General features: G+C 40.3%; 4 protein-coding genes and 1 long non-coding RNA gene across 6 annotated transcripts; 3 read left to right on the top strand and 2 right to left on the bottom strand.

Annotated features, from left to right (window-relative positions):
* Positions 1–59,850: 59,850 nt before the first annotated feature.
* LOC137261373 (lipopolysaccharide-induced tumor necrosis factor-alpha factor homolog) lies at positions 59,851–66,402 on the bottom strand. Of its 2 annotated transcripts, none has more exons than XM_067799112.1 (4): positions 66,206–66,402; positions 63,894–63,996; positions 62,115–62,343; positions 59,851–61,466 (listed from the first exon to the last, which is right to left on the bottom strand). In XM_067799112.1, the coding sequence occupies exons 2-4, from the start codon at positions 63,949–63,951 to the stop codon at positions 61,355–61,357; spliced, it is 399 nt and encodes a 132-aa protein (XP_067655213.1). In that variant the 5' UTR covers positions 63,952–63,996; positions 66,206–66,402; the 3' UTR covers positions 59,851–61,354. The 2 variants fall into 2 exon arrangements, with proteins under 2 accessions (XP_067655213.1, XP_067655214.1); XM_067799113.1 differs by having other exon boundaries at positions 66,218–66,366.
* Positions 66,403–71,220: 4,818 nt separating this feature from the next.
* Positions 71,221–82,240, bottom strand: LOC137261371 (uncharacterized). Its single transcript, XR_010954851.1, has 4 exons — positions 82,153–82,240; positions 73,527–73,630; positions 73,020–73,212; positions 71,221–72,570 (listed from the first exon to the last, which is right to left on the bottom strand). It is a non-coding gene; the product is annotated as an uncharacterized lncRNA (long non-coding RNA).
* A 7,214-nt stretch (positions 82,241–89,454) lies between these two features.
* On the top strand, positions 89,455–97,780 carry LOC137261549 (arylsulfatase B-like). Its single transcript, XM_067799312.1, has 14 exons — positions 89,455–89,566; positions 91,127–91,238; positions 91,685–91,736; positions 91,949–92,052; positions 92,647–92,753; positions 93,197–93,261; positions 93,577–93,678; positions 94,093–94,156; positions 94,652–94,749; positions 95,718–95,854; positions 96,261–96,319; positions 96,673–96,796; positions 97,243–97,388; positions 97,533–97,780. Exons 1-14 carry the CDS (start codon positions 89,473–89,475, stop codon positions 97,703–97,705), a joined length of 1,437 nt encoding a protein of 478 aa, XP_067655413.1. The 5' UTR covers positions 89,455–89,472; the 3' UTR covers positions 97,706–97,780.
* Positions 97,781–101,604: 3,824 nt separating this feature from the next.
* On the top strand, positions 101,605–107,057 carry LOC137260691 (uncharacterized). Its single transcript, XM_067798283.1, has 6 exons — positions 101,605–101,608; positions 102,296–102,527; positions 104,264–104,478; positions 105,008–105,083; positions 105,707–105,899; positions 106,956–107,057. Exons 1-6 carry the CDS (start codon positions 101,605–101,607, stop codon positions 107,055–107,057), a joined length of 822 nt encoding a protein of 273 aa, XP_067654384.1.
* Positions 107,058–112,650: 5,593 nt separating this feature from the next.
* LOC137261512 (ankyrin repeat domain-containing protein 50-like) lies at positions 112,651–142,707 on the top strand. Its single transcript, XM_067799270.1, has 12 exons — positions 112,651–112,745; positions 121,948–122,065; positions 122,561–123,906; positions 124,747–124,830; positions 125,435–125,949; positions 126,797–126,824; positions 127,567–127,754; positions 132,459–132,518; positions 133,414–133,441; positions 133,801–133,860; positions 137,318–137,377; positions 139,513–142,707. Exons 3-12 carry the CDS (start codon positions 123,786–123,788, stop codon positions 141,642–141,644), a joined length of 3,276 nt encoding a protein of 1,091 aa, XP_067655371.1. The 5' UTR covers positions 112,651–112,745; positions 121,948–122,065; positions 122,561–123,785; the 3' UTR covers positions 141,645–142,707.
* Positions 142,708–144,179: the final 1,472 nt, after the last annotated feature.

The raw sequence follows: 144,179 nt of genomic DNA, 5'->3' as shown, positions 1-144,179 counted from the left end.
GGCACCCAGGACTGCATCTGTCCTCTGGCACACCCTCGAAACTGGTTACTTGTCGATGGGCCGGGTTATATCTACTACAACACACCAGGTGAGAATTCTAAATTATCACAAGACCCTGCTTCCTTTCTTTATGAGTGTATGCGAGTAAACACATTGATCTTTACTATTTCTGACGATAAGGAGCGTACAGATTATACTTTCTTTTCTGTGTGTTACGACTAGATGTAAACAGGACGATCATGATCATGTTTAAGGTATATACAGAATCCACAGTTATATTTACTTCAACTGAAATTATTACAATTTCATATCCTCATGTGTACAGTAAAGGGTATGAATACATGTGACCTGTGCCCTGAACCGCTTTTTAAACTAGAAAAGTGCTCTTTATTACATGATTTGGTTGCGTGAACTGTATTCAATACTTTCTAACGTTAATGACGCCTAATCTAATGCAGAAAACAAACTGAAAAACGACAGTATTGGTGAGCTAAATTAACAATCGTCGAGACGATTCTGTTATGTTAACGCGTCTGTCCCCCTATATTAGATGCACGTCACCAAAAACATCTAGGCAGTTTGATGACGGTTTCCGTCCGGGTTAAATATCTTTTCTAAATCATTTTTAATCACTGATTAACGTAAATAATACGGGGAAATACATGTTGTATAAGCGTCGAATTTCTACTACTTACGTATGTTTTGATCTATGTTTAAACACAGCGAAGGAAGCCGTGTCTGCCTTTAATAATTAATATGAGCCGCACTGAGTATAACGTAACGTAGTGTTTCCACCAGTGAGTGAGTGAGTGAGTTCATATTTAACGTCACATCGGCAATATTTCAGCCATATCGTGACGAGAACTTTTAACACTAAAATGGAATATATGTATACTATAAAATCCTGCCGACGATGGACAGTAAAAACTCTAGAATATTACAGATATGGATATAAAACCAGCATGAAAAACAAAAACATTGTAATTAAAGAAGACAATATATTATTAAACACGGGCTATAAATCGCCAACAACTGAAGGTAGATCACCATACTAGGGACCATGGGGACGTTTTCACCAGTGACGATAGCCCAAAGAAGCAGCTGCTGCGAGTAGTTTACTGTAGGGAAATGTACGAGGCGACAAGTGGCATACATGGTTTATACGTTTAATAACGAGGAATCAGACCAGAATGCCATAGTGATGCCAATGCAGTGTGAGGTTATTCCAAAACTGTCGGAGCCTTTGATCTTTTAGCGAAGCAGTTTAGACTGTTTTAGAGGCATTTTAGAAGTTGCTGAGCTGAAGGTGAAGGAACAAGTTTTATGGATGATCAACTTCTTTATTTTCATATTTTCACAATGGCGACAATGCATGCTTGCAACAATATAAGAATCCATACTGAAACGTCGCCATTGTGAAAATAAAGAAGTTGATCATCCATAAAACTTGTTCCTTCACCTGAAGCAGTTTAGAATTATTTATTTTAAACAAATGCGTATAAATGTTGAACCAATCAACTATGTATCCATCAAGTACCAGCTACACGGGGAGCATGGCCCCTCCAGACAACATAAGGAATACAAAATGCTGACACGTTTTACACTGTTTTGTCAATGAATCTTTGTTTCGTCCTAAAGAGGCCACATGCCTATACTGCATATACATATATGTGATACAATGTCTTTTCTATACAACATTGCATCGTGAATGAACGTGGCAAGGCTTTGTGACATATTTGCTGTTTATAAGAGTAGTAGAGATACTTGGATGGACAGGGTGATAACTTAACGTTGTAATGTATTTAAAATGTATTGAATTTTAGGATGGACAAATGTGAAGAAAGGGATATTCATCTTCAGTTTCATTTAAATTACCAAGTACATATTCTATCTTCCTTTTAACGGTTTTTTATCTGCGCTTTCAATCAGCAATCGTAAGATGAAATGCGGAATCTTGGTACTGATGGTCTAAATTTGTTTACGTTACATGATAAAAAAGATCATTATTGAAAAATACTTAAGGTTTTGAATAATAAAAACAGTTACTTGACAAGCTCTCAGAACTGCTAGCCATGCTAATGTAGTTTCAAAGGGGCACCTGGTCCAGAGCGAATATTGTTTCTTGCCAAGAATCTAATTATTAAACTTATCAGACCGTATACCTTCCGGAGAAGCATACAACTTATAAAACATGCATATTTTCATTCTGACAGTAGATTTTGTACTGTAATTAAGGTCTTTAGGATCATATACCACTCAACATAGATATACAACAGAAGCCGGTTACCGGACAAAGACAAGACCGATTACAATCGAAATACGATCACTCGTCACAGTTCTCGAGTTCACGTGCAGGAGCACGCCATTGTTGATCGTTCTTGCGTTTGGACGATGCTGTGCTGACGTCACCTAGACGGGTGGTTGAATGGGCCCGGTTCAACCAATCGGCTGGTCATGCCAAGCCCAGTGCATGGATTTTATATCTGTCTCATTGCACATATTTGATTTGAACTTGTTTTACTGTCGGTCTTGGCATAATTGCTCATCTAAAACGTTTACTGATTATGAAATGTGATGTAGTGAACTTTGCCTGGAGTCCTATGCCTAGAAGACTGTGGCTCATGGGCAAATCTGGTGGATTAGTTATTTATAATTCTTCCGCTGGAGTATATCATCTGAGTATCCTTGGTGCTGCAAGTCGGAGGCCCACTTGTGTTTAGCATTGTCCTTGTGATACTTCGTGGTGGGTGTGGAGCTCAGATGATGAACCATATTAAACTAACTATGGCTTACACAACCCCCATTAAGAGAAACAAGCGTCAACCTACACATAAAGTTCCATCCTAGCAACAAATGGTTATCACCAACATCCAACACATAGAATCTACAATCATAGATTTCACCACTGATCTGTACGGTTGCATCAAACACACCCATAACACACAAAGAACCCGACAGATCAGTTAATGTAGATTTTCTCTCTTCTAGACAAAGACCATTTGGAAAAGCTCTCTTAAGCAGATACGCCTTATGCACGAGATGCCAGCTCCACTACCTTTAGTTGCAGTGAAAGACTCGCTACCAAGACGGATTTGTGTGGTTGGTGATGGTGAATGGAGGAAAGTTACTGTTGGTGTCCGACAGTTATAACACCGAATGCTTGTATACTTCATTTACTGACTCTGAAGAACAAAACGTGCCACAGATATTTGATGGACCTAAATCCTGTTCCTTCTTGTAACAATGTCTCTTTATGACCTTGTTACTTGCAATAATTACACTTGATGAGAAACAGAAACTTACAACTGTCCTCGCACACAAAAACCACAAGACGTCTAGCCATGTCTACAAGAGTATCAAATTTGGGAGATTTAGATTGTTGACAAATGGTAATGTTCAGTTCTCTTTAAATTCTTACTTGACAAGCCATCAAAAATCTTTGAGCACAGAGTCTCTGAGTACGATTTTGGGTTTTATCAAGTTCTTTAATCAAAGCGGCTTTCAGAGTTGCATAGTCAGCTTTGTTGCCATCAGAAATATCGTTTAATACTCGTGATTAAAAGCGAGTTCATATTTAACTTCACAAAGGCAATATTTCAGCCATATCGTGACGAGAACATTTAACACTGAATTGGACAGGTGGTAGAAATGGCCCAGTTCTATCAGTCGGCTGATCACGCCAAGTCCTAAGCTGCAACTGTGAAATGTTTAAAACTTTTGTTACGGTTATGAATATACCGTGACAAACAATGTAAGAAATCCCCTGTGAACCGGAAAACAGAACAAAGACAAGTCTGTAAAGTTCAAATGTTATTATTAGCAATGAGAGAGAGCAAGTGATACTATGTCACAAGTCAATTTTACTATGCTGATTACAAATTCAATACAAATGAGACAAAATCTAAGGCAATGCGTCAGATAATATAATATAAAAAAACTCACCACAGTCTCAATACCAGAGAGAATCAACTATGCAGAATGTAAACACAGCGATCGGTCTGACAGCAGATAGGCGTTGACGGATTTTGATGATCAAGCGTTGGCAGTGATGTATATCCTCCAGTTATGTGAATGTGTGTTGCCCTCAACACGGCTCATGTTTTACTTGACTCTGTTGAATATTCCATCACAAGGGATAACGATTTTAATTCCCGAACTATGAAGGATCTGTTTAATAACACAAATTGTCATGTAATCATTGCATTTTTAAAAGAGCTAGATTTATTAACTGAATTATAAATAGATAAATATTTTATTATTGGAAGTTTAAATTCAAAACAGTGCTTGGTAGTGGCTGTATCCACGAAGGGGGTTGAAGTACAGCAAAATTAGTGTCCTCCTGAGAGAGTACATAAGTCCACAAACATTCAAAGTAAATTCAAACTTTCACGTTTTTAATCGTAGCATAAGTGTGTTTTTATTTGCATGGCTAGATTTCCCAAATTGCTGACGGCTGAGGGGATGATGTAAATCCAGCTAGGGTCCATGCAGGTAGCAAAGGTACAGTAAGTCCCCATGGACCCTAGTATGATGATCTACACTCAGTTGTTAGCAATCTATAGCCCATTTTTATCTTGTATTGGCCTCTATAGATAAATTGTTTTAGGTATAGTTACTAGTTTTATATTCTCATCTGTGATATTCTAGTTGTTTTACTGTCCCTCGTTGACAGGTTTTATATAATAGATAATTATGTATATTTCATTTTAGTATTAAATGTTCTCGTCACGATATGGCTGAGATATTGCCGATGTGACGTTAAACTTGAACTCACTCACTCACTCAAGAGCACTTTTTCTATAAATATATAGTGTTATGAAAATACTTTAGGTAAAGTTTGGTTTCGACAGATATATTAGGCAGACCTTTACATTTCCACTTCAGTCGTCTTAGAGAATTAGAATTACATCTCCGTTCAGTGAAGCAGTTCCTACCAGAGTGAGTTGAGTTTTACGCCGCACTCAGCAGTATTCCAGCTATATGGCGGCGGTCTGTAAATAATCGCGTCTGGACCAGACAATCTAGTGATCAACAACATGAGCATCGATCTGCGCAACTGGGAACAAATGACATGCATCAACCAAATCAGCGAACCTGACCACCCGATCCCCTTAGATGCCTCTTACGACAAGCACAGTCACCTTTTATGGCAGGCATGGGTTACTGAAGGCCTATTCTACCCCGGGACCTTCACTGGTCAGTTCCTACCAGAGATCAGAGCATTATGGTCAAACGTTAAGGGGTTTCGCTAACTATCAAGTCAGAAATTCAAGTTTCAAGTTTCGAGTTGCACTGTGCTTGATATCCTGCGATGTGTTTCAATAAAACATGTTCAGTGAACTGATGTCTCATTATTCGCGGGTACCCGTGGGTACGCTTTTCAACTCGTAAAGACAATGAAACTGTTCCAACCAACACTTATCCGTTCTCCTATTCATCTACGACAGCTCCAAAATAATCCAAGGCTGGTTACTGCAACATCAAGGTTGATGTGTACATTCCGAATCCGCTCAGATGTTTGAAATGCCAGAGGTACGGCCATGATGTAAATACGTGTACATTGTCCGTTGTGTGTGCTCACTGTGGTGAGCAGAAGATTGTACAAGTACCTTTAAAACACCAACTGTTCATGAAACCATTCATCTTTCTCGAAAGAGTGTCTGATTTGGAAAGAACACGTGGCAATTACCAAGATCAATTTTACCCAAAACATCAGTTTTTCTGATGCCAAAGAACTTGTAAAGAGATCTGAACTCCCAAACAGTTATTCTTCTCTAATCAAAACATCAACTGAATCAAGCCATAAAATATCTACCTTACCCACAAGGTGTCAGACAAATTTGACTTGGGTCAAATGTGATTCTCTCCAGATTTTATATCCTACTACATCGTCTCAAACTACGGAATCAGTCAGAAAAGCAGTCAGAGTCATCTTCTGATCTTAAGCCATCCTCTCAGTCGCGTTCACAATAACTCAACTAAGTGAGTGGGTGAGTTAATATTTAACGTCACATCGGCAATATTTCAGCCAAATCGTGACGAGAACATTTAATACTGAGATGGAAGATATGTATTTCATAAATAAACCTGTCGTCAAAAGACAGTAAAACAAACTAGAATATCACAGTTACAATTTAAAACTAGTGTGGAAAGTTTAAAACTAATATCACTATCCGGACAAAACAATATAAAAACAGACTAAAGATCTCCAACAAGTGAAGGTAGATCACCATACTATGGACCATGGGGAATTACAGTACCTTTGCTACCTGCATGGACCCTAGTTGGATTTACAGCATCCCTTCATTCGCTGGAGATTGTATGAAATGCTAGCCAAACTTAAAATAACATGAATACTACGATTGAAAAACCTGGTAGACTTAAATTTACATCAAATGTTTTGGGACTTAGGTACCCGCTCAGGAGGACAATAATTTTACAGTGCTTCAACCCCCTTTGAGGGTACAGCCACTAACAATTCTAGTTACTAATCTAAACTACCAATAATAAAAATATCTCTGTCTACAGAAACATATCGCTTAAAATTCAACCATGAAATCGATCTCCTTAAAAAAAACCCCAAAAAACAATGCTTAAATGACAACTAACAATTGTAAAAAGATCCTTCATAGTTTGAAATATTTATCCCTTGTGACGGAGAATTCAACACAGTCAAGCAGAATATGCTTGACCGTGACTCTCTCATCACAAGGGATACAAAACGGAGGATCCTCATCTTTCAGTATATATCCGTGCGTGTATCTTGTGTGGCCAATGCGACATCGTCGCATGATGGCCTCTTCAAATCTGGACTGACAACCCATGTAGGTATAACCAATATAGGGTTTTATCGCGTGTAATTTATTGATACCTACTTGAGTGTCCCACTTCTTTTGCATCAGATCTCGGATATAAGATCTAATGGTGGCTTTGTAATCACTATAAGGAATAAGAAGTGGTGTCACAGATTTGTTGAGTGCTGCTTTAGCAGCAAGGTCAGCCAATGTGTTACCAGAAATGCCTACATGGCTGGGTAACCAACAGAAGACGATGTCGTATTGGCCAGTAGCAAGATCATTATACAGTTCAATAATTTTTATTTTAAATGTGGATGTTTGCAAGAAACATTTTTGATAGCCTGAAGGCAAGAAAGAGAGTCTAAATAGATTATATATTGCTTATGTTTATGGTGTCTTTGAATGTATTTAAGAGCTGTTAATATGGCGTTTGCTTCTGTTGTAAAAATAGAGCTGTTATCTGGCAGTCTAGAAGATATTGTTCTGGATCCAATGACAGTGGCACAAGCCCATCTATTAATAAGAATTCGTTGACCGTGACTCTCTCATCACAAGGAATACAAAACGGAGGATCCTCATCTTTCAGTATATATTCTTGTGTGGCCAATATTTTTTAGTTCACAATATTCTTGTTTATATTGTCTTTAGTTTCTGATTTTTTAAATGTAGTTAATGTTAGATCCACGTGTGGCCTAACCAATTGCTAAGGAGGAGAAGAAAGAAGACGGGAAGGAGCTATATTATCAATGCCGGCTGAAGAAATAAATGGTTTAATTCTGTGTCCTAGAGGCGGAACATGAGACGATTTTTTGTTGTACAAGTCCTCAAAAAGGGGTTTAAAGACACAGTTATAGGCAGGGTTTGACTGATTGGAATTATATAATTTTGTTATGTACTGTAAAGCTAATTTTATACGTCGTTGCTAAAGAGATGGCTCATCAGCCTCGACGTAGAGGCTTTAAATGGGTGACGTTCTAAAAGAGCCAAGACAAAGTCTTAGACCTTGATGGTGGACAGAATCTAAAAGTTTAAGGTTACTTTTGCAGGCTCCACCATATACGATTGAACCATAGTCAAGTTTAGAGCGGACAAGTGATCTGTACAAATGAAGGAGAGTTGTTTGATCCCCTGCCCATTTTGAATTAGAAACAATCTTTAATAAATCGAGTGCCTTTAGGCATTTTGCTTTTAGGGATTTAATATGTGGCAAAAAGGTCAAATGTGAATCGAAAATTACACCTAAAAACCTCTTTGACAACTTTGATGGGAGTGCCACATACAAATAGTTCTGGGTCTTTATGGGGTTTGTATTTACGGCAAAAGTATACAATTGGTTTTGATTTAGAAAATTTAAATCCGTTTTCAAGACACCATTTATTTATTTTGTAGTTGCCGCTCAATAGTACGCATATTTTTACCTCGACAAGAAATATTAAAATCATCCACAAATAACGATCCATCGACTGAATCATTTAAAACCTTGGATAAACTGTTGCTCTTGAAACTAACAGATATGTAACAGACAAAATACTGCCTTGTGGAACATCCTGATCCTGACTGTAATGATCAGACAGGGTAGAATCCACACGGACCTGAAATTAATTTGTCATTTAATGTCATTTAAAAAGTTGGATACAAATTGAGGCAAGCGGTCTCGTAATCCAAAGTCATGTAAATCTTTTAAAATTCCATATTTCCATGTCATGTCGTAAGCTTTTTCGAAAAAATCGAAAATCGAAAAAGATCGACACTGCATATTGTTTATTAATAATGGTATTTTTAACAAAAGACTCCAAGCGTACTAAATGATCGACAGTACTTTTTTTTTACGGAAACCACATTGTATATCTGTTATGAGGTTATTGGTTTCCAAGTACCAAACTAGTCGATTATTTATCATACGTTCCATGGTCTTACAAACGCAGCTAGTTAGTGATATTGGTCTATAGTTGGAGGGATCAGTATGATCACGTCCAGGCTTAGGTACGGGAACAATAATAGCATCACGCCACGACGAAGGAAATGAGTCAGATATCCAAATGTCATAATACATATGTAAGAGCGTATCTAAACAAGACTCAGGTAAGTGCTTGAAGAGCTGATAATGTATACCATCAGCGCCTGAAGCAGTATCGTGAGCCTGGTCAAGAGCAGTATGAAGCTCCTGCATCGAAAATGTTTCATTATAATCTTCCCCATTATCTGAATTGAAATTAAAATTTTCTTTTCTTGCAGTTTTTGATATTTTTTGGAATATAATTAGATGAGGAAGAATGTTTGGCTAACGTTTCACCTAACTTATTAACAATATCTGATTTATTTGTCAATAATTGTTTCCCATCTTTAAGATTGTGAATGCTAAATGTAGAGCCCTTACCTTTGATTTTCTGGACCATATCCTACCCGGGAAAGTCCCGGGATAGAATAGGCCTTCAGTAACCCATGCTTGCCAGAAAATGCGACTATGCTTGTCGTAAGAGGCTAGGCGACTAACGGGATCGGGTGGTCAGGCTTGCTGACTTGGTTGACACATGGCATCGGTTCCCAATTGCGCAGATCGATGCTCATGTTGTTGATCACGACTCGAATATTTACAGACCGCCGCCATATAGCTGTAATATTGCTCAGTGCAACGTAAAACTAAACTCACTCACTCACTCACTGGACCATATTCCATACCTTTGATATTGGTGTGCGCGAATTAATTTTTGATACATAGTTCCGCCAAGATTGGTGTTTGTTTTGCTTGAAAGTACGACGTGCGTTGGCATTTAAAATTTTAAATTTGTCGAAATTATGGGCTATGGGATGGCAACGGAAAAACATTTCAGCTTTCTTCCGTGCCTTCCTAGCCTGTGGACTGACCATGCAAACTGATTCAGAAGATCCGGGTCTGCCATGGACAGATCAATGGATGAGTAAGTACCTGTACCGGGATGTAAATACGTGTTGGAAGTATCATTAAAGAGGCATATGTCATTGTTGGTAAGAAAAAGTACGTTCCCCTTAATATTAGTGTGTGCACATCCCCAGAGAGGGTTGTCTCTATTCAAATGAGCCATGATGATATAGGACTTGGGAAGTTGATCATACAACGCCTGAAGATCAGTATGCTGAAGAGATGAAGGAGGAGGAACATAGAGTGAACACAATGTAAGAACTATGTGCAAAGTTACTCGGACAGCAACAGCTTGGAGGGGGGGGGGGGGGGGGTATTCAGAGAAACAGGGCTATGAATAATACCTTGTCTCACCAGAATCGAAGAACCTCCTGTTGCTTTAACACCCGTGGGTGAGAAGAAATTGTATGAACTGTAAGTCATGTTTCTCAGTATTTGGTAAATATGTCTCCTGTAAAAATAAAGCTGAAGGTTTAAAATCCTGTATAAGTAATCGTAAATCACTAAAATTATTCCGCAGTCCTCTGCAATTCCACTGAATGATATGTCATCCATGGGGGCTTAATTTGAGATCGGGATTGAGGTCTGCTATCCTTCACAACGTGCGAGGGACTAATCTCCATGTCAAAAGGTTCAAATGAATTATGAACCTGAACAGTATTTGGAAGTGAAGAAGGTACCTCCAAGTGCTGGAGGGACCTGGCTTTTCTTTCCATTTGTTTCTTTTCCTTTCTGGATAACTGGGCTGCGCCCTGAGTTGCCTTGTTGGATGCATTGTCTGGCATAATATCAGTTTGAGATGCTGATGTTGAGGTTTTAGCGTCAAACTGAGGATTTAGACATACTGTGTCCAGTGTAACCTGTTGTTCGACCCAGGAAAGTGTCGTTTTGCAAGCTACAGATACTGTCACCGGAGCTGGTGTAGATTGTTGAGTTGATAAAACTGCTGAAAATGTTTTAGTTGACAAAGAAGATGCAGATGATTGTGACATCAATAACTTTTTCGCCTCATGATATGAAATATTGTTTTTGCACTTAAGTTGAAGAACTTTTGATTCATGTTCGAAAACTGGACATGATTTGGATGAGGCCAGTTGCTTTCCGTTACAGTTTGCGCACTTTAAAGTTTCTGTAGCTCATGTGGAACTGTCATGAGTATCACTGCAACGAGAGCACACAGTGTTGCGATTGCAGTTCTTTGCTCCGTGACTTTTGACACCTGTAACTTCTGAGAGCGTTTGGAACGTAAACCTCAACACCGATATTGAAATAACCCGCTTTAATACTTGTTGGCAATTTTGGAAGGGAAAACGTGAAGAGACAGGTGTTAGTCAGGATAACATTGTCATTTTGCTTTTTAGTGAAACGTTTGACATCAGTCACTCCTTGACTCTTCATTTCAGCAGCAATGTCCTTTCTACTCATGTCAGACAGACATCGAGCACGATCTCGTACGATTCCTTTACATGAATTTAATGTTTTGTGTTCTGAAACGGAAACCTCAACGTTGGCAAACTGTTTAATAGACAAAAGGTTCAAAGATTGCTGTTTACCTAAACATTCCACTAGCAAAGAGCCGGAACGCAGGCGAGTAACACTTTTCACTTCGCCACAATATCCATTGACAGTTTTTGAAATTGCAAAAGGATTCAGTTTAATTGGACTGTGAACTCAATAACGATGAATCGAGTCCAGGAATCTGCATTAATGCCATGATCATTATCAGGCGAAGTTGCCTCCAGATGCCGTCTTTTTGAACCGGAGTGTATTAGAGACATAATGAAAAAAATGCTGTTCAACAACACTGCTCCCCACCCACCACGGAGTGTCAACCAGGACGGTGTCTAATTGCATTGGGTCTCCTTGGGAATACAAACACCAGAGATACAGGGTTGTTATACTCCAGTGAGTATGACACAACTAGCAGTATTTGTATACCAAAGTATATGCCAGGGAGTTTCAGCGCAGTGACAAGAAATTGGAGACATACTGAATTTGGAGGTCAACCTCACCAGATTGGCCCATGAGAGACAACCTTCTGGCATAGGACTCTAGGCAGTTAACCATATTAATAATTTGAACAATTAAAAGTGAAGGGGCAAACACCCAAATACGACGAATTCACTATGCACAGGGCATTGCGTGACCAGCCGATTGATAGAGCCGGTCCAGTTCTACCACCCGTCTAGGCGAAGTCAGGGCCAAAGTGGTGTATTGAGCAACAGGAACACGGTTACAGGCCCCTGTTGCCCTCAACCACCAGGATCCCTTCCTCCGCTGACACAGGGCCGCAACCCACGACAAACGGGTTGGTGGACAAAATATCCCCCGGGTCCACAACGGGGGTGAACGGCTCTCAGCGTTACCCAACACCCACCACGTGGAGGTGGTCGTTCACGGGTGCCTACAAGCAAAACCAAACTGAAGCATAAGGCCTCACACACACAAAAAAAAAAAATGGAATGGATCCCAAAGGGAAAATAGAATTTAGCTTCACAACAAATATGGATCTCTGGAGGACATGGACGTGTCTGAAAACGTCCTTTTCTAGGGCACACAGCCTGTCGTCCTCCCAAAAGGTGCGGGGTAGATCCCTAATAAATCCTCCCAAAAGATAGTTTCTTCTTATAATATTATGCAGTAGATCTGAGGGCAAAAGAATAATTTCAATGATTTACGGCTATTGATCCAGGACTTTGTACCATCAGGAATCTGTCTGCAGGAGACATAATTAAAGCAGACGGATACTTTTGACCTTTGCCATTTCAATGCCTAACATTGTGTTTCACCCCGGTCGAGCGGGGCCATGGGAGGAGCTTCTATCCTTATAAACCAGAATATTATTCAGATCCCTATTATTCTTAGTACTGCCTCCGGGCTGTTGCCATGCGACTTACTTTACACGTTGCACTCACACTATGCTCTTTGTATGTCTCACCGTCTTCCACGCTTCAGAAGGCTGAACTTCAAAATGTGTATAACCGTCTCCCAAAACCCTGTGTTATTATGGGAGACGTGAATGGCCACAAAACACTCTAGGGTGGTACAACTACTAGTGCTAAAAGGTAAAATACTAGAGGGGTTCTGTTCCGAAAATGATTTATGTATTTTCAATAATGGGTCGAGCACATATGTACACCATGACATTGGAACATATTCAGCCCTTGATTTATCAGTTTCTGATTCAAACCTTCTAAATGAATTTCAATGGTCAGTACACGATGGCCTCTGTGGGAGTGACCATTTCCCAACATTACTGAAACCTGTGAATCCATCTGATGGAACTTTTAAAAGGCTAACTGGCGTTTATATGAAACTCTATGTATTGACAGGCTTATTTCTGATGAAATGAACGACATTGTTCATGAGAGTATTATAAAGTCCTCTGCAGTTCCACATATTAGCAAACCATGGTTCAGTGATCAATGCAAACAAGCTAGAATGGAATGGAAAAAGGCAGAGCGCTATTTCCGTCGACACCCCATGGTGCATAATTTGAATAAATTTAAGAATGTAAATGCTAAAGCACGGAGAACTTTTGAAAAAGTAAACGCCAATCTTGGCAACAATATATATCAAACATTAATTCGCTTACGCCAATGTCTAAAGTCTGGAATATGATCCAGAAACTCAAAGGTAAGGGCTCCAAATCTAGTATTCACCACCTTAAAGATGGAAACCAGTTATTAACTAATGAAACCGATATTTCTAATGAACTTGGTGAAACTTTGTCAAAACATTCAAGTTCCAAACATATCAAAAACACCAAGAAAAGAAAACTTTAATTCAGATAATGGGGAAAACTATAATGAAACTTTTTCGATACATGAGCTTCATGCTGCTCTTGATCAGGTTCATGATACTGCTTCAGGAGCTGATAACATACATTATCAACTCCTGAAGCACTTGCTAGATACATGTTTAGAGATGCTCATACATATTTTTGATAATATTTGGACATCTGAACAATTTCCTTCTTCGTGGCGTGACGCTATCGTTGTCTCCCTTCCTAAACCTGTACGTGATCCGACTGATCCTTGCAATTATAGGCCAGTTTCACTTACTAGCTGTGTTTGCAAGACCATGGAACGCATGACCATTACTCGACTTGTTTGGTACTTGGAAACGAATAACCTAATAACAGATGTACAATGTGGTTTTCATGAAAACAGAAGTACCATCTATCATTTAGTGCGTTTAGAACAACATGCAGTGTCGATCTTTTTCAGTTTGGAAAAAGTATATCACACCACTTGGAAACATGGAATTTTAAAAGATTTACATGACTATTGCCTCAATATATAGCCAACTTTTTAAATAATAGACAGTTTCAAGTTCGTGTCGGTTCTACCCTGTCTGATCATTACAGTCAGAATCAGGGTGTCACACAAGGCAGTATTGTGTCTGTTACACTTTTTAGCATCAAGATAATAGTTTGCCAAAGGTTTTAAACGATTCAATTGATGGATCACTTTTTGTGGATGATTTTAAACATGCATACTATTGAACGGCAAATGCAGCTGTGTCTAAACAAGATAAATAAATGGTGTTTAGAAAACGGCTTTAAATTATCCAAGTCCAAAACAAACTGTATACATTTCTGTATAAATATAAATATAAATACAAACCACATAAGGACCCTGAACTATATCTAAACGGCACACCTACTAAAGTTGTAAAGGAGGCCAAGATTCTGGGTTTTATATTTGACTCCCACGTTCTTAAGGTTAAATGTCTGAAGGCACACAACTTGTTAAAAGTTGTTTCCAACTCAAAATGGGGAGGCGATCAAACCACCCTACTTCACTTATACAGATAAATCATTCCCTCCAAACTTGACTACGGTTACATTGTATATGACGGAGCCTGTTAAAGCAGTCTGAAACTGTTAGATTCTATGAATCATCGAAGTCTAAGATTATGTCTCAAGTTGACAGTCTCTACGTCGGGGCAGATGAGCCATCTCTCACTCAGTGAGGTATAAAATTATCTTTACAATATGCAACAGTACTCTAACAAATAAAACCTGCATTTAATTGTGTCTTTGATCCGCATCTTGGGATCAAAATCAAACCTTTCATTTCTGCTTCCACCATTGAGCTGGCCATTATAGCCAAATTCTTTCTCCTCCTCCTTGGCAATTAGTTAGACCACAAGTCGACCTAACGCTAATCACATTTAAACAGTCAGAAACGAATAAATTACAATATAAATAAGAATATCATCAATTAAAAAGTAAATAGTGCAATTACAAATCCTTATTTACAGATGGGTCCAAGGACGGTGGTGCAGTAGCTTGTGCCACTGTCATTGGATCCAGAACAATATCTTCCAGATTACCGGATAGCAGCTCTATTTTTACAGCTGAAGCATATTAATGGCTCTTAAATGTATTCAGAAACATCCTAAACATAAACAATTCGTAACCTTTTCAGATTCTCTATCTTGTCTTCAGTCGATTAAAAATTATCATGTTAACACTCACTTTTAATAGAAATTATAGAATTGTATAATGATCTTTCTACTTGCCAATGCGACATCGTCTTTTGTTGGTTACCCAGTCACGTTGGCATTTCTGGAAATACAATGGCCGATGTTGCTGCTAAGGCAGCCCTCAACAAATCTGTGACACCACTTCTTATTCCATACTCTGATTATAAAGCTGTCACACTCAAGTAGAGACACTCAAGTAGGTTTTAATAAATTACATGATATGAAACGATATATTGGTTACACCTGCTTGGGTTGTCAGTGCAGATTTTAAGAGGTCATCATGCGACGATGTCGCATTGGCCACACAAGATATACAGACAAATATTTGCTGAAAGGTGGGGATCCTCCGTTTTGTATCCCTTGTGATGAAAGAATAATAGTCAATCATATCCTGCTTGACTGTGTTGAGTATTCCATCACAAGGGATCACTATTTTAATTCACGAACTATGAAGGATCTGCAAAAATAGTCCTCGTTTAATTATTGCATTTTTAAAGAAATTAGATTTGTTAAATGAATTGTAAATAGATAAATATTTTATAGTTGGAAGATTAAATTAGTAGCTCAAATCGTCAGTGGCTGTACCCTCAAAGGAGGGAAAAGTACTGTAAAACAATTGTCTTCCTGCCAAGGTACTTAAGTCCCAAAACATTTGAAGTAAATTTACTTTTTCCAGGGTTTTAATCGTAGATTAAGTGTTTTTATACATTATGGCTAGAAGTGTCTAATTTGCTAATAGCTGAGGGGATGATGTAAATACAGCTAGGGTCCATGAAGGAGCAAATGTACTGCAAGTCCCCATGGTCCTTAGTATGGTGATCAACCTTCAGCAACATATAGCTCATTTTTATATATTATTGCTCTCTATAGACACATTGTTTTAGGTCTCATCACTAGTTTTACATTCTACTCTGACATATTCTAGTTAGTATACCGTCTTTCACAGACAGGTTTTTGCAATATATGTGCTATTAATTCATTTGTATTTTTATAATTTATCGTTCTCGTCACGACATGGCTGCAATATTGCCGATGTAACGTTAAATATTTACTCACTCTTTATTCGCGTGCGCGTGCATGCGTGCATGAGTGCGTACGTATGTGTGTGTTGTCTACAGACGACAGTATTCAAGCAATTAATTACATTCACCATCCTAATTGCTAAAACCAGTCTCTTCTAACCGATTACAATCAACCAGTTTTACTACAAACTTCAAACTTTCCATTCACAAAGACTATAGCTGACAACAAAAATACCAGTTGCAAACACGCGCTCACCGACGATGACAAAGAATGCTCGAACCTAGATTCATGTTATCCTTACTACCCATATACGATGTATATTTTTGTATTGGAAAAAACAAAACAATGGTATAGTTCTCGTCTCTTTATAGCCATTGTCAATCGACATCTACCGATATACATCATTTCTCTATGAGTGAGAGAGTGAGGAGTTACGCCATGTCGTGAGATTTTTTTTTAAAAAAAAACATGAAACAATTATATCATCATATTTAACGTTCTAAGAACGTAGCGAACGTATCTGTGCTGTCATATGTAAAGGTTTTGATCAGAATCATGCGACTGACGGTGAGAGATTCAAGTACACACAAGTGCGTTTGTTGACATAACGGCTCTAACGGCTCTGGTCCAACCGAGCGTATATTCTGACGATCTTGCGAGCGTGTTGTGGTGATTGTACGTGCTCTTTCAACACTTTTAGGAAATGTAATTGTTGTAAATCGTTATTAGTTACAAAACAATACTATTATATCTGTATATCTGATCAGACAAGGACCATCAGTAATACGAGGAAGGAAAACGGCTTTCATCGGACCAATGGATCCTGCGCCATGTCCGCAGATTGTGGTTTTGCCGTTGATTGCACCATGTCAAACGTTGAGCCTTGTGTCTATCAGTGTGTACGGGGCGTCTGATGGTTTGCTGAGAGACGAACACCCGCTCTCCATTGTTCTCTGAGATCTTTGTACCTTCAGTTGTTGGTGATCTTTAGCCTGTTTTTATATTGTATTGTCTGAATAGTGATATTAGTTTTAACCTTTCATGCTAGTTTTAATTCTTACTGTGATACTCTAGTTGTTTTACTGTCCTTTGTTGGCAGGTTTTTTACCATATACATAAATTTCTTTCTTCAAGAATGTTCTCGTCACGATATGGCTGCAATATTGCCGATGTGAAGTTAAATATTAACTCACTCACTCACTCTGAGATCTTTGGTTTATACATAATGTGCGAGTACTCCGGAAACGAACAGGCATGGAGTTATCGTTTGAAGCGGTTCTGGTGTTCCTGTGCCGATATGAAATCCTTCAAGAGGGTCACGTGTCGCTATTCGGCTTGTGCCAGAATAACACTATTTGTACACACATGGGTGTACGACTTGTTTCGGGTTATAGCATACCGTAAGTTTGGGGTTATTTATTGCCAAATACATTGATTGCTTTACGACCTGAAATTTACAAACATACCACAGATGACTTACATACAGAGGTTTGTTTGATTATATTCCCATCCTACATTTACAATTTCAACTAGGTAACACACTGTCACAGGGGGTATTCAAGCTGGCTCTAAACCGTCATGCCACTTAAAATTAGACGGGTAACAATCTGTCAAGGCATGAGGTACACACTGATTGTATTGGAACCTTTCAAATATAATTGCACAATGTCACATATGATCACAAGAACTGGCATTCCCTGATTCTGTTGAGACCTGGTATACATGGCACCACAGGTCACAAAAGGTGTTTCTCACTTATGTCTGTGTGAATTTGTTTCCAATATTAAAGTCTTTGTGAATGGAAACTTTGAGGTTGGATGTAAAACTGGTTAATTTTAATCGGTTATAGAAGACTGTTTGCAGGATGGTGAATGTAATTAATTGCTTGAATACTGTGGTCTGTAGACAACACATGCATATGTACGCACGTGTGCACGTACGCCCGCAGGTACGCGCACTTGAATAAAGAGATACACATCAGTTCACACATATAGTTCAGACAGACATTGAAACACATCGCATGATCTCAACGGTAGTGCAACGCGAAATTTGAAACTTTTCAGAATTTCTCTCTTGATAGTAAGAGAAACTGATTAAAGTTTGAACATAATATAATGCTCTTATCTCTGGTAGGAACTGCTTCACTGAACGGGGATGTAATTAGATTTCTCTTCGACATAGAAAAGGTTTGCCTAATATATCTGTCGAAACCAAACTTTAGCTAAAGTATTTTCAAACCAATGTGCATGAACAGAAATAGTACCCTTGAGACAAGACGGCAATATGACAATATCGAATGGCGTAAGACAAATATGTTCAGAACAATATACACTGAAGGAAAAACTGTTGTAAGACAGGAAATGACTATAACAAAATGTCAATCGGAACAAGACTAAATGTCAACCATTACCATGACAATATCAATTTAAGGAAACACTTGTGATTACATAATTAAAGATATTGATATCAGAAAATAAGTAATAAATAAATAAATAAGTAAAATTATTATGAGTTACGTCATTTGAATGAAACACTGCGATCTCAAAATGACAATAGAGAAGGGAAGTATTTCCATAACGATGTCAGTTAAGGAAACAATGTTGACAATAAAATACTACATCAATGTGACATGCCAATATGAATGTAAGTTCCGCGTTTCCTGTGTGACTCACTTACTGACTCTCTCTGTAGTGAGTGAGTGTGTTCAATTTTAACGTCACATCGGAAGTATTTCAGTCATATCATGAAGAGAACAAATCTGATTATAAAGAATATGAAAATATAATAAAACCCGTCGTCAAAGGACGATACAACAGCTAAACTATCGCAATTCGGATTTAAAACTGGCATATGAAGTTACAGACTCTCTCTGTAACTGACCCAGTGACTTACCAAGTGACAATATCAACTGGAGAAAAGCGAAAGGCAAATGTTTTCGTAACAACATACATTGAAAGAAAAACTGCTCGTAAGAAAACAATATGATATAATACAGAAAAATGTCAGTCAGAACAAAACAAAGTATCAAATATCACCATTACAGCATCAATTAAAGGGAACTTCTAAATATATAAAGATATCATTATAAGAAAATACCAGGTTTATTTGCAGAAAGCCCAATACTCAGTTCTTGGCAAAGACGGTCATCGACGCATATGCCCTTCCTTTAGGCATATTGTCTTTGAAATAAATGTATACATATGGCAACATCAGTTGCGTCCCCTCAAATCACATCACTTTAGTCGATTTCAACTAATAGCATATGTGGCGACGCTGAAATGCAGCTGGAAATTTTACCAACGTGTCTCACAAACATGACCTTACTTCGGCCTACGTCCATGAGTGAGTGGGTGAGTGAGTTTAGTTTTAAGCCGCACCCAGCAATATTCCAGCCATATGACGGCAGTCTGTAAATAATCGAGTATGGACCAGACAATCCAGTGACCAACAATATATATATAGTAATTGGGAATCGATGACAGGTGTCAACCAAGTCAGCGAGCCTGACCACCCGCCTTTTATGGCAAGCATGGGTTGCTGAAGGCCTATTCTACCCCGGGACCCTCACGGCCATGAGGTTGTCAAAACAACTGACAATGGAATGACTGATGAACCTGAAAATGTAGTGATCAGCAGCGCGTTTATTGATTGTCTTTAAAGAAACGGAAAGATACCTTACTTATTAAATAAACTACCTTGCGAAGAAAGAACCAATATCACTGATGACAAAAGACCCGCAGAGGATTCAAGTGAAGGGTTTTGAAACAGTTGTGGTTTGTACCTGATGACTGCAACCTCATAAAGCCATGGAGTGCAAACAACGTAGGTTCGCCGTGTGCGTGTTTCAAGAGGCCGGTTGTCTGAAAAAATATCCAAAGTCCAAAACTAACAGGGATTGATAAGGCATGACGGTGTTCAAAATGTGTCATGTCTCGAAGTTTCAAAAGCGTCCATACTTCACAGCATAGATGTTCTCGTGGACAGAGTGAACGTTCCACCGTGCAAAGCTCGAACAAAACTACCTGAGAGATAGAGATTTGACTGATCCTACAACTGCACAGAACACAGCATTTGTTACCCATATGTAAAAATTTGCAGTTACCTCCGCGTGCTTAAAACGTATTTTCGTCCTAAATGCTGGTAACCTTGATCGAACAAATTCTGAGTAGGAATCTCGTGATGCTGAGTGCGACCTTGGTAGAAAGAGCATGTGGCTAGTTAGGGAAAGCCAGCTATTGAAAAATTGAAATCATCTCTTTGGTCAACCAGTTTTGTTGTGCCTTTCTCACCATAAATCTGCACACCGCAGATGGAATCGTCTCACTTGTCTCCTAGATTAGCCTGTTGTAGGGGTTAGTTTGATAAATAAATGGAATGAAGTATGTATTTACTGGTAATTAAGGCAGGATCGCAGTTATCAGAAATGAGATGGAAGTTTCCTTGTCCTGAGACATTTTTATTCACGAAGTCTAATATGGAGATCCTTAATATTCTAGAGACTCACAACTCAAGGGGACAATGGTTCAATGCTGTATAAACCAAACATACATTGTGTGCCATGGAATACATCTGCCATAGCGTGTTTATGTGGAAGGTGTGTTCCATGTAAGGGATGTACCATAGAATGTGTGTGACGTGGAACGTGTGTGAAATAGGTGTTTGATGTGGAGCGTGAGTAAAATGGAATTTGTTTGATGTGGAACGTGTACGCCATGGAACGCGTGTGTCTTGGAATGTGTGTGACTTTGAATGCGTGTGGTGTGGATCGGGTCTGACGTGAAACGTGTGGGACGTGGAACGTGGGGTGTTTTGAGTGTGTCTTATGGTTTCTTATAACATTACACAGTGGAGATAACAGGAAACACTATGCATGGGAATGGTGCCCCTCTTAACAACCTTTTTCATTATTATATTATGATGCGACGCTTGATATTTTTCGTATACCATTGTTTTAATCATAGAATAATCTAATCTTGCATACAGTCGCCAACAGCTGAGGGGATGGTGTAATTCCAGTCAGGGACCATGCAGGTAGCAGAGGTACTGTAAGTGCCCATGGTCCCTGGTATGGTGATCTACCCTCTGTTGTTGGCGATCTATGGCCTGTTTTTATATTGTACTGTCTAAACAGTGATACTATCACTTTTTAAGTTTTCACGCTAGTTTTAATACTAACTGTGATAGTCACCAACAGCTGAGGGTAGATATACCAGTAACAGAGATTAAATGTACATGCAACAGTGATTAAGTAAGACAACCCGAGGGTGTATATCAAAGGCATGCCAAGCCAACTCTGTCAAAGTTATCATGTGTGTCAAAGCATCCTGAAAAAAACGGCAAGATTCAGCCGATTGACCATTTACATATCGGCCAGCAGATAACTTCCACATTGTCCCCAACTGTGTTTTGAACAAGGTCCGTGATTCTGTTGACAGCTGTAATATGTCTATGCTTGTCGTGTTCGACACATCCAGCTATCGACACAAATGACCAAAGGCTATGCTTAAGATGGACAACCGGACTACTCTCTTTATCTGAGAGATATACAACATATCAGAAGGAACCAAACATGGCACTCTGCTGATCAATGAGGAACCCGCTAGCCCGTGGCTAATAAAGATTTACGTTAACCAGAGACGAAAAGATGATTTAGAGAAGTTTTTTCAACCGAAAGTAAAGGGTCATCAAACTGTTTTTGGTAACTTGCATCTTATTGTAGGGGAACAGGCACGTTAATAGAACAGCGCGTTGGTTTGCCGAGGATTGTTAATTTAGCTCAACAACACCTTCGTTTTTCGGCTTGTTTTCTGCGCTAGATTAGTCGTAATTAAAGTTAGAAACATGGGGAACATGACAGTACAGACTTCACAGATGTGATCAAGTGTGCCAGCTGCAGTGGCGACCACATGTCCTCAAAATCATGCCCATGCTAGATGCAACGAAATAAAATTCTCACCATCCAATATTCTGAAGAGTTTTCTTTTTCTGAGGACAAAAAAATAGAAGAAAAGGAGTCTTCTTCTTCTACAGTGTCTAACTGTGAGATCTAAATGGTCATAACCCACTTTTGGGTAGCAGTGACAGCAATACAGAAGATAAAGTTTTGGAGATTTTCTTTCTTAAACAATGACATGCACATTTAATGATGGTTCTTCTACATATCTGCATCCAGGAACTGGAACGTATTCTTGTCTGGATTTAGCTGTTGTTGATTCTAATCTGCTGAGTGAGCTTGAATGGCCAGTCCTCTGTGGAAGTGATCATTATCCCACTTTATTGAAATCTGTGACACCATCGGATGTCCCTCCCTCGTCAGACTGGAACTTTGCAAAAACTAATTGGGCTTTGTATGAAATTCTTTGTTCTAATAAACTAACACCTGGTGTTTTTCTTGATGTTCCTGATCCTATAAATTCTTTCTCTAACGAACTTCACAAAATAGCTGACGAATGTGTTCCGAATTCATTTTCAAATCCACACATACGTTAAGCGTGGTTTACTGACGACTGCAAGCAAACAAGCTAGGAAAGCACGGAAGAAGGCTGAACAGTATTTCCGTCACCATTCAATGGTTTTAAATAAGTTTTAAAAAATTAAATGCCAAAGCGCGACGTACCTTTAACCTGTATAAACGCCAATCGTGAAAAAATGTATCCCAAATAATTTCTCGAACGCCCAATGTCTACAGTGTGGAACATGGTACAGAAAATTAAAGGTAAGGGTGCAAAATTTAGTGTCCATCACCTTAAACATGGAGAGCAAATACTTACCGATAAATCAGATATTGCAAATAAACGGGGTGAAACTCTTACTAAATATTCTTTCTCTTCTAATTATGTGCCGAAATTCCAATAATATCAAAAACAAGAAAAGAAACCTATTAATTTCCATTCAGATAATGGGGAAGACTATGATGAACTATTTCTATTCACGAGCTCCATACTGCACTTGAACACGCTCACGATACTGCTACAGGAGCTGTACATACATTATCAACTCCTGAAGTACTTGTCAGAATCCTGTATTATTTTTGATGACATTTGGACATCAGGTAAATTTCGTCCATCATGGCGTGACGCAATCGTAATACCAGTACCTAAACCTGGACGTGATCATTCGAATCAGTCTAATTATCGATCCATTTCATGAACCAGTTGTGTTTGCAAAACCATCGAACGCATGATAAATAATCGACTTGTTTGGTACTTGGAAAAAACAACCTTATAACAGATATACAATGCGGTTTCCTTAAAATAGAAGTACTGTCGATCATTTAGTGCGTTTGGAATCAAAGTTTGTTAAAAATGCTCTAAGTAATAAACAACACTATGTGTCTATCTTTTTTGACCTTGAAAAGGCATATGGCACTACTTGGAAATGTGGCGTAATTTTAAGACCTTCGGTTTCTAGGCCGTTTGTCTCAATTTATATCCAACTATTTTTTAAATGACAGGCGATTTCAAGTCCGAGTGGGTTCTACCCTGTCTGACCATTACGATCAGGGTGTTCCACTAGGCAGTATTTTGTCGGTCACACTTTTTAGCATAAAGCTAAATAGTTTATCAAAAGTTTTAAACGATTCAATTCATGGGTCGTTCTTTGTGGATGATTTTAATATTTTTTGTTGAGGTAAACATATTCATACTATTAAAGGGCAACAAATGGCTTCAAGTTTTCTAATTCGAAAACTAATTCCTGAAGACACTTGCCTTGTTGAACGTTGTTAAGGTGGCAAAGTTCTTGGGTGATTTTCGACTCACTTTTAACTTTTCTTTCGCACATCAAATCCCTATAAACTAAAACCGAAGGAGCTGGATATACTAAAAGTTGTTTCTAACTGGAAGTGGGGAGGTGATGAAGCTACCCTCCTTCATCTATATCGATCACTGGTACGTTCCAAACTTGATTATGGTTCTATCGTCTATGGTGGAGCCGGCACAAGCAACTTAAAAATACTGGATTCTGTCCATCACCATGGTCTAAGACTTTGCTTTGGGTCCTTTTAGAATCTCTCCTTGTTGACAGTCTCTACGTCGAGGTCGATGAGCCATCCATAACCAACGATAAAAAATTATCCTTGCAATATACAACAAAATTATACACACATGAACATTGATTAGGCACCACCAAAAATAATTGTTGATTGTAACAAAAAGTCAACCAGTTATATCTAAATACATATACAGTTAGCATGAAATTCACATGCTCAAATGCATGCTTTTCACGCTAAAGTTCTGTCATCGTACAAGCGACTGAGGGATATTAAAAGGTGAAATGAAGTATTCTCATTGCTTTCTTATCGACACATCAATAAGTGAACAGTGCTGAAATCGAACCTTTTTGCACATGCCGAGGCGTAGGCTTTCTGAAAAAATACCAGATGGCAGATTATTGGTATGCATGAAAATGGTTTCTCCTGTCGCAGCATTGGGTCCTGATTGAATATCAATCACACTGTTTTTTCGTCGCCTTGTAAGGAAACATGCGGCCACTGGTTACGTCAAAGATCGTCCATGATCATGAAGGTCGAGAAAGACAACTCCCCGTGATGAGCATGCCCTAGTTTGCCTAGTGAGACGCAGGCCTATGACCAAAACCAAAGATCTCGGAGAACAATGGAGAGAGGGTGTTCGTCTCTGAACCAGCACCATCCAAAGGAGACTCAGGAGGACTCCGTGCACGTCATCCAATCAGACGTCCCTTACTCACTGATAGACACAAGGCTCAACGTTTGGCGTGGTGTAATCAACGGCAAAACAATAATCTGTGGACATGGCACAAGATCCATTGGTCCGATGAAAGCCGTTTTCTTCCTCGTGTTACTGATGGCCGTTGGCGAGTTTGGAGAAGGAGTAATGACGCTTATCAATATGATCCACGCCGTTGAAGTCTTTGACGGTGGTTCTGAAATGGTGTGAAGGTGTATCTCCTGAGGGTGTATTTATAGGGACCATTTGGGGCATGGTGGGCGAGCTGGCTAAGGCGCCAGACTAGTGATCCAGCGAGGTTGAGGTGTTGGGATCGAGCCCACCTGTGACCGGGTGTGAAAAGCTTGGAGTCAACTTTGTGTGCAGACTCTTTCAGTGTTGTCACAACCATTAGTGTACAGTACACAACCCTGTGCACTTAAAAGAACCCACGAATCCGTTGGTATATGACCAGATGGTGGCCACATGAACACATGCATACACCTAGTTGCGGGTACAGCAACGTGCAGTAAACTTGGACAAAGTGCTGTGACTATGTGTCCCAGACCACCCAGCTGTCAATTGGGTACCTCGTTAGGATGAGAGAGCCACAATAAACTCGGTGCGCCTAGTGGCAGCAAGAGTTGTATACTCTCCAGGGAGTTGAGATTGAAATACGATGTGCTGTTGAGACTGACATCCGGTGATCGATGGAAAAATACCAGCGCCTTGAGCATGCACTAGTGCGTGAATATGTGCGCTATATTAATATCCAATCTATCTATCTAAGTTCAAGTAAGGGATCCACTTGATCAAAATCTACACGAATTATCCCAGGCTCTTAATGAGGAATGGCAGAGGATTCCAATGATGCGCATTCGGCGTTAGATTTCCAGCATGAGGAGGAGGGTTGCAGCATTTATCCGTGCGAGGGGAGGATACACCAAATACTGATGTCACCATTACTGTTAGCTTAGGATTGAGCAATTAACGGTTTTTTTTGTACGTTGGACCACAGACAATGTCTGTGTGACCATAGTTTGGGACATGATTATTGATAACGTTCCTAGTGCCCCTATATGACCGTCAATAAATTACAGCCGAAAGTAGCAGCGGCGTTGGTAGTTGATGGACTGAAACTTTAGATGGTTCCGTTAACGAAATTATAACCATGTGTTTGGTTTCCAAATCATGAATGGCCAAGGTGTTGTGTTAAACACGATCTTATAGCATGAGCGGTGCTTAATAAACGCCCATGTGTAATATTATAATCAATCCAACTATGCATGTAACCATGTTTTAATCCCCTTTATGAGCATGTGAAACCTTTTTCTTTCTGCTGCTAGTGTTGAGTTAGAAAATATATCTACCTCCCGTGCTTTCTTTCCCTCATTGGCAAATGGTTAGGCCACAAGTCAATCTAACATTAGCTACATTAAAAACTCAACGATACAAACAAATTACATTATTACCAAGTATATAAACAATCAAAAACTAAATATTGCAATTACAAATTCTTATTTACAGATGGGTCCAAGGATAGTGGCACAGTGGCTTGTCATTGAATTGAGAACGATATCTTCTAGATGACAGGGTAGCAGCTCTATTTTACAACAGAAGCAAACGCCATAATAACGCCTCTTAAACACCCTAAACATAAACAATATATGTTATTTTCAGACTCTCTTTCTTGCCTTCAGACCATTACAAATATCCAGTAAACATCCACTTTTAAAAGAAATTATTGAATTTTGTAATGATCTTGCTACGGGCGAATACGACTTCGTCTTTTGTTGCTTACCCAGCCACGCTGGCATTTCTGGGTGAGTGAGTGAGTGAGTGAGTTAACATTTAACGTCACATCGGTAATATTTCAGCCATATCGTGACGGGAACGTAACACTGAAATGGAATATATGTGTAATGTAAAAACCTGTCAACAAAGGACAGTAAAAACACTAGAATATCACAGACATGAATATAAAACCAGCATGAAAAACTAAAACATTGTAATTAAAGAAGACAATACATTATAAAACACGGGCTATAGATCGCCAGCAACAGAAGGTAGATCACCATACTATGGACCATGGGGACTTACAGTACCTTTGCTACCTGCATGAACCCTAGTTGGATTTACACCATCCCTTCAGCTGCTGGCGAATGTACGAACTGCTAGCCAAATTTAAAATGACAAGAATACTACGATTAAAAACCTGGTAAACTTAAATTTACATCAAATGTTTTGGGATTTACGTACCCTCTCAGGAGGACAATAATTTTACAGTACTTCAACCCCCTTTGAGGGCACATCCACTAACAATACAAATTACTAATTTAAGCTACCAATGATTTAAGATACATCTATTTACAGAACATATTACTCAAAATTCAGCCAAAAAATCAATTTCTTTTAAAAAACCAATAACTAAATGAGAAGCAACAGTGGTAAAAAGATCCTTGATGGTTCTGACATTGAAATATCTATCCCTTGTGATGGAGAATTCAACACAGTCAAGCAGAATATGCTTGACTGTAACTGTCTCATCACAAGGGATACAAATGGAGGATCCCCACCTTTTAACAGGTACACATGAGTATATCTATTGTGGCCAATACGACATCGTCGTAGAATAACCTCTTCAAATCTGGACTGACAACCCAAGTGGGTATAACCAATGTAAGGTTTTATCTCATGTAATTTATTGATACCCACTTGGGCGTCCCACTTCTTTTGCATCAGATCACGGACATAAGATCTAATGCAAGCTTTGTAATCACTATAAGGAATAAGAAGTGGTGTCACAGATTTGTTGAGTGCTGCTTTAGCAGCAAGGTCAGCCAATGTGTTACCAGAGATTCCTACATGGCTGGGTAACCAACAAAAGACGATTGTCGTATTGGCCAGTAGCAAGATCATTATACAATTCAATAATTTCTATTAAAAGTGGATGTTTGCAAGAAATATTTTTAATAGCATGAAGGCAAGAAAGAGAATCGGAATAGATTATATATTGTTTACGTTTAGGGTGTCTTTGAATATATTTAAGAGCTGTTAATATGGCGTTAGCTTCAGCTGTAAAAATAGAACTATTATCTGGTAATCGAGAGGATATTGTTCTGGATCCAATGACAGTGGCACAAGCCACTGCGCCACCGTCCTTGAATCCATCTGTAAATAAGGGTTTGTAATTGCTATATTTATGTTTTAATTGATGATATTCGTGTTTATATTGTAAGTCATTAGTTTCTGATTTTTCAAATGACGTTAATGTTAGGTCCACTTGTGGCCTAACCAATTGCCAAGGAGGAGAAGAAAGAAGACGGGAAGGTGATATACCTTCCAGCTCAATACCGGCAGAAGAAATAAATGGTTTAATTCTGTGCCCAAGAGGTGGAACAAGAGAAGATTTTTTGTTATACAAATCCTCATAAAGGGGATTGAACACACAGTTAAAGGCAGAGTTAGATTCATTAGAATATAATTTAGTAATGTATTGTAAAGACAATTTTATACGACGTTGAGTAAGAGATGGTTCATCGGCCTCAACGTAGAGACTATCAATAGGTGAAGTTCTGAAAGACCCAAGACAAAGTCTTAAGGATTGATGGTGGACAGAATCAAGAAGTTCGAAACAACTTTCAACAAGTCAAGTGCCTTCAGGCATTTAGTTTTAAGGGACGTGATATGAGGCAGAAATGTTAAATGGGAGTCAAAGATTAGGCCCAAGAGCTTGGCCTCCTTTACAACTTTGATGGGAGTGCCATCTAGAGATAGTTCAGGGTCCTTATGTGGTTTATATTTTCTGCAAAAATGTATACAAGTAGTTTTCGATTTAGAAAATTTAAAACCGTTTTCAAGACACCATTTATTTATTTTGTTTAAACAAAGCTGCAGTTGCCGTTCAATAGTATGCATATTTTTACCGCGACAAGAAATATTAAAATCATCCGCAAATAATGATCCATCAATTGAATCGTTTAAAACTTTTGATAAACTATTTATCTTTATGCTAAAAAGTGTGACAGACAGAATACTGCCTTGTGGAACACCCTGATCTTGATTGTAATGATCAGACAGGGTAGAACCCACTCGAGCTTGAAACTGTCTGTCAGTTAAAAGGTTGGCTATAAATTGAGGTAAACGACCTCGCAAGCCGAAGTCATGTAAGTCTCTTAAAATGCCATATTTTCAGGTTGTGTCATATGCTTTTTCGAGATCAAAAAAGATAGAGACAGCATGTTGTTTATTAATTAGTGCATTTTTAACAAATGATTCTAAACGCACTAAGTGATCGACAGTACTTCTGTTTCTACGGAAACCACACTGTATATCTGTGATAGTTATGTTTCCAAGTACCAAACAAGTCGATTATTTATCATGCGTTCCATGGTCTTGCAAACACAGCTAGTTAACGAAATCGGCCGATAATTGGATGGATCGGTATGATCACGTCCAGGCTTAGGTATTGGTACTACTATGGCGTCACGCCATGATGGAGGAAAGTTACCTGATGTCCAAATATCATCAAACATATTTAGGAGAGTTTCTAGGCAGGATTCTGGTAAGTGCTTCAGGAGTTGATAATGTATGTTATCAGCTCCTGTAGCAGTGTCATGAGCTTGATCAAGAGCAGTATGGAGTTCATGAATAGAAAACGTTTCATTATAATCTTCCCCATTATCAGAATTGAAATTAATAGTTTTCTTTTCTTCTTGTTTTTGATATTGCTGGAATTTTGGTACCTAATTTGAAGAGGAAGAATTTTAGAAAGGGTTTCACCTAGTTTATTAGCAATATCTGATTTATCAGTAAGCAATTGATCTCCATGTTTAAGATGATGGACAGTAGATTTAGTACCTTTACCTTTGATTTTCTGGATCATGTTCCATACCTTGGACATGGGTGTCCGAGAATTTATTTTGGATACATAATTTTGCCAAGATTGGCGTTTGTTCAGTTTAAAAGTACGCCGTGCTTTAGCATTTAAAATTTTAGATTTATTTAAATTATGCACCATGGGATGGCGACGGAAATAATGTTCTGCTTTTTTCCTTGCCTTCCTAGCTTGTTTGCACTCATCGTTGAACCATGGTTTTCTCATGTGTGGAACTGCAGAGGACTTGGTATACATTCATCAGCTATAGATTTTAGTTCATCAGAAAACCTTTTGATAGCGTCAGGAGCATCAATAAAATATTCAGCTTAAAGCCTGGTAGCACACTGTGTTTCATATAAAGGCCAGTCAGCCTTTTTAAAATTCCATCTTGATGATGGAGGAACATCAGCTGGTGTTACAGATTTCAGAATAGTAGGAAAATTATCACTTCCACAGAGGTCATTGTGGACTGACCATTCGAATTCATTTAGTAAGTTGGAGTCAGTTAATGACAAATCAAGAGCTGTATATGTTCCTGTGCCAGGATGTAAATATGTATTGGTACCATCATTATATATACATAAATTATTATTTGAAATGAAATCCTCCAGAAGTTGACCTTTAGTGTTCGTGATTACACCACCCCAACGTGGGTTGTGCCCATTTAGATCACCCATGAGTATACATGGTTTGGGTAATTGATCGTAGAGAGTTTGTAGATCAGCCTGCATAAGAGTTGATGAAAGCGGAATGTACAATGAACATAAAGTAAGCGTAATGTTCAAAGTCATTCGCACTGCAACGGCTTGAAGATTAGTTTTGAGTTTTATAGGACTGTGAATAACACCATGTCTTACAAGGATTGAAGATCCTCCAGTGGCTCTATCACCAGGTGGGGAAAAGTGATGATATGCATTATATTGACGTAAGTTAAAAGTATTTGTCTGCTTTAGATACGTTTCTTGCAAGCAGAATGCTGATGGTGTAAAGTCTTGGACTAATAGGTGAAGCTCATTAAGATTAGTCGTTAGGCCCCTGCAATTCCATTGAATAATATATTAAGAAATTATTTCTTTGGGGGATTTATTGGGGATCTACCCCTTGATTTCCTAGAGGGCGACCAGCTATGTGCCCTACTTTGGATGTTTTCGGACACATCCATGTCTTCTAAGGATCCAAACTTATTAAAAAGTTTGATGGTGTCCAAATTATTTCTTTGGGGGATTTATTGGGGATCTACCCCTTGATTTCCTAGAGGGCGACCAGCTATGTGCCCTACTTTGGATGTTTTCGGACACATCCATGTCTTCTAAGGACCCAAACTTATTAAAAAGTTTGATGGTGTCATTTGAACCTTTGGAGGTTCTGCTACTTTGACATTTTGTATGTCATTTTTGGTTTTGATTTTATTTTTGGTAATATCTTTCCCATTATTTTGTGATTGAGGCTTAGGCATAGGCTGTGATGATGAGGACGATTGTTCTTGAGAAGATGACCGTGATTGAAATGGAGCAAGTGTTTTTGGAAGTGATTTAGCAGTCTAGGTCGACTGGTTGGGTGTGTATATTTCAGGTTTCTCTGTATCCACCCATGTCAGATCAGTTTGGCACTCCATTGACGAAGTGGATACAGTTGCTTTGTGACTGGCGGCAGAGGTTATTCTCGTAACTGAGGCATAAGAAGTGGTCTGGTCTGTTGGGGAAAGAACAAGTTTCTTGGCATCCGCAAAACTAACATTTTGCGTGAACTTAATTTTGTTTATTTCCATTTGTTGAATCCAGATGGGACATTGTTTCGAGAAAGATGAATGTGTCCCAGAGCAGTTTGCACATTTTTTAATGTTGTTTTTGCAATCCTCAGTAACATGAGTTTTCTCACTGCAATGAGCGCATGTTACCGAGTTAGTACATGTAGTGACACAGTGTCCATACTTTTGACATTTGAAACATCTCAGTGGATTGGGAATATAGGTAACACTGCAAACACTGAGATTGCAATATCCTGCTCTAACTAATTTTGGAATGGTTGGTGAAGAAAAATGGAAAAGATAAGTATTAGTAGGTTTTGTTTCAGAGTTTATTCGTGTTGTAAATCTTTTGACAAAAATCACTCCTTGCTCTTTCATTTCTGCCGCTATATCAAGTTCTGACATATCAGAAAACAGTCGATCTCTGTCTCTGACAATCCCTTTGCTCGTATTCAGCGTCCAAGTCCAAGTCCGAAATCAAACAATTCCAAATACGATTTGTGCATTGACATGTAAACAGTCCATACACAGGGCTTGGCATGACCAGCCGATTGGTTGAACCGGGCCCATTCAACCTCCCGTCTAGGTGAAGTAAGGGTCGAAGGGGTGTGTTGAGCAAAGGGAACGAGGTCACAGGCCCCCAGTGCTCTCACCCGTCCTCCACCGACACAGGGCCGCAACCCACGGCAAACGGGTTGGTGAACCAAATATCCCCCCGGGTCCACAACGGGGGTGTCGGCGAGCTCTTGGCATTACCCAGCACCCACCACGAGGAGGTGGCTCGCCATTTCTGGTAACACAGTGGCTGATCTTGCTGCCAAGGCAGCACTCAACATCACTTCTTATTACATACGCACATATATATCTTGTCTGACGGACACACACACACACACACACACACAGAGAGAGAGAGAGAGAGAGAGAGACAGACAGACAGAGAGACCGAGACAGAGTGAGAAAGAGAGAGACAGACAGACAGAGAGAGAGAGAGACAGACAGACACACAGAGAGAGGGAGAGAGAGACGAATTCTTCGTTCGACCTCTCTGCCAACACATTGCCATTAACGTGGAACTTTCGCGTTCGGCCTCGTGTTTACCAACAGTCAAAACACATACTCATTCAGAAGAGGCAACTCTAAAGCGATACCTGAAAAGACGTAGTTCTAAAATACCATTACCGTGATGCGAAATGTGCATTTCATAAATTTCAAAGATATGACGATCGTAGAGCGACAGCGTTTTTAACAAAGTTTGCCAGGTTTTTTAACAGTGAGATATCAGAGGACGTTCTTACAAGAGTCTCTCTGTGATTAATAGTACGCACGTGTAAGTAAGGAAAATATTTAAGACGTCTATCATGATAGACAGGACAAACAAAAATAAAATGAATTTCATGTTCAATAGCATTTAAACTACAGAGTGGGCAAAAACGAATGTTTTCGTCCATACCCTGCCTTCTGCCTGTATTTTGCATAATATCGACTTCTCCAATTTTAAACAAGGTAAGCATTCGTGCGTATTCTTTACGTAAACTACTTAGGTATAGCTCAGGAAAGAGTGACACTTTGAACTCTGCATAAAAATTTAGTTTGGAACAGTTTGACACCTCAGAATACCATGTTTGTGTATAACAATCTTTAACCCAACGCGTAAATTCAAACATAAAGTAATCCATATCGCCAACACCTTGGCATTGCCACACTATTCCAAAACCTAGAGAATACAATACATGCTTAAAATGAGTAACCCAACTTTCTCTACCAGCTACATCTCAAACTACTAACATATTGTAACAACTATCACTTAATCAATAACAATGCAAATTTCAGAAAACACACTCTTCTAACACCATTTCTTTGTCATCATCGGCGCGTGCGAGATTGCAATGGGCATTTTTATGGGGTATCATACCTAGAAAAGACACCTTTATCAATGTATCTTTACAGTGGTACTTTATGGCTATCATTACCCCAGTTACATCTTCAAGGAGTGGTACTTGTTACTTTATGGCTATCATTATCCCAGTTACATCATCAAGGATGTATCTTTACAGTGGTACTTTATGGCTATCATTACCCCAGTTACATCTTCAAGGAGTGGTACTTGTTACTTTATGGCTATCATTATCCCAGTTACATCATCAAGGAAGTGATGTAGTGGATACGGCATCTGGGTTTGACACCCGGGCAAGGATGATATCCATGAACAAGGCACCTACGTTCACAATGTCCCACGCCACCTACCTGGAGCCATGCCATGTTGTGAATGAGTGTGGAATTACGCAGTGTTGTGCGTGATATGTTGTGAGTTTGGGGTTATTTATTGTCACATACATCGATTGCTTTACAATCTGACATTTACAAAAATACCACAGATGACTTAGGTACAGAGAAAGTGACACACGTTCAACTAGGCAACGCGCTTTCACGGAAGGGTATTTTAACTTGTTCTGAACTGATATGCCACGTACAATTAGACGGGTAACAATCCGTCAAAGCATGTGGTACTCACTGATTGTATTGGAACCTTTCAAATGCAACGGCACAAAGGCACATATTGTCACAAGAATATGTATTCACTGATTCTATTGAGACCTGACGTACATGAGACCCGTGAAGGCCCGGGGTGGAATAGGTCTTCAGCAACCCATTCTTGTCGTAAGAGGCGACTAACGGGATCGGGCGGTCAGGCTCGCTGACTTGGTTGGCACATATCATCGGTTTCCAATTGCGCAGATCGATGTTCATTCTGGTGATCTCTGGATTGTCTGGTCCATACTCGATTATTTACAGATCGCCGCCATATAGGTGGAATATTGCTGAGTGCGGCATAAACCTAACTCACTCACTCACTCACTCACTCACTGACGTACATGACACCTTAGACCATCTGTAGTCAGAGCGCGTGTGTATGTGAATTTGTTTCTATTAATGAAGTCTTTGTGAATGGAGACTTTGAGGTGGGATCTAAAACTGGTTAATTTTAATCGGTTATAGGATACTGTTTGCAGAGATTGGGATGGTGAATGTAATTAATTGCTTACTGTGGTCTGTATACAACACACACATACGTACGCACGCACGCGCACGCGAATAAAGAAATACACATCAGATACTGAACATGGTTTATTGAAACTATTTCACTGAAAGGGGGTGTGATTAGATTTCTCTACGACACCTGAGGTGGAAATGTATTGGTCTGCGTAATATATCAGTCGAAACCAAACTTGAGCTGAAATGTTTTCATAATGGTATGTATGTATGGAAAAAGTGCTCTTGAGACCATATGGAAATATGACAATATCGAATGATCAAAGACAAATCTGTTAATAACAATATACACTGAAGGAAAAACTGTTGTAAGACACGAAATGACAATTCGGATTTAAAACTGGCACATAAAGTTACAGACTCCCGCTGTAATTCACCTTGTAATTTACCAAGTAGCAATATCAAATGAAGAAAATCGAAAAACAAATATTTTTGTAACAACATACATTGAAAGAAAACCTGCTCGCAGGAATCAATATAACACGGAAAAATGTCAATCGGAACAAAATTAAATATCAAGTATCACCATTACAATATCAATTAAAGCAAACATCTGAATGCAAAAATATCAGCGTGTGTGAGTGAGTTAATATTTACCGTCACATCGGCAATATTGCAACCATATCGTGACGAGAGTAATTCATTTAAAATAATGAAAATATCTGGAAGATTAAAATCTATCGAAAATGGACAGTAAAAATACTACACATCACAGACATGAACGTAAAACTTGCACGCAAAACTAAAACACTGCAATCAGAGAAGACAACACAATATATAACACGGGGTATAGGTCACCAACAACTGAAGGTAGATCACCATACTAGGGACCATGGGGACCTACATTACTTTTGCTACCTGCATGGAACCTAGTTGGATTTACACCATCCCTTCAGCTGCTGGCGACTGTAAGACAATTTAGCCAAAACTTAAAATAACAAATAGGCTACGTTTAAAATTTTGATACATGAAATTGTTCCTTTGAACGTTCTGGGACTTACGTACCTTCTCAGGGGAACATTAATTTTACGATACTTTAACCCCCTTTGAAGGCACAACCACTAACAATCGCAGTTTGCTAATTTACACTACCATTACTAAATAGTTTTTATCTATATACAAAACATATTGTTCAAAATGTATCCAACAATTCTATTTCTTTTAAAAAACAATTATTAAATGATAATTTACTTCATTAAAAAGATCCTTAATTGTTTTGACTTTGAAATATTTATCCCTTGTGATGGCAAAATCAATACAATCAAGCAAGACATGCTTGACTGTGATTCCCTCATCATAAGGGATACAAAAGGAGGATCTTCGCCTTTTAACAAATACTCATGCAAAAATATCAGAAGATACCAGTGGAAGTAATACTATTGTCAGTTATATAAACTACTCAAGACAACATGATGGCAATATGACAGGTATTTCCATAACACTTTCAGATACGGGAAACGCTGTTCGGAATAAGACACTATGTGGGGGTGACAACATGTCAGAATTGACAATTACATGGAAACACTGTTCCACGCTTCCTGTGTCCCTCATACAGTGACTCATCAAGTGACATCCTCTTTCCACTTTTAGGTTTTCTTTAAAAAATCAGAGATTTCTTTATGTATGTTTTACCACAAACCTTAGCCTTTACTCTGTACAACTAATTAACTGACTATTTTATGTAAGTGTGATTCCCTAGTAGTTTAGAAGTAAATCGACTGATATTTCCGAGTATTTGACATGTTGTTACTCACCTGCAACTTGTTTAAACTGTGATAATTTCATAACAAAAGACTACAACTTTTCATAAAGGGTATTCCGGTAAACAAATGACAAAATATCTCATTTCTGCGTAAGTGAGTGAGTGAGTGATTTATAATTTAACGTCACATCGACAATATTTCAGCCATATCGTGACAAGAACATACATGATAATAAAAAATATGTAAATATTATTAAATCCAAAAAATCGTCAAAATACGGTTAAATAACTAGAGTATCACAACTCGAATTTAAAGCTAGCATATGAATTTACAACTAGCAGCACAATTTGGACAACACATAATATGAAAATAGGTTATAGATCACCCACAACTTCTAATTTCAAAAAATAACTTGTATGTTTAATTTGATTAGATGTTGTATCTTTAGTGATTACATATCATAACATTTCAATTTGTTTAGTACTGGTCTGGAAATTGTGAATAATTCTGAATCCTTCACCCAACCAACCAGCCAACCAACCGCCCTACCTACCCATTCCCCCACGAACGAACCATCCAAACCTACCCACCCACTAACCAACTATTCATCCAACCAACCAACGAACCATTCTTTTATTCATGGCCACCGAGTCCAATACATATTTGAATAAAATTAACAATCATTCCAGTTACAGTAACTGCTATATGTTACCTTGTAATTTCATCATATACATAAACGTAAAGTCATATGCATCCTCTGGACCAATTCACACATGGGCGGGTTCTCGAAATTGATAAATTTTTCTTCATCTTCCTTCATTGTATCTCTGACCTTATAACCCTGTTCTAAGACTAATGAGGTACTTAAATAGTTTTAAATTCACTAAAAAGATGGGTCTTTTTCAGACTTTGATTTCACTGTGCAAACCATAACGTGGCCTACGTTCAATCCTTGATCCCTGTTCTTGTTGACTAATCAGGTTCTTAAAGTATTTATAAGACAGACGGTTTCAAACAGTTTGGGATCATTCTCACTTACCCACCACCCACCACCCTAAAGTTATGATACGGGATTACCTGGTGGGTGAAACTAATTAGTCTCATCCAGGTGACAGCAATGATGTATTATCTGCAAGAATGTCCATTTTCATTGATGTTGTATCACCTGCGAGAATATGTCTATTTTGAACGGTAGCAGAGAATGTGTTACCCATGAACATAGTTGTCGAAACATGTTATTTGTACACAATTGAACAAGCGAATGGTCTGACAATTGTTTTCTATCTGTATTTGTCACACCTTATGAGAATTACATTATGGGGGAACCTTATTTCACGGGGAGCACAATTTAAGAGACATCCATTGTCTGGCGGATTATTTCACGTCAGTGATTTCCCCATCTAGAATAATAGGTGGTGGGTAAACGAGAAGACCCCAACAGAACCAATGACGAAAACGTATTCCATAGGCTTCTTCTAGGCACACGGTATTCATGCATCGGGAATACTTATGGAGTCAGTCAGTCAAAGGTCTTCATGAAAGCATCAGTTGACAATGCTCGGATTAAATGTTAATGAACGTCATATATTCATACTTTTCTGTTAATGAACGTGTGTATCTTGAATGAATTTCGTCTTGAAAACATGGCCTTACTTCGGTCTACCTCCACGAGGTTGTCAAAACACTCCTTGTCAATTACCCGATCTCAAAGTGAATTCAGTGGAGTAAAATGGATACAGTAGCTGTTACAAAGGAATGATTGATGAACCCGAAAATGCAGTGGTCAGCAGCGCGTTTAATGGTTTTCTCAGAAGAAAAGAAAAGTGTGTGATATAGAAGGTGTGCGACATGGGAATTGGAAGGTGGTGAACTGATGGCATGTTTTATGCAAAAAGAAATGGAGAGAGGTATTTTTTAAACGGGCGCAAATAGCCACACCCATACACAACGTTAAACATGGAAATGCCATCTGTGTAGAGGTAGACATATCAATAAGATATGAATGAATAAACATATCCCCCCCCCCCTAAAAAAACCCGCAACCAAACAACCAATCAAACAAAATACACACACACAGACCCCATCTAACACCACACCAACTCATTAGTCCCATCCATCCCAATCCCATCACCTTCTGTCCCGTCACCTATCCTCTTTCATCATCTACTCTATAGTGGTCAGTTTACTCGACCAACCACCCGTATGAACCTAATTTCAACATTACTGGGGTTGTCAAAGGTGAGTCGGATTATGTCGGTAGGAACGGTCAGCATCTGTAAAGAAGACATCTCCATATTCAAAGAGGGTTGATTCAAGGTGCAATTGAAAACACTCTATAGGTATATCTCATAGGAATGGATCTCCGAAAACCAGTGATGACACAAGGTGTTTGTTAAAAGGGCAACCATGTTCTGCCCTATGATAACTCCTGCCATTCACAAGATCTGCTTGATAATGAAAGCATTGTCTGGCTGTGCACAACCGTGGGGAAAATCTATTTCAGTTATTTGAAGTTATGATGATAGTATACAGGGTTAAAACAAAAATACCTTATGTTATGTAAATACAGTCGTTTTACAGCACTCTGGGGTCAGTTTCAGGCCATTGGTCTTTGTACGAATATCATATTGTGATAAATCGTATTAATAATATAAAAAAATGTTTCTCATTCACACCTACCATTAAAGCATGTGAAAAGCTTCAAAAATTAAAACTCACTCGAAAGTGTGGAAAGAACCAATCAGACTGAGCGGATTCCCCATCACCCCTCGTCCAGGTTTTTATCCAGATCCTGCTACTGGTGTCCCTGAACCAGAGACTCTTCGCAACACCAGTCATGTCCTTGTGGATTCGAAGTTCAACAAGGTAAAGAGAGCGACGCACCCCAAACTGTTGACGTGAAGACGGTGGGATATGTTAAGTGTGTCACTCCCGACAAGCATACAGGCATAAGATTACAGGCAAAGTGGAGGTAACAGAAAACAACATGTATAGGAAAGGTACGCTACTTTATGGATAACAATTTCTTTATTATAGATGCGACGTTTGGTAAATTTTCTTATACCAGTGTCCTACAGGATTAAAGTAATACGGCACAGAACCGACTTATATACCAGAACAGGGATTAAATACACATGCAACAGTGATTAAGTAAGACAACTGGAGGGTATGTGTGAAAGGCATTAATAACAACAAAAACAATAGATACTGATAAGGATCTGCAGTAACAACTGGAGGAAGCCAACTGTGTCAAAATTTATCATTTTGTGCCAAACATCTTAAAAAACGCCAAGATGCAACTGATTGACCATTTGGAAAAACATGACATATCTGACAAACAACAGTCTGCACATAGGCCAGCAGATAACTTAGAGACGAACTGTGTCTTGAACGACATCCGTGATTCTGTTGCCAGTTGAAATGTGCTTATCTTGCTCGACACATCCAGCTATCGACACAAATGACCAAAGGCTATGCTTAAGATGGAGAACCGGAGCACTCTCTTTATCTGCGCCAACAGATCAGAAGGAACCAAACATGGCACTCTGCTGATCAATGAGGAGCCCGCTAGCCCGTGGCTAACAAAGATTCAGTCGTTCCAGTACATATCCACAGTAACCCGTCTGACTGGCTAAGGAATTTTCGTAGGGACTATGTAAATAAATCACGTTCTTTGACTTGCTAAGTTTAATACACTTCTCAATCATGCAAGACAATCTTCTGACATAAATGACAATGATGTTAGTGGCTTAATGGTGAAACCATTGTCATGTCGACAATTTCAGGTTAGTGAATTATTTAGTGTGCTTGAAATTTTCAGGTATATCTAGTCCGACTGGCTAGCATATTGTGGTGACAATGTGGCGTACTGGGTGGATGGGATGAGGTATTCTTGGTCTTTGTTGATTGCGGGCTTGTGGCTGTTTTCTTTTGGTGAAATAATGGAGAATTTTGATAATAATTCTACATTGTTCCACTTGACGCTGTGACAGTTGATGATGTGGTCTAAGGTAGAGATAGTCGTTTCATTGATACAGCTGATTCACGATCTGAGTTTTGGTTAATGATACTTGTTCTTTGATCCTGCAGTTTTATGGGATGGGAAATTTCACTCATCGAGTTTCACTGGATCGAATTTGTTGGCGTCTGGTTTACTTGCTGGATGAAGGTATTATTGCTCAACACGCTTAAGTGGGTAGTGGTTAAATCGGGTGAAGACATGACATGGCGGAGGTGCTGGATTTTTGTGATGGGGTTGGTAAAGCTCATCGCGGCTCTGGTGAAGGTGGAGAGTATGCCAGTTTGGGTTCTCAGGGGGTGGTTGAAGTCAAAGTGTATTTATTGTTTAGAGAGGGTTGGCTTTCAGTAGATACCGGTTTGGATCTTGTTTGACTGCATTCTGATTACAAGGACAGGTAGAAAGGGCAGCTGGTACATATTCTGTGGTGAACTGCGTGCGTTGCGTGTATGTAAGTCGGCTGTGTGCTTTACTCTTGCTTCATACGGTATAAGAATCAATACCGAAACGTCGCACCATAACATAATACAATTTCGTTGTTCATAAGTAGCGTACCTGTCTTCATCAACTTCTAAAATGGCAATCAAAGAGGTAGGTCTGAAAGGTAGGTGCCACTCAGGTCTGTCAGAAAGGTGCACATTGTGCCGACAGATAGGTGCACATCATGAAAGACATGCAGGTACCACTCATGTCTGACAGTCACGTACCACTTATGTCTAACAGGTAGATGCCACCAACTCATGTCGGATAGGTAAGTGCCACTTATGACTGTCAGATAGGTGCCACTCCTGATAGACAGGCACCACTCATGTCTCACAGATAGGTATCACTCATACCTGACAGGTAGCTATCGCTCATGTTTCACAGGTAGGTACCACTTACGTCTAATTGTGAGTGAGTGAGTTTAGCTGTTCCAGCTGTATGGCGGCGGTATGTAAATAATCGAGTCTGGACCATACACTCCAGTGATCATCAACATGAGCATCGATCTGCACAATTGGAAACCGATGACATGTGTCAACCAAGTCAGTGAGCCTGACCACCCGATCCCTTTAGTCGCCTCTTGCGACAAGCATAAGCACCTTTTATGGCAAGCTTGGGTTGCTGAAGGCCTATTCTACCCTGGGACTTCATCGAAGGACATATAATGCTAACGTTAAGATTCACCTCAATAAATGGATCTGTATCATCCAATCTTGGCTTCCAGGCGGAAGCAGATCCTCCAATGGCATTCGTTCGTGGATACCTGAAATCGTAAACGTGATAGAGCGATCCTTACAATGTAGACATGGAAAAAGTAGCTTTTTTGACCAAAAAACTTCTCGTATTAAAATTGGGATAGTTTATCTGATATCACTTGTACATGTTACGTCCCCTTGGTGGAATATTTTTCAACCAGTTTCAGAAAGTGATGTCTCAACCATGAATGAACGGAGATCTAATTAATTAGTAGATAGATATCTGGCTGGCGACACTGGGATGTGCATATACTCTTCACATAAGAAGGTGACATTGACTTCCAAAGGTTAGGTCTTTGAATGTCATTTAGAAGTGAAAATACATAAGAATGAAGATTTTTATGGATATCAACTTCTTTATGAGAGAACACAACGTTTCGGAGTTAATGCTTACTCCTTCATCAGGTGATTGAGAAAGGGATACAGAGGTGTATTTATATGTACAGGTAAAACAATAACAAAGTAACAAGTGGAATGAGTTAACGAAAGCTAGTATAAACAAGCACTGATAGGAAGCCGATAGTTAAGATAACAATGATGGAAGCCAATGGTAATGCATTACAGTTGATTGGATTGAAACCAGCAGAAGCCACCTACAAGACACCCTCGAGTCTGACCTCTACCACAAGACCCAGTCCTTAGCAGAGAAGACCAAGCAGCACCTCCATGAGAAAGTGAAAACTACCCACATCACCAAGTTCACCCAGTTACAACGTCCTTCCACCTCCAACATTCCCGAAGCTGACAACAAAAACACCAACCTCAAGACAGTCATCAACCTCAGCAGCAAGCCTCTCACACCATCTCAGACATCCCTCCTTGCTAAAGGCCTGAAGTATGTCCCAGTCGCCGCCAAGATCAACACAGATGCCTTCATCACCAGCATTGAAAGTGGACTTCAACAACTGGCTCCCAATGGCAACGTAGACTACCTCCGACACCAGATTATAGACACCATCAAGCAAGCTCCCAAGCCCCGCCCCAACCTCACGCACCAAGAGAGACAGGCCATCACCGAACTCAAGAAGGATGACAGCATCACCATCACCGAAGCTGACAAGGGCAAAGCAGCAGTCATCATGGACACCCAGGAATTCCTCCAGCTCGTCAACAACAGCCTCTCAGACACCACCACCTACCTCAATATCAAGAAAGATCCGACGGCCAGACTGGAAAGACAACACAAGAAAACCCTGAAGGACCTCCATGAGAAGAGAGAAATCAACGACATCATCTTCAACCAGCTGAACCCTATCAACTCCCAAGCCCCATACGGAAGAGCCACCATCAAGATCCACAAGAACCCGCCCAAAGCCCGGATCCTAGTCTGCTCAAGAGGTTCAGTTTTCTACAACACCGCCCAGTTCCTCACACGTCTCCTCGCTCCACTTGGCAAAGATGGCAAGTCCTACATCAGCGACTCTTCATCCTTTGTCAACCAGCTGAAAGAATCCAACCCCACAGGCACCATGGTCAGCTACGACGTCGTGGACCTCTTCACCAACATCCCACTAGAAGAAGCCCTGGACATCCTTCGCAGCAAGTTAGCCAACCGGATAGATGACTTGGACACCCAGCTCACCATAGACAGCATCATCAACCTCGCCCGCAGCTGCTTTGACACCTCCTACTTCACATTCAATGGTAAGATATACAAGCAGATCCACGGTCTCCCCATGGGCTCACCTCTTTCTCCTCTCATTACAGAAATCTTCATGACCTCCTTCGAGGAAGCAGCCCTCTCCACAGCTCCGTTCCAGCCCCTCTGTTGGTACCGCAAAGTCGACGACACCTTCACCACCATCGCCTATGACAACGACCCCAATGAGCTCCTCAACCACCTCAACGACCAACACCCAAGAATCAAGTTCACCATGGAGACTGAGACCAACCAACACCTGCCCTTCCTTGATGTATCCCTCCACACCACAGACGATGGACTTAGAACCTCAGTTTACCGCAAGCCGACGCACACCGACCAGTACATCCACTACAACTCCTGCCACCACCCTCAGATCAAGCAAGCTATCATCGCCACCCTTACCAGACGTGCCAAAGCCCTCTGCCACCCCGATGCCCTAAACAATGAACTGGACCACCTCAGAAAGACATTCACCACACTCAACGGTTACCCTCCCCAGCTCGTCACAGCCACCATCAACAAGACCCTTAAGGACCGAGAACCCCGCCCCAAACCTTCTCCATCACCCATCAGAGTAACCATACCCTACCTTGGCCCCATCAGTCATCAAATATCACGCCTCATCAAGACCAAAGCCAGCATCGATGTCACCTTCTCCAGTGGCAAGACCATCAAGACCTACCTAAAAGCCAACGGTAAAGGACCCAGCTGTGAACACCCTAACCCGAGAGGATGCATCTACCAGATCCCTTGCAACTGTGGCGACCTATACATTGGAGAAACGCTGAGACCAATCAACACCAGAATGAAGGAACATCAGACCTCAGTCAGGAAACTCGACCAGAAATCGGCCATCTCTGAACACATTCTCAAGAACCTTGAACACTCAATTCGATGGGAGGACACTAGGATACTATCTACCAACAACAACAACTGGCGCCAAAGGAAACTGCAAGAGGCCATCGAGATCCGGAGACAGAAACCAGCCATCAACCGCGACCAAGGAGTGTACCTACCAAGTGCCTGGGACTTATTGAAAAATTAATCTCATCTACCTGTGTACATTCTATCTATGTAATTCATGTATAGCCTATCTACCCAGTACATACTTGTGTTTGTACATCACCAACCCTCATGTAACATGCTCACCCCCTATCGTGTGTTATGTACATCATCCTATCATGCGTAATGTATCACCATTGGCTTCCATCCTTATCCCCAATCATGTTATGTAAACATATCCAATCAACTGTAATGCATTACCATTGGCTTCCATCATTGTTATCTTAACTATCGGCTTCCTATCAGTGCTTGTTTATACTAGCTTTCGTTAACTCATTCCACTTGTTACTTTGTTATTGTTTTACCTGTACATATAAATACACCTCTGTATCCCTTTCTCAATCACCTGATGAAGGAGTAAGCATTAACTCCGAAACGTTGTGTTCTCTCATAAAGAAGTTGATATCCATAAAAATCTTCATTCTTTCCAAAGGTTAGATAATTAAATATGATGCATGTCTCAAAAGTCCATAAAGCTGTGAGATTGTGACAGCACAAGAGTGAGTGAGTGAATCAATATTTAGCGTCACACCGGCAATATTTCAGCCATATCGTGACGAAACATTTAAAAATGAAAAGGATAAATACATATACATATATTATATAAAACCAGTCGATGAAGGACAGTAAAACAACTAGAATATCACAATTAACATTACAACTAGCGTGGAAAGTTAAAACTGATGTCATTATATGTACAATACAATACAAAAACGGGCTATAGATCGCCAACAACATATGGCACAAGACATGTCAAGGAAACGACCTTACTAGACTCCATGTTGTGTCAGACCTTGCTATGTAGACTCCATGCAGTGTCATATCTTACTATATAGACTCCCTGTAGTGTCAGATCTTACTATATAGACTCCATGTAGTGTCAGACCTTACTATATGCACTCCACGTCGTGTCAGACCTTGCTATGTAGACTCCATGCAGTGTCATATCTTACTATATAGACTCCCTGTAGTGTCAGATCTTACTATATAGACTCCATGTAGTGTCAGACCTTACTATATGCACTCCACGTCGTGTCAGACCTTGCTATGTAGACTCCATGCAGTGTCATATCTTACTATATAGACTCCCTGTAGTGTCAGATCTTACTACAAGGACCCCACGTAGTGTCAGACCTTGCTATGTAGTGTCCATGTAGTGTCAGATCTTACTATATAGACTCAATGTAGTGTCAGACCTTACTATATGCACTCCACGTCGTGTCAGACCTTGCTATGTAGACTCCATGCAGTGTCATATCTTACTATATAGACTCCCTGTAGTGTCAGATCTTACTACAAAGACCCCACGTAGTGTCAGACCTTGCTATGTAGTGTCCATGTAGTGTCAGATCTTACTATATAGACTCCATGTAGTGTCAGACCTTACTATATGCACTCCACGTCGTGTCAGACCTTGCTATGTAGACTCCATGCAGTGTCATATCTTACTATATAGACCGCCTGTAGTGTCAGATCTTACTACAAAGACCCCACGTAGTGTCAGACCTTGCTATGTAGTGTCCATGTAGTGTCAGATCTTACTATATAGACTCCATGTAGTGTCAGACCTTACTATATGCACTTCACGTCGTGTCAGACCTTGCTATGTAGACTCCATGCAGTGTCATATCTTACTATATAGACTCCCTGTAGTGTCAGATCTTACTACATAGACTCCACGTAGTGTCAGATCTTACTGTATAGACTCCACATAGTGGGAGACCTTACTATATAGACTCCGTGTGTTGTCAGACCTTACTATATGCACTCCGTGTAGTGTCAGACCTTGTACATAGCCTCCACGTATTGTCAGACTTTACTATGTAAACTTCACGTAGTGTCAGATCTTACTATGTAAGCTCCATGTAGCGTGAAAACTTACTATATTGACTCCATGTAGTGTGAGACGTTGCTATGTAGATTCCATGCAGTGTCAGACCTTACTATGCATATAGATTGCACCTAGTGTGAGGCCTTACTGCATAGACTCCGTGTAGTGTGAGACCTTACTATGCATATTGATTTCACGAAGAGTGAGACCTTACTATATACTACCGACAGAAAATAAGGGAACCAAGAAATTGAATGTATATGACTTTGACTGTGACAGGGTCCGTTATCGTGGCGTATCTCCCAAACGCAACATCCAATGACAATGGAATTTCGCATAATGCATGCCCAGCACGTGCTACACGTGTATACAGAAGTTAACTCCCGTAAATGTACTGGAGAAGTCGCAATCACTAATGCAATAGAGATTGACACTTACTGACAGAAGTGCCTCCGAGGCAGTATCTCGGTGAAGCAACAAAATGGAGAATTGTGGGGATGATAGGGGGGGGGGGGGGGGGGGGGGGCATCATTATGTGAAGTTGCCCGGCAGATGGGTAAATAAAAAAGTGTAATTTCACGCCTGTGGGATAAGTACCGTCAAACGGGTGGGGTTTGCAACGAGACCTGGGCGTGGTAGACCAAAATCAACGACACCACGACAGGATCGTCTCATTACGTTAATTGCTCTACGCGATAGGTTTAAATCGGCCCCTGCCATCAATAGAGAATTCCGCACACTCACTGGAAGACGCATTTCAACCTCAACCGTTAAAAACCGACTCTATCAAGCTCGTCTGAAAGCAAGACGGCCTTTTAAGGGTGTCACCCTTTCAGCTCACTATAAGCGCCAAAGATTGGCATGGACTAGGCAGCATCAGGGACGGGCTATGCGCCACTGGCGTTACACCATGTTCTCTGATGAGTCAAGGTTTTGCCTACGATTCACAGATGGCAGAAAACGTTGTTGGAGTCGGAGCGGGGAGCGATATGCCAGAGCAGCAATTCTTGACAATGATCGATATGGAGATGGTAGTGTCATGGTTTGGGGTGGGATTACACATGACAGACGATCAGGTTTGGTCATCATTAACGGAGCCATGACTGGTCAGCGATACGTTGACCAAATATTGCGTCCTGTTGTGGCTCCATTGGCTAGAGTTATCAGCCGAAATTTTGTATTCCAAGATGATAATGCCAGACCACATCGGGCCCGAATTGTCTCCGCTTATCTCCGACAAGAAGGTATCCAGACATTGGACTGGCCCTCTAAGTCCCCAGACCTGTCCCCAATTGAACATCTCTGGGACGTTCTTGGTCGAAGGGTGTACTCCAGGGACCCAGGACCCGCCATCCTGGCCCAGCTTGGTGCAGCTCTCCAAGAGGAATGGCGGGCAATACCACGGGCAACCATCCGGAAATTGATTAACAGCATGCCATCAAGGTGCCGTGAATGTGTTGCACAACATGGTGGACACACAAGATATTGCACTTGACGCCTAAAATTGATTTAGTGGATATTTAAAGCAGTTTCAAATTCGCTACTATTTCATTAGTCCCCTTATTTCTTGTCGGTAGTATATATAGACTCCATGTAAATTACTATACAGAGTCAATGTAGTGTGGGGGCCTTACTTCCGTGTGAGACGTTACTATATACACCCCATGTAGTGTGAGACTTTACTATGTATTTAGACTGCACTTAGAGTGAGACCTTACTATAAATACTCCATACAGTGTGGAACCTTACTATATCGACTCCATGCAGAATGGGACCTTACTACATAGACTCCTTGTAGTGAAGGACCTTACTATACAGACTTCATGCAGTGTGAGATTTTACTGCACATACTGGAACACGAATTATGAGTGAGTTAATATTTAAAGTCACATCGGCAATATTTCAGCCATATCGTGACGAGAACCATTAATGTTATAAAGAATAGTGGTAAAACAGTGTCAACGAAGGACAGTAAAACAACCAGATTATCACAGGCAGATATTTAAAACTAGTTATTAAATCTAAAACAGTTTCACTATAGGGGACGATACAACATAATAACGGTCTACAGACCGACAACAACTGAAGGTAGATCACCATACCAGGGTCCATGGGGACTTCCAGTATCTCTGCTATCTGCATGGACCCTAGTTGGAATTACACCATCCCTTCAGCCGCTGGCATCACGTGTGGCTACAGGCATGCAGATGTTCCGATTGTGGGTGTGACACCACCTGTCTACTGACATGCATATGCTCCGATTGTGAGTCTGACACCACGTGTCTACTGGCATGCAGAATTTTCGTGGCTGAGTGTGACAGACGGCCTTTACAACAGCTCTAAACACTGCAGCAGGAAACGTCCCGTCAGCTAGCTAATATGTAATGTGTTCAAATTCTGTCTGGTATGTTTTGGAATACTGATATCAGGCCATCCATACAAGGAATTTCAGATGTTGTTCTAATTCAAATCTAGGAGGGAAGAAAATCACCTACCCATCCCTTTCTGATGAAAAGCCGAACACTTCTTGTATCTGCATGTCAACCAAGTCTGTTAGAGAAATAGGGACAGATAAGTTAAACAAACTTCATATACTACAAAGTGGAGATTTTGCACGATGTATATATAGAGAGACAGATGGGAGTGCCTTTTGATATGAAATATATCACCACAAGTGAATGAGTGAGTGAGTGAGTTTAAATTTAACGTCACATCGGCAATATTTCCGCCATATCGTGACGAGAACGTTTAACATCGGGAAGGAATATATGTACATTATAAACAAACTGCCAAAAATGGACAGTAAAAATACTAGAATATCACAGATATACACATAAAACTAGTATGAAAAACTAATACGTTGTAATTAAAGAAGACAATACAATATAAAACACGGGCTGTAGATCGCCAACAACTGAAGGTAGATCACCACACTAGGGACCGACGAGTTGATAGATGTACAGACATCCCAGGCTCATCGAGGATGTTCCATCCTTTATCAACGATTGTTGATATATTTGATATCAGAAGGCACGAGGATGAGATTCTATTTATCATCAGAGCGAGAGAGAAAGAGAGAGAGAGAGAGAGAGAGAGAGAGAGAGAGAACGTGGTGTCAGAGAATATCTTTGTCAAATAAATGTTCTTTTTTAAAGTTTGGAATAATAAGATCATTCGTTTCGTTGAAAAATACGGGGTTTTATCAGTCAGACTGATAAAACCCCGTATTTCCCTCGACACGATGTGATAACGCATCTATCTAGCTGAATGTTTTCACTAAATCAAAACAAAACAACACGCATCAAATCGACTTGCTCCTATGTTGACACCACCTGATCGTTTGACCTCAGTGCACCGCACGTTGCTAAAGGCTTGTCGATGCACGCTTTTCTCACTTCGCGTCGTCACCGAGGCGTAGCGGGGTGATATGACTTTCGCAACGGGAGTACACGACTTTTATACTCCCGCTGGCGGATCGTGATGGATGTACAAAAGTCATGGTATTTTATCAGAGTCACGTGGACCAATCAAAACGCGACATTCTTACATGAGGCTAGATAAAAAAAGTTATCACTCTGTCCATCCAAGTATCATAAATTTCTCTACAACTCTTACAAGTAGCAAAAATCTATAATATTTTACAAACTCTTGCCATATTCATTCACGATGCAATGTTGTATAGAACAGACGTTTTATCGCTGTTATGTAAACACATTTATTTGATTGCCCATAATATATAATATTATGTATATGTACTCTAGGTCCATGGACGCAATGATGACTAATTGATTGACGAAACACTGTAAAACTTGATGGCATTATGTCATCGTTATGTTGTGTGGAGGAGCCATGCTCCGTCTGTAGTTAGTAGTTAATGCATGGATAGTTGATTAGTTCAACAATTACACGTATATGCTCTGAACTACCTCGCTAAAAAATCAAAGGCTCCGCCACTTTTGGCATGACCTCACACTGTATTGGCATCACTATGACATTCTGGTCTCCTCCCTCGTTTCTAAACGTATTAGCTGACGTCACGATGTATGCCACTTATCGCCGCATGGTAACATGCACCTAACGTAGGGGGACAGACGCGTTAATAGAACAGCGCGTCGGTTTGCCGTCTCGACGATTGATAAGTTAGCTCCCAACACTGTAGCTTTTCAGTTTGTTTTCTGCACTACATTAGGAGTCATTAACGTTGGAAAGCATTAAATTTGACATCTTAGAAGAGAAGTACTGTTCACCCAACCAGCATGTACCATGTAATAGAGAGCAATTTTGTAGTATAAGAAAAACAGTTCAGGGCACATGTATTCAAGCCCTTTGCTGTACACACGGGGAAATGAACTGAGTTTTAAATTTTATTACTGAATTCCCATTGTAATAATTTCATATGAAGGAAATGTAGCAAGGCTTGGAGTCATCCCACAGATGACGTCCTTACCTTGTCAGCTTGCTGACGGGGTTAACCTCTTTGATCGTGTGGACAAGGCGTCCGACTTGGGATCGGAAGGTCCGTCGTTCGAATCCCATCACGGGACTCGGAAATTTTGTGGCCGCTACATAAACATAACTGCGGATTCTGTACCTTAAACATGATCATGAACGGTCTGTTTACATCCAGTCGTCGCACAGAAACGAAAGTATAATTTGTACATTCCTTATTGTCAGAAAAAGTAAAGATCAATGTGTTCACTCGCAAAATCTCATCAAGGAAGGGGGGTCTTGCGATAATCTAGAATTCTCACCTGGTGTCTTGTAGTAGACGTAACCCGCCCCATTGACAAGTAACCAGTTTCGAGGGTGTGCCAGAGGACAGATGCAGTCCTGGGTGCCCTGGTTGTAGAACACGTTACTGATACCAACACGGTTACAGAAAGAAAGGCACTTCAGCAGGCTTGTGACAGTGGAACGCTCTCTTATTCCAGCGGTGACCCTCTTCCCCTGATAATCGCTGTCTGACGATTGAAATTCATGCAAAGAGCATTTAGTGTCAGCTAGGCTCACCCCGGCTGCTATGAACATACAGACGGCTGTCCACACTGTCCAGTATCGGTCAAACATGACTACATAGGAAGTTTTGTGAAGTTAAATATTAACTCAGTCACTGTAGGAAGTTTCAGCCGACACGTTGACGGGACTTCACTCCGGCTACAACAGTGATGTTTCTGCAGATTGCTGTCAGCCACTAAATAACCTAGCCAGGAGAAACGTGTAGGTTCTGATTGGACAAACATATTCAGACACCTACCCAGCTGTAAGTCACAGGCACTAAGTATCCTCGCCAGGAAAAATGTGTAGGTTCTGATTGGACAGGCTCATTGAGACACCTATCCGGCAGTCAATCACAAGCACTAAATAACTTCGGAACTGTAACTGTCTCTTCTGACTGAAGACATACCCATTCTCCTAATGAGCTTGCAGTAGGTATATGACAAAAATTTATGTTGTTCTCTTCAGGGCTTTTTAACGATGACTGAAGTTGCTCTATTGATTTCTTGTCGTGCATTCCCTGTAAGGTTCATTGGTGACTAACAATTACAGAAATTCCAATGGCGCAAATGAATACCAAAACTCATCACTCCCATTCTAACGCCTTTTCACTGGTTGCCTATTGAAGCTCGAATTGACAATAAGATCCGTATGAGTCCTTTCATGACATTGCACCTATACATCTGCAAAAATTCATCTCTTCTTACATATCGAGAAGAATTTATCTGCTCTGTGTGCCAAAGTGGAAATCATTTAGGTACAGTCTTACCAGAAAATGGAATCGGCCAAATGGAATTCCATCCCTGACGAACTTAAGCTGTCTCAAGCCCTTGAAAACGTTAAGCGTCATCTCGAAACCCTTCCCTTCAAAAGGTTCCATATCAACAGATTTCAATAATGCCTTACTGATTGTCAGCGCTATGAGCATTCCTGATGAGTTTGGCGATATAAACAGTCAACGGCCAAATGTCCGGCGCACCGACGACGTCACGGCTGTTTATAGCGGAATCGGGTCCTTTTTATAAATTCGCGTATCTGTGTAAATACTAAGCACACTCACCTCATATTTTCAGAATTTAGAGATATGACCTTGTGCACACGGATGAGATCTTCTCTCGAGTTACTGTAACCTAATCTTGCTTTGAGTTGACATTTCCACACATTTTAAATAACTTAGAGATCTGGTTTTTGTGGGGGCCACGGCAAAGTCGGAATATGATTTGCCTGGTTCAAACGGTTAGCCCGAACGGAGACATGCGGCATTGTCTTCTTGGGAAATCCAAATGCGGTTGACAAAATGCCTCAAATCTTTATCAAGAATGGCAATATACCTATCAGTGTGCTAAAATGACATTATCCGACTGATGTCGACTCCAGTGCAGTTTTGTCTGACAAAATCGGCGTCTCTTCTCACTATTAACATGAAACCTGTGCTTTTCATGCTTACCACACGTCTACGTTACCCATCAGAGAAAAATCTTGTTCTGACTGTGCGAGAAGACACTGTAGTCTGTACCTGACTGTTGTATTTTGCTTGTGTCAAATCGCCAAGAGTTTTTCCGACTATTCCTTTGCATGTAATTCCTTTCCAAGATGAAAGAGTCCCCGTTCACTCCCCGTTCACAATTTCTGAGGCTGCCTGCTTCTCGGCAGTGATTTGACTGAACCGCCGTGTGTGTGTGTGTGTGTGTGTGTGTGTGTGTGTGTGTGTGTGTGTGTGTGTGTGTGTGTGTGTGTGTATGTGTGTGTATACAGTTTGTGTGTATGTATATGTATGTGTGTATATGTATATACACACACACGTCCATCCATCCATCCATCCACATATATGTGTGTGTGTGTGTGTATGTGTGTGTATACAGTTTGTGTGTATGCATATGTATGTGTGTATATGTATATGCACACACACGTCCATCCATCCATCCATCCACATATATATATGTGTGTGTGTATATATATGTATATATATGTGTGTGTGCGTGTGCGTGTGTGTGTGTGTGTGTGTGTGTGTGTGTGTGTGTGTGTGTGTGTGTGTGTGTGTGTGTGTGTGTGTGTGTGTGTGTGTGTGTGAAATCCGCTATTTTGTAGCTTAACTGACCTTGTTGATTCAACTTGACAATTAGATTTCTTTGGTCAGGTGTCAAGACTTGATTGACAGGCGGCAAAGCAGACGAGAAAACCGTAACAAAGCAAGGGAGGTAATCGTATATCATAGGTGCAACACATATTTGGTGACCTGTGAAATTTGTACCACAAACCGCGTTACGACTGGTGGCTTAACACCACGGCAAAACGCTTCAAATTCAACCTACCGCTCAAAAAATGAGCAACGTGAAATAATTTGCGGACAAACTTTTGGACACTGACTGTAGATGGACACAATATTATTTATCATATTCATCTGTGATCCATGCATCTACGATCAAATATCAAACAGATATACATCAATCATTGCACGAACAACTTTATAGTGACCATGCAATTCATATGTCGCCTACTCAAGACAGCATAACGAATACATGATGGTAGTAAGGTTATATTATTTGGTACCTTCAACAAGATGTTGACTTTCTTGTCAGTTTTGGTGAATGCACGGATACCTGAATCGTTTAACATTGTTGTAGGAAGGCGCCCAACGTGATGTTGTGTGATGGGGACTATTGTCGTCATGTAACTAACTGTCATGTTCCATGAGAGATTACTCTTGCAATACTTTTATTGCCTTTGAAAGACGAGAACGTGATTTTGTAAAAGCAAAAGGTATGGAATATTTGAGGTAGGTTCAAATGATGTATGTCGGGGGACAATGACAGCCATCTTGGGTCGCATAGGCTTCTGGTTCTTGTCAGTCAGTCGCTCAATCTGTATTTATGCATACATCATCCGAGATATACGTGGAACATGCTCCACTTTGAAGTGTTTGTAGGTTGCCGTAACTTATGTACATCTGTCTTTGTTTCTCTAACAGGTTTGGATGACTCGCTGATAGAAATTGTGCTCGGCGTTTCACCAGAACGGGACGGGTAGGAGTTTGTCTTCCCTAGTACATTTGACTTTAATACCGTCTGGAAGACCTCGTGTCAGTTTTTGTTGGTATTTTTCTCGAGGAGACTAGATGCATGCATACTGTTACCTACATAGACATTTTTACAAAAAGCTGCATTTGATGTCATGGAATGTGATAGGGTATGCATGAAAACAAAACTATCAATCCTGCCATCGAAGTACAGTACGAAATATCACCGACAACTAATCTATTGAAACATATACATATGGCGAACCTATGCCGTTGGCACTCCTTCGCCCATGGTTCCTGGAGATTACAGACTACAACTGTTTCAAACACCGTTCATTGCAATACATTGTGAGTCTGTTTTCATCCGTGAACTTTATGTCAATTATTCACTTTTCTCGACGTTTTGAACTTGACATGACTTTATCATGCCTGATAGCTTGTTTAATAATTAACGTATCTCTCCTTTGTGTAAAGGAAAATGAGTAAATGCACTGTTAGGCACACCATTGTCTGGTTTATGAATCACTATATGTCTTTTACGCATGATCAAATCACGTACTGTACTGTTTTTGTGAGTTGTTTTTCACGAATTGAAACACTGCTGAAATTTATCAAACATGAAATTAGCTGAAACCAACTAGTTCCCAAACATAGAAGTAATGCGATGTGACCGGTCGCTTGTGCAGCTTGCCAACTGATGTGGTTATGGGCAAATTTAAAAGTGTCATTGCATGTGACACATAAGACAGACATTGTGTGTGTCATACGTGGAAGCGGCTCTTAGTATGGCATAATAAAAGTGGCTCTGAATGTGGCATACGTAAACAGTGGATCTTAATGTGACATATTACAAGCGGTGCGGCATGTTGCAAAGTTGAAAGTGGCTCTGCATGCGGCATAGTTGAACCGAAAGAACGGTAGCCAATAATTCAATGAGTTTAGCCAGGTATCGAGGGGCATTGGGCTTTCTGTAAATACAGTCGCCTTGCATTTGTCACAAATAATGCAATAAAGGTGGTAGACTTGAAATGACGTTATTACAGTGTAGATTTCATCTAAGTTTGAACACCACATACTGCAGACCTAAATGACAAAGTCTCACAAAAATGACACATGATGGCATTATTTGGCGAGTTTAGGAGAAGCACTTTACAATAGTGTTAAAGCGACTCACAATAATCACAGTCACAGAGGAGACACGTGGAATCAAATAACATTCACTTGCTCAAGGGAGTAACAATCATATTGAAGCCACAGGGGTGTCTCAAGGATGGAGGACTAACTTGGGGTTACTTGGGAATCACTTGGTGACTCACGGGCTGAGTTACAGGGGGACTGTCTTGGAAACCACGTAGTGAGTGACATACTGACTTACCAGGGGAGTCACTTGTAAACCAGTTGGTGAGTCACGTGCTAAGTTACAGGGGGAGTAACCAGGGAACAACTTAGTGTGTGTCACAAGCTAAGTGTACGGTGGGGTGCTTGGGAACTACATGGTGTGTGAGAGGCAGCTGAGTTACCGGGAAGAGTTATTTGGGAATCTCTTCTTGCCGGCACGTACCGTTTAGGGATTTATATTACTGGACCGTACTAATCCTTCTAGTATGAGAATTAAGGCGATAGAAATTCCACTGTGTCGGCACTTAAATCACAAGTATGCCGGCACATGTTATTAATAATAGGCGTACCGACACACTCATTTGAAGCGATTGTAGTCTTTCTGACGGTATCAGTATTGGAGCTGGCACCAAGCATGGTGAAGTCATGTCACCATTGTTGTTGGCATTCTTCCTGGAAGATTTAGAGCGGGAGCTCAGCGAAAACACCAACGATGGAATCAGTCTTCACCACGTAAATCTGTATTAGCCCGTCTTGCTGTGGTCCTTCTGTCGAGGGTCTCGCGGCCGTGGATTTAGGGAAGAAACATTTGCTATATTTAAATATATCATCCAGGTATCCTTGGTCCTGCAAGCTGAAAATCCAGTTGTATTTAGCATTGTCCTTGTGATACCCCAGGGTGTGTGGGGAGCTCGGATGACGAACCAATAATAATCTCAACATGGAATACGAAACTCCTTCAAAAAGACCAAACGTCCACTTGATAATGATGATGAACTAAGAACTCCTAAGCAAACAGAATATTGACCATGTTTACATGTTGCAACAAGTGACAAAACACTTCTTAAACTGAACCTATTCGCAATATCAAAGAGTGTTCATGGCATACCTGGCGAGGTTAAAAACATCAAACGATAAGGCTCTTTATTGATTGAATGTAGGAAAAAACAACAACCTGTTAACCTCATGCCAATCACTCCGTTTGTCGGTGTTCCAGTTTTAGTCTATGAACATATTACTCTCACTACCAGCAAAGGAATAATGCATGATATAGATCAATTGTTCACAGACATGACTGAAATTGAAATAGCTTTTCAAATGAGACACCACAGTGTGATGTACGTTATACGATTCTCAACCAGGAAAAACTTTCAGCACCAATTGCCTCCAATGACAATGCTTCGTCCAAAACTGAAAGAACATCTCCATGGAAAACGCTATGCCGGTAATGACGAGCTCAAATCTGCTGTATTCGTATGTACCCCACTATGCTTCAAGGACCTGTTTCTTTCGAACGAGTTGATTTATTTGTGTAAAATAACTGGAAATGCTGATGAAGAACACTGTCCAACAACACACCTCAGATTAGTTGGTATCACCTGTCTAGAAGTTATGTAGGCTTAGAACTTTTTGACCAGCCCTCGTAATAGAATAACAGTTGGTACTCAACAGGACAGACCAGTGGGAGACTAGGAACAAGAAAAGAGACTTGTGATGAAGCAAGTAAACAAGGGGAAGGTGTTGGTAACAATAAACACTCAGGTATAACACCTCAAAGTGATTGTTCTTATGGAAGTTCTCAAAGGTGACATGGTGTACAAAATTAATCCAGTGATCACTTGTCTGAGAAGCTCGAAATATCGTTTATTTCGGAAACCGCTTAATACGTAATGTAACTCTTTTTTTCTTATCACTGATAAGATGTCTGTTTGATACTGCTGTCATATATGGGATAATTGTACGACTGAAAAGGCGATTTTACTGGAAAATATAAAATTAGACTCATTAAAACTATACGCGGTGCGGTCCTTGACACCTGTCATGATAAATTATACAAGGAAACCAATTAGGTTGCATAAAACAGTTACATGTTTCTGGGGCACATTTTTATTCAAAAGCGACGAGGGCAGTAGGACTTTTTAGAAAAACATTGAAAGTTTATGACGTATTGATGACTTCAGTCACACTCGTTCTTTCAGACACTCATTCTTATAGTGGACAAATGAATGATCGGGACGCGGACAAGTCAAATTAATTATTTTTGAATGGCAATAACAAAATGTTACGCGCCCAAATAAAAGTGACGCGCCGATGCTCGAGAAACATTCACTTTTTATTTAGCCTTATAGTACACTGAAACAAAGACGACATCGCTCTAAAGTCATAACGTTCTAAAAATGCATCATCGTTTGACTCTAATTATCAAAACAATCTTGTACCAGATAGAATAGTTCAACAAAACCATAATCTTAGATATGGTACTTCATATACTACATATAGATATTATATATAATAGTTCCGAACGAATGACAGATCTGTAAAGGTGTAGGGTCCCCTCCCTACTTAGAATTTCGAACGATTTTCAACGTATCAAGAGACTTCAGGCATTTAGTTTTAAGTGAATTAATATGTGGCAGAAAAGTTAAATGTCAGTCGAAAAAAGGCCCAAGAAATTAACCCCCTTTACTACTTTGATGGGGTGCCAATTAAAAATAATTCTGGTTCTTTATGTGATTTACCCCCTTTACTACTTTGATTGGGTGCCAATTAAAAATAAGTCTGTTTCTTTAAGTGATTTATGCTTTCTGCAACCATGCATACAGTTAGATTTAAACCCGTTTTCAAGTGACCATTTTTAATTGTATTGAGGCCTATTTGTAATTGCTTGTTTATTGCTTGCATATTTCTACCCCTACAAGAGACATTCAAATCATCCACAAACAGTGATCAATCAACTAAATCACGTAAAATCTTTAATTTTTTAACAAATGATTCCAAACGAACAAAGTGGTCAGTCGTACTGCGGTTTCGACGGAAAACACATTGTATATCACTAATAAGATTGTTGGCTGGCCCAGTATTGTTCGTTGCATTGCTATCGATTTATTTACTTAGACTGCTATATTTCAGCTATTTCACAAACAAGTTAATATTTGCGTGTTTGTTTTTACCTTGCTTAATGCTCGGCATTTAGAGTTAGAAATAGAGATCAGATCAGATCTGGTCAGATCAGTTACAAAGTTACAACAATTCCAAATGACATGTGTGCATTGATAAATATAAAAAATACTCTATGCACAGGGCTTGGCATGACCAGCCGATTGGTCGAACCGGGCCCATTCGACCACCCGTCTGGGCGAAGTCAGGGCCAAAGTGGTGTACTGAGCAACAGGAACACGGTTACAGGTCCCTATTGCCCTCAACCACCAGGATCCCCTCCTCCGCCGACACAGGGACGCAACCCACGGCCAACGGGTTGGTGGATCAAATATACCCCCGGGTCCACAACGGGGGTGTCGGCGAGCTCTTGGCGTTACCCAGCACCCACCACGAGAAGGCGGCTCGCCACGGGTGCCTGCTTGCCATAAAAGGCGACTATGCTTGTAAGAGGCGACTAACGGATTCGGGTGGTCTGATTCGCTGACTTGGTTGACACATGTCATCGGTTCCCAGTTGTGCAGATCGATGCTCATGTTGATGATCACTGGATTGTCTGGTCCAGACTCGATTATTTACAGAGCGCACCCATATAGCTGGAATATTGATAAGTGCGGCGTAAGATTAAACTCACTCAAATGCCTGCCCGGCTCAGCGGTCAACAACTCCGTCCAAGACCACATATCATGACTACTTGTCAGCCGCTCATTCCACTTGCGGAGACAAAAATCACAATCTCTTCCCAAGGGTACATTGTCTTCTGTGGTCTGATCATTACCTACATTTACCGTATTGGAACTAAATTCAGAACCCAACGTTTTGGTGCTGAAACGAAACGTTTTGAACGAAACGTTTCACCACTCACCCAGTGTTATACGAACGAGTGATTTAAGGGGAGGAGTGGATTCAGGTGTTCCAGGAGCGTTCAGGGTGCCACGGACCGATTTCAGCATGTTTTCTCTGGATTCGATTCCCGAGGAAGTCCATTTACGGTGCAATATGCAGTTAAAAAATTGACGGCGCCAACACCGGACTTTCTCCTTAATCTATGAATATTTGATTGAATTTCCCTGGCTCTTCCGCTTGTATGGTTTCATTTCATATTTTTACCTGAAAACGATAAGTCACTGTAACATCTTCCACCTTATGTCTCACCATTTTTGTTGACAAGATTGAAAACTAAGTTTAGAATATCGGTGGCATTGGTATTCAAAATATTCACGGATTGTTTAGGGAGGACAAAATAGAACGCCCAGCTCACTTAGACCCGAGACTCCATGCATGGTAATACCATACCGAAACATTGGGGAACCGTAAGTAGTTTTACGTCCACCGCTCCTTCAGTTGGAATGTAGAGATTCATTTTAGGGTAAAACCTGAGAGCAAACATTTTAACCCAAATATTTTCAGGACAGTTTGTTTCTTTTCACAGGATGCCGGGCTACCTAAACGTCAAATTGTCGGTCCTTTACATTATATCAACATTAAGCAGAATTTACAAAGACACACTTGCAGAATTTATTGGCGTTTTACAACATACAGTGAAGCACTACGAAAATCATAAAAGTTAATGTTTTCTAAATCTTGTTCTTAGGCAGAAATTGTCGTATTTACAAACGAGTCATTTCAATAAGTGTCTGTCATTCATCGTTCTGATGCTCACCACACAGAGTGACAGTAGAACAACATTGAGAAATGCGTGATATCGTTTCGATGACTATTTATCCACATGGTTTTGTTCGTAACAATATATACTCAAAGCTATTAAAAATGCAATGCCTAATTTGGGAAATATTTCTAGTTAAGATTTCCGTGGATTTCTTTTACTAATGGCACATAGGTACCCCTCATGCTGGGTTTCTTTTTGTTGAGTGGTGCAAACGCAGAAATTGTGTTATTGCAGGAAATTGACCAAACTTCATATCCCACCTTTTGCACGTGCAATTCACGCACTATGGCCCTTTAAATACCTCTGCAAATTTGAACATTCCTCAGTCTGGAAAAATGCCACGCCCGACACCAGATAACAGGAACAGAGCTCTTGGCATGCTGGATCAGGGTGCTACACAGCCAGTCGTCGTCAGACACTTTCATGTCCATCCATCAACTATTGCTCCTCTGTGACAACGTTACAACGCCGCTGGAAGAGTTGCAGACCGACCTCGACCTGGTGCGCCGCCTGTGACAACCACTGCTCAGGATCGTCACATCTGGTTACAGCACTTGCGCAACAGGTTCCAGCCGCTGCCACTGCAAGGGTAACAATTGGGACACAGCAAACAGTCCCCAAACAGTCCGACCAGTCTGGCTGCACAAGGAATACACTGTCGTCGGTCGTACATTGCCCAAATCTGGTTGCGTATCTACCGACGTCGACGTGAACGCTTCGCCCGTAACTGTGTACAAGAAAGGGATGATAGCGTCATGGTTTGGGGTTGCATCAATGCCAACCTCAGGTCACAGCTAGTGGAGGTCCAAGGCAACCTCAATGCTCAACGTTATGTTGATAACATCCTCCGCCCAGTGTTGCTTCCACTGCTGGCTCAACATGGTGTCCGTAGACAGCTCGTTTTTCAGCATGACAACGCCCGACCTCATGCACACCTGTTGGATTAAAGAAGCTTTGTTTTTGAAGTTGCGTTTTTAATGGCTTTGAGTATATGTAAATAATATGATCTGAAAATAACAACTGATTTCAGTTATTCGTCACTGTCACTGGACACAGTATTAATTATGCAGTATTATTAAAGCACGGACGTATACACACTGGAGAATTTGCTTGTGGTAAAAATATTCAGTTATTTACCCACTTATATACAGAGTGTTGTTTTTCATGACCCGTGAATACATATGCCGATTTTTGCAGTGTTGACGAGTTTCTATTTTTGTCAAGCAATAAGGCCGTGGGCCACACTCTAATGAATTGTCGTGAAACAAGCAGCAACCTTTGATACAATACAGTACATATACTGCACGTGCTTCACAGCTGGTACTTCCCTTAACAAAATTGGCCAGGGTTCATGCCCAACACGACGCCGCAGTTGGGACACTTGTGAACAGCATCTTTGGTGGAGTCCATGCAAAGGGGGATTAACGCTCCGATAACGCCACTGAAATGAGTGAGTGAGTGAGTGAGTGAGTGAGTGACTGAGTTACACATAAACTGCCAGGTGAAAGAAAGTGTACATTTTAAAAATCAATTTCATTAGCATAAAGCCAGAACGTTACACGGCGGAAAACAGTTGCTGAAACACAACATAAAGTTATGTTTCGAACAAAGACGAGATGGTAGAGCGAGTGAGTTGAGTCTTACGCCAGTTACATCGTCATGATGTGACCCTTACAAAAGTGAATGGGTGAGTTAATATTTAACGTCACATCGGCAGTATTGGAGCCATATCATGACGAGATCATACTTGACATAGAAAACGAATATATGTATATTACGAAACCATGTCGACGAAGGACAGAAAAACATCTAGAATATCACAGTTAGAATTTAAAACTAGCATGGGAAATTAAAACTAATAGCACTATTTGGACAGTACAATATAAAACCTGGCTTTGGATCGCCAACAACTGAAGGCAGATCACCGTAGTCGGGACCATGGGTCACCCTCACAAAACGTGGCATGAGAGAAACAGCGCAACAATGTCCAACAATGTCCCATCCAGGGTTCTAAAGACACGTGTGTCTGCTCTGTGAAAAGACAGGGGGACTTTACGGGAGAAGACGAGGAATATCTATTTGCTCTTACAAAAGTATGCAGAGTATGAGAACAGCTCGCTGTGTTGCGTCCCCGTTGACCATCTCCACCGTCGTGGTGACAGTCGCCCGACAGAACTGACATGTGAGTAGCGTCGGCTCACGTGGGAACATGACAACGGTGCCGCTCGGTGCCATATTCACTGTGACGAGCTGCTGCTGCTGTTGCTGTTGCTGTTGCTGCGGCGACATTACAGGGGCTTGATGATAGGAGCCCACACCTTGTTAGACCACAAACATATATTCATTTCAATCATTTATCATTATGCACAAGTTTTAATCTTATGTTAGTATTAATTCATGTTCTCTGTAAACATCTGCTTTACTTTTTGCGCAAGGATTAGCGCGTACCATATATTTACCAGGAGTATTATACAAGGCCAAATGACATAGAGCACACGTTTAATAATAGAAATAATAGAACTAGGAGTGTCATTATTTAATGTGTTGACAAAAGTGACACATGGTGACATATAGACAAAAGCTTCAAATCGCACTAGCAAACATCAGTTGCATAGTCCGGTCCGAGTGCACCTTGTTCTCACGCTCCTTATGAAGTTCATAAAGAAAGCTTGTGGAATCGCATTCCACTCCTCTACTAGAACTTTGCGGAGTTGTGGGAGACCCACTAGTACTGGTGCTGGGTGACGTGTGTCATGCTCAATTGGGATGAGGTCTGGCGAGCATTCTAACCACACCATCTGCTCTACATCCTGTTGCACTAAGGAATTCCGTAAGAATCATAGCCCTAATGAGGCCTATCGCTGTCTTGCAGTACAGAGGGCCGACTGTAAAATTCATACATAACTTGCAGGAATGGTATTGCTATAGGAACCTGAATCTCGCCGCGATGACGCCATCCGGTACCTTCGACCGCTGGAGTAAGTCCATTGGAAGTTATCCCTGCCCAAACCTTCACACCCCCACCCTGTTGGGTCCAGCGGTCATGATATCTACTATATAGCCTGTGACATGGTGTTAGTGGTAGACGAACTGCAAGTCGCCTACAGCGGAGTCCAGCTCCCCTCATACGTCGACGAATCGTGCTCCTGGATATCCTTACATTGTTAACAATGAAGTGTCTTGGCTAAAGAGCTACTGTCTTGTGGAATCTGTTGCGTAACGCAGTGTTAATCATGTGCCTATCATTTCGGACTGCTGTGACTCTGGGGCGACCTGGTCGACATTAAAGCGGACAGCAACCTATCGATGAGTTTGATCGGATAGCCTGACCCCTTTCAGCAAGTGTGAAACAAGTCATATTTTAAGATGCCATTTCAAGCCGGTACCTGAACAGTGAACGACAGTGAAAAAACACCAATGCATGTGTATTGTCCTCCACTTTTCTGGGATAGGTGCACGTGCACGGGCACGTGCAAATCATTGACATTAAGAGGCAGACGAAGTTTATACAACTTTTAAGAAATAGTGTTACAAATAGCTAGACCCTTCATTCATGACGCTTGGTATATAAAGTATTAATGGAGTCTATTTCATTTGTAAGTACCACAAGTTCTTAGATGTTGACATGTTTTGATTGACTACCTCCCACACAATACGTTTTCACATTCGGGGCTGTGGGCGTCTTTACCCGTGCACCACAGTAAATAACACCAGCACACCTGATATAACTGTTATCAATGGCCATACACGCATGATTACGCGGAACCTCCCCAAACCGATACGCCCTTTCTTTAGGCTGGTTTTCCTTCAATCCTATACAGTTAATGTTGCCACATAAAACGGAACCTTGACTCACGCCTCCACTCACCTGGCTCCGTATAGGGAGGAGGAGGACTGTCAACGTAGCTGCCTTTCTCGGTCGACATGACTAGTATAGCAACAGGATCGGCACTTTACAGTATCAACAGTTTCTGAAATTCAAATGTATGATTTCAGTATTTTCAATATTTACGTTTTATACCCTTTATGTAAATGGTTACATATGGGATATTCGATTATCACCAACAACATAAATATGAAATATCCTTGGTGTATTCATATGGATGAAGTGAAACAATAATCATGTGTCCTGGTTAATGTAAAGTGCAGCATACTTTCACCCGTGTACACATACCGGTGTGAGACCTTGTAACAACTATCTACGTCCTGTGCTGTGTCGTTGCTGTCCTTAATACTATTATACGCTTGTCGACAAAGATTAGGGTCAGGTGACCGCAGTGTGTGACCTGTCTGATTATGTGTCATCGAGACGAGTGGAATTGATTATTGCTCATGATCACCTGCCTTTATTTACAGATGTAATTAATAAAGGCCATCAGTATCTTTGCACAACATAAACTCAAGTTACAACCGTTTTCAAACTGATTTCAACCTTACCGTTGCTAAATATAACTATAGCAATGATTTATATACAGCCAGTGGTGTTACCACACAGTTTCTATATTGATTAATGGTGTTCATAGCAAGGTCAGGTGTTATCTTTTCAGATAAAACTACAATAGCCAGTCGCTTTAAGATGGCGTGTTAACTCAGACAGCCATTGGCGACCATAAACACACAACAGCCACAGGCACACAGCATTGCAGACGGGGGTATGTGCACGGGTACAATACTGAAACAGGATGTCGGAGGGACAGCGAGAAATGAACATTGGCAAGCTGTATGGGTAGGGAGGACGGGGTGGGTATTCTGGTGCACACTTCAAAATTAGTGTCATAGGACAGGTTAGGGCACATTCCAGGGAGAGACGTCGAGGAATGCACGTACCAGGAAGCATGGGCATGGTGTCGTCGGGCTCGAGGCACATTAAGACCTCACTGCCTAAGTCGTGTTATGATAGTGTGGAGATATTGAAGGGTACACAGAGATATACGAAGAGGTAGGCATTTACAGACGCCTACAGCCTTCATAGAATGACCAGGAGGCACACTTCGAGGGTAGGGGTCGTGGGTGGTTACGAGGTACACATCCAGTGATAGGGATCATGTGGAAATGAACACTTCTGACACACGAAGAGTACATACAAGAGCACTGGACAAAAATAGATAGAAATATTCAGGGATTGGAGCGTAAAATAACTTATCATCCAAAACTTTGTTCGGCAGGAGATATCGCTTGTGTGAAATCAGACAGTAGATTTTGTACAATGCCCCAGCAATGCTATGACTTCATGAAGTTGAAGACGTCACAAGGCTATGACATCGCTGCACTGCAAATCTAATGGCAGTACTGTGTTGTGAGATGTACAGTTTTCCTTGAAAACTCATGATGAATGATTTTGGATGATGAATCTCACCCCCGTGACTACTGATATCAGTTATATCAACACTCGTTGATAAAGGTAAAAGTATCCTCGACAAGCCTCGGATATTTGTTACTTGATCAACTCGTGTTGATATATTTGATATCAGTAGACACTTGGGTGAGATTCTGTATGTGTCCACACAATAAATCAGTTTCCCAGTATATTCCACAACATTTCAATTTTAGTAAGCACCAAAGCCTAATTTTCTTTTCTTACACAATTTTTTATTAAATGCTCAAATGATTATCCGCGGAAATGTTCGCATTAGGCGTAATTGTCACAGTAGCGGTAAAAAATAATTCAACTTGTCACTGAAAATCCATATAATACCGAAGACTTGGGGTGGGGGATGGGGTGGGGGGTGTGATGGGAAGGGAGAGAGCATTATACATTTACGGTTGTCACAGGGTGATCGGGTGACACTACTGAAGGGAAAGAATACTATGGCAGAGAAGACATGCACAGGAAATACAACACTAGTGTCACCCTGATATGATGATAGTGTATGTTTATCGTAGAGCGTGGTGTGTCGATTTCAAAATCCGTGTGTCGTGTTTCGCAATCGTCGGTATATTACAGATTCTACTGCAGGGTATGCGTGGATATTAAAGGTTTGACACGAACACATTAATTTTCAGCGTACTGTGTACAAGTAACATGACAGGCAATCGTTCCCACAATTAGTAATCTAGCCCTGCAACAAAGACGTGATATGCCGCAAAACAAGGAAACTGTTGACACCTACACGATAACACGATTGGGAATTTGAACATAATGCACACGTAAGGAAGGGAAGGAAAGGGGTTGTACATCACCTTGTATCCCACCTCGAGAGCTTGACGAACGACAATGTAGTCGTGTTTATATTTTGTCCCAGGTAAACACAACAACGGATGTCACCGCCTCTCTCTGTCAGCGGATCGCTATTCTAGCATGTATTCCCCTTATACAATGCAGAGTGCAGGCGTAATCGCCTGACGGTGACCACATTCAATTGGCCCAGTGCGAGTATAATAAACACATGCACCACAAGTGCATGTATACTGGTTGCAGATGTATTACATAATTACTTCCAAGGCGTCATGGGTTATTCTGTAATATTGACACCAGTTTCACTGTAACATGGCATGGAATATATTTGATTGCGTCTGTGAATTTAGTGAGTGAGTGAGTGAGTTAATATTTAACGTCACATCGGCAATATCACAGCCATATCGTGACGAGAACACTTAAATCAACACTTAAATGAAATATATGCATATTGTAAAAATCTGTCAACGAAGGACAGTAAACAGCTAGAAAATCACAATTTTAATTAAAACTAGCATGAAAAGTTGCGACTAATATCACTATTTAGACAATACACTATAATAACAGGCCATAGATCGCCAACAACTGAAGGTAGATCACCATACTAGGGACCATGGGGACTTACAATGGTACACACGAAAAACTATCGACGCAACGATAGTATGTGTGACTATCGATAATTTAGTAACTGAGGGCCGTTGATAAAGGCGCGGCACAAAGTACAGGATGTTTAGGTGCAGACTTACAGCTTCAGTTTGTTTCAGCTTTTCAGTTTATCTGGGCTTTAAGATTCTTGGCATTTGTTAAAAGAGATTAAAACTACTCCAACTGTTCTACACTGGAATAAATTATACTGTCATTTAGGAAATAGCTTCAGATGAGACAACTGAATGAGAGAAAAGATATTGCAATGTTTGGTCGCAGAAGACTTTATTAACGCAACAGTAGTTAGGTTCACCTACCCCAACTCTCCTCGAGAAATAACCCCCCCCCCCCCACACACACACACACACGTGCGCACGCGCGCGCGCCTTCCGTTGTTGGTGATATATAGCCCGTATTTTATATTGGTTTTTTTTACCAAATAGTGATATTAGTTTTAGTGAATGAGTGAGTGAGTGAGAGAGTGAGTGAGTGAGTGAGTTAATATTTAACGTCACATCGGCAATATCTCAGCCTGTCGTGACGAGAACATTTAAATGAAATGTCTGTATGTAGTAAAATCTGTCAACGAAGGACAGTAAAAAAAGTGAGTGAGTGGGTTAAGATTTATCGTCACATCGGAAATATTTCAGCCATATCGTGACGAGAAGATTTAATATTGAAATGAAATATATGTCTGCTATACAAAAAAACAACTGTCAACAAAGGACAATAAAACAACCAGAATATCACAATTATCATTAAGACTAGCAAGGAAAGATAAACCTAATATTACTATGTGGACAATACAACATAAAACAGGCTATATATATCGCCAGCAACTGCAGGTAGATCACCATACTAGGGAACAGTATTTTGAACATTTTTCACAAGATAGACAGATAGTCATACCGTATGCTAACAATTATGTTTGATCTAAATGAATACGATTTATATAGGGTAGGGGTTGCTGCATTATTGCACTCCAATGAGTTTCAGGTACGTCTCCTGTATTATATTTTTGAAAGAAACTATGGTGGGTTGATTGGGGATCTACCCCGCACCTTTTTAGAGGGCGACAAGCTATGTTCCCGAGGATGGATGTTATCAGACACATCCATATCTTCCAGTGACCCAAACTTATTAAATAATTTGATCTTGCCTGGCCTTTTAGGGGCTCGATTTGTTCTTGAAGTGTCTGATGTTGATTTGATCTTTGTTTTACCTGTCTGTTTCTCATTTTTCTCTGGTTGTGATCGAGGTTGAGAAACGGGAGATTGTTGCTGAGGAAAGCTAATCAGGAAGTCATTCTGCTGTCTGTGTTGATTGCTCAGGAGAAAGGTTTTTAGGAGTCTCTGTGTTTATCCACGTCAAGTCTGTTTGACAGGCATGTGACAAAGTAATGATTGGAGAAGTATTTTCTTTGTTGGTCATTTCTGATGGTTTCCTGGCGTTGGAGGCATAAGTTTCACTAGTATTCCTTGACTATATCAACTTTTTAGCTTCAGCAAAACTAATATTATTAGTGAATTTAATCCTGTTGATCTCCATCTGCTTTTTTTCAAATGGGGCAGTCCTTAGAAAAGGCTGAATGATTTGCAAGGCAGTTGGCACATTTTTCGGAACTACTTTCACAATCTTCTGTTACATGAGTATTCTCAGCATGATGAGCACATGTAACAGACAATGTGCATGTGTTCACACTATGTCCAAACTTCTGGCATTTGAAACATCTCAGAGGATTGGAGATGCATACATCAACATTAACACTATAGTAACCAGCTCTGATTGATTTGGGCGGATTCGGTGCAGAAAAGGAAAACAGCTATGTGTTAGTTGGAACACTCTCATTTTTTTCCGAGCGGAAAATCGTTTTACATACATCACACCTTAATCCTTCATTTCTGATACAATGTGAGTCTCAGCCATATCTGCAAATAGACGATCTCAGTCTCGTACAATACCTTTACTGGTGTTCAGAGTTCTATGTGCAAAGACCACAACCGGAACTCCAACAAGCGTTTCAGTAGACAACAGGTTGGTTGCTTGTCGTTTTCTATTGCATTCAAGTAATAAACATCCCGAACGCAGGCGTTTCACATCTTTATTGTCTCCTGCTATTCCATGGATCTCCTTAAATATCGCAAACGTATTCAGCTTTAAAGGAGTATTGTCAAGAGCCTCAAGGATCAGAAAACGAGGCCAGTAATCAATGGATTTGGAAGGTCGCTGTTCATCGTCAACATTGTCGAGTTGGCGTTTCGTCTTTTTGTTTGGGGTTTTGGAACAGTGGTCCTGCCCCCATGCCCTCAATCACCAGGATCCCGTCCTCCACCGACACAGGGCCGCAACCTACAGCAAACGTGTTGGTAGACCAAATATCCCCCACCCCCACCCCCCGAGTCCACAACGGGGATGTCGGCGAGCTCTTCGCGTTACCCAGCAGCACCCACCACGAGGAGGTAGCCGTTCACTGGTGCCACGATATGGCTGAAATATTGCCGATGTGACCTTATATATTAGCTCACTCACTCAAATACTCAATGAAAGTTGTGGTAATCATTATTTTATATGACAATGAAGCAAGATCTAAAACTGGCTATGCAACCCTAGACAACGTATTTTATCTGTATGGAATGACCAGGAAGTATAAGTCGAAATTATATTGGGACGATTATATTGCTATTACATCATTCAAAACATACTCGAATGTTTCCTCTGTGCAAAGCGTCGACTAAAGACATCCACGACTGCATCATGGCACTCATAGAAAGTATGCACTCAAATCTGAACTGAGTGAGTGAATTTAGATTTACGCCGCTTCTAACAATATTCCAGCAATATCACGGCGGGGGACACCAAAAATGGGCACTCTTATCCGAAGCCGTATGTAAAGACTGGAGGTGGCCGGATTAATGTACAGTATTCAAAGACTTTTTCAGGCAAATAGTCAGAGAAAAATCATGTGACATCAATGGTTACAGGTAATGAAAGAGTAACTAAAACGTCAGCTTGGCATCGTGAAGGAATATCTATCTCTGAAGATGCTTCAAGTCTATATTCTTTCATATATGCAAATGAAGTAACAGGATTACAGTAGAGAGACTCCAAAAAGATTAACTGTAATTGTTTAAATACGTACTTCCTGTCAAAATGAATATACCTTGGATTGTCGTTTTCTGGAATTGTGAATATTACCCTAATGAAATTACAAGGGATCACAGTTTAGAGAAGTGTCATTTCCCAATATACTGCATACGTTACAAAAGTCGTATGAACTCGAGGAATGTCCATTCCATACATATTACGATATGGATGTGTCTTGCTGGAAAACTAGTTTCTTATTAAAGTTTGCATATTGACTCCTTTAGTCCATACTCATGCAGATTTGGTACCTGGGTTCATTAGAGTGTGCGAAAGGTCCCGGTCAGTTTTGGTGACCTTGACATTCATTTTAAGATAACAAGGGGACTTTAACGTCTTACTCTTGTCAGCTGTTTCTTGGATTTTCTTCATATTTCACACCAATCTTTGTTTAGGGAAGGCGCAGAGCCCAGTCGATTTCGGTGACCTTCACGTTGCTTTCAAGGTCACGGCGACACTTTGAAGATTTCATGATGCTAATCTGCCGTTTCATGTTTTCACGATGCTAAATGTTGTGTACAGTTATGTACGTATTGTGTATGATTGTGGTTCATAGTAATTTATGATTTTCTTATGCTTATGCCGTTTCATGATGCTAAATGTTGTGTAATGTATGTTCTGTAATATGTGTGATTGTGGTTTATGTATGAACGTTAAAATACAAATGATAGTCATCTCCCCTGTACTCTTTTCATATTTTACGCAAGGCAACAGCTTGGGAAGATGCAAATTAACTGATCGTGCTTTTTTGACGTTTAATTCATCTGAAGCTACGACCTTTACTTTCATTTATCACAGTTTGATTTAATAATTTGTGACAGGTGGATTATGTCACCTTAGTGTCAAAACGTGTTGCATGTGTAAATGAGATTACAGATTTATGATAACCCGTCACTTAATCTTTTGTCAAGGATTGGTGTTCTGAAAGAGATCATCCATTTTTTAATCTAGTTGACTATAACTGTTCATTATATCGTCAGTTAATTGTAGTTACCAAGTCATTAGCTCTGGGATATAATCAGATTTACTACGAAAAAAGCGACAACAAATCTCGGGGAAGATCAGTGGGTGGAACATCAAGCAGACGAGGAAATGGATAACATATGTATGTGCTATGCTTTAGCTGTACATTTCTCTGAGAGAATTAAAGGGAAGTATTGTTTATTCAAGTGTAAACATAATGCTTTAATATGCTCACAGTACAACATATATAAATGAACAGAGCCAGAAACTAGTACACATACGATATCTTTATTCCCCTAAAAGTTAAAAATATATGTTTAAAATAAAGACCTATAAATACACCAAATCTATTACCTGCATTAGTCATGCATTATTATATGGCGGCGAATTAGAATAGAATAGTTTGGGGCACACGTTACAATTACATAAGAATATCAGTAAGTCAGTGTTTGGAAAACAAGCTAAATATTACTGATAAGCAGATGGCGAATATCAATAGGTCAGCTTCTGTATAACAAGTTAGATAAAGAAGACAAGCAGATGGCATGTAGCGATCGCTGAACGATTGCGAAACTCTGATTAACGTCTTTATATCCACCCTATTCAAACAGTGATAACATGTCTGTTATAAGCGAATACAGTGCGTACTCGCCGGTCATAAAATGTACCAGTCCTAAAAACTTCGCTGAATGAAATCAAGGGCAGATAAGTGTCCCTCTGTACGGAGATATTATGTGCCCGCTTTACCATGTACGTGTGCAATCAAACCTTGCACGGAGGTTCGCTTCTGCCAAACAACGTGTAATTTTGGACAACAACCACTCCAAACAAAATCAAAATTTTCATGCAGGTAGCAAAGGTACCGTAGGTCCCCATGGTCCCTGGTATGGTTTACTTTCAGTTGTTGGTCACAATATGGCTGAAGTATTGCCGATGTGACGTTAAATATTAACTCACTCACTCACTGAAATTTATTCACTGACCTAAAGTACAATGAAACCCCACTTCTCTACCACTTTCAATGGCCTGGAAATGACTGAGTGAGTGGGTATGGTTTTAGGCGGCTTATAGCAAAATTCCAAACACATCACGCCAGGGAATCCCAGAAACAGGCTTCACACGTTGTACCCATGTACCCATGTACCCATGACGAGACAACGCTTTAACCACATGGTACCCACCCACCCACCCCCATCCCACCCCACCCCCCACCGCCAACGCCTGGATACAATATTTACATTAACAGTGTTAAGATCTGTTCAATTGTTTAATGTTTAAAAATAAAACCAATAATACTTCCTGTCCTTACCTGTCGCCTTTGCAACTCGAGACTAATGCAACATGGAATAATATATGTATCGCATATTCGTAAGTTTATCTCTTTTTATGTCGAATCAATGTTTTTGGTCGCTGGTATTTCTATTTATTGACAATTTAATCAAGGCGTGTTGTAATGGTTGTCACTAATGCTGTCTGTAGGTGCAGTTAACTTGTAGCTAATGACGTCACTCAGCAGAACTGTCCAGGGTCTGTGCCCAGGACAACCTTACAATTTGGACACCTGTGAACGGCATCCTTAGTAGAATCCATGCAAAATGGTATCAAACAGCCAATTAAACCACTGGAATAAAAAAAATTCATTGAAAAATATAACAAGAATAAATATTAAAAATGAATAATCATTGTTACTTATCTCAAGGTTCATAGCTTGTTGTTTTACACCGCCAGCTTTATGGCGACGATCCGTAAATGATCGAGTGTGGACCAGACAATCGGTTGATCAGCCTAACGAGCATCAATACGATAACCTGTATCTGCCAAGACAGCGAGTCTGATCACCCGATCCCGTTAGTCGTTTTTAACGACACGCATGGGTTTCTGAAGACAAACTCTAAACCCGGATCTTCACGGGTCGAAAGTACATAGTAGAAACAATCTAAAGGTGGAGGAAGATGACGCCTGTGTAGCAATTCGTATGTGGCAGCTATCGCTAATTCAAGTAGCCTTCACAAGGCTGTAATATATTTATGAAATGAAGTCTTACGCAAATGAAATAGAGCAAAGACTCACACAAGGAGGCAGCATATGAACGCTGCTCGCCAAGTTGAGTCGCCGTTGACCAATTCCACTGAGGTCACAACGGATGCGTGACAAAACTGGCACGTGAGGCTTATTGGATCCCGTGGGAACAAGACAAGGGCACCATGAGGACCCATGTTGACAGTGGTCACGTTCAGTTGCTGCTGTTGTTGGGGCATCGGTTCTGAGTGAGTGAGTGAGTGAGTTAATATTTAACGTCACATCGGCAGTATTCGGTTCTGAAGTCCCTCCTTGTATGATAATGTGTCATATTAAGGTACATTTATACACGTACATTCAAAATAACTGCACAGTACTTAAGATTATGCCAGCGAAATACTTCTTTCTATTCTTTCCAGTCTTCTGAAAAGATCCAGCCTAATAGTGGTATGGACAGTTAAATTGTAACCTAACATTTGTTAGTGGTTTCGTGGCCATGGCAAGGAAAAAGAAAATAGGTTAATTAAATGTAGATTTGGAATGGTGTTGTGTACGTACCAGACCAGCTGTATTCTGGTGGAGGAGGGATGTTGTGGGCCATGCCATCTTTTGACTGAGGCGGAGGTACTGTAGACATCGCAGCTCACTGAACGTAGGGATTCCTTTGAAATGGATGCACAAGAGGCAACTTAGTGAGTTGCAATACCAATATTAAGTCTATATTTTAGTGACTCATGGACACGTTAAAGGAAGTGTTTCCACAAAGTGAATACTTTACAACAATGTATAATTAAAAAGAAAGCCTATCGGCACATTTGCAGATTGCAGATGCATAATGACTTATGAGTACATGTGTGATCAAACATGCCCATTCAATATTAAGGCCTTACCTACACGACGGATTTCGACCACTCATATAGCTAAGCAACGATAACTGCGGCAGGTCAGACATTACGTTTTGTACCTGATTCAGCTGACGGACGATGAGTCCAAAGGGAATAAGTACATGCTGTGAGTATACAAATACATATAACAGTCTATCCAGACGAATCTCTGGTGACTGCTGCTTCATGGTCAAATTAGCGAAAGGAATCGTGAAATTCCTAAGACGAATCTTGCAACTGAATGTAATATTTTGTGAACTAAAATCAGACTACACGACTCTGCTATACCTGTGTTGGTAGTGAATTGGCATTATGCATGGGTATATAAAGACGAAGAAAAGAACCTATATGCTCAAGGTTTATATACAGATTGTAGCAACATAACTGCCTTTCAACTTCTATAATAGGTGTTCAAGAACAGTTTGGTACATCAGTTGTGTTTTAGCCAGGATGTATGTACAGGTAGGCAAGAGTTTCGTTGCCCAAAACTGAACCTGGAAGCGACCAGCTTGTCCAAGCACTGACACGATAGAGATGCTGTCAATATGACAATAATCCTGACTATGGCTGTAATGAATTTGACAGAATAAACAGAAACCGTGTGCAATCTTTTCGGCCCAAGCAAGGGTAGCATGATTTCGTACTTTAAGCAGCTGGTGTCAAGTGCTTATATCTGGATACTAAATTCACTCAGTAGATTCAATATCGATATTAACACTGATACTGCCCAGCATTACATTCTATACAGTGTACATGGGGGCATATCAACGTATTTGGCCACAGGCTTCAGGATTATAACTGAGGCAATAGCTGCGGGGAAGAAACAGCAAGATGCAAGATTCGAATCGTTTGATTCACACTGGTTGGTTGAAGTGTACAATCCGATACCCATGCTTCAAACAGTTCAAAATTAACATTGATGTGTCCGGTATGATAAATACTATGTTCACTGGACTCTCGAGGCCCGTGGCTTGGCGTACCCTCGATGTTTGTTTGTTTCCCTCGCCCTTCGGTCTCAGGAACCCACCCACCCCCCACCCCACCCCCCTTTATGAACGTTTCATTTAAAATATGTCTTATGTAATAATTCCTCGATTATAAAGTGTCATCTAATCTGGTTCTGATAAGATTGCCATCTTCGGTAATATTTCATGATTATCATTTGTGCATGAAATAGATCTTTTTCTGATAAGGTTACACAGGTCAAGGTCGTTTGCAGATGATACCTTGTTCTCTGTTAAGTCTCCTTCTTTGTGTTAACCAAATGTTGCTGAAACATTTCCCAATGTCAGATAAACCACACGCGGTGTTTGCAAACCTTAAATTAAAAAAACCAATTCGTTCCTTAGAAGAATGAACAGAAGAACTGTCCCTACAACACGTTGTTAGGGTAATAAGCTTTATTATGATCTCATTAAGATACAGTGAGGTGAGCCAGTGAGTTAATATTTAATGTCACCTCGGCAATATCGCAGTCATATCGTGACGAGAACAGTTAACAATAAAAAGAATTAGATTCTATCTCATAAATCCTGTCGACGATGGACAGAAAAACAATATCACAATGTGAAACACAACTATTGTGGAAACTAACATCATTATTTGCACAACACAATAAAACAACACAATATAAAACAACACAATATAAAAACACGGGCTACAGATAGCCAACAACTGATGGTAGATCACCATCTTAGGGACGATACACTGAAGTATTTATTTCAATATCTAAGATAATTACACAGAATATCGGAATATCGGCACTTAAGCTTTAAACCTTCAGTCCTTTTGAATTGTTGATACCATTGACATGGATTAGCACCGTTTGTCTATTGTTGTGTTAATTGTTTATTGCAACGCATTTGGAATAGTTGTTTCACAATAGTCGTCTATACTGACGAGTTGGGGCGTGTATAAGGTTGCATTAGAGATTACTGTGAAGATGTCACAATGTGATCCAGGAAATCTAAAAGTTAAACGATACTCACCTGGAAGTTGAAGTTTGACTGGTTCTATCACCTAATCTTAGTAATGGAGGGATTATGTGAGATTGCCATTGCGCGTATGTGAGTCAGACTTCAAAGATTGTGAGTGGCATTAGGAACAAGGGATATTAAAGAGTAGAATGGGTGCTGGGTATATAAGGGAGGGCACATAATCCATCCATCACTAAGACTAGCTTGTCAAACTTCAACTTTCAGGTAAGTCTCGTTTAACTTTTAGATTCTATCATCTAATCACGTAATGTTCGTGATTCTGCGAGACTTCGAAGACTAATGCTCACTCAAAAACAGCAGTTATCTCCATCATCAGCAACAGAAAGAATCCACTAAAGTTAAGAAACTTCCGAGGACCTTTATTCAACAGGTAATTGACACAATATGTCATAGATATTGCAGTAATTACTCAGAGAACTAATGCATGCAACACTGGTCAATCAATACGGTAACATGACCGTAATTAATAACTGCCATATCATACACAGTCAGTCAACATCAAGATGCTCGGTTACAGAGTTGAGGATGGCATCAGCGAATTGTCTCCCCTTGACCACTGCCTTGCTATAAAACTGAGCAAAGGTCAATTCTGATGACCAGTCAGCTTTACTCAATATCTCAGCTACTGGTACTGATGCACATAAAGCTGCAGCTGTCGCCGCTGCGCTTGTACTGTGCGCTGATACGAGTGTCAATACTAGATTTAGACAACCCAGTCTTAATCCAGCGAGAAATTGTATCTCTCGATGCAGCCTTGTAGGGTCTAATGTAAGACACAAATAGAAGAGAATCTCCATCTCTCGAGTCAGCAGTCCTCTCTAGGTACTGTTTCAATACAGGCACAACACAAAGATCCCTGTTCCCTGGGTAATCATTCAACACTAAGGTATAGGTAATCCACCTGGTCTGGACTGCTTGACCAGCTTAAATAATTGAAATGCATATGACGACTCAGTGCTTGACATGTTAGTAATGTCCAGTAAATGCAATGTTTGCCCTCTCTCGGCAGAAGCCAATGAAATTAGAAGCACTAGTTTCAATGCCAAGTCCTCCAGGCTTAATTATTCCAAAGGAGATAAACTTCAGAGAAAACGAACACTTCTTTAACGTCCCATATGTCTGTATACTTAGGTTTTGGTGGATGAAGTTGAAATATACCTTCAATAAATCTGCAGACATGAATGAATGTTGAGAGTGCACATCTTGCTGTATGGATAGACCTATATCCTAGATTCTGTTGCAAAAGATGCATAAAAAAATCCAGCACATTACTAAAAGATGGTCGACAGAAATCAATCTGCCTCTCACCACAAAACTGTCTCCAGCTTGCGATGTAGCATGAATACTGTCGCTGTGTACCTGGGCGCCAGGATCCAATGATGATCTCTGTTGCCTTAGTAGAAAGTCGTCTCTGTCTGTAGGATTCCCGTATAGCAGAAAAGCTGTCAATTTCAGACCCTGATACAGTGTCTGTTCGCTTGGGGCGACGTCACCAGACGGGGCGTCACTGACAGTCTCTCTGGCTGTAACAGATCAGATCGAGTATGAGTGAAAACCAAGCTTGGGTCGGCCAGAGTGGAGCTGTCATTAACACCTTAGCTTTTCTGTAAACATCTAGACAATGGGCGAAATGGTGGAAAGTAGTAGATGATACCTGAACTCAATGTTTGTCAAAATGCATCAATAGCCATTGCCTCTGGCCTCCAACTAACAAATTGGCTCAGTTTCCTCTTGAGTCTCGAAGCAAACATGTCAATACTATGATTGACTTTAAAATATGCCACCAAGTTTTGAAAAACATTTAAATCATTCTGTTCTGTCAACAAACTTCCTTGAGATCCTATCTGCACTGATATTCTGAATTCCAGCAACATGTGAAATTGTAAGTGGGATATTGTTTTGTCTACACTACATCCATATTTCCTTAGTTATGCTATTGCACAATTCAGATTTAGAGCCTCCCATATTTTGGATGTATGAAACTACAGTGCACGTGGTATTATCACAAAAGATAAGAATAGTTTTGGCTCTGAAATCACGATTCACTGAAAGGGCCTGTAGTGCTAGCCATATTGCTTTTGTCTCCAACCCATTAATGTGAAGGTTTTACTCTTCATGTGACCATCTGCCACCTATGCTTTGTTTCATATATGCCCCACAGCCAAGTAGGCTGGAGTCAGTCTCAATTTCAAAATGTGCCTTTCCAGGCAACAAAACATTCTTTCCTGAATCTGCTATGTTTTCAATCCACCATTTTATCTCATTTCTGCTTTCAATACCTCATTCCATTTGAGAATCAAAGTTGCCAGCATTTTATGATAATGCATCCGTCTTTGCCCTCTCTAGGAACCGATAGAAACGTGGTCCGAATGTGACTGCTGGAAAACATGATACCATGAGACCAATTAGCTGAGCTACTGACCTAATTGAATGTCTGCTCTTGACAAAGGTTGATCTACACTGATCATGGATGTAAGTTTTATCAATGGGCAATCTGACAGTCATTTGCTCTGTGTTAATCATGAAACCAAGGAATTTCAGTTCTGTACCGGGCTCAAGTATCGATTTTTCATAATTGATTGTAAACCCAGTTTGCATTGAGCATAACTATCTGCTTGAGTATAGTTATCATTAATATAACCCAAACATTGCTGACCTTCAGTTTATAATGTTGCGTAGACTGGCTTGAGTACCTTTGTGAATATCCTAGGGGCACACGCTAAACCATTTGGCATACAAGTAAACTGAAAGAGTTTGCCACAATTTGTTTTGGTTCAGTGGTTTGCTTTGGTTCAGAAATAAATTCTATTTCAAGGCCTTTCAAATTTTGTAAAATGTTTTGGTCTGATTGTATTAGTGCCCAGTCGGATAAGTACACTGCTATACCACCAGCATTAAACTCATGATCAGTTTCTACAATATTCTGATTCGATTCACACTCACCTACCTGGCCTGCTGGTAGTTGGCTAGCTATTTAGTGCTTCTCCGCTCCTTTCTTCTCGAACAGTTTCTGAGGGTGGTACTTTCCTCTTCCTAAAAATTAGGTCCAGGATAGCCATAGCCTCTCTGTCTGTCTCTGCCTCTACCACGATAGTTGTGATTCCTGCCAGTTTGGTCAGGAGTGAATCTGTAAATGTTCCATCCACGACTAGCTCCTCTGTTGCCCTACTGGTCACAGACATATCTTTCAGGTTTTTGTCATGTCATCTCCAAAGAGGCAATCTTGACGAAAAGGTACGGAGGGAGTACACAACGCCCTATAGTGCTCCTTGATGTCAGGCTTAATCAACTGCTTGCGTCTCATTATTAACTCCCTGTTTGCATATGACGCCAAGGTGAGAGTGTTCACAGTCGCTTAATACAAATCTACTGGCAGATCAGACTTCGTATTCACCATTGAATCCAGAGTGCGAACTATTGCAATAGCGTTCTTAATCACTCCATTCTGAACACGTTGCATTTTGCAATCCATAGCGCGTGATTCTGGTGGAATAGTGCCCCAGATAGGTTTGTTGGCCTCTGGTGTATTCAACACCTTGCAATTTTCTGGACGTCTGATGAGCTTCTGGTTCTGATGCAGTTTGGCATTATTATGGCACGTGTCAGCGTCATGATTGTTCGGCTGAAGATCAGGCCTAGAGCTTTTCAGCGCCACCTAAGCCATGCTATGTCACCGTATCAACACGTGTGAACTATCTATAAAAGTAATAGCCTTTATTATTCCCAAATATGCGAATATTGACTATGTAATTGTGAAGCCAACGTGATTATACATTATTCTGGTAACACCAATAGTGATTCAAGTCTTGAGTCGTAAAAATATTCTCGCTCAGACCGCTCTGACGTGAAAACACGTCCGCCTCGCACGAGGTTGCAATGAGCACTGGCTCGCAATGGCAATCTCACAGAATCACGAACATTACTTGATTAGCTGATAGAATCCATTTGTCCGGAAACACTCGGCTGTACAAAGTTTCCGAATATGGATTTTACACAAGTCAGCATTCCGTTTTCTTGGAAATGCAGTAAGGAGAAACATGACACTTGAAATTTACACTACCTTCCATGCGGCCCATTAGCGAGAATACTTTTCCCAGGTGACGACAAACATTTCAGTTTGCAGATAAACGAAAATTGTCTTCAATTCATGACACAAATTTCAACTTATTTTAACAAAATTCAGCTTAATTATAGTGGTACTGAAATATCTGCCTCATGAACGAATAATCTTACATAGCGACGCACAAGCAGTATGTTCCCGACATGTTTCACGTGATGAATGAGATTTGAGTGACATTTGTAAAGGATGGGTGAATGGCATTTAATGTATTGGGTGCTTGCGTGCTAATGTGCTTACTAGTTAAAAACTACAAATCAAATGAGATACCATACCCATGTTTACCATGACAACCCGACTCGGTATTCCCACAAACAGCTCCAGTAACAACAAATACCGTGTCGTAAAATATTTTCGTTAGACGCAGTCATAAATCGAACCCTGACCCTCAGCTCCCCAAGCATGCGCCATCCAGGGAAGCAGTATTGTATACACGTATACAGATCTCACTCTACGGCTTTGTTTGGCATGTAATCTACAGCCTCGCATTTACCATGAAGACATGCCTGACTTGCTCACGCTAGCTGATATCGGTCGCAAATCTGATATACCCCGACAGCTATACCAGGAAGTACTGACATGCTGGCAAGAATGCTTAAATTACTAGGACAAATAAAGATAAGCTTGTCAGTTTGTGTTGTTGGTTGCATAGCGACATGAGCAATGGGTTACATGCAGCATGCAGACTGTTCGTGCAAACACACTCCCAGGAACCCCCGCCCCCACAGTAACCCCAAACGCCCCGACCCCATCCCCTGTCCACCCTAGCGCTATCATCAGTGTAATATTGACTTTAAAACAGGTCTACCGACGGTGGTAGCCGAAGTTCCGTTAAATTTAGTATTTATGTTCTTATGAATACTACCTTATATGTGTATTTTATAAACCCGTCGACAAAGGACAGTAAAGCAAAAACTAGCGTGAAAAATTACAACTAATATAACTATTTGGACAAAACGACAAAAAATACGGGCTATATATCACCAACAACTGAAGGTAGATCACCATACTAGGGACGATGGGGACTTACACTACATTTACTTCCTGCATGGATCCTAGTTGGATTTACACCATCCCTTCAGCCGCTAGTAATTAAGGAAATCTAGCCATACATTAAAAGACACAATCATATTCTACGATGAAAAATGTGGAAAGTTTTAATTTACTTTAAAAGTTTGTGGACTTACGTACCCTCTCAGGAGAACAATAATTTTACAGTACTTTAACCCCCTTTGAGGGCACACGAAACGAAACGAATTAACCAAAACAATTGCAAGGGTCATGCTCATTACGATACAGATAAAGTGTCCGCCTTTCTTGATTGAGATACAAGGTGATAGTCAAACCTAAATCAATACGTCTACACTGCATACTGATTCGTTTGAATATGTTTACAGAAACAACGTGGTAGGAATGTAATTACATTTCCGATTCTAATCAAGCTATTGTGCAGATTTAATTAAATATTATCATTTTTAAGCTTTGAGTGTACTCATGCTGCAGCTTGTTTAAAGATAACTACATATATATTGACCTAGGATGGGAGATTCATTACTATTCAACATTACTGATTCCATTACAAGACACTCAAGACAGATGCTCCCTCACAACCAACATCTCAGATTCATCGATCTGATCCAGAAAATCGAGAAGTCTGAGTCAGCAAAGATGGTACAAATGGATTTTGGAAACGTGTGTATCGTGAGGAGAACAGGTTCACGCTGGGTTTACGATGAGGTTCACTCTGGAGTGTAGGCGAGTGAGTTAATATTTAACGTCACATCAGCAATATTGCAACCATATCGTGACGAGAACATACGTGACAACCAGACTCTGGAACCATTGTCGAGCCGGCCAGAAAATATCTCTGGAGTTCCTGGACAGGGTTTGATATTCGTATATGTCAGAGATCTGAACTGACTCAGTGGGTGGTGTAAGGTAAGGGCAGTAATTCAGTTTTGAAAAACTGTGACAAAGTTTGCATGTGATGAAATGTTTAAGATAATTATTTATACCGTTAATGAACAAATGCTGTCTTGAAGCGTCAAACTCCCACTCCGCCCATCAACGAGCGGCGGCCATAAGGCTACGACTGGTTTGTGGAACGGCATCCAGATGATCGAGGCACGGTCAGTCATCCTACCACTGGGTTGAATAGTGAAAAAATGAAAGAAAATTCATCTCACCTTATACTACTCCCAAAAAGTTACCGATAACAAACTTCTGCACCTCCTGACAGTACAGCTCCAGACAGACAGTGTGCATATACCAGTTTACCAGTTTGTCGTCAAGGTTGGACGGGTATACAAAGCTATCTGCAACATATCCGTCACATTTACACCCGCTCTCGGGCGTAAAAAGCGCTGATACTCTGTGTTACGTCACAGGGTAGTTATTTGTACAAAGGAGCAGTTCAAAGCTTCAAGTCAGAGGCTAATCTAAGCCATACAAGTTCCATAAGATTTATAAGGCAAAACGTTGAACATAAAATAATGATTACGTGAAACAGATCTCTAAACACATTAGTAATACGCTGTATGGCTGTAGTTACTGTCATTATAGTTTTCTTGTTTATTTCCTAAAGGTAGACGAGGTACTTGGGGTGGCTGGCTTTTGTTCAACACCGTACTCAGCAATATTCCAGCTATATGGCAGCGGTCTGTGAATAAGGGAATCTGGAAGAGTGACTGAGTGAGTGAGTGAGTTTAGTTTTACGCCGAACTCAATCAAAATTCCAGCTATACATATGGAAATTAATTAAGCAACACCAAATTCAAAGACACATAAAAACTTAACAAAGTTTAACGAAGTAATTTTGATGATTGATTATTCAATTTTGATGTATTGACATACAGCATGAGCTTTTCATGGGTTGATATGACGCGCGTGAAGCTTGCACAGCGCACGTGCATTGCTTTAACCTCAACTTTCGAAAAATGCACTTTTTCCCTGGGGTGTTTACAAGCGCAGGTTGTCGATTGCATTCGGTTTTTCATTCATTTCAATGTCATGGCACGTAGGAAATTATCAGAGGCCACTCGTTGGCAAATAATCGGCATGAGGAATGCTGGTATGTCTCTAAGACAAATCGGGACTCAAATCGGACGACATCATTCCATAATTTCAAAACTTTTGAAAAAATACCGGGCCACTAATGAAGTTAAAGACCTGCCTAGACCAGGAAGACCCAGGAAGACCACAGTCCGGGAGGACAGAGCTTTACTGAGACTTGTACGGCGCAGGTCCTTCGACTCGAGCTCTCGGTTGAGACAGGAGTGGCTTCCAGGGAGACCCATCTCGAACAGGACTGTTCGGAATCGTCTGAAAGCTGCAGGATACCGGGCAAGGAGGCCAATCAAGCGACCCAGACTGTCTCCAGCCCATAAGGCAGCCCGACTGGCCTGGTGTAATGACCGTTTGCACTGGAACATTGCCTCTTGGAGGAAGGTCCATTTCTCAGATGAGAGCCGGTTCTTGCTGCACATGGTGGACGGTCGTACTCGGGTCTGGAGGCAGAGGAAGACAGCAATGGCTCCACGGAACATCCAGGAGACTGTGGCCTTTGGGGGAGGTTCCGTTATGGTATGGGGGTGCATTTCCATGAACTGCAAGTTGGATATCATTACCATCCGTGGCAACCTTAACGGTGTTCGTTACCAACAGGAGGTTCTTGACAGGGCTGTGGTACCTCATTTTGAGAACCATCCTCTGGCAACGAGACCCATATTTATGGACGACAATGCTAGACCTCACAGGGCGCATGCTGTAAATGATTTTTTGCGGCAAAATGCAATTGACAGAATTCCATGGCCTGCCATGAGCCCTGACCTCAACCCCATTGAACATTTGTGGGACTTTATTGGCCGTCGTGTGAGGCAGAGAGACCCACCAGTCCATAATCTCAACGAATTGACGGCTGCCCTGCATGAGGAGTGGAACAGGATCCCCCAGAATCAGATCCGGAGACTCATCCAAGGAATGAGGAGGCGTCTGGAATCGGTGGTGCGTGCGCAGGGAGGACACACTAGATATTGATGAAAGTCGGTGTGCAGACTCTCAGATGACTGTTCTTTCTTTCCATGTGACATTTGTGTTAATACACCTGACAACAACGTCTGTGGATGAATAGTAAATTGTGTCCATTTTTTCATGAATTTAAGACAGTTTTAAGAATTTGGATTTCGTTGCAATAAAGCAAAGTCTTGATACTTTTTCCCTTTAAGTTGTTTGTCAGAGATCGTCTGTTGAATAAAAAAGTGTCAAACTATATCAACCCGGCATATTTTGATTGTCAGAACACTTCAAAGTTGCTCCAATAGAAAAAATTGGGGTGTTGCTTGATTAATTTCCAGGTGTATATATGGCGGCGGTCTGTAAATAATCGAGTCTGGACCAGACAATCCAGTGATCAACAACATGAGCATCGATCTGCACAATTTGGAACCGATGACATGTGTCAACCAAGTCAGCGAGTCTGACCACCCGATCCCGTTAGTCGCCTCTTACGACAAGCTGAGTCGCCTTTCTTGGCAAGCATGGGTTACTGAAGGCCTGTTCTACCCCGGGACCTTCACGAGTCGAATCTGGAAGAGACAATCCAGTGATCAACAGCATCAGCATCGATCTACGCTGCTGGGATACGATGACATGTGTCAACCAAGCAGACCTGATCACCGATGCAGTTAGTCGCCTTTTACGGCAAGCATAGATTGGACTGGTACCAACGTGGCCTTTCCGCCCGTGACGTTTGATGTGACTAGAGTCCGCCATACTGCCGATGCCCAATTAGCTGCAGAATTAATTAATTGATTAATTATAAGCAATAAAAACAAACGGAAATGGTCTGCCCGGTATCACTTTGCTGGGGTATATAATGGCGTGTCATCACGGGTCGCATGAGAAGAATACACATTGAGCATGTGGAACGAATGTGCACCTATTAATCAACCATCAACATATAACCTTTATCGACCCGAGGGAAATGAAATGTCATAACTCTGCTTATGTCATCTCAGTCATGTTCACAAAATGATAACTGAAAAAAATCAGAAATCATAAACACGACATTCATTCATTCAAAAATGCACCCGCTGCATTGTCAGCTGCGCCGTAGCCGTTACAAACACGTCATTGTTCGTCAGGAACAGAACTTCAATAAAATAATAAATGTCTCACTGCTGAAATTAAACAGTTCAAACAAGAATCCATTCAACTTCAACTTGACTTGGATGCTATTTTATCATGGGCCAATGAAATCATGGAAGAAAACTTTCAACAATCCTCAACAATTACCACCCTTAAAAATAATTCCCAGTTACCTAACCAGCAATGTCATGGAATCCCCAAACCCTCTAAAGAACATTGAAAAAGGAAGGAAGAAAATAATCAGCTGCTACTTCACTTACAAAAGGTCATTTCTGAAAAACAAAGATCTTTAAAGGATGAAATCGACTGTGAAAAGTAAAAAGAATTGGAACACAGCTGTGCGTATGAAAATGAAACAATTATGAAATCTTAGCCATAAAGTTAACTCAGCACAATAGAGCAAACAAATTTTGGAAATAAGAATGAAACAACAAGAAAAAACAATCACTCAGCTCATGAACGAAGTGGATGGTGCCCTCAGGGAGATCTAAGTTTCCTCAATGACGATATGATCTACTTTGATCAGTTAAGAGCAGCTACCATGCGCCTTGGAGCAAATGGTGTCTGCTCACACCTCATGGCTGATACATTTAAAAGAACGAGGCCTGGTCATCCAACAATTTTCAATATTCGTGAAGAAGCAAACTTTTGAAAAATGCATGTTGCTGATGTGTTGCTGGATCATCCAAATAGTTGTCTCCATGTCGCTGCGTCATTTCTATGAGTATCAAGTGTCTACTACTTCCCTGCCCAGCGTGGCCATATGCATGGTAGAAACTGTATGTGGTGACACAACAACACAAATTAACCAGCTGTGCGCTCTTGAGGATGTTGCCAAACTCCTGTCCTCACAGAATGAAGATTCTCAAGAATTATGTGGCAAAATGTTGGTCAGTTTGAAAAATTTCATGAAAAATATCAAAACTAAATTAAAGGAAATGTTCCACATTTTTTTCCAAATCAGAAGACATATAGAGCAAATTGAATGACACAGAAAAACCTCAAACCATCAAAGTCAACCAGTGGTTTTGTCACCTCCATGTGCTATTGGCCCACATGCAACGTAAAACACAACTTTGTAGATTCTGGTACCTTTCGGTATGCACTTACGGAAACAAATCATAAAAAATGCCACTTCAACCTATAAAGTTGAAGAAAACGCGATGAAAAAAGAGCATGCGAAATCGGAGTTCAAACGTTTCACTAAATTCCCCCCAGCGCTGGGGTGGGGGGTGGGGTGGGGGGAGACTGGTTTCAACAGCTTTGCTGCGCTGCGTCCATAACGCATGAGCAGTGAATAGGTTCGCGGAGCTTGAAACAGTATGCATGCCCAGCGTCTGAGGTCCTGAGCAGTAGTCACAAACAATTAAATAATCTATTCGTTACGTAAAAAACTTGTTGATTGTGGTAAGCAGTCTCTGTCACAGAGAAAGCTCAGTGTCTGGTTTATTAACACCTATATGTCTGCCTGCCTGTCTGCTAAAGACAACATGCAGTACACAACTTCAATCATTGACCAATTTGAACTTAAAACATATCAGACTAAACGGCATAAAGAAAATAAGTTGATTTATGACTCGTGCACCCGAGTCCCGTCTCTGCCACTTCATGTAATTTGGCACCTGTGATACACATGACATGTTTTTGTCTGTGGGTTGCAAACAAACTACATTCATTTTTTTCGGATGACTGGATCTGACGGAAACTGATGCAAATTCTTGTCAGTTTCAAGTCCTGCTTTGTACTTGGACAGATTCCAGCCACGCAGTAGTTTACCGTCTTCACTGACATGATTTTTGATTGGATCGAACGCAAACATGTATTTTCAAAACCCAACATCTCTATATACATTCTTCATGGATAACGACTTCTTTTAGCGTATGTGATTTTGTTAGACAACAGTCTATGAATCCATACAGCAACGACGCATCAAGTACAAAAAAAGAAGTTGTTATCCATAGAGAATCTTACTTTCTTGTGACTGGCTATACTTCTAAAAGGCCCATCAAACAGATCATCTCTCTGTACACACAATGAACCCTCAGCATATCAGCAAATGAAACAGCCAATCGGAAGCCGTCGTTACACTTGAGTGCATATCCACCCGCTATGAATCGCGATTGTACGCTTATAATTTTGTTTATTTGTTTTTTTTAAAAGCAGCAATGAATATTATATGTCATGAATAAGGGATGAATGTGTTTTAATTATGTTTGATTTTTTTGTTGCATGTGACCTTTAAGACAGTTGGGAAGTGATCACTTCCACAAACGTCATCATGAACAGACCACTCGAATTCATAATAGACATTTGAATCGACAAGGGATAGATCGAGTAGAATAAGTTCTTGTAGCAGGATGTGAATAAGTGTTTGAATCATCATTACAAATACATAAACAAAACCTTCAGAAACAAAACCTTCAATAACTTTGCCTTTATTGTTGAAACGTGTACTTCCACACAGAGGATTGTGTCCGTTTATAATCGCCCATGATGATGCATGGCTTTGGTAACTGATCATACAGATTCTGAAGATCACATTGTCTAAGAACAGAAGAAGGTGGAATGTATAAAGAGCACCAGGTAAATATAACGTGCATTGTCAGACAAATAGCAACCGCTTAAAGAGTAGTATTCAATTGAACACCACTATGAATGATATCATTTCTAACTGGTATACTAGCGCCTCCAGTCGCTTTATTACCTGGGGGAGAAAATGAATGATTTGTAACGCAAGAACATGAGCCATGATTGATGTAGTCTGATAGTGTTTTGCAAGAATTGAGTCAGTGAACGTCACATCAACAATATTTCAGACACACGTGACGAGAAATGTTTAAATAGAAGAAATATTTGTCACAAACATTAATAATGTATTACATTCAGGCAAAGGAGTGAGTGAGTTTAGTCTTACGCTGCACATAGCAATATTCCAGCTACATTTTGTATATGGCGGCGGTATATAAATAACCGAGTGTGGGCCAGACAATCCAGTGATCAACAACATGAGCATCGATCTGCGCAATTTTGAACCGATGATATATGTCAACCAAGTCGCGAGGCTGATCACCTCTTACGACAAACATAGTCGCCTGTTATGGCAAGCATGGGCTCCTGATGGCTTATTCTAGCCCGGATCTTCACGGGTCTCAGGCCAAGTAGAGTTCCAATGGTTATAACGTTTAATCAGTCGCAGATTAGTTCAAGGGTGTGAAAATAAACAGCAATACAACGATCTTACACAAACACATTGTATTTACAATTAATTTATACTGTATACTATGACATTCTTGAACGTTGACATAGATCCAGTTTGGTGTCAATTCAGCGCAAAAAAATGCTTTCTCGTCTTTTTATAGTAAGCAGAATAATCTCTTCACCTTGAATAATGAAACACATAATGGTAACACGTGTATATTGAAAACAGGTTAAAAATGTATTTTGAAAATATGTGGCGTGATATCATAACCTCTATACTGAAATGACCTCGTAACAGATTATAGACAATGGAAAAATATGTGGACCAAGAAAAATATGTGATAAAATGATGTAATCAGTGTCTGTATGCCCCGGTTGCATTTTTTGTATTCACGAGTTGCCTTCAGCTACAACCTCACAATAATGTCCAAATAGCACATGACTGAGTTTTGTTTTACGGAGCTCTCCGAAATATTCCGGCTAAATTCAGGCGGTCTGTATAGAATCAAGTCTGGACCAGACCATTCAGTGATCAACAGCATGAGCATCGATCTGCGCGAGTGGGAACCGATGGCGTGTCAACCAAGTCGGCTAGCCTGACCACCCGATCCTCCGATCCACCAAAGTAGCCTCTAAGTGAGTGAATAAGCCCACTGTAACAGACACATGCAACAGTTACCCTCCTTTCGTTTATTATAACATTTATTTTATTTGTGAATTCTCCAAATTCCCAACACTTCAGACGTCTTTTTACCACAATGCGTATATGTGATATTTTTTAAAAATACAATATATTTCGAACAGTATATCGGGGTCAGTGAGTTTTACGCCGCATTCAGCAATATTCCAGCTACCTGTAAATAATCGAGTCTGGACCAGACAATCCAGTGACCATCAGCATGAGCATCGATCTGCGCATTTGGGAACCGATGACACGTGTCAACCAAGTCAGCTAGCCGGACCAGCCGATCCTGTAAGTCGACTCTTAAGTTTACAAAAAGCATAGTCGCCTTTTGAGGCAAGGATGACTTGCTGAAGACCTGTTCTAATCCGGACCCGAGTCCCACATACCACGTACTTATCTAGCTGATAAGCGAATGAATGCCACCTGGTAAATATGACAAATGTCTATGCTGTGTAATCACTTTGATACAAACATTGAAATGACGAAGTACATCTATGTGTTTCTCTCCATTCTTGTGTCCTGTGGGGCAACGGAACGCCCCAACATTGTCTTCATAGTTGCAGATGATTTAGGTGAGTTAAGTTGTGTTCACAAGATGTGATGTCCATTACATTTTAATTTGATTACACGTTATTGGTTATTAAAAAGGGCATTTTGCTAGGTCGGAGGCAACATACCTTTATGCATCAATTCCCGTTCCCGTAACGTGACACATATCCAAAATGGAAATATTTGACTAATATTTGTTTGAGTAATACACGAAGACGTTTCTAGGCAATTGCATAAGTTAACACGATGGCCCGTGAAGGTCCGGGCTAGAATAGGCCTTCAGCAACCCATGCTTGCCAAGAAAGGCGACTATGGTTGTCGTAAGAGGCCACTTACGGGATCGGGTGGCCAGGATCGCTGACTTGGTTGACACATGTCATCGGTTCCCAATTGAGCAGATCGATGGCTATGCTGTTGATCATTGGATTATCTGGCCCAGACTCGATTTTTTACAGACCGCCGCTATATAGGTGGAATATTGCTATGTGCGGCGTAAAACTAAACTCACTCACATAACATGATGCTGATAACACAATGATCTTCATTAGTATATCCATGACATAAATGTATACTCACAAGCAAAAATAACGCAAGTCAAGCATATATGTATACTACAAGTATATTTCCAATATACAATGCGCGTAATTTTCAATATGAACTACAACAAATACAAACAGGGTCAGATAATCACAGAAATGAGTGAAGATATTTATTGGCTACCAAGACTCATGACATTTCCAAGTTTCGAAAGGTAAAGAGGTTGACGAAAACGGATCTTGCTGGTGTTGACCGAAAATTTGCCGATCTTGTCGATGGGTGGTTTGAACGGTAAATCGTGGTTATGTTTACGTTGAAATACCGGGCAACATTTTGGACAGACACTCCAGCTTCCAATAGTTCTACTTACTAGTTTTATATTCCTCTCTGTGATATCCTAGTTAGTTTTACTGTCCTTCGGTGACAGTTTTAAATGTGTGCCATTAATTACTATGTATTTTTATAATAAATCGTTCTCGTCACGATATGACTGAAATACTGCCGATGTGACGATAAATTTTAACTCACTCACTCACTCACTCCAGCTTCCAAACGTCCTAGTGCCCGGTTTCTTTCAATTTGGGTTAAACGCGGCATTATTAACAAGGACTGATAGACTGGTGATTGGTGATTCTTTCAATTGATGTGTTTTTACTCGGGCCTTCCAAGACGCAACAACAATTGGCTTCACTATATGCCAAACACTCATATCAATTTAGGGTTCCGAGTTTGTTTCCTGTTTGGATTAAATACTTGTTTCTTATGCGTATGTATTTTTGTCTCACTGTAAATATATTCAAGCAGTTTACGTAATCATTGCGGACAGAAGAGCTTTAGCTTGAGAATCGAACGAAGAGGTATTTGGCAGACAGTTTGGGTTTTCAATGGTAGGTGATGTAGAGTTTTATGTGTACGTGGTTCCAAGACTGGTATTTTCAGTTCGGCAAATGCAGTTTTATGCAAAGAATATTTTATTTGTTTTTCACGAATGGTTCAATGATGCATTTATATCCAAATAATATCATCTCACCTTTATTTACAATAAGGATGGAATGATGTTGGTTTCCGAAACCCAAACATGAAGACTCCTAACATTGACAAACTGGCTGCAGAAGGGATCATCTTTGAGAGCGCCTATGTCCAGCCGTATTGCAGCCCGTAAATATCAGTTGATTCTCATATCGCTTAAACACATATGTTATACAAACACATTAAACACTTCAAGTTCCACATGTACGCATAACAACATCAAAAGCGTTTGTGTCAATTGTGTGGAATCATCAACTTGAATCTTGAAAACTACAACTGTCATAAAAGAAGGCTATTCAAGACGAAATTAATATGAGCGAGTGAGTGAGTTTAGTTTTACGCCGCTTTTAGCAATATTCCAGCGATATCACGGCGGGGGACACCGGAAAATGGGCCTCACACATTGTGCCCATGTGAGGAATCGAACCCGGGTCTTCGGCTTGACGAGCGAACACTTTAACCACTAGGCTACCCCACAGCAACAAATTAATATGATCATGTCTGCGATGTAAGTAAGTAAGTGTGCAATGTTTTATGTAGCCCCATCATCCTCAGGATCCTTGTATGATTTACAGTTCTCGCACGGCTTTCATGAGTGGAATGTTTCCATTCAGGGTGGGCATGCAGGTGAGTAACTGAAAGTTTCTTTCTTATAAATTAATCAGGGTGTGCATTAATATCTAACATTAACGATGCAACAAAATGGTTTTGTGACTTTGAAGTGTGATCAAACATGGCACGATCTGTTTAGGCTGTAATTACACTGATGGGACGTGTCGTCTTATCTTAAACTTGTTGTGATGTATGTAGATGTACTAGGATGATATTTTACTTCCTAGCACAAAGTCCTTGGCAGAGCTCAACCTGCATGTGTGCCGCTGAACTACACCTTCCTGCCGCAAGAGTTGAAGAAACTCGGATACGCTACTCACATGGTCGGCAAGTATGTCCAGCAAAAGCACAAGACTACAACAGCTTCTGTAGAGTGCGTTATTTCCGTCTGATTGTTGATTGTTAAATGAAGGCTGTCTGAAAACCATACGGAGAAATTAAACATTCATGTTAGTGGAAGAGCTGAATCTCTGATACTTTAGAGGTACAGAATGACATGTATGAATGCATTCTTTTCATCCACTTGAAAAAGTATCTACTTTACAATATGTGTTTGCTGCACAATGTTTTAAATAAACTAAACAGTGTTAATGGATGAAGAGATAGGTCTTCAAGACATAGCAGTTTGACTCAAGTCTGCAGAACTGAGAGATGTTGTCTCACGTCGAACACCATATCAAAAGTAGTTTCTTCTTTCTACCCAACGTAATACCCACACCCACACCCACACCCACACCCACACCCCCACCCACACCCCCACCCACACCCACACCCACACCCACACCCACACCCCCACCCACACCCACACCCACACCCACACCCCCACCCACACCCACACCCACACCCACACCCACACCCACACCCACACCCACACCCACACCCACACCCACACCCACACCCACACCGTTGTGATGATGTGTTCCAGGTGGCATCTGGGGTTCTGCAAGTGGGAGTGCACACCAACCTACCGAGGCTTTGATTCGTTCTTTGGCTACTACGGTGCAGAGGAGGACTACTTCAATCATAGCGTCGGTGAGTACACAGTAACTTGCATCAAAACACTCAAAGTATCCACTATGTTCGAACCATTTCCGTTTCGCATTGTAGACACTAGTTCATCACTGTACAGAATAAAGATTGATAATAATGAAACCACATATCACATACCATGATTTAGATATTCGCACCAAACTATTTAACTGGCAGAGCATAAATCCAGTGATACATGCATGGCTGACGACTGAATTCAAGGAAATGTTCAAACCAGGATCACAATGATTGAACCCATTCAGATACGGTCAGGAACATAAACAGCGGTCAAGTGGAACTTAAATGTTCTTGGTGGTAATAAAAAAGTAAGCTTTTTTATGGATAACAACTTCTTTATTACTCCCAGTGATAAGGCACTAGAAAAAGTGCATGTGAGTAATGTATGGACATGTTATGAGCAACAGGGTTCGTTAATGTATTTCCAGGTGCCAGTTTAGACTTCCGCGATAACGAACTACCCGCTCGGAATTACACTGGAGAGTACTCAGCTGTGAGTAACTGTCATAGGTTATAGGTAAACATGCTTCTATTCAGCAAAGATTACAGTGTTTTCTGGTTGTAATGCACCTACACTGATTGCATACCCGTGCTGATGCAGAACTTCTGCAATGTCCAATTTTAGTTTTGTTATTTAACTCAGAAATTCAGGAACAACATTTTGTGCTGCTAAGTGCAAAACGACACGACAAGACTCAAAACTGGTGCGTAATGTTAAGTGTGGCTTTGCATGTTTGAGATACTGCCGTTTGGGAAGGAGGTGGGCGTCACGCTATGTGGGGTATATTCATTATGTTTCTCTGTTCAGTACACGTTCACCCGCAAAGCTGTTGACGTCATAAACCAACACAACGTCTCCCAGCCTTTGTTTATGTATCTGCCTTATCAGAGTGTTCATGCTCCAATCGAGGTAAGTAAGTCTGTCAGCTAGTTCCATAACCTTACAGACGTGCAGCTCCAGACCTTCTTGTGTTCTTGTTTACATTCATTTCATTTTAATTCTTTTGGGTACAGATTTTATATTTTGATAACACAAAAGCAATATTTAATATCGCTACCGAGAAAACGCTTTGATCAACAGACGGAGAAATATAGTTGTGGTCAGAAGTGTATGTTGAGATTAGTAGCCATAGGAGTTGGACAAGTGTAATCAGTTCAGTATGTTTACCAATTTCAGTAAATATCTAACTAGTGTGATGTTTATGTTTTCATTGAATTTACTACAAAAGCTATTACATGTTGCCTTGATAATCAAGAAAGTTCTTATTCTTAGACGCTGATATTCCCAAAATTCATATATTCAATTGAAATTTCTTTTTGACAGGTTCCCGAGAAGTACTTCAACATGTACCCAAATGTGTTAAACCATGGCCGCAGAACATTTTCAGGTGCCCCACGGTTCTAAATTGTAATTACACATACATACAAACCTATTCAGCACCTACCGTGTAATTGATAAAGTGGAAGGTCGGTAATTTGATTGCATTGCGCCCTTATTATGTGTCACATTAGGGCATCCATGTGACAGCATGGGATATGACAGTGCGCTTCCACTTTCAAATACCACATGAGTCACTAATAACGACAACCACGGATGTACACATACTCCATTTCAGTATTAAATGTTGTCGTCACGATATGACTGAAATGTGAAGTTAAATATGAACTCACTCACTCACAGCCTCGGGTATGATGTAGAAACAGATAGATATCAACTCGTAGATGAACATATTGGTAAATATTGGTGATGTGTGATAAATCAGAAATACTTGCCACATGCTCTTATGATTTTTAACGATCATAATTAAGGCAAACATATTCCCCTTTAAAGAGATGGCCACATGATTTTGTTTCTAATTTAGGTTCATTTTGAATATTTTTAGGAATGGTCTCTGCCCTCGATGACGCAGTAGGGAACGTCACAAAGGCACTTAAGGAGAAGGGATTGTTTGAAAACACACTCATTCTGTTTACAACTGATGTAAGTACGGTCAACTTCTCACACAAAGAAACGTTCGGAATCTGTAAATACCTTCATGAATGGATCAATTTTATGAGTACATGCGGCCCGTGAAGGTCCCGGGGTAGAATAGGCCTTCAGCAACCCATGCTTGCCATAAAAGGTGACTATGCTTGTCGTAAGAGGCGACTAACGGGATCGGGTGGTCAGGCTCGCTGACGTGGTTGACACATGTCATCGGTTCCCAATTGCGCAGATCGATGCTCATGTTGTTGATCACTGGATTGTCTGGTCCAGACTCAATTATTTACAGACCGCCGCCATATAGGTGGAATATTGCTGTGTGCGGCATAAAACTAAACTCACTCACTCACTCACTATGAGTACATTCACAATCATACAGCTACCTGAATGACTATGCTATTAGGTATTGTGTAATTTATATTGTGCAGAAAATCTATTTTTAGAGATCAGTCACCCTTCATTCTGTTAGTACGTAAGTCCCAAAAACGTTCAAAGTCAATGTAACCTTACTAGGACTTTTAAGCGTAGTATTTATGTTGTTTTAATTTTGGCTAGCATTTCTTACAATCGCCAGCGGCTGATGGGATGGTGTAAATCCAACTAGGGTCCATGCAGGTAGCAAAGTTACTGTAAGCCCCCATGGTCCCTAGTGTAGTGATCTACCTTCTGTTATTGGCGATCTATAGCCTATTTTATATTGTGTTGTCCATATAGTGATGTCAGTTTTAACTTTCCACGCTTTTTTAATGCTAGTTCTGATATTCTAGTTGTTTTACTGTCCTTCGTTACCAGGTTTTATAATATAGATATAGTCCTTTTCATTGTTAAACGTTCTCGTCACGATGTGGCTGAAATATTGCCGATGTGACATTAAATATTAACTCACTTACTCACTTCAATCTGTTGTGGAAGGGTAATATCAGAACACCTAATCATCTAGTATGAGCACTTTGATGTCATTCCAGAATGGTGGTCCCCTAGAAAATGATGCCAACAACTGGCCTCTGAGAGGGGGAAAACACACAATCTGGGAGGGAGGAACGAGGGGGACGTCCTTCATGTATGGCGCCGGGCTGACGAAAACCAAGACAACGTACAATGGGTGGGTGGAAGCCGTAAATTTACTGTTGGACATATCCGAGTGAGTGGGTTTAATTTTACGCCGCATTCAGCAATATTCCAGCTGTATGGCGGCGGTCTGTAAATAATCGAGTCTGGACCAGACAATCCAGTGGTCAAGAGCATGAGCATCGATCTGCGCAGTTGGGAACCGATGACATGTGTCAACCAAGTCAGCGAGCGTGACCACCTGATCCCGTTAGTCGCCTCTTACGACAAGCAGTCACCTTTTATGACAAGCATGGGTTGATGAAGGACTATTCTACCCCGAACCTTCACGGGTGGATATATCTGAGAGGAATACGAGTATGGAGGGCTCCGTTCAGCTTAAGATGTTTGATTTAAGAATTTCCAAACACTCGACTAATCCAGGATCCATGTCATTACAGAATGATGCATGCCGTAGACTGGAAACCCACCTTGGTGTCAGCAGCTGGTGGCTCTCCTGGTAATGTAAACCTGTCTAGTTTCTTTGCTGTGTATTTAACTCTGCGCTATTACAGCTATGTGACTGAGGTCTGTAAACGACCTGTCTGTACTATACAATACAGAGACAGACATCCCTGGCAACGATCTACACAACTGGGATATATGCTGCAGCAAGTCTGAACCAAGACAGCATCTTTAACTCCATCGTATTAATGGCCTCTTGCTACACGCATTGTTGCTTCAAAGGGACCTGAGCCTAGGTTCCCGCGGTAATACCTGTGCCAACAACATGGTCATGTCAACCGGGCTCCACAATATCCCTATGATCCTGCGTCTGTATTTATCCAAGCATTGATCTATATGATGTTGTAGATACGTTCATCGATGGCATGAGCCACTGGGAATCAATCAGGAATGGCCTTCCGTCGTCAAGGACCGAGTTCATATACAATCTTGACGACTTTGAACCTGCGACGGAAGGACATGCTGGAATAAGGTGATACTTTGAATATAAGGTTATCAACACCTGAAATGTGACACGTACCTATCAACTGTGATCTAATACTTCTAATAATATGTACCGCGGGACGTTATTACAAAGTGTTTTCCAAAAGAGTGATTGAGTGATTGAGTTTAGTTTTACGCTGCACTCAGCAATATTCCAGCTATATGGTGACGGTCTGTAAATTATCGAGTCTGGACCAGACAATCCAGTGATCAACAACATGAGTATTAATTTGTACAATTGGGAACCGATGACTTGTGTCAACCAAGTCAGCGAGCCTGACCACCCGATCCCGTTAGTCGCCTCTTGCGACAAGCACAGTCTCCTTGTATGGCAAGCATGGGTTGCTGAAGGCCTATTCTACTCCGGGACCTTCACGGGTTTTCCAACAGAACATATCAAAGGGGAGGTGATCCTGTGACATTGTTTGTTCACAGGGTTGGAGACTACAAGCTGCTAATGGGTTACCCTGGGGCACCTGACGGCTGGTACAAGCCTAATATGAACAGGACACGAGGGGATGTTTTTGATAACCTGATATATTTGAAGGGTGATAGCCCCGTGCATCTCTACAACATTCGTGGTACGTGCAGAACAAAACTAATGTTCAGTTCATCTAATCTAGGAAGGAAGATTGACGTATTTGTTTATGTCAACCATTTGTAATCACTGCGGCCATTCCTGGACAAAACAAATCCATCATTTACTAAATATTCTTCACTTTCAGAGGATCCTACTGAGCATAACGATCTGGCTGTAAAGATGCCGGAAATGGTTGACAAACTTAGAGCCCGGATTGATGAGTACCGGAAGCAGATGGTTCCAGCCCTTTTCCCACCCCCTGATCCTGCATCGTTCCCGAAAAACTTCGGGAATGTCTGGAGCCCGGGATGGTGTTAATCATCTTTACGCTGTGAGAGTTTAACTTAAACAATATTGTGCTGACTACTTTGAATAAACAAAGTATGTGAAATGTGTTGCTTTGAAAGTAGTTCACTGAAAGAACGGGTAACGATGTGTTTTTTCAAATATATTTTGTGTTTGTATGGAAAGTAGTGTCAGTTGGAGGTGGCAATGTCTCAGCGATACAGTTGGTGTGTTGGATTCAGAGGCACTATGTGGTGCAAGATGTGGATGTTCCGGTTGTAACCATAGTAACCGTATGGTTCTGGCACAGTGAGTAATGTTACGAAAGTGAGATTGCAGCTGGCCAAAGAACAAGATTCAGACAACTGTAATGAAAATGTATCACCATGCGATTCTTGTCTGGCTGGACTTGATTTAGCACGTATGTCCAGTGTGTGAAACCCTTGACCGGTGCCCACCGACGTGAAAAACACGACACAAGAGACTTGCAGACTATTCATTCAGTACTCAAGAATCTAATCTCACTGATACTGACAGCTACTTGTCTTCATGGCGACCGTTCTTGCATTAAGCAACAAGCCACAGACAGAACGCTTTAGAACAATACTTTTCAGCATGGTCTGCCCCGTGACATTTGTGATATTACATTCTCCTCTATCATATTCTAGGTTTACAGTCCTTCGTTTTCGCAATGTACCATAAATTAATATGTATATTTGTAATTAATCATTCGCATCAAGATATGACTGAAATATTGTCGATGTGACGGTAAATTATAACTCACTCCCTCACTCATTTCTGATATTGAACGAGATTGTGTTGCATATTCACAAGTCCAATCTCGGTGACTGGCGCCTGTTTTTATCTTGTATTGCCTCTATAATGATATTAGTTGTAACGCTGTCCACGCTAGTTTTAATGCTAATTGTGATATTCCAGTTGTTTCACTATACTTTGTCGACAGCTTTATATAATACACAAATATTCCATTTCAGTGTTAATGTTCTCGTCAAGATATGGCTGAGATATTGCCGATGTGACGTTAAGTGTTGACTACCTCCCTCCCTCACTCGGCGACTGGCACTGAATAGAGTTTACTGGTCAATCCATAGGTCATTCACACATAGTCTGGACTGTTTTTGGGGTTTGGCGGCAAACAGCTCATACATCAACATATTTTTAACGCCCACTCTAGTCTGTCAGAATTAATTATGTCCTGAAGCTTGTGTGTACAATGTGAGTGTTCTTGTTCTACTCGTGTGAAAGACTGCAGATGTACCGATAAACATGTCTGTGTATTTTATCTGACTCTATGCCACAGTCACCGTTGCATATTTCCGTTATCTGTCTGGAATGTACGTGAAAATATTTAGCAACATTCACATTCCATGGCTAATGTTTTGAGAACAAATTGTTGTATATTTACCCGCAATCACTAACAAGTTTCCTATCTCATTACACGTGTCGAAGCGTTCCTACTTGACTCATTAATGTTAAACAAACGTCAGATATTGCTACCAATACCAGGACATGGCGGTCAGGGTGGACATGTTTCATCAGTCTGCTCTAAAGACAAAACAAGGCCATTTATGCAGGTTGTTGTATCAATATCTTAATTTCTAGTACTATGAGTCCACGGGCCTACGAGTACAAAAACACCTCACTCTGTGCAGTATGATAATATCAGCATGTACAGCATATATTTAATAAAGTGCATAGAACAGATATTTAGGAGTCTTCAAGATAATGTCAACATTTCTACTTTTTGGATGATAACATGGAATTAAATTTTAGTATATTGGGGGAATCATAGAACTACATTTGCAAATATTTACGTCTTAATTCAATGTAGGCTGGACAGATAAGTAAGAAGTGGTATTCATTTGATTCGGGAGAATTTCCTACAAGCTGGACAAGCCGTTGTCCAAATACACAAAACGGTGATAGAAATAACCCCGACAACTTCAGGGGCATATCGCTGTTAAGTGTCTTGACCAAAATCTATACTGGTATGCTCAGTAATAGACCATAATATGGACGGAGCTAAGAGAAATTAAAAAGTTTCAGAAACACAGGAGGGTTTCCGATCTGGTGTTGATTAAGGTGTTAATTAAGAATCAAGAATCAGAACTTGACCTTGGAAAAAAAAGAGGGGGTGTTAATATTCGCAGTGCAATCTCTGGATTGATATACGTTTAGAACCCAGGTTTAAACTTTGAAATCCTGTATATTTGGAAATGTTTATTTAAAGCTATTGGTGTATGATGAACATTGTAGAAAACGAACCACATGTAAATTTTGAAATATGGTAGTAGGATTGTTTTAAGAGTGAAAATGGACGTTTGAAATGTTATAAAGGACAAATCTTATGGATCACAACTTCTTGAATTTTCTTTCTCACGGCGTTTCGAAGCTTGTACTAGCCCCACCATCAGCATGATCGACCTAATGAGGGGGCTAGAACAAGCCTCGAAACGCCGTGAGAAATACATTCAAGAAGTTGTTATCCATAAGATATGTACGAAAGCCCAGAGGGGTTTTTTTATTTACTTTATTAAAACTGGTAATAACCACTCATTCTGACCCCACTGGGCTTTCGTATTTGTTCATTGTCGTTGTCGAGCTGACGTTTTTTGATGTTTTTTTTTTCTTTTTTGTTGTTGTATGTTTGTTTGTTTGTTTGTTTGTTTTATTGTGGGGGCTTGATAGTCCATAGTGAGTTTGTTCTGATTCCTCAACCAGGCTCCCCACCCACCACGGAGTATCGCATTACAATGCTAATTGCAAGTCGGTTTCCGACATGCAGCACGAGGATACCTGAATGATATACTCAAGCAGAATAATAAAAAAATAATTATTCCACAAGACTGGCCCATGAGCCACCGCTTTCTGGGCATAAAACTCTAGGCAAATTGTGAAATTTAATCTGTTCCTTCAAAATTCAAACGTAATAATAGCGTTACCAGCACCCACCACGAGGATGTGGCCGTTCACTTGTGCCTGGTAGTATTTGAATTTCTTTAATCCTTTATATATGCGATAAAGTGAGTTAATTTTTACACCGCTTTTAGAAATATTCCATCAAGATCACAGCCGGGAACATCAGAAATGGGAGCCATACAATGTGTCCATGTGGGGAGTCGAACCCGGGTCTTCGGTGCTACGAGCGAATGCCTCAACCGTTAACAGGAATGTAGTGTTGTAAACATTATGCGAATGCAGTATTCTGGAAAACGCAACTGTACATACACACTTGCAAACATATGAGTTTGCACAATCCGATAAAAGATGACAATTCATATGGGTATACCTCATGTTTTCAGAACGGCGCTTTCTTGCTGGTCCGAAACCCAACTTGTTTCACTGAGGCTGAGCGACCTGGCGCCAAATGGACGTATGGAAGTTGGATTTTGTTTCCCATTAAATACAACCGTTGCAATCGCATTACTGTAGAAACACTTTACACGTAATCTGCCATAATAAATGCAATATACTATGCAAATCTATATACTACTATATACTATCCCTGTCGGGGATATTTTGTTTTGATGTAAAGTGCAGAAACATACAACAATTTGCTGTTCGGTCGAGACGCACGAATGACAGGTTGTCGTCACGGTCAGGCTGGAATAATGCAGAGTTCGGTGTCGTAGAATTGTCCTTCATAATTGTCTCTAAACTGTTCTTTTGAAAATTCTGCCAGAGGCATACCTGAAACGTTGCACGAATATACAGTTTCGAAAGTATTTTATAGTCGTTTTTGGTATACACTTTGGCATTTACTATAACTAAAAAAACATATTTCATTTACGGTTTTCAAAAAAAAAAAAGATAAAGGTGAAAATTGACAGTTATATTTTGGCAGTATCGTCTGCATGGTATCTGTCGAGTCGAAATTTGGGTCAAATCAACAGTGATTGACTGTTGGCATTATGGGTATGTTCAGACATGTTAAAATGTGCATTTTTTGTGGACTGAATTGTCAAGTCATAGATTCACATCACAGCCAGGATGATTTTCATTCAATTCTCTTTGTTTATGAAATTTCATGTCAACACACTAATGATCCCATGACATACCCCAGACGTGTTTGGGTTTCTTCTTCTTAGGGATTCAAATTTTTAATGGCTGCAATGTAAAATACTCACAGAAATTCTATCTGTTGTAACCATCGTTTTTTTAGGTGTCAATGTGTGAAATACTATGGTACAAGTAAAGTACAAGTAAAGCTGTCTTCACAAGCGCTACAGCCAGGTGTTGGCGATACCTTGTACATGGACCATAACTGGTCACTAGCCAGTAAAGTTTTCATTCAAACCCTTTTTTGAGAATTATCATCATATAAAAATAGAGTTTGGAAATTAAATGTAAGGATTATGATTTGTCTGAGACATTTCACTGAAAATTAATGACATAGATACCCACTGTTAATTGTCAGAAGGAAAATCTATGAAAGATTGTGTTCTTAATGAAACATCTTTTCTGTAACATATTATTTTCAGTTTTGTCCAAAAACATTTTTTTCAAGCAGTATGTATATTGTATTTATCAAACAGATTACACATAAGATAATGCACTGTAATGTTGATTAATTCTGGTACTGCTTTCTGTCTACACGTACAGCTTCTAAACCAATGACGTCTCAGAGAAGTGGGATCTGTTTGATGCCACCCACCCCCTGCCAGTGGGAAGGTTTGTTTACAGCTCTGAAACGTGACAAGTCGCTACAAGCTGAGTTATGGCTTAGGGAGAACATGTCAACATTCTATGGAGATCACATTGCAGCACAGTGGCAAGTTCTCCTGGAATTTCTATCGTATCAGGTTGTCTCCAGAGGCTGTGAGAAACTTGTGCTGTAAGTTACTGTTTTGTTGTTACCTGTATTGATCAGTATAACAACAGCATGTAATCTCTGGTCCCCTGTCCAAGATCATACTTTCATAACAGCAAACAGCTCAGTTGTCTTTTATGAGGAAGGCATGTTACAAATGAGGTGCTGTGGAGTATCTCAGTGAGTTCTCTCCCCTTGCTACCAAGATCTGTTGCTGCTCTCATTGATAATCAATAATTCACCCCATTATGTCCTGACATTGTCAAATGTTATGTCAAAGTTGTGAAGTGTCATGGTTAGAAATGTTACGCTATTGCATAAAAAGACCATCTAATGCTCAAAGTAGTCAACAAACCATTCAACCCCATGTCTTCACTGATATTAGAGCTGAGGTAATCATAAATCCCATATTTAACATGGGCTTATGATCGTCATTGTGCTGAGATTGCTTTGTGGAAGAAGCACAAGTGTATTTATTCAAATTAGAAAAACAAATATCTCATCCCAGTGTTCTAGATGAGCTGTGTATACGTATTACAATATATACACAAGAAGAATTTCACCATTGCTCATTAGTGCTTGAGCATTGATTAAATGCAGATATCTCAGCTGATGTCCACCACTGGGTTGTCTGGTCCAGTATCGAGTACTTACAGAACACCATCACATAGCTGGAGTGTGGCAAGGAAAATCAGATCTCACACAGACACAAATTCTGCACTACGTCATGTGTTATTACATGTAAGAGCCTATCCTTGTAGTGAGTTTATTTGACATGGCACACATTCAGGGACGCACCTAGGCAGATCTAAATTTTCAGCAGAATGATGGTTAAACAGGTCTGATCAGTGGTGATGAACATATTTGACAGAGTAAAACTATATCAGATACCAAAAGAAACTTATCAATAACCTATGTGAATGATCACATGCAAAACTTCTCAATATCAAAAACATATCTCCAGGACAAACCAAACATTCCAGCTCACTATGCTTGTCGTTAGTTCTCATTTAATTATTGTTTTTTTTAAAAAAAAGAATTGACTTTTTGGTTGAATTTTGATTAATATGTTCAGTAGATAGTTACATTTTAATTAATGGTAGTTTAGATTAGTAACTTGAATTGTTAGTGGCTGTACCCTCAAAGGGGGTTGAAGTACCGTAAAATTATTGTCATCCTGAGAGGATACGTAAGTCCCAAAACATTATCATGTACTTTTAGACTTTCCACTGTTTTTAATCGTAGTATATGTGTTTTTTTATTTGTGGCCAGATGTAACTAAATTGCTAACATCTGAAGGGATGGTGTAGGGTCCATGCAGGAAGCCAAGGTACTGTAAGTCCCCATGGTCCCTAGTATGGTGATCTACCTTCAGTTGTTGGCAATCTATAGCCCATTTTTATCTTGTATTGTCCGAATAGTGATATCATTTTTAACTTTCCACGCTAGTTTAAATCACAACTTGTGATATTCTAGTTGTTTTACTGTCCTTCGTCGACAGGTTTTACAATATACATATAGCCCTTTTCAGTGTTAAATGTTCTCGTCACGATATGGCTGAAATATTGCCGATGTGATGTTAAATACTCACTCACTCACTCTGCTTGTCGATCAGTCTGCTATCTTGCCCATGATGATGCTAAAAAACTCAATGTGTTTACGTAAGTCATCTCATACGGCTCACAGTCTCCAAACAAGCGATTGTTGCTCACAGTGCACAGTGACTACAAGAAGTGATTTGATTGTTCTAAAATTTTCAGAAGTTCTGTGTACAGTAGTCTCCCCGCTGATCTTCAAAGGAACATTCTGGCTGTCATCTACCAGCATCGAGCTGACATCAAGATGGAGGTTCTCAGACAATTTGTCCTGGAGATGAAAGCTCATGACACCACCATGTCCTGGACAACACTGTTGTGGCAGCTGCTGGCTGAGCATGTTGGTCTTTTACACACTGTGAATCATCTTGGAGAAGAAGGTAACTTTTGCTATGTCTTGAAAATCTGATCTCTTACTCTGATACAATGTTCCTTTGAATATCAATCTCAGGACAATCTCTGATCGTGTCTGGCTAATCTTGAACTTTGACTTCAACTCAAATTTCAAATTTCTGTATTTGTTGGTGTTGCATGCTTTACTTGGAGAATGTTACTATTATTTTCGACTTATGTCATTTATGTCATCTTGAAATTAAATTAATGGAAAAAGTATCACTTTTATGATCTGTAATTGGAGTTTATGGTGGTGTTAGGATCCACACGACATGCTGAATACTGTGATGTGCGTAACATCGATCCAAGGAAACGTTATAGGGGAAATAGAGAGTATTCAGTCAGTCAGTCTTCAACCTGTCCCTCACCAGCCAAGCTCAACCAGGTTCCACTGAAATATTTAATGAAAAGTATGCTTCTAATAGTCCAAAGTGTTGTGTCCACTGGGTCTGTGTTACTTTTGGTTTGTTCTCTCTCCTGGAGTCTCTTTTCTAATAATCATGCCCTCCGTTCCAGGTGCTGCCCAGAGTGAGATTCTGTGTCGTCTGTGTAAAGACTCTTTGTTGCCAAGTCACCATGCGTATCTGCTCAGGTAATGCTCTTTTCAAACAGTGCTTAACAAACTTAATCTTATATTCCCATCAGCAGATTGAAAGAACATCTATCTTCTAAAACCGATTCCCTCAGTAGATTGTTTGTGTGAGATCAAGTGATATCAACATTGTAGATATCTCATGAATTGAATTTTCATAATTCATAATTCTGTTACACCGTCAGTTAATGACCTCTATCACTGAGATAACATGCACAGCTGGCAGTGTTATGATGTCACAAAGTTAATGACATCACAATGCTTTGACCTCACAGGCATCACCGTTCAAAAAGCCCAATGGCTTATGTGGGCAGATACATTCATTCTTTTTGTGATAACTGATGAATGATTTGGGATGATAAATAAAATCTCACCGCCATGTCTCCTGATATCGAATATATCAACACTTGTTTATTTAAGTAAAAATATTCTTGGCAAGCCTGTTTGTAACTTGATCACCTTATGTTGGTATATTTGATATCAGAAGACATTTTGATGAGAGTCTCTATATAAAGACCTTTGATAAAATGTTTGTATGTCAGTGAGTGATGTGGGTCGATTTCAGTTATGGAAGCACTTACAGATTACAACAGAAGAAAATATATGTAAATTTTGACTTGCAGGACATTTGTCAGACAGACTGAGGCATTGACTGAGCCTGCAATTACCCTTCTTCATGTTGCTATGGACACCAAGCCTGATGAAGAGGATTCAACAGTCATCTTGGATTGCTTGTCTCAGTCTGCAGACCAGTTTCATAGCAATCTCAAGTTTGGGAAACTGCTACTGAGCTTCGTTAACAAGTATGGCAAACAGGTGAATATGAATGTTATTTTCACATCAAAAACTTTCAATGAAGAGTTAAGCTCAGTGTCTTCTGTTAGTAAAAACTAGTAATATATATGTATATAAAACTCTTTGTTAAGGAGATGTCTGATGAACTGTTGTACCCAATATCATGAAATTTCGAAACAGTCTACATTTGGGGGTTACACAAACACCAGTCAATTTGGGTTGCCTTTATCTTATTTTCAAGGTCACCATGACTTGAACACTTTTCAAACCCTTGTTCATGTGATAGCCCATGAAACATTACATGTCAAGCTTGTTCTTTGATGCTGTCACTTTGGGAAATACTGTCATGATCATGGACAGTAATAGTGACAGCAGATAGAATTCTACCCTGATTATGCTCTGTAATAATGACAGTTCATAGAATACTATCATGAACAGACCCATGACGGTCCGGGCTAGAATAGGCCTTCAACAACCCATACTTGACATAAAAGGTGACTATGCTTGTCGTAAGAGGCAGCTAATGGGATCGGGTGGTCAGGCTCGCTGACTTGGTTGACAAACGTGATCGGTTCCGAATTGCACAGACTGATGCTCATGCTGTTGATCACTGTATTGTCTGGTCCAGACTCGATTATTCACCGTCACCATATAGATGGAATATTGCTGAGTGTGGCGTAAATCGAAACTCACTCACTATCATGAACACGTAGAGTGATAGTGAGAGTTGACAAGAATACTTCCATGATCATACACACTAATGGTGACAGTGGGTATTATGCTACAATGATTGTGCACACTAATTGTGACAGTGGATAGAATATGACCGTATCATATACAAGATAATATGCTATATGACCAAAGATGAAATGTAAATATTTCATTGTCCTTTAGCAAAGGGGGACATTGCCATAACAGTGGCAAATACTGGTTTGTAGTCAACTGTGTTTAGCTGGAAGACTGCTGACAGTGGCCTAAACCCACAACATCTGTCTTCCCCTGGAACATTGTTGACTTTGATGTAAATGAAGGTCCATAACAGGTTCTATTGATGACACTTTTTCTTCTGTTTTTCAGTGGACTCCTCTGCAAGTAGCAACGATGGGCCATATTTGTGGACATCACAAGACGTTCTTGCAGAAGACCATTAGTTCTACCTTGAAGAGACTAACCAGATGACCAACTAATTGCTGCAGTGGTCACATTTTGTACATTTGTACATATTTTGATGACAATCAGAGAAATATCTTCTCATGCTGTGTTTGACGTCACTACATTATGTTGCTGAAGTGTATTAAAACAGGCATATTGACTTACTCTTTTTCTGTTTCAATTTATCACATCACAATAGCACTTTTTGACTACTGTTTGCTGGGCCATTATTGTTTGTAACAACCCCATCACAACCAATTCACTTTAAGTTCGTTCCTTTGTTTAATGCTGCACCCACCAGTATTCCACCTATATGACGGCGGTATGTAAATAGTCAAGGGAACAGGAAATCTAGTGACTGACATCATGATCATCGATCTACAACAATGCATCAGTCACGTCAGCAAGCTTGACCACTTGATCTGACCTTACCTCCAATGTCCGCACAAACCACTCACAAAACGTTTCTCAAGCAACTGCAGTCCAGTAAGGGAGAATGAGACCACTTTCACAGTCCAACATCTGGATTGATGGTGAAGCCAGAAACCACTTACATCAGAGATGAAAAGAACCCAAGAGAAACTACTTCTAGCAATGGACAGTTTTTCACTTTTAACTGAATAGCAATTAACTGAGCTGTAGTTTCATACTAAACGAGTCCATCTCTAATCAAACTGGGCTTAATATGACGAGTCCATCTCTAGTCAAACTGGGTTTTATATATGTGATGGAAATACCACAGCCCATCTTAGTAAGGCAAACTGGAACGAGAACAGTCATGAAAAGTTTTATTGTTGTAATAAGTGGAATCATCATCGCCAACACAGCCAGGATCCAAGTAACAGCCAGGATCCAAGTCACAGCCAGTATCCAAGTCACAACCAGGATCCAAGTCACAGCCAGGATCCAAGTCACAGCCAGAATTCTCTCGAGCAGTTGCTACTTTCCTGATCTTTGAGTTTATTTCAGTTTTTACCACTGCACTACCTATTAATCCAGCTGTAGCATGACAACGTATAAATGATCGAGTTGATGTTCAAGTTTGCAGGGTGTACATTAACTCTAGTCACCAATGCAACACGAGCCACATATTCTATTTTTAGTCAGTCAGGAAACGTTATTCCATTTCTAGGCATTGCCCTATTGTTTTCACGTTTCAGGACAAGATGCAATGTTTGGTACGCCAATGTACTGCTGTAGAATTATTAGCAAATTCATTCATAAATAAATAGAGAGAAAACGTTGGTATTACGTCCTCGTATGCTATTATATCTGACTGTTAGCTCCTGAACAGTTCCATTCAGACATTGTTCTAAAGACGAGCGATATTCGTGTAAATACCATATTAATGTTTTTCATGGGTTTATCGGTTATGATAAACTGAAAAAAAAAACAGAATCAATTTCATAATCAGTGTTATGTGTCAGGAAGGTTTCAAGCACATTAGAAATGCCATCCTTATACGACTCTGGTGACATACCATCCTGTATCCCCTGGAGGATGTCATGACATAGATGCTGTTTTGTTAACCCTTGGACAAGAATAACGATAGAAGAAAGAGAATAAAGATCTGCCACAGTGCAGAAAGTGCGTAAATATTGTGCAGTTTTTTGTTTGTTTGTTTGTTTTTCACAGAGATACATATTTACATCCTTTTTATTTCTTTTTTTGTAATTAATACATGTGTTTTATTGCTGAATCCCTCTAGCCGGTGGAGACCAAGAGCCAGGGAATTCCTTGCCTTTGTGAAGAAAAACCCTCAGCATAATGTAGCATTCAGTGTTTTTAGCAAATACAACCGTCACCCACACATGCATACCAAACATTGAATAGTGATAGTAGGGTGTTGGAGCCAATACACACGCATATCAAGTAAAGCTTATAATGTTTTCACAATTTTCATTCGTACATTCACACTTAACCAAGAAATATGATATAGCAATCATTAAACAACAGGGGAACATTATGTCTTTTGTTTTTCTTGGAAGTGTTTTATTAGCATAACTGATTAACAGACCTAGGGCAATCAATTATTTCTATTTAAAGCAATAAAATTGTATTTACTTTGATTACCCTCGTCATAATCAATGCACTACACTCGTATGAAATACGTATGCCTTCCTTGTGTAAGCCATTTACTCACCTTCACTATGATAGTTTTTCTTGTAAATAAAGAGTGAGTGAGTGAGTTTAGCTTCATGCCGCACTCAGCAATATTCCAGCTATATGGCGGCGGTCTGTGAATAATCGAGTCTGGACCAGACAACCCAGTGACCAACAACATGAGCATCGATCTGCGGAATTGGGAACCAAGTCAGCGAGCCTGACCACCCGATCCCGCTTGTCGCCTCTTACGACAAGCATAGTAGCCTTTTATGGCAAACGTGGGTTGCTGAAGGAGTATTCTACCCCGGGACCTTCACGGATCTTATAAATAACTACCTTGTAACCAACAATAACCACCGAGTATCTACCGTGTAAGGGTGATTAACCTAGTATACTAAACTGAAGGCTTGAAGCAAAGAGTGATAGGACATCCACTGTGAATAAAATTTCTTTTGTTCACATTTATCAGAAAAGATAAGTTGTTTTTTTCATTGTGTATCTAATTATTAATTCAGATTGGAGATGCTTTTTAATTTGCATTCATACATAAAAATACGTCATTTTCCACACAATAGGTAGGTAGTGCGGTCGTTTTGACCCATGTAGGTTTGAATTCACTTGCAATAGGTCATCCGTTGCTCAAATTTAAGCGCCGTACTGACGTAGGCCTGACAGCTTTCTTCTTCCTTGTCGACTATAAATCAGCTGACAACAGAGTCACTCGGGCTTGTTTTTACTTCACTTAAAACTTTTTGTGTGCTTATCTTGCAATGACAGCATATCGTAACTGTTTCTACGTTTCGTATTTAGGTCATCGTCAGTCAGCTCCTGAAATGTTATTCGTCATTCGGAGTGTAGGCTTTAACCATCTCGATGTCAAGACAACGTTTTTAAGATAAGAAAACAAAGAAATCATAAACACTAACCACATACACACGGACTTCACAGAATGACATTTTGAACGGCATGATTTCTGTTATGATTACACGATGCCATTTAGAAAGTGGTCAAATGCAGCATATGTCATATTTGGGATTTCACTTTCTTAGTAAAGTACAAATGCTAGTACTTTTTTCGGTTGAGTCCCATCCGGGATTCGAACCCGCACCCTCAGAGTCAGGCACCTAATCGCCAGCACACAAAGTCAGCCGCCTAGCCCGCTCAGCCACCGCGACTTCCACTAAGTCCACTATGACCTTTCTACTAAGAAAGTGAAATCCCAAATATGACATATGTTGCATTTGACCACTTTCTAAATGGCATCGTGTAATCATAGCTTTCGGCCGTGGGAGCCGTGCCAATTTACACTCATCAGAGGGGTACACAAAGTACGCAATCTAGACTACCAGTTGTCCGACTTTCATTTTTTGTGGAAGTCGCGGTGGCTGAGCGGGCTAGGCGGCTGACTTTGTGTGCTGGCGATTAGGTGCCTGACTCTGAGGGTGCGGGTTCGAATCCCGGATGGGACTCAACCGAAAAAAGTACTAGCATTTGTACTTTACTAAGAAAGTGAAATCCCAAATATGACATATGTTGCATGATTTCTGTTTACACAAGCCAGTGCTGCAGCATGTCCACCATTGTCTGTGTTGCTACAATCGCTGATTATGTGTTATTGTTACTGGATTTGTAGTGACCCATAGTTTGTGCTATTCTTCTAGGAGATTTTTCATGTCAGTTGTGTCGATAAATTGATGAGTTAAAAAGACAAAGCCATGGCACAAGTGTTGGAAAATAATTCAACTTGGCCGAAATGACGGCTTTCCTTCTTACTCAACAAGGATAAGTTCTTGGATGTATACTGAACAGCAAAACAAACGCCACTCTACCAAAACTTTTGCCAGATATGTTTCATCTTAATTCTAATTATTTTTATCATTATTAAATACTAGCTATATCTGGTTCGTAGCCAATATTCAAGAAAATTTGGTTTCAGAATGTGTATTTCACTAAAGTAATGATGGACGAGGTATTGCCCTGTGTGTATTTCGTGAAAATAACAATGCAAGTGCATCCCGGGTGTCATCCCCATAATGAGAGCCGCCGAACATACACCGAATCATTCAGTGTTCCACAGTAGCGACATGCCACGATTATCAAGGGAACAGAGGGACCAAGATGTGGGATACAATACAATGCAAATCATTTTTCTGTTCATGTTCGAACAGTATACCGCTTGCAGCAACGAGTCCAAGCCATTGAAGCCCACTCGACATCCTCGGAATGGGAGACCGCCCGGGACAACGTTGAGGCAAATCTGCAGATTGCCCGCCATCATCTGCAAAATTGTTTCGCTAGTGCTACGGAAACGGACAAACATTGGCAATCACCAAAGACCAGTCAGCGAGGCATTTGAGGCAGAGAAACGTCAGATGTTGCAGGCTTGACCGGGGTCCAGTCCTCACTGTTCGACATCGTCGTGTCGTCTCCAGTAGGCCACTCATCATCGTAATTGGCGTCATCTGGAATGGCGAACGTTAGCCTTCTCCGAGGAAAGCCGGTATTGCGTCTCGACGGCTGATGTCAGAGTGAGAGTGTGGCGACGGCGCGGGGAGCGTTTTGCAGATGATTGTCTCTCGTGGGGAGGTCCGAGCATAATGGTGTGGAATGCTATTGCCCCTCAATCACAAATTACGCCCTATGGGGTTACAGAATATTGCTCCTGGTAGAGGATGTGGTGTAACATCGGGTCGCTACATTGATCAAGCCCTGAGACCCTTCGTCGTGTCACGTTTTGGTTGTCATGGAAACCATGTCTTCTAGCAGAACAACGTGCGTGGCTGTACAGTCAGAGCAACTAGAGACGTTCTCCGTCAGCATACACACTACTTCAGTGACCTCAGTTCTGATTTAAACCCCATCGAACTCTTGTAGGACGAGATTAAGAGGAGGCTAAATGATGTGAGGCTAAATGATGTGAGACCAAGGCTGACATCTGCAGCTGAACTCTCTCAGGCTTATCACCGAGTCTGGGCGTAAGTTCCCATGGCCTTCATCAACCGTCTCATCCACTCCATGTACAGACGATGCAACGTTGTTGTCAATGTTCAAGGAGGCCATACACGTTACTGACTTTCGGATCGCAATATCGCGCCACCTGTCGTCATTTTGTCTTGTAATTGTCTGACATTCGTCTTTAAATACTGATGGTTATTCATGTCAAGTTTGAAATCTTTCCGAAAATCATTATGTTATTCACATGTGTTTGAATTAAATTGATTACCAATTTAAACAAAGAGAAAGGTTTTTTGTGTTTTTTTATAGGTTCAATGCATTTAATACTCACGCTTTGAAAATGTCGCAGTCTGATAAATCTATCTTTTGTTCCTTAGATACCAAACCATTCACTCTTTACATGAATTTCGTCTTACACAGGACGTCGTTTGGTATTCTCTTCTTATCAACATTTTTGAATAGACCATTTCAAGGGTTAAACGTGCATTTTGTGTCAAGGTGACCTTCAGTATATCGAGTATGGGCTGATACGTCCCTAGGATAGATAAGGTACTATTTTAACAACAGCGAATAAAAAAATTACACTCGGTAGGATTTGGGCGTGCAGCTCGCACCAACTAACTTGTACCAAGTACGACACCATATGCAGCCGAGGTGGGTTATTTGAGAATTTTCTCTTTCTCTTCATTTGTATGGTGTTTTATGTGTTTTATCACATTCAAGGACTAGATGAAAATACGACGACAATAGTGTGTACATTTTAATGGTTTATTTAAACAAGCGTAAGTCCACACAAATAATTGTATTTAAAAGGCTTACAACGTCGTGGATGTGTGTTCATTTAGTTTAACAATACAGGACCTTGAAACATCGACCATGTAAGGATAACTAGTGACGAGGATTCAGCATTGCTCTGTCTGTAAATAAGATATGAACAGCTTAGTATTTAATGAAACTTAACAAAATCCTCATTGAAACGTTTTCAAAACACCTTATTAAAATTCAGGCACTCAACAGTTTCTGAGGCTTAAAAGAATATTTTGAAATGGTTTTAAAATGATTGTTAGGAAACCTGCATTTTGCGACAAAAAATGACAAAAATATATCTTTGGTGACGCACTGTCGCTTTAAAATATTTACGTAATTCTGAGATCCTAGTGCACAAAACATAACTGTTTATGCTTGTATTTTGAGTAATATTTGGGTTTGCCCCTGTGAAAAGTCACATTGTGAGGTCAGTAAGCAGGAATTTTATGATAAAAATATATACACCTGGAAAAAAGATTTATCACCCAGGTATTTTTTTGCAAAGTTGTATGTCCCGACTAACACTAGAGGTGTGCGCGTACTGTAGCTTAGGTAAAGCTTCATGTTGTTGTTTTTTTCTATAAAGTCATGTCTTGGCTACAAGAAAATGGCACAATACACTAGTCATCTGTTTTGGTTCAGGATGATACCCTTTACATGTTTAGAGCTGGAGAGTGGATCAGGCAACATGGCGTGTATATGACGAGACAAATACATGTGTTTGTAGCCTGGGGAAGTGGTACTGTTAATATCTTGTGTAACCTCCTGTACCCTGTGGCGTGATGAGTCCATCAATCGTCGAATCAGTTGCAGAGGAAACTGTTGCCATTTGGGGTGCAAAGTTGCTTCCAGCTCAGACAGTTTTTGAATCTGTAGTACACGTACTTGTATTTTCCAACATCCGATAAAGTCCCGAGTGGTTCATACCTAGAGTCTTATAGGGATATAAGTTGCTCCACTTCACTGAATGAAAGCCGTCAATGCATGTGAACGGTATGGCCTAAAGCATGAATAGAAGAATATGGTGATGATAAATATAATGGACATCTGCTGGATCCAGCACTTCCTCGGTATACTGACCACCCGTCACATTCGTAACTACTGGTCTCTTTCCGTGACCTACAAGAAGACTCGTACCCTTCTCGTACGCCATTATTGCCAAGAATCGTGACAAACCAATCAAATCGCGCGTAGTAAAACGCATTTCAAAACATGAATTTGGCGGAACCGTTGAACTTTGAAACTTCGCTACACTATACAAACCACAATTTAAACATAAACTTTGAGCTAAAAGATGAACAACTTTCAACACTGAAACATATTTGTAAAGGGAATGACCGTATTGCTATTTTGCCCACGGGATGTAGATATTCTAAGAGCCATGTGTGGAAATTCAAAGTTAGCTTTCGTTGATAATAGTTCCAGACTATTTTCATCGCCTTGCCCGTTTGCGCTTAGACAGGACCCGGTCGTAAACATGGCCACGAGAGGAGTACGAGACGCCATTCGGCTTGGCGGAATGACACGAGTAGTTACGAATGCACCCGTCAAATCCCATATACTGTCCCCAAGTCAAGTTTTCATTCATATAAGACACATCTCCACATCACGATGTACCCTTCACCAAAGTCAACAGCTGTTTGAATGGGGTTTATTTTTTTGCTGCAAATGCTATGCTCCGCTGTCTCTGAACGCACAAGCGTCCACTAGTTCCATGCAGGAGAAATCAGACCAATCTATTCTTTTATCAGACCAATGTATTCTTCGCCAAGCCTCTCAGATTCCAGCGTTGCTGTGGTAAACACCAGACCAAACGTGCTTGTTGATGATGATCGATCATTAGAGGGCGCGTAGAGGTGTACCCGACTCTCTTTTCCTGACTGTTCTCGTAAAGCCTCGATGAAATGATTACCACCTTTGCATCAGAACAATGGCAATCAATATGGCACTGTCTTCCCTATCTGATTTCACTCTATGTCGCCGAAAACGTGGGCGATCCTTCATTTCATTGGTTTCCATGGTTGATATTATGAGTAACCAAGAGGGAACAATCCCATATATTCACAGCTACAAGTTACAAAATGGAGCTATTTGTTTCTATCCAACTGACATATTTTTTAGAGACTATGCTTTAGTCCAGCTCAGCATGACCCTAGAGGGCTTCTCCCCACCAACCAGTTCTACATGCGATACAGATTCCGTCGTCTTTCATATAGCTTGTTACAGGGCTGTGCTATACACTGAAATCTATAGCTGTGCAGTAATTATATCTTTCAAAGACTGAGAGGGTACGTAAGTCCACAAACATTCGATGTAAATTTAAATCTACAAGGTTTTTAATCGTAGTATTCTTGTTGTTTTAATTTTGGTTAGCATTTTGTATACTTGCCAGCGGTTGAAGGGATGGTGTAAATCCAACTAGAGTCCATGCAGGTAACAAAGGTACTGTAAGTCCCCATGGTCCCTAGTTTGGTGATCTAACTTCAGTTGTTGGCGATCTATAGCCTGATTTTATAGTGTATTGTCCTAATGGTGATGTTGTTTTTAACTTTCCATGCTAGTTTTAATTCCATTTGTGATATTCTAGTTGTTTTACTGTCCTTCGTTGACAGGTTTTATAGTAGACATATAATTAATTTTGATATTAGATGTTCTCGTCACGATATGGCTGAGATATTGCCGATGTGACGTTAAATGTTAACTCACTCACTCTATCAAAGAGGCAAGTCAAGATATGCGTCCGTAACGATTTCACTCTTTAAATGGAACGTGTTGTTATATTTACGTAATCTAGAAAGCTGTCTAAGGCACCAGGCCACTGATCCATTGAGGTGCGAGGATCGAGGTGTAAAATACCTAGGAGGTAACCTTGTGTGCAGATTCTTTCAGTGTTGTCACAACCCCTTGTCACAGCAGAAACCCTGTGCACTTAACAGAACCCACGAATCCGTCGGCATATGGCCACATGGTGGCCTCATGGATACCTACGAGCACCTAGGTGCGGGTACAGCAACGTGCTGTAAAACCCAGCACCCAGCTGTGATGGGTACCTCGTAAGGGTGGGATAACCTCAATAACTTGGTGCGTAAGAGTTATATCATCCCCTGGGAGTCGAGATTCATGATAAGAAGTGCCGTTGAGACTGGCTTTCTATGATCGAGGGGATATCAATCAGACCCTCTCAGCCTCTGCTTGAGCAGCCAAGCTGGAACTCAGTCTTATATATAGAGAGAGAGAGTACCCGGACCTCCTCAGCACATATCCCCGACACCGCTTACTCATCTCCTTTACATGGACGACATCGAGTTCCTTGCCAAAGGAGATACCAATTTGAAAGAACAGGTTCTCCGTGTCGAATCCTTTTCTAATGATTAATGGTATAACATTTAGAGTCTTCATTTGATGTGTGGCAAGATAAGTATTGATGGATGGTCAGGTGACAAAGGGGAGGATTATTGAGCACCTTGTGGAAGATCAGTCCTACACCTGCCTTGGAATGCAAATTCGAAACAAACTCCAAAGTCTAGACCGCCTGACCAGGAGGATCAAGTCTGATCGTTTTCATGTACCTATTAATTCGGGGGGTCGGGGTTTGATTATTGTGGAGGCTCTTCACGATGGTATATTATTGTGTACTTTTGCATATATATTTTATTGGATGGTCCCCTAGTGATGCATGTCAAGACTAACGATGAAAGCAAGGAAGTTATGAAATTTGAGGTTGATTTTTTTTATGGCGATGCACAGCTGGACGGTACAGCGATTGGAGTAAACCAGATGAAGTCCTTCATCAAGTTTGAACATGTATATAATGCCAAACGCCGCTTTCAAACGTCTGTGGAATAGGCCCGTATACAGCATGACAAGAATTCCAGCTAACAAACCTGACCTTGTCATTTTTGATAAAGACAATGAAATTATTTATATCATTGAATTTCCTGTCCCTTTTGACAGCAACGCGATTGGCAAAACTCGGGAAGCTGAATTTCACCAAACATGCAAATCTCGCCTTTGAAGTGTCTCGATTGCATGTGCTGAGGAGCTCAGGGTATTCTATTTACACAGGACCGAGTCCCAGCATGGCTGATCAAAGGCGCGTTGTTTTTCCAATACTTCCATCACTCATTTGTAAGATAGTCTTTGGCAAATGGTTAAATATTATAAAAATCTAAAACTTTCGTGAGATTTGAATAATAAATCTCCTGAAATCAATGAGACCGTCTCAGGCCCCTGACCACAATCCGCCCTCCCTGTCTCCCATGGTTTTGGAACCATTGATGCCTATACTGAAACAGGTAAAAATCCCAGCAGTGGACCGTGGAACCACACAGACCCAGATAATTTTTCAGGCAACTGATATTTACTCCCATGTCTGTTTATGTATGAGTAACAGCATTTTTTGAGGAGTAACTAGCATGTATAAAGAACTGGGTACTTTTACACAGACCACCTTTTCCTTATTGGGTAATTAACACTTCTAAATATGTAAATATAAATGCTTCTCAATAATTTGAAGATTTTAGTAATTCTTATAGTCCCAAACAGTTGGCAGCCATTTATGAACAGGCAACATGGAAGTCACGTGACCACTACAGTCAACTCCAGACAGTGGACACGGCTATAATAGCATGAATGAATGGACGAATGAATGTGTTCTATTTCCTCCATTAAGACGGAGAGGACATACGTGGAAACATCTCAGGATATAATATCAAACATATTTACATATTCAAAGATAGTCTCTGGCATAGTCACTGACACAATCTCAACTTCACGGATACAGCTGGGCTCAGCCCACTAACCAGTGACATGGTTTCAATGAGTGGTGTGATTCCACCTAAAAGGGTATATATTTAGCCATGACTTAATATTTGCTAACTCTGTTGTAGAGTTCGGGCTCCACGACGAATTATCTTACGCAAACCAGTTTAGTTCATTGAGTAAAGTATGCAAGGTATTACAGACCTATTGAGTATTAAGTAATTCTTGTGCGTTTTTTTTTTGTACTCCCGTATTTGTAATTAATCGAGTAAATGTGATTTTTATTGAGCAAAATAAAGCAATACGCATCTGGAGCTCTGAGAGCATGTAGAAAGCTTGAATGCAAATGTGCAATAAAATACAGTTGTCTGAATCCCAGTAGAATTATATCATTCTATAAGGAATTTTGATGGAAATTTCAACATCGCAGTATGCGGCCGAGCAGTATCATGCTGGAACTGTAGACCTAGGCCCTGAGCCGCCATGAAAGTGAGTTCAGGGATGAGCACCTGGTGGCAGTAAGCAGCAGCCGTGAGGTTTCCACGGATCACCACAAGTCGGAAACTTTCGCCTCCGAAATCTGTAGACTTCCTGTACACAACATTGGGCATACTGATCACGACATCGTCTTCAGACTCAACGCCTGCCGTCCGCGAATCTGGGGGTAAACCTGGATTCATCGCTAAAGACGACTCGATTCCAGTCTCTCTGGACGATTTGACGGTCTTCTGCGTTGCACGTGGACAACCCGACCTTGGGCGATTAGAAGTGGTGCCAGTTTGTTGTAGACGACCTCGCAAGTCATACACAGTACGACGGCTGCATCCCATTGCTCTTGTGTCGTCAGTAACTGATCTTCAGGCTCGTTCACGTGAACGGCACGTTCACGTTGTACATTTGACAATCGTAGCATGTAAAGTACCGTTAGAACTGTGGTTTAAAAGTGTGTTTTTTCAATTCCTGAGGCCAATCCAAACGGGTTCACATGAAGAAAACTTCGATGCGAAGATCACGTGATCGACTGCACGTGCAAAACCTGATTTGGTACTAACGTCATTTGCACGACGAATGGATGGATTTGAGTGGGTTTGGGGTGGGGTGGGGGTTGACTCAGTAAATTGTCGTTTGATGTCATTCCTGTTTTCCCACTATACACGCATGAAGGAAAACAGGAATGGTTCCTGGAGGTTGTCTGGTCACGTTGCCAGTGTGACCACGGTGTGGGAGGTCCCACACACATATTATAGATCTTGCTGATATTGCTGCGAGACCGTTTGTCCATCAGCTTCCAACTTGAGTCTACATGGTGGGATCAAGTCCAGTTTATACCGTCAGGCTGAGCTGCAGCGTTCTGGAGGGCGAATGGGCAGCACCAGTGTATGGTGATGACTTTCTCCTGATCGACTTTCTCCCTCAACGACAGCATGATTCTAGTTTTTGATACTCATTCTCACCCAATGAGACTACGTGATTCTCCAGCAGCAGCTATGGGTGTCATTGTCTTCCCACAGTGGTTACTTGTCATATCTTCCTACCTAACCTCTGTTCTAACGCGACCCTTTCATGGTGCGAGTTTTCAAGACTGGTGATTGGAGGCAATCAGATTTAGTTGTGCAATCAGCGACCTTGTTTCAAAAGTGATCGTTCGCAAGATCTCGGTAATTTCCGTATGCATCAAGGACACTAGAACCTCTTCCCGAGCTCGATACTCAAATGTTTCTCTAGACAGAACTCAGTCATGTCGTATATGTTTCTCCACATTGCTCGTATTTATCAAGTTGAATCTAGATCGATGTAATACGTGTCCTGATTGGACAGAAAAGAAAGGGAGATAAATCTGCTGACATTTTTTGCCGCTTGGGGATTTTATGAGAACCGCGAAATATGGCCGTATTAGAACAGAGGTTCGTAGGAAGATATGACAAGTAACCTCTGTGGGAAGAGAATGCTATGGATGTATGGGTGTGTGTTTAATTTGTGTGTGTGTGTGTGTGCGTGCGCGCGCGCGCGCGCGCGTGTGTGTGTGTACCAGAATTTTTAACATAAACCTTTACTAGCTATTATAATTTCCATTCTTTTCAGGGTACGACGTTTTCTTGTTTGAAGTGTCCCACGCTGTTCTTGTGACAATCTTGACATTTATTTTGTGTGTTTTTGTCATGAACAATTCGTGAGATGTGCAGCATTGTTTTTTCGTTCTTGTTTGTGTGATTGAGTCTGGATGCAATTTTGTGATAGTGCCTCAGGATAATGTGACAGGAGTTTGAGATCTAGTATTCTTTTGGACGTCTGTTTAATATGACCATGTGAAGGACACACGATATTTGAATCATGGTTATGCCATTTAATACCACGTTAATACTCGTTATATGACAAAGTTCTAATCAGTTACCACTTCTCCCAAATTTGAACTGCATCAAGTTATACTTGTGGAATAATGACTGTCCCCTGCAGACCCCGAGGACAGTCGGATGATTTCACAGGTCTTCACAATTGTCTGTGAAAGAGGCAGTTCCGGGATCGCGAAGGATGTCTGACATTGGGGGACACGGTAAATATATTCGCGAGAGACGCCATTGCACAGATGTTGTTCGTCGACATCAGAGGAGCAAGCACGAGGAATATTGTGCCACCTGCGATGGCTTTGTTCACAGTTTAGGTACAGAAGAGGAGCGAGAAGTCAAAGTTCACACAAATGTCACAGCTCTTGTCAAATGAATAACCATATATACTACCCATCAAATGTTTAAACTCACTTAAAGTACTCACTATATGTTATTTATTTATGTATGGTTACATCGAAGATGAATTTCTCCACTAATTTGGGGGAACCAACTGCGACCCTTATGCAAATGAGTGAGTGAGTGAGTTTAGTTTTACGTCGCACTATGCAATATTCCAGCCATATGGCGGCCAGTCTAAGTAAACATAGTGTCAGTGTATTTCGTTACGCTCCACCACTGACCAATGACCGTCCAATCAAATGCGAGACGGTTAAATAGATTTAACCAATCAGACAACGACTACTATTTAGGGATCGGAGGGACTTTCAAAACATTCAGGTCACCGACACAGATCTCTCCACAAACAAAAATCCGCATATAACACAGATATCTGACCTGCAGTATATACGCTATGGGGTATCTGTTGACATGGTTACCATTAGCTAAAAAGCTAAGTTTCGTCAATAATTTAACAATAAAGTTTGATCACTTATTGAACTCATGACAATAATCTTTTCAACGTTACGAATCAGTTCATGTGTAAACAGTGCCTTTTAACTATGGAATATTTTGCAAAATCCATTTTAGAACATCGACTGAAGTAAGTGGCTTTATTTACACTAGTTTGGGCGGGTATTATATGTTACGTTTTCATCTTACTGCGCAGTATAATATATATATATACTGCAGATGTATAAGGACAGTCAATCAATAAGGACAATCAGTTGACTGATATGTTAGCCATTTAGTCATCTCCTTAAAATCCTGTCCAAATTTGGCTAAATCTATTTCTTGAATACCAAATAGCGTATCTATTTGTGGAAACAATTTAGAACAGTTTCCATTACAGACATAAATTTATAAAGAAACAATTTTCGAATCTATACGAAGAGTGAATACCTGCCACTGTGTCAGTTAGCCTTATTAGCTCCTCGTGCATTAGAATGCGTCATGTTGCAGTGATAACCTACTTTCATGAAACGCCTCTTATCAACTCTGAAGTTGACAAATTTACAATTGTTACCGACGCAACACATTAATTTCCGTAGCCCTTGTACATGTAAAGAGCTTATACTGGCATAGCTTCTTGAGCTTGACCTGAGCAAATTTACATATGCCTGACCCGAGAGGTCAAACGGCAGGTCGAGTTAACTTTATTAAATAGGGGAGCGGGGAATGTTATTAATGTTGCGTTTGTGCGAAAAAAAAACATGCATGCGTTACAGAACATTCCCCTGGAAATAGCGCGACTGGAAAAAAATCACAAATCATTTCATGTATTACTTGAATTGATCACATAGTTGGATTACTTGCACAATCGGATGCACTTTTGCTATCACTCTATACACCCGAGGATTTTCGGGGTGGGGTGGGGTGGTGGGTGATAAATGATAAATTATGAACGGTCCATAGAGAATACATCAAAATACCTCGTAAATTACTGTCATGTTTTTCGGTGTTTCTTCGTCAAATCACAAATAAGAAACAAGTGTTGTTTTCCCAGATACAAGGTTTATAGTTTACAGTATTAAGATAGCGATGCCAAAGTATATTTTCCATTACAGTTGCAAGGACTCGAAATGGCACAAAGTTTTTAAGAGGAACGCCAACTGCGGGATGAAAACATATCGGGGATGTTGGCATCTGGTGTGGATGGGAGAACATCGCCCAAATATTTGACAGGTAAACTTCATGTAAAAGATCTTATTGTATACAAATAAATAAACAGATACCACTATATCCACACAGACACCACGGGCGTACAAAGTCAACATTTTAATCCTGCCAGTCACCAAGGCTTCATCAAATTGCTAGTGTATATGATGGTCACTTTGTGCACTGGCGATTCTTCAACTCACTCTGAATACCGGATGGGACCCCCCATTCAGTACAAGAATTTGGGCTTCACTAAGAAAGTTTAATCTTAAATATATTTTTCACATCACTTTCTCAAAGACAATAACAAACTGGAATGATGTTTTTCTTATATTAATACACATGAGAGCAGAACTGCACCTAATCTGAAACAACATTGACGTTCTTGTCAATGTTATTTTTCTCTGTCAATAACAAAATGCAATGTACTGATTTCAGTCATGATAACCATATATTCAATTTTCATAAAATAGTATAATCATATTTATTACGTGAACATCAATATTTAGGTTTCAATTTTAGGTACATGTGGAAAGTGTGAGGGCGTCGAGAGGAGGTTCAGGAAAATTCCTTGTGCTCTGAATTTGTTCGTCATTCACACTGAACGGTCTTTTATATGTGCTGGGAAGAGATCTCGGCATTTGAAAGATAAGAAACGGGTTCTTGATTCAATAGAGAAGGTGGTATCAGCTTCAAGGAACAGTGGAGGTGGACATGTTTTGGTGCACATCAACGGCCAGGTAGCGGAAGATAGGTGTCTGGAACAGTTTGACGAGTCAGTTACGAACAGTTTGTCACAGCTCATTGAAGATGGTCAGTTGTATGTAAATATATACAGGCGGCAATGGTTGTCTGAGTTGCCATTGCCTGATTTTCGAAGTGAGACGGACTTCATTTGGATTAGCGTGAAAAGTGCTCGTGGGGTAGCCACTGTGGATTTCAATACGAAAATAAGAGACGATGTTGCGAATGAAAACCCCTCATACCTGACAATAGCTTCTTTGCTATCCACATCCAAAGCAAAAATAGACCCGACGTGCCGTGCAAGAAAACAGTATAGAACATTCCCCAGCAGGAGATCACAAAGTGACCTTGGCCGTATTACCCATCGATCTAAATTTGATGCTGTAGATAGTACCATTCAGAGTGCACCTTTGTTCAGTAACCCACAGCAATATCACGAAAACAGGAATATAGAAAACAAAGCATTAAAATCACAAAGTTTGAAAAAGATCGGAACGGATGCCTCTCGACTCACAGATTATATCTGGACAGACCTCAAGCTAAAATATAATGTGACATCCATGTCAAAGTTAAAAAGAGGGGGGTCATTTTTTGTTGGAATTGCAGAGGAACAAAAGACATACTCAGGCGAGTATGGAACCAAATTGCCTTGCATTGAAGGATTTCAGTTGACAGTTGATCCACAAGTTGTAACCGACCTCATATTTCAGAAACTCAAAGAAAACTTGATAGTCTTAAAAGATGGGACTTTCTCTGATGCTCCAGCTGATCTTGTCAACATTAGCTTCCACAAAATAAGCACGGGGGTTGTGTTGGAGGTTGCAGTTAAATATTGTGATGGGATTGTTTTTCACGACAGAGAGGGTCCGCGGGCTTACAAAGTGGAAGGGGGTGACATTCGTCGAATGGACAAGGAAGAATGGTGGCAACGTTTCAGTTCTCTTATGAATGAGAAGTCACCGTTTTTTAAGTGAAAACAAAGTTGATATTGACGTCTTTCAAAATGTCCGACAGTGAGATGAGTAGCTTGTCCAGCACATACAGTTCTGATGGGCCATACCGCATGTCATACTGTAGGTCGTATGACAGTTCATCCGACTCTGACCAGAGTGCAGGGATTTCAGGTAATATGACACCGAAATTGAGTTTCGTAGCCCGTACCATTACCGCAACAGGTTTTCGAAAACCCAAAGGGGTTGGACATCTGAGAGATGTATGCATGTCTGTCACAGAAAATACATTCTGTATGAAGCATTCATGAGTCATATGCATGGTCTAAAACAATGGGTTTTTTTATTTGACCAGCTGCATCTTCAGTCAAGGTCAATTTCTGTTTTGTTTAATACGCGTGACTGTAAAATCTCATGAGCAGCTGCATGTAAGCTGAATGAATGTTCTCGGTATTGCTTCCTTTGTAGTTTCAAGCAAACAGCCTATTTGTTGTAATCATAGTCAGAGTAAGCCATGGCTTTTGTTTTGTTAACTCCCTCTGGATCGAAGCAAAGGACTGTTTTCCTCCTTTAAGATAAACTTTGTGGGGTTCTTTTATTACGAGACAGATTGCGTTTATAGGTTTATGTCGTTTAGAAGGAAAACCCAACAGAATCGTTTCTTTAGTTACCTGTACATTGATTTCCGCTTTGCGGTTTATGCAGTTTGGGCTTCATTCCAGAATGAGCTCACAGTTTCACAATTCCATACAACATGACAAATATCTGATATGAACTTATGACAAGCTGTAAAAACAGGAGACGTTACTTAAAATATGTTTCGTGGTGTTTAATTAAGTTCCATGTACGTGTGTATATGTCATATTCTCTATTTCTGTTAGTATGTTGCTCCTTGTGAAAGCGGGTACTTTAAACACCTTCATGATTCCATTGTTAACAGTCAATTCTATTCCGTTCACACATACGTATATACATGTCAAAACTAAGTATTTTGATGGAGTTTTTGCAATTTAGATGACGCGCTGCCATCAGACGTATTATCCCTGTCTGAACAGCAAGTTATGCTACGTACATTGCATGCTGACTCAGCCAAGCCGTGTGAGTAACTGCTTTTTTCTGCAAATACAGTATTTTCTTTTAATTTCACTGTTAATAGGGCTGTATATTGGCAAATAAAAATATTGCAATATATTGTGATTCAAGTATTGCGATGTATTGAGAGCGTAAGTGTTTGAGGGTGAGTGACACTTATGCATGTCAATCATATTTTCTGCAGTTTAAGTTCCTGAACATATATTATGATTTTGATAACATGAATCCCAAAATAAGGTTGCATAGTATTGGATTTTATTTATTTATTTATTTATTTATTTATTTATTTATTTTGAAATATACCATTTATGTTATTGCATCACGCCGTTTGCCATTAGATAACGAGGGAAAACATTTGTTTCGAATGAATGTGTGTAGATTTTAATTTAAGCCATAATGATATCACAAAAACTTCATGTATGTTCTTGTCCCAATATACTGGTCCTCAGAAGAAAAAAATACTGCAAAGTTTGAACAGCGTATTGCGATATACCAGCAATGCCGTGCGGTCCCAACTGTTAATGAACCAGCTGGATGTCCATCGTTTAAACGCACAGAACCACATGATGTTGTCGGTTGACAAGCCATTCACCACTGTGTCTATTTTCAGCCATTGGTATCTTCCCAACCGGTGCGAGAAGACACCTTTCATCTGTGTATCCTGAGATATCAGAAAGGTTGACAGAGCTGCTTCAAGACGACAATGCAGTAATCTTAGCAGGAAGTTGTGTCCGAAGCATGGCTGGCCGAAAGCATGTCCGTGTGCCCAAGAATGTCATATGTGATGTTTGTGTCTTCTCCATTGCACACCCTGTAATGATCCTTACGTTTACAACAACGGCAACCAAACCAGAAAAAGCTGTTGGATACAACTCGGATCTGGCCAGGTCAGTTATACGAACTGTAGTAGATGAAATGCATCTGGACTTCAGTGTCGTTCACGGCGTTGTGGATGAGGATATGTGGCAAACGCGCGATGCATTCTTTGACAGAATTGACTGTCTTGAGAATATGTACCAAGCGATGAATTCACTTTCTGTTCCGACTGAAATTATGTCCACAATTTTGGAGCTGTTCTTTGGACATCTACAAGACAACCAACTTCCCCAACAAAGTGACAGAGAGGTAACTCCTTTATATTATTTTATGCATGGAATGTTGCTAAGAGTTTGACCCTAATACAAGATACGAGGACTTCATGTGTAATGATAAAAATAGGTGCATGAATCGCTCTTTGAAGCTCATTTCATTAAATGATGTTATTGTTCCAGTCTGGAGCTCAACGGTTCCAATATGGACTCAAACGTAAACAATAAAGTATTTGACGAGTCTTGTTGGCTTGGCAAGACTAGTGCATGAGGCTCTGGACAGAAACGCCACTTTGGATAGTGACTGATTTAAATCAGAATTACAGTAATGTATCATAGCATATTAGTCTGATGAGGGAGGACTGCCAGCGCGGCCTATAACATACGTACTGAGGTACTGAAAGGCGATTTTCGATTAGAACATACCATCATTTTCTGTCATACCAACTAAGTGGAAACCTGCATTAACATGTTCAGCTCCTTCCACTGTGTTCACATTCCCAGTACTGTACCGATTCGTTCATACTATATGATGCTATTCAAACAGTTTTACCAGTTCATACCACTTCAAGTGGGACACCCACGTAGGTATCAATAATTTACATCAAATAAAACCAACAACTGGTTAAGCCTAACTGATTTTCAGTCCGAATTTGGAGAAGTTATTATGAAAACCTATTGACAGTTGTATCACTATCAAGCATGTTCTGCTTGACTGTATTGATTGTTTTCATCGCAAGGGATGAATATTTTCATGTCAAAACGGTAACTGATCTTTCTAATTAAGTCTAGAAAATTTCACTTTTCTCACAGCGGCATCTCCATCTATAGTAAAATGAACCTGTTTTGTAATCTGAAGTTGTCTTATTTCTATTTCTTCCCAGGACGAAGAAGAAGAACATATTGAGACAGGTTTGTGCATCACTATGTACCAGAAAGAATCAGAATCACACAAGTACTTGTAATATATACTACTGGTATAAAGTAACCGTGCATTATTTAATGTTATGCCCTTTTTCAAACGAAAAGATGTTTTCCTTAATCACTGTATAGCTGTTCACAGGATAACATCGAAATCTGTATGATTCGACACTAGACACCATGACACGCCCTTGAAGAGGTGTGGCGTCACAAGTCAGTTCACATTTTTTCAGTATCGTGTGTGTCCACCTCTTGCGTTGATGGCGATGCATAGAGGACTTTAAGCGATTGAAGAGAGCTTGTTCGATGTTGTTCCTTGTCTGAACCAACGCTTGTCATAGGTCATCTTAAGTCAATAGCTTATCCTGGGTTTGAAGTAAATGTCGCTCCATTTCATCTCAAGCGTGCTCCGTGCTCCGGAGAAACAGCTGTACGGGGGAGTTACGGAGTATGCCTTTGCAAATCTGTCAGAACACGAGATTATCTTGCTGAAGCGTGACGCTGCATTTTTGTCCATGAATGAACTGCCGTGCACGAGGCCCCATGTTGCCATCCATGTACTGTGGGTCTGTCAGATTGCCATTGACAATGACTAGTTTTGTCTGACCATGAATAGTAATGCTACTAATAAAACGTAAATATTTACAAACAGCTCTAAAAGTATTTTCATTTTGGTCTACACTTTATATTGAATAACAGACCGTTTGCTCAATACTTGTCATTACTGTCACAGAAAGCGCCAAACAATATGAGGCCTCCACCACAACGACGTCTTCCATCACAAGCAGTCTTACAACTGCAGGACAACGCAGTCATATATCATCCTCCCTTGAACGACCTGTGCCTGACAAGCATCCCCAAGTGGAGTCATTGGCTACAGGTGTGAACGTCAGTCATCATGCTCCTATTCAAAGAAGTGAGGTATGTATTTGGTTATCTTACCTCGCACGTACATGGCGTTTTCTGAATGACTGGGCGCTCTTCTGTTATTTTCCATGTACTCCGCTTACAAGCAAGTAACATTTTCTATGTACCCTGCTGGAAATCGAGAAACTGGGGGAATTCATTTGGTACTTCGTGCTAGTAATTGTTTTATCTCGAATTATTGAGTCACATACGATTAACGGAAATTATTGACATTTCCGAATGCATAACGGAGGAAGGGAGGCAACTCTACATTCGTTTGTCTTGTCTGCATGATTGCTTAATATTGTCACTGACCCAATATGTGAAACGTATTGATGTCCTCAATAGCTCTGACACATGTATTGATTGAGCATTCATGTTATTCTGGGACAACCAAATAACGACTCGTGCCCCACGATTTCACATTGGCGTGGAAAATCAAACAGGACTGCTTCACATAGGATTTAGTCGACACCTCGTCTGTCTGTCTCTCCGTCCGTCCGTGATCATTTTGTTTCCGGAGCATAAACTCAGAAACCGTTCAATATTTTTAGACTAAACCTGATAGACATAATAACCTCAACCTACAGTTGTGCCTTTTGCTATTTACAGAGTTTTGGCATTATTATTGTTATTATTTTTGTTTGTTGTTTTGTTATGGGTTTTTTGTTTGTTTTTGTTTTGTTTTTTGTTGTTTTTGTTGTTGTTTTATTTGTTTTGCCATGGAACATTTTGGTGTTAGTCTAACGGTGGGCTGGACTTCTTTTCCGGAGCAGAACTCAAAAACCGTCCAAAACTTTTCTGCAAAACTCTGTAGACATGTGTGGCAGACTCCAAAGTGGTGCCTTTTGGTATTTACAGGTGTTTGTGACATATTTTTTTCTCGGTTGCCATGGAAACGTTTCGAGCTTAGTCTCTAAATGGAGGGATGTGCTTCGTTTCCGGAGCAGAACTCAAAATCCGTTCTTTATTTTTCTGCAAAACTTGGTAGATATACCAATCAAAAGCTAAAATGGTGCCTTTTGCTATTTGCAGGTTTTTGTGATTTCTTAGGTTCAGGGTTTCCATGGAAACGATTCAGACTTTGTCTCAAAAGTGAGAGGTGTGTTTCGTTTCCGGAACACATCTCCAAAAGTTCCTAACATCTGTTAGTAAATATTGGTAGATATATGTGGCACATCCCAACGTCCTGCCTTTTGCTATTTTCAGGTTTATGTGATTTATAATTTTCTGGGTTTCCATGGAAACGTTTTGGTCTCAAAATGGAGAGATGGGCTTCGTTTCCGGAGCACAACTCAAAAACTTCTAAATATCTTGCTGCAAAACGTGGCAGGGGAGACTCTAAAGTGGTGCCTTTTGCCATTTACAGATTTTTTTGTGATTTATCATTTTGCCAGTTTCCATGGAAACGATTCCTCAAAATAGAGGAATTTGCTTCGTTTCCGGAGCACAACTAGAAGATTATTTAATATCTAACAGCAAAACTTGGCAGATATTTCAGCCAGACCACAAAGGGGTGCCTTTTTCTATTTACAATGTCTTGGCATTTTTATTTTTCCCGGTTTTCCATGGAAACAATTCGGACTTATTCTCAAGATGGAGGGATGGACTTCGTTTCTGGAGCACAACTCGATAACCATTTGATATCTTTCAATGGATCTTGGCAGATATATGAGACAGATCCTGAAGTGGTTCCTTTTGCTGTATACAGATATCCGGCATTTATATTTTTCATGATTTCCATGGAAACAATTCAAACTTAGTCTAGAAAACATTAAGTAACTGTCAGATTAAAATCAGTTGCAATACAGCCAAACAATTTCACCAAATGCCTTACACGTGCAAACTGAAAAACGTGGAAAAACACCAAACTTGGTGTTACCCCGACAAATTTGCAATCACTCAGTCTTTTTGTCTGTAGGACGGTTAGACAGACACACAGTTCAGTTCTCATTAACAGATATACTAAAATATGGCGCAAATATTCACTATTTTTTTAAAACTGAAATCCTTTTTAGAGAGATGTCTTGCAGGTATGGAAAAAATCTATACAAGAGTGAGTGAGTGAGTGAGTTACAATTTAAAGTCACTCTGGATATATTTCAGCCATATCGTGACGAAGATGTAGATTAACAATAATAAAAGATAAATTCTACGATCCTGTCAACGAAGGACAGTATAATAACTACAATACCACAAATATACATGTAAAACTAGTAACTAAATCATGTTAGCTATAGATCGCCACCAACTGAAGGTAGATCACCCTATTAGGGACCATGGGGACGTACAGTACCTTTGCTACCTGCATGGACCCTAGTTGGATTTATACCATCCCTTCAGCTGTTAACAATTTAGACACATCTAGCCAAAAATTAAAAATACGCATGTGCTACGATTAAAACCAGTGGAAAGTTTTCATGTACTTTGACTTATGTACCCTCTCAGGAGGACAATAATTTTACAGTACCTTTAACCCCTTTCGATGATACAGCCACTAACAATCTGAGTTAATTTTATACTAGAAACACCATTGAAGATGACAACATATATCATATCTTAACCCATATCGCTCAACCACATCTTTCAACCCCACAAAGGAATTTCAGAAGTTGGATATTAACTGCACTCCTTCATCCTAGGTCAGTCTGTAGGAATCGATCGTTTGCTGTCATGGATTTAACCAAACCTTTAAGGGTGCCAGACAACAAATTACAAATGACCTTGACCTTTTCTGTAAGACCGGAACAGCTAATAATAGTTCCAGACGTGGCTTTTGTGTACATTTGAATACAGACCCCCGTCCTTGGAACAACTCCAGGTTGTTAGAGTATGTAGGTACAAATTCAGTTCCTGAACTGGTTCAGTTTTTAGTAGGGCATCGAACTATCCACGGACTAAGAATGAAGATTTTTATGGATATCAACTTCTTTATTATGAGAACACAACGTTTCGGAGTTAATGCTTCCTCTCATTGTGAACACTTGATGATCACCTGATGAAGGAGTAAGCATTAAATCCGAAACGTTGTGTTCTCATATAAAGAAGTTGATATCCATAAAAATCTTCATTCTTATGTATCTCACTTCTGAATGCCCTTCAAAGACTTTATCCATTTATCTTTATTCTTGAGTCTCCAATAGCAATTAATCGATGGTAGAAATGAAAAGCTATCGATGCATTGATAGTATGTGTGACTATCGATAGTAGCCTTTCATTGATAAATGTGCAGCGCTAACTACAGGATGTTTGGGTGCAGTCTTGCAGCTTCATTGGGTTTATGTCTTAACCCTTTCCTTGATCTGGGTTTGGAGAGACTGACACTTGTTTTTAATTCGTATAAACTATACATTCAACTCAAAAAGAAAAAGATTGTAAAAGTATTGCAATAGTTGGTCGCAACAGGCTATCGATTTCGCATAAGTATATTGCAACAGACTATAGTAATAGTTCGTAATAGTTCTTTCCCTGTTAATAGTCACCTGTAAGTTTAACATGTTTGTCTTGATCGACAGGCCCTTTGATATTTTGAGATGCTACCCTTGTTAGTGATTTTAGAGGGGCATCAAACAAAACACTTAGCTATCACCGAAGCCATGGGTCTGGTGCTCAGTGTCGAAGCGTTAGCGCAGGCGCATCAGACCCAGAGAACCAGGCTTCAAAGCAATGCGGTACGACAAAATGTATTCATACGCCTGGAATGTTTATTGACTTTATCTTTTGCACTTGTTTAGATATACTAGTATATGGTATTTTGCAATGACACTATAGAAGATATGTTGCCGCATGGCTGTATTTATAAGGTTCGCTTGTGCACCTAAAACCGAAAAATGCGTTGAATGGTGAATTCAATTTTGACATCACTTAAATGGCGTATGTGTACAAACGAGCCACATTCCGACGAAAGACGTCAACATGAATAGATTTACAGTTCTTGTTCTACCCGTGAATAGATGTACAGTTTTTTTCCTACGATTCTAAAAGCTGGCCAAATACAACGGTCATATCCGTTCATTCGTCCGTTTGTTAGCCGCCCAATGTCCATTATCGGAGCAAACTTAAACCGTTGAATATTTCTTGTTCGAACTTGCAAAATATATATCAGAAGAGAACAGAAAAGAAATGGTGGCGTTTGACTCTTGATGAATTTAATGCTTTTTGTGGCGAAACAATGGACTTGGCTTCTAAGACGTTTAGGACAGCAGAATATAAGTTTAGTGCTCGTTTTCGGAAAAGAGATCCCAAACCGTGGAATATTTCAAGATGGCAGTTGCGTCATAGATCCGTCTTGAAAGAAAATTGTGCCAAATGATGTTTCTTATTTGCTAGGTGTCTTTGTTTATGTTTTCGTTGGTAGATATTACGGAAAGTTACTGAAGTTCTCGTATTCAACTAAGACCACCAAAAAATGGTTAATATTTTAAGATTAAATTTGCTATAATGCTGCCTAGTTGAGGGCGTCATTTGGCCCTGAAGCGAAGTCATCCATTGGCAATAAGCCAGATAAGTCGACTGTCGCAGACTTTTACCTTTGTCAATGAATTTTGTTCATAAAAATTGAAATAAAACAATGTCTTTACGCCATGTATACTTTCTTTATACGCATACATGAACAAGCCTCGTTGTGGTACTACAAGGACAAAGAACTTGTAATGCCACAAAGACTTCATCTTAATGAATCCTTTGAACATGCTTACTGAACGAATACTTATATTCCAGTATGATGTTCTTCTGAAGAGAATCGAGCAGCTGGAACAAACCCACGAAGGTAAGCTACAGGTCAGTCATGATATATGATGGCTTGGGTTAACTATTGATCTTTTAATGTTTCATAGTACTGGGAAATCCTTGAACAACTTACATGATCATCAGCTGTGCTGCACATTAAATATTTACATTGTTTATTATGTGATTTCTTTTACAGATATACTACAAGAAAAGGTAACAATTTTTACAACTCAGTTGAGTTTTTATGAAAACATTGCTTCCTAGGTAGTCTGATCAAAATAATGTTTGCATAGTTTTCACTGTTTTTAAGATAAGTTTTCTTGTTCTGTCACACATTTTTTTTTTGTGTGTGTGTAATTGAACTGTCTGGTGCCCGTAAAACACTCATAGGCTGTGCGTTGGCAGTTCATTTGAGCTTTTGCTCAAATACCATGACCAGCCTCTGTTGCAGGTGAGTGATGAAGGAACAAAAATTATCTGTGAAGAATGAAAAGAAGTCGTTACCCATAAAACGGGTCATGTACATTCAATTCAAAATGCCTTGCAAAGAACAACGTTCTATTGTGTCAACATTTCCTCTACTCGACCAGCAAGGATAAAACTATAACTGTTTCCATAGTATACGGAATGGTGGTACCAATATGATAATGAAAACGATATCCCTGCCGTAATGAGTGAATTGAGTTTGCACAGATTCGCAGATAGAGATCAACGTTTTGAATCACCGCAATGTATTAACGTTGAATGTGACGCTATGAATACCTTATTTTACAATACTGAAGAGAAACAGTAGTTCGACACTTTTAGTAGACAACAAAGTACAAAACCTATTGTATATGAGTTCAGGTGTGATGGTTTAATGGAAATATTTTCGTCACAATTATTTACACAATATTTACATCGTATTTGACAATATGAAAACGAATACTTACATTTCTATTTTCAGAAAAGGTTGCATCAGGAGTACTTGACCGGTGGGTACTCATGCTGTTGAAAATGACGTCCAGTACATATAGCACATGTTTATATGATTAAAAAGAACAGTTTTTTACGGGATCATGCACGAACTATCACAAGTTCTTCAAAGCTTCCCCATCGTTTGTCTGCAAACTAATTCACAGCTGATACCACATATGAAAAATTGTGTACTGAATAATATTGATGCTCACCATAACTTACTGGGATGCGTAGATTTACATATGTTTATTGTTTGTTTGTAAATTTATGCACTGTTAGTTTCAATGTGTACTTGATCTGCCTTTTGTAAAACTGCATACTTAGCAACTGTTGCCGCATGTCAGTAGACGTACATATTTCATATTTTTTCTTTCAGATGTACGACTGTCCCTGCTGATGAGACCAAGGTCATCCTTATTCTCTGATTCTGGGTACTGTAAGTAATCTGAGGATTTAAATAAACATCGATGAGTGAGCGAGTTAAAATTTAACGTCACTTCGGCAATATTTCAGGCATATCGTGACGAAATCAATTTATATGAGAAAAATGAAAACGTTTTGAAGAATGACACCTGCCACGATAGATAATTCTACATTCTAGTAATTAAAGCAGACATTACAATATAACACACGTGCTATAAGATCGCCAACAACTGAAGGTAGATCACCATACTAAGGACCATGGGGACTTACAGTACCTTTGCTACCTGCATGGACCCTAGTTGGATCTGCATCATCCCTTCAGCCGTTGGCGAGTGTACGTAATGCTAGCCAAAATCAACATAACAAGAATACTACGATTAAAGACTCGGTAGACCTAAATTTACATCGAATGTTTTGGGACTTCCGTACCCATAAACATCAGTGAAACAAAGGACCAGGTTTGATACCCTGTGAGACAAACTACCTGCTTTAATCTTCCCTGCAGTAACAAAATTTGCTCAGTATGAACTACATGTATGAATACAATATGGATTTGCCAAATACTCAAAATAATTTTGATTTATTATTGGAAACAGCATTAATAAAAAAAAGTATTAAACCAAGTTGTCATTGTCATTCACAAGTCCACGAATAAAAGCATAAAAGCGGTGTCAGTTGGTTTCATACATGAATAAATATGCCGCACTAGATGGTAAGGAAGTGCCACTCGCAGAGTTCCCAAACAATCACTGCGTCGCCCTGTCTGATGGTGATCGGTTGAAACCGGCAATTTGAAATTGCAGGGGTAATTTTGATGCCGTTCATAAGTCTAGAAATAGTTGAGATACATTCTATCCAGTAAAGGATGGGAACCGTGATGTATATGTCACAGTCAGATTGTGAAATCAAAACCCAAACCTGAACCAAGTCTTTGAAGGGCATTTAGAAGTGAAATACATAAGAATGAAGATTTTTTATGGATATCAACTTCTTTATATGAGAATACAACGTTTCAGAGTTAATGCCTACTCCTTCATCAGGCGATGAAGGAGTAAGCATTAACTCCGAAACGGTGTGATGTAGGAGTAAGCATTAACTCCGAAACGTTGTGTTCTCATATAAAGAAGTTGATATCCATAAAAAATCTTCAAACCTGAACCACTATGGTGAAAGATGGCGTTAACAAACCAGAAACAGGGCGGATCGGGATTATCATTTACAACTACAAGTTTTTGCAAATGTAGTTGTAGTTTTAATTATTTGCCTGAGGATGTAAAGCGGCTCTGACAACGTAGTTTTGTATACACAGCAATTAAAAACAACCCAACAAATGCACCCCAACAGAACGTATGTGTATATGCCTCCTACACACATTGGAAATGTGGACTAAGGCTTCTGATACCTGTGAGACCTTTGATATATTGATTGACGTGAGCGTATTTATCCGGTTTTTGACAATGTCTCCTTATTTTTGTGAATCACACTGTGGATATGTGGAGGATATGGGTGAGACTGGATAGTGGATTAGCTAGTGGATGTTCTGACCCTTTTCGAGACAAAATACCGACGCCAAAGACTGTACCGCTTTCGTACCATGTTGGACCAGGGATGTTCCTTTTTGTGGGAGGGCGTACCTTTTCCCCAGAAACACGTATATTCAAAACGGTGCGAGAGTCAGTTGTTTCCGATATGGAAGGACATGCATACTCTTTTCGCAAACATCTTATCATCACTGAGTTACAGTGATTGATTCTTATACTTCAAATCACGAAGTTGCCGTTTCGTACACAGCCGTCTGTTTTTTGGCGTATAATTGAAATTGATTCACCCAAATCTTATGCGACCTCAACTATGGGCAACATCACAAATTTGTGTCGGGATCGGGGTCACAAACACTGCCAGAACGCCAAGACTATGAGCTACGTTTAACCCAGACTTTAACATATGTCGGTGTGGCAGAGGATGTGTCAAGAAACTCAGAAGTGTGAGTTAGTGAGTGAGTTTAGTTTTACGCCGCACTCAGCAATATTCCAGCCATACGGCGGTGGTGTGTAAATAATCCAGTCAGGACCCAACAATCCAGTGACCAACAATATGATCTGGGCAACTGGGAACCGATGACGTGTCAACACCAAATCAGCGACCCTGACCACCCGATCCCGTTAGTCGCCTCTTACGACAAGCATAGTCGCTTTTTACGGCAAGCATATGGTTGCTGAAGGCCTATTCTACCCCGGACCTTCACGGGTTTCAGAAGTGTTGGACGGCTAACCATGTTACCAATCTCGCTAAACCAGACATGGAAAATTGGAAATGTAGTTGGGACGAATTGTAAACCAAAAGTTACTGTGTTCTGTAATCTGATTGGTTGAAAAACATGATTAAATGGTATTAGATTCCCCGAAACTGAAAGACTATTCACCGCGTATTGACACGTAAACAATTGTTTTGTTGTGTCATCAACAGTGGTGACGTCATTCAAATCATATTGTGACGTAAAGTTAGAATGACGTCACAAATGAGCAACTCCAGATGCTACCATGAGAACCAGCTGAAACGGCCAGCTGATGACACTTCACTGCTGTGTCCGTATTCGATGTAAACGAGTGCAGACACTAACACCCCTTTGCTTTACTTTTGTGTTTACAATGTCGATAAACATCATGTGTTGGCCAATTTCCGGGTGTTATTGAGTATTTGAAGCACGGGAATGCATTTGGAACCGATGGCTGAAGCACGGGAATATTTCATTTGAAACCTCCGGCTGACGCCGTCGGTTCCAAATGCATTCCCGTGCTTCAAATACTCAATAACACCCGGAAATTGGCCAACACATGATGTTTATCTCCTAATTCAAAGTGGCGTCTAAGCAGTTTAACTGAGACGAAACACAGGCGCCAAAGGCTGTGTTGCGTTTTGCACATGCTGGTCCTCGTATACTGTTAACTGTTTCGAATGTCAAATTGCTCCGATAGGTTAGGGTGTGTTTACGCTTTTCGCGAACACCTTTTGTCATCGCTAATTTTCATACACTTCAGGATACTTTCATATTCTGTATGTTACTACTTCTTTGCCATTTCGGACCACGGAATCAGTCTTGTCGTATAATTGAAATGAGTCCCGATCTTCACCTTCATCTTTGACATGGTCGGTCCGTGACAAAATTAAAAAATCATGTAAAACAAGTACCTTCATAATTGTGTGTAAGCTTTTGTGTTTTTGCCTCAGTTTAAACACGATATTTAGACTGAAAAGTATTGCTTGTGGACACAACCAGACTGACAGATCACTGACAGATAGATTAATGCAATCATTGTGTTATCACTTGATTGTGTTTGTGTTAAATACATGTATTAGCCAGTGCTGTTTGCAAAATTCTGTAATCCCTTCTGGTGGTCTATGTGATATTTTTTGTTGTGTTAAATAACAATGGCTGGATCTTTAAACACTTTTTCTTTTTTCTTTTGAAGCAACATCTACTTCCACTGGAGACAGAGGCAGAAATGCAGATGCTAGAATAGAAGAAAAACGTGAGTTGAAACGGAGTTAATATCTGACTAAAACATCCATCGGAAAGACATGATCCCAGAAAATTCGTGCCTGGTTATGTTAGATGGAGTAGATTAAAAAGCGAAGGCAGAAACCCATAGGCCTGTGAAGACACAGGCGCCCACCGCGGGTCAGAAAATCCACTAAACCCTTGTGTACTATACAGCCTCCCTACTATATAATATTTACAGGTGCCTGTAAAACTGCAACTACAGTTGTTTTTTCTGCACGTGTAATCTGATTGCTAATTTATTATTATTATTATTAGCCAATCAGAGGATGTAAACCCCGGGGGTGATGACCTAGTTTTGCATACTTCGGGCTCAGGATCTCGGTCTTTCCAATCAAAAACACCCCAACGGAAAGTATGTGTAAAGACCTGCACACATTCGAAATGTGGACAAAGGCTCATGATACACGTGAGACCTTCAAAATACCATATATTGATTGACGTGAGCGTAATTATCCGGTTTTCGACCATGTCGTTTTTCTGTGATGCACCTTTACATGTACATGTTATATATCATGGCGTAATGGGTTTTCGGATAACGATGAACTATTTCATGAACGAAATCAGTTAATATCGTATGGCCTACCTTCAGACAAGATGAAGTTTATAAATCGTTATATAATCGTAAAGGCCGATCGAAAACATATGACGATCGGAGACGTATGACGTCACGATAGTAGGGGGCTGGATAGTACACCAGGGCTTAGTCAATGGATTTTCTGACCCGCGGTGGGCGCCACTGTTTGAAGATACCAACAACAGTTTCCCGACCGACTGTCAGTGTTAGCGAGAGGACGCATCCAGGTGCGCAAGGTCACACGAACATTAAAGTATATTTGTTGTTCATAAAGTTAATTGAAATTTTCTCAAGTTGCTATTTGTCAAACGTAAGCTGAGGTTTGTTGTCAACAACAATACGCTCTTAAACATAAAAACTTACTGGGAACTAAATGACATTACGCAGTCAGATAAATTATCAGTAGAAAGTTGCGACACCGAGCTTGTGACGTCGCGTATTACTACGCACATACTTGTGACGTCATAGATATGCGAATACACCACACGAAGTATAGTTTCATGATCTGTGAAAATGAAATCACCTTTTGTAAATTACAAAATAAGAATGACGTATGAAAAATAGGCTATCACACTCGTGTGATTTTGGATGGTTAATATCCTGCATTAGGAATAAACAATGTGTATTTAGGTCGCCAAGGGTCGCTAAATACAATGTTTATTCCTAATGCAGGATATTAACCATCCCCAAACACTCGCGTGATAACCTGTATCAATGTTATGAGAAGTGCAGTTTACGCAGTGTTAATGCACAATTATATTAGTAACTGCCACCCTTTCATTTAAGCGAAATACAAATAGGAAAGATCCAAACTAAACAATTTACTATTACCAATTTTGGACTGTAACCATGCCTCGGGAAGGTGTTGGGATTAGGCACTTGAGCAGTACAAGGAAACAGGATGTCAATCTACGCCAAGTCACACGTACGGTTTTCTGCTTTACGTGGGTTACTACACGTAAATGCAGACACCCCAAACATTTCTTAGTAGTCCTATTTCAGGAAACATAATCATTGAAAATTATAATGGAAAATCTCGGACGACAAAAGAAATAAAAGCGGCATGTTTAAGCAGTGAGAGACAGAGTTGATGTCTGTTAGCTGCACTGGAAGCTCACTTGCCCTGCCTATTTTTTGTAGTTGACATAAGTGTTGGTGCAGACGCATGAGATGATCCGCTGCAAATGATATGATACATTTATGTAACAAGCACGTATAAAACAGACGGGAGAGCTGCCGATTCCTTTTCCAGATATTATTTCAAATGAAAGCAGGTGACGATCATTTTCTTTTGTGTAAAACATCGATGAAAATAGGGAAACGCACATTCTCTTTGGGATTATAGTTTGAAATTCTGCTTTAAGGTTTGACTAACATTCAGTGTACATGTGAAAGACATTTCGCTGAAATCCTGCACAAGAGGCAATGCTAACAAGATGTTACATATCACTCCAAACATACATAACGTAAACATGCAATAAGGCGCTACTGAAGTGTTTTTATGCAACACAATATAACTGTCATTCCAGACCTTAGTTATAAGAATGAAGTTGACAAACGACCACTGCTGCCAAACACAAAAAAAGATGTAGGCGACCTTGAACTGATCAAGTACAACCGAGAGGCTACTCTACACGAGGCGTGTCTGGAGGGCAGACTTGATGCCGTGACTCACATCGTGTCTGGGGGCCTGGCTGATGTCAACTGTCGAGACTGGCAGGGGAGAACTCCACTCATGGTGGCAGCAAGGGGAGGGCACTTGTCAATAGTTAACGTCTTGATCAGATACGGCTGTTATGTCAGTGAGGTTGATGACTACAATGATACAGCCCTTCATGCTGCATGTATGAGTAGAAATGTTGACGTGGTAAAATGTATTCTGTCACAAAATCCAATTAATATGGAAAAGAAGGGACGATATGGATGGACACCCGTGATGAGAGCAGCAAACAAGGGTCACAGAGAACTTTTTAACTTCCTTGTGAGTAAAGGGTGTGATCTGTCATTTGTGGATACCGATACTAACAACATTCTTCACGTGGCGTGTCTTGGTGGCAATGTCGACATCTGTGAGTACCTCCTCTCAAACGACATTGTTGGAATAGAGAGTAGAGGACAGCACAACCGCACACCCGTGATGTTAGCAGCCAACAGAGGTCACAAAGAACTGTTTGACTTCCTTGTGAGTAAGGGGTGTGATCTGTCAACTGTGGATGGCGATGGGAACAACATTCTTCACGTGGCATGTATTGGTGGCAATGTCGACATCAGTGAGTACCTCATCTCAAACAATATAGTTGGAATAGAGAGTAGAGGACAAGACAACATGACACCCGTGATGTTAGCAGCAAACAGGGGTCACAAAGAACTATTTGACTTCCTTGTGAGTAAAGGGTGCGATCTGTTAATTGTTGATGGGAGAGGAGACAACATTCTTCATACGGCATGTATTGGCGGCAGTGTCGACATCTGCAAGTACCTCCTCTCTAACGACAAAGCTGGAATAGAGACTAGAGGACAATACAACTACACACCAGTGATGGTAGCAGCAAACAAGGGTCACAGAGAACTGTTTGACGTCTTTGTGAGTAGAGGGTGTGATCTGTCAGTTGTGGATGGCAATGGAAACAACATTCTTCATGTGGCATGTCTTGGTGGCAATGTCGACATCTGCAAATATCTGCTCTCAAAAGACAAAGTTGCAATAGAGTGTAGAGGAAAATACAACTGGACGCCCGTTATGAGAGCAGCAAACAAGGGTCACAGAGAACTGTTTAACTTCCTAGTGAGTAAAGGATGTGATCTGGCAGTTGTGGATGGCGTTGGGAACAACATACTTCATGTGGCGTGTCTTGGTGGCAATGTCGACATCTGCAAGTACCTCCTCTCAAACGACAAAGTTGGAATAGAGAATAGAGGGCAGCACAACAGCACACCCTTGATGTTAGCAGCAAACAAGGGTCATAAAGAACTCTTTGACTTCCTTGTGAGTAAAGGGTGTGATCTGTCGATAGTGGATGCCAATGGGAACAACATTCTTCACGTGGCGTGTCTTGGTGGTAATGTCGACATCTGCAAGTACCTCCTCTCAAACAACATAGTTGGAATCGAGAGCAGAGGACAACATAACAGGACACCCGTGATGTTAGCAGCAAACAAGGGTCACAAAGAACTGTTTGACTTCCTTGTGAGTAGAGGGTGTAATCTGTTAACTGTGGATGGGAACGGGGACAGCATTCTTCATGCGGCATGTACTGGTGGCAATGTCGACATCTGCAAGTATTTCCTCTCAAAAGACATAGTTGGCATAGAGAGTAGAGGACAATACAACATGACCCCCGTGATGGTAGCAGCAATCTATGGTCACAGAGAACTTTTTGACTTCCTTGTGAGTAAAGGATGTGATCTGTCAGTTGTGGATGGAAACGGGGACAACATTCTTCACGTGGCATGTATTGGTGGCAATGTCGACATCTGCAAGTACTTGGTCACAAAAGGCATGACTGATGAGATGATGAAAAAGAACAAGCTTAGTCAGACTCCCTTGCAAGTGGCAGAATCACGTGGCCACGACGATGTTGTTAGTATTCTTGGGTCATTTAAAAAGGGGGGACCCCGGGAGATGATGCGTAACATTTTCAGTAGAAAGACAAAGACGTAGACGTGTGACTTTGGAACGATCACTCCTGTGAATGCCATATGTATAACTGAACATTTGGGCGAGAAACAAATACATCGAGATGTGTTAAGTTTGCATGGCGCACACATGTTGTCATTGGGGTGATACTGTTCTTCAAAGTGATACTTTGCAAATACTATGAAACAAGAAAATATAGTGCCTTTTCAACATGTACAAATGACGGGTTTTATCCGTTCTGGTCATAGTGTAGTAAGAGAAACTAATACATGTATAGCATAACTTATACCTATAGAAGTTGCATTCTGGTCCACCCAAAAAAATCTTTTATGCTTCAGTATTATACAATAGCATAATAGTTTCTGAATCTGTCAAGTGAAGAGAATGAATATGTAAATTATGTCATATAGTTCAATATTAGTATTCACTGATACAAATAAAATAATTGTAATGGTACATGTAAATCATGGCATGTATGACAACATTGTCTTCCATCGTTACAATCTATGTAATGTTTGCTGAATTCATTCAGTTGAGAATTATATAGATCACGTCACTGATACGATTAATACAATTAGGTAGAATACGTCTATTAATGGCATGTATATATGTACCAATATTTATTGATATTTAACTTCTCGAAAACATATATAGATTGTTGTATATACAACATGTTTAAAATGAAGTGGAAATTGATGCTTCTATCCTTCGACAGTGTGAGATAATACTTAATATGTATTGTTTGTGCTTTTGACAATATATAGAAAACATTGTTGAGATAAGATGTTTTAATATTTGTGTACACACACACACACACACACACACACACACACACACACACTCGACGTCTGCGTGTCATGTTGGGCAATGTATAGATGTTGAACATGAAATGGAATATACCAGTGTATGGAAAACATAATATCTAAAACATGAGTAGTACGAAGTGAAAAAAAATATTTCGATACAATTCACCATTACTAAATATTTTTCAAAATGGTACCCAAAGATGTCACTGAAATCCCAACATGTTGTCAAGAACGTACATTAGCAATATGTATACGTGCACTTACGAGTTATTAGAATATTATGCATCGTTAGCATATTTGCCTTCAATAGCCCATGCCTGTAAGAGGCGACCAACAGGATGGTGTTCCAATTGCGTAGATCGATGTTAATGCTGTTGCTCACTGGATTGTCTCGTCCAGACTAGATTATTTACAGACCGCCGCCATATAGCTGAAATATTGCTGAGTACGACCTAAAATTAAACTCCCTCACTGTCTATTGATACGCAGTATACACACATGCACTGTGGGTCGGAGACCTTTGATACCGAAAAACGATTCTTGAATCTCGAAATATACAGGACATCATTGAAAACGCAAAATCTGTATTAGTTTGGATTTCCAAGAGCATAAATGAGCAATCGGTGTAAATTTGACATAATTTTGTAGTACTAGGATTGATAAAGAAAAAAACAAGAACCAATCCAGTTTTAATCCAGCTTACCCTGAAAGAAAGATGGAGTCAAACTGGAAAGTCAGCAACGAGTATGACCACCGTTAGCAGCCACACGAGTTGTGCAACGTCTCCTCATTGAACTGATAAGTCTCTGAATAATGTTTTGAGGCAAAGCTCTGAACTCCTGTTGCAAGGCACTCTCAAATCCCCCAAGGTTGTTAATCTGTGGACGTATGAGGCTTTGGCCGATGTAATCCCACAAGTGTTCAATGGCAGACAAATCTGGTGGCAATGCAAGCCATGGAAGTAGAGGAATCATTGTCCTTGATTTTGGTTAATGAAGGGAACGACGTTGTTCTGAAAAATGGTGTCACCGTAGTACGAGGCATTCACTCTGCCACGTGAAAACTACCAGACCGGTTTTGTGAATATAACTGATATCTCCCCACACCATAATGCTTCTTCACGCCACCGATCTGTTTGCACAACACAGTCCTGATGGTAACAGTCGACGCACGTCAGAATTTCGCAAGTGAAAACACAACACCATGCCAACGTCGTAACAACCGCAAACGATGCTGTTCAGCCCATCGTTGGCGTTCACGGCGATTTCTATTGGCCAGGATGGGTCCAACATACGGGCGTCGACACCGTAATCCTGTCGCACGGTAAAGCACCGCTCAAACCACGTCGGCAATGGACAGCCTTGGAGGTTCTGGCCGCCGGTAACGTACTATCTCGAATATGGCATCGAATAATGTCCTCAGGACATCATCCGAAAGCTTATCAAAATTAAATTTAGCAGTATCCCGTTGTTCCATTGAATGTCAAACAGATTTGACATGGGCTACAAACAATACCCCTCAGCTTCTTATACCCGAAGAACAGTCTATTCATACTTCTGAGTAATGTGTAAACAGTCAGTTGTTAACCAAAGTTTAAGATGAAGTGCAATTGTTGTCACAGTACTCTCAGAAGACTCGTTCAGAAACGGTTTCCAAGACAGCAGCAAAAAATACAGTTAAACCAAGGACGGAAAATGTGAAAAAGGTGGCAGAACCTCTAAAGGTTCAGAAAATATGGGTCACTCGACGATAT

The sequence above is a fragment of the Haliotis asinina genome, chromosome 14 (genome assembly GCF_037392515.1).
Source record: "Haliotis asinina isolate JCU_RB_2024 chromosome 14, JCU_Hal_asi_v2, whole genome shotgun sequence".
Lineage (NCBI taxonomy): Eukaryota > Metazoa > Mollusca > Gastropoda > Lepetellida > Haliotidae > Haliotis > Haliotis asinina.
This window is presented reverse-complemented; position numbering and strand designations above follow the sequence as displayed.

What these genes read in the sequence shown, in the direction of transcription:
- LOC137261549 (XM_067799312.1), top strand. Translation starts at nt 89,473, where the DNA reads ATGACGAAGTACATCTATGTGTTTCTCTCCATTCTTGTGTCCTGTGGG. An exon ending in GAAGGACATGCTGGAATAAG is followed by an intron (nt 96,797 to 97,242) that starts GTGATACTTTGA and finishes GTTTGTTCACAG; the next exon opens with GGTTGGAGACTACAAGCTGC. An exon ending in GCATCTCTACAACATTCGTG is followed by an intron (nt 97,389 to 97,532) that starts GTACGTGCAGAA and finishes CTTCACTTTCAG; the next exon opens with AGGATCCTACTGAGCATAAC.
- LOC137261373 (XM_067799112.1), bottom strand. Translation starts at nt 63,951, where the DNA reads ATGTCGACCGAGAAAGGCAGCTACGTTGACAGTCCTCCTCCTCCCTAT. An exon ending in TCCTCCCTATACGGAGCCAG is followed by an intron (nt 62,344 to 63,893) that starts GTGAGTGGAGGC and finishes TGGTCTAACAAG; the next exon opens with GTGTGGGCTCCTATCATCAA. An exon ending in CTCATACTCTGCATACTTTT is followed by an intron (nt 61,467 to 62,114) that starts GTAAGAGCAAAT and finishes CACTCATTTCAG; the next exon opens with TGGCGTTATCGGAGCGTTAA.
- LOC137260691 (XM_067798283.1), top strand. An exon ending in GAATCATCTTGGAGAAGAAG is followed by an intron (nt 104,479 to 105,007) that starts GTAACTTTTGCT and finishes CCTCCGTTCCAG; the next exon opens with GTGCTGCCCAGAGTGAGATT. An exon ending in TTAACAAGTATGGCAAACAG is followed by an intron (nt 105,900 to 106,955) that starts GTGAATATGAAT and finishes TCTGTTTTTCAG; the next exon opens with TGGACTCCTCTGCAAGTAGC.
- LOC137261512 (XM_067799270.1), top strand. Translation starts at nt 123,786, where the DNA reads ATGTCCGACAGTGAGATGAGTAGCTTGTCCAGCACATACAGTTCTGAT. An exon ending in TGCTGACTCAGCCAAGCCGT is followed by an intron (nt 124,831 to 125,434) that starts GTGAGTAACTGC and finishes GTCTATTTTCAG; the next exon opens with CCATTGGTATCTTCCCAACC. An exon ending in CCCACGAAGGTAAGCTACAG is followed by an intron (nt 132,519 to 133,413) that starts GTCAGTCATGAT and finishes TTCTATTTTCAG; the next exon opens with AAAAGGTTGCATCAGGAGTA.